This window comes from Ascidiella aspersa, chromosome 6 (genome assembly GCF_963924565.1).
Source record: "Ascidiella aspersa chromosome 6, kaAscAspe10.2, whole genome shotgun sequence".
Classification (NCBI taxonomy): Eukaryota; Metazoa; Chordata; class Ascidiacea; order Phlebobranchia; family Ascidiidae; genus Ascidiella; species Ascidiella aspersa.
Genome location: NC_139452.1, coordinates 24,567,343 through 24,711,521, shown reverse-complemented (window position 1 = coordinate 24,711,521; position 144,179 = coordinate 24,567,343). Strand labels below are relative to the sequence as shown.

At 36.4% G+C, this 144,179-nt stretch overlaps 8 protein-coding genes across 10 annotated transcripts in view; 5 read left to right on the top strand and 3 right to left on the bottom strand.

Annotated features, from left to right (window-relative positions):
* LOC146140950 (trypsin-3-like) overlaps positions 1-417 on the bottom strand; it is a 5,358-nt gene extending 4,941 nt beyond the window's left edge. The window contains exon 1 of the mRNA XM_083392752.1: positions 297-417. Within this exon, the coding sequence (XP_083248878.1) occupies positions 297-351 (55 nt within the window). The 5' untranslated portion in view covers positions 352-417. The remainder of the gene's footprint in view (positions 1-296) is intronic.
* A 45,298-nt stretch (positions 418-45,715) lies between these two features.
* On the top strand, positions 45,716-46,444 carry LOC146140949 (uncharacterized). The gene has a single exon (XM_083392751.1). It carries the CDS (start codon positions 45,716-45,718, stop codon positions 46,442-46,444), a length of 729 nt encoding a protein of 242 aa, XP_083248877.1.
* A 12,485-nt stretch (positions 46,445-58,929) lies between these two features.
* On the top strand, positions 58,930-72,353 carry LOC146140948 (xaa-Pro aminopeptidase 2-like). Of its 2 annotated transcripts, XM_083391630.1 has the most exons (15): positions 58,930-59,065; positions 59,339-59,507; positions 60,375-60,467; positions 62,237-62,394; positions 63,168-63,249; positions 63,669-63,815; positions 64,266-64,411; positions 64,971-65,057; positions 65,427-65,614; positions 67,683-67,815; positions 68,997-69,171; positions 69,816-69,881; positions 70,512-70,588; positions 70,903-71,001; positions 71,780-72,353. In XM_083391630.1, exons 1-15 carry the CDS (start codon positions 59,012-59,014, stop codon positions 71,978-71,980), a joined length of 1,875 nt encoding a protein of 624 aa, XP_083247756.1. In that variant the 5' UTR covers positions 58,930-59,011; the 3' UTR covers positions 71,981-72,353. The 2 variants fall into 2 exon arrangements, with proteins under 2 accessions (XP_083247756.1, XP_083247757.1); XM_083391631.1 differs by lacking the exons at positions 70,512-70,588; positions 71,780-72,353 and having other exon boundaries at positions 70,903-70,997.
* Positions 72,354-73,295: 942 nt separating this feature from the next.
* On the top strand, positions 73,296-91,024 carry LOC146140947 (xaa-Pro aminopeptidase 2-like). The gene is made up of 18 exons (XM_083392750.1): positions 73,296-73,433; positions 74,482-74,488; positions 74,947-75,080; positions 75,737-75,853; positions 76,917-77,085; positions 78,065-78,157; positions 79,389-79,546; positions 80,513-80,594; positions 81,701-81,847; positions 82,658-82,803; positions 84,063-84,149; positions 85,073-85,260; positions 86,230-86,362; positions 87,309-87,483; positions 88,293-88,361; positions 89,650-89,726; positions 89,847-89,945; positions 90,827-91,024. Exons 1-18 carry the CDS (start codon positions 73,296-73,298, stop codon positions 91,022-91,024), a joined length of 2,217 nt encoding a protein of 738 aa, XP_083248876.1.
* A 582-nt stretch (positions 91,025-91,606) lies between these two features.
* LOC146140946 (uncharacterized) lies at positions 91,607-94,843 on the bottom strand. The gene is made up of 4 exons (XM_083391720.1): positions 94,686-94,843; positions 93,661-93,767; positions 92,645-92,785; positions 91,607-91,792 (listed from the first exon to the last, which is right to left on the bottom strand). The coding sequence occupies exons 1-4, from the start codon at positions 94,741-94,743 to the stop codon at positions 91,691-91,693; spliced, it is 408 nt and encodes a 135-aa protein (XP_083247846.1). The 5' UTR covers positions 94,744-94,843; the 3' UTR covers positions 91,607-91,690.
* Positions 94,844-97,755: 2,912 nt separating this feature from the next.
* LOC146140945 (centrosomal protein CCDC61-like) lies at positions 97,756-106,126 on the top strand. The gene is made up of 11 exons (XM_083392029.1): positions 97,756-97,951; positions 98,569-98,651; positions 98,963-99,132; positions 99,434-99,586; positions 100,187-100,283; positions 100,883-100,999; positions 101,474-101,556; positions 102,748-102,999; positions 104,000-104,107; positions 104,695-104,889; positions 105,900-106,126. Exons 1-11 carry the CDS (start codon positions 97,798-97,800, stop codon positions 106,093-106,095), a joined length of 1,608 nt encoding a protein of 535 aa, XP_083248155.1. The 5' UTR covers positions 97,756-97,797; the 3' UTR covers positions 106,096-106,126.
* A 704-nt stretch (positions 106,127-106,830) lies between these two features.
* On the bottom strand, positions 106,831-109,553 carry LOC146140944 (optic atrophy 3 protein homolog). Of its 2 annotated transcripts, none has more exons than XM_083392193.1 (2): positions 109,313-109,553; positions 106,831-107,940 (listed from the first exon to the last, which is right to left on the bottom strand). In XM_083392193.1, exons 1-2 carry the CDS (start codon positions 109,449-109,451, stop codon positions 107,492-107,494), a joined length of 588 nt encoding a protein of 195 aa, XP_083248319.1. In that variant the 5' UTR covers positions 109,452-109,553; the 3' UTR covers positions 106,831-107,491. The 2 variants fall into 2 exon arrangements, with proteins under 2 accessions (XP_083248319.1, XP_083248318.1); XM_083392192.1 differs by lacking the exon at positions 109,313-109,553 and adding an exon at positions 108,410-108,652.
* A 1,793-nt stretch (positions 109,554-111,346) lies between these two features.
* Positions 111,347-129,528, top strand: LOC146140943 (uncharacterized). The gene is made up of 24 exons (XM_083392749.1): positions 111,347-111,428; positions 112,446-112,515; positions 112,770-112,822; positions 113,004-113,073; positions 113,315-113,473; positions 114,936-115,176; positions 115,828-115,905; positions 116,085-116,141; positions 116,223-116,282; positions 116,357-116,421; positions 116,787-116,892; positions 117,654-117,719; positions 118,380-118,508; positions 118,773-118,875; positions 120,654-120,742; positions 121,657-121,805; positions 122,147-122,178; positions 122,244-122,281; positions 123,325-123,444; positions 125,361-125,582; positions 126,404-126,511; positions 127,947-128,069; positions 128,439-128,494; positions 129,411-129,528. The coding sequence occupies exons 1-24, from the start codon at positions 111,347-111,349 to the stop codon at positions 129,526-129,528; spliced, it is 2,394 nt and encodes a 797-aa protein (XP_083248875.1).
* Positions 129,529-144,179: the final 14,651 nt, after the last annotated feature.

Genomic DNA, 144,179 nt, shown 5'->3' with positions numbered 1-144,179 from the left:
ACGCGAAACTTAAGCAACCCTTAATAGTTTAATACTGAACCCTAGCAGACAATTTTGCAACTATATTCTTTCATTTATAAACACTATAGAGAACATTACATGTTTATTGCATAGTCAAAATAAACTAAAAACATACTCATACATAAATCGTAGTAATAAAACCGTTTGTCTAAAATAAAAAAACAAACATTCTGACGGCTCTTGTACGTTCGCGGATCCTGAGACCTTTGAAGAAACAAACTAAACTCCTAACAAATCAAGGACACGTCGGTAAAGTGACGCCTTGCTTTACTTACCAACTTGTAAAGCTGTAATTAGCAACACGAATAAAAGTGGCCACCACGAATCCATATTCAGCTTTCTGTATCGCACAACTTTAATGTTGAGTATGAGGCCAAAATGAAAACAGCGCCCGAATTCTCGAGCTCAACATTGTTACTTGAATTAGGTGGGAACCTGACATCTGTGCACCACGGATGTGTGACGCATCATCATGTCGGTACGCTATTTGCACTGTACCACAGAATGTTTGACCAAAATCGCGTGTGTAACGCTGGTGACATTTTCCCTAAAACTCTGCTGTTTAAATTGCCCAAAATAAAAATGCTAATCGCAAAGCCAAAAAGTTCGAGTAGATCGACATCTGCTTGATTAAGACGTTTCGATAAAAGCTGAAAATGATACAAGATCGTATCGAATCGTCCTAATCAAGATGATGTCGATCTACTCGACCTTATCTGCTTTGCAATTTATTATCAAGCTACATTACAGATCCGTGCGTAGTGTACCTAGATACAAAATGCCAAATTTTCCAATTTGAAAAACAAAAATTGACCAGCAGTGTGTGGTAAAAACAATAGTAAATGTTCAGGCATAGTATACCTCACCATTAGGTTATCAGATGACTGTTAATATATTTTTCCTTGTTAAATTTTAGCCCTAAGGTTTAAAAAAAACAGGCCTTAAAAATATTTTTTAATACTACTAATAACATGATAAAATTCATAGTATATTTGAACAAAAAAACTGAAACTAGAAAAACGACAAACGTAACGACCAGGAAATTTTAAAACAGCAGCGAAAAATTTACGTGAAATTAATCTGAATCAGATATGACGTCATCCAACGCCAAGACAAAATGACTGGAGCAGTCGTCAACAGGGAAAAGCTGGTTACCGTTAGCAACAGCATCGGGTAGGTCACCGTTAATCGAGGCGTCGATGACGTCAGGAAACGAAGTCACGGCTGAATGCGCATTGTCGTTTCCGTCAGATTCCATGACGTCATTACTCATGGCGTTTTTGATCATCTTCGATAAACCTTCTGGCAATCGTGGCACAGAGTAATTAGCTGCAGGTCTATCGGTGACGTCATGGGCTTCGGAATCGAAAGTTGAATTCATGACGTCATCAGTTGTTTTATCATACTTTTCCACGTAATTGTTACTGTCGGGTATGTTGCTCATATCGGTACTTCTTGTACATAAAACAACAGTTTCGCTTTCTAAGGAAACGTGGTCGTCAGTCGCGCCCTTACAGTTTGCTACGTCATCAATACGTTCAATGACGTCATCGACAAAATCGCTTGCGGTCGCGATGACGCCACACCCAGGAGACGTGTTCTCGTCCAGTTTTGTGCGTTTCGAATCTCGCGCTTCGTCGTCATCCGAAGGTCCGTCGGTAGTGACGTCATCGCACGACGCGTGGTCAGATAAATCAGTGTCGTCATCAGAAGTGACGTCATCAGGCTCCTGTAAACGAGCGCGTTTCGGTCTCAGCGTCCGAATCTTGTCACTGCTGGCTTCTGTTTTAACGGAAGCCGATTGGCGCTTTAGAATTTCGAAGAATTTTTCGTCATCGTCGCTGTCTTCCGATACTTGCGATGACGTCACATCGTCGTCAGTGACGTCACAAGGCTCTGCTCGCAGCGGAACCTCGTCGGTTAAAGTTTCCGCGAGAAAGGCGTTCATTCGGCTCTGAAAAAGCTTTCTGCGAAGTAAATAAATTTATAAAAGTGGGAAAAAATGCCCTTTTCAGCATTACGTAATGGATCACTTATATATGTCTAATTTAGCGAGCTTTGAACTATAAATTTGTCAAAAAAAACAAACATATAAAAATCTTGAGAGGTTTAGTTAAAACTAATTGTTTCTTAGGTACATTTGAGTTTAGTCCTATCAAATCAGACTTAATTTTACGAATAGGAGAAAAAATGAAAAATGGCTAATTCTATTCAATTTTGAATTGTAAATTGCTTGCCTGCTCTTATTCTAGTTTGAAACTAATTAAGTTATTACCAAAAATTCTACTTTGTATCTGTATAGTAGGTGAACTTTACAGTATTTTACAGTCAGGCTATGCTTCAAAGTACGAAAGGTAACGCAGCACACAAGGCTTTACGATCTCTTGAGCAAAAAACGCGATTCAAGCTTAATTAATTGGTGAGTTAGTTAAATATTTTAATTCAAATCCTGGTTTATTTTCAGGTTTTTCGTTTCAGAAACTTATTGAAATGGGTTTAGGTTTATTGCTTTTGTTTCTTTAGCCTTTAAACAAAATCTTTGTTGAACAGAAATATTTTGCAAACCGTTACACATTGGAAAACGGCACCTACCTGAAATGAAACGATGACGTCACCTTTGACGTATGCTGCTGCTTGCAGAACTCGATCGTTTGCTTCCACACGGGGTTGGTCGCCAGATGACGTAAACTCGCAACCACGATCACGTGATTTCGCGCCCGGGTGAGCATGCGGATGACGTCACTGGAAAAATACAAGCAGCTTTAAAAACCGTTGGTACGCTTTAAAGTGTTTCTCAACCTTTTGTGGCTAGCGGCAATCCTTAGAAATAATAAATAGATTGCGACACATTTACAAGATTTTTCCGTAGGTATTTCACAATAAACGGAACTGGACAACACACAACAACTCTAGGAAGTTATAATTGTATTTATTCCGCTCCAATTTAACACAAAAAGTTGTAGAGTTGAGCAAAAATCAGATTCTTAAAGATTCTCAAATATCTCTTGGCACCCTTAAGCATTAGAAATGGCACCAAAGATGAGAACCTCTGCTTTAGGCTGTCATACAGAAATTTGCATGGATATTTACAGAGTGATGTTATCATTAAAAAAAAGGAAAAAAAAACTGCGTTGCGTGAACTTTCTGATTTCAAGTTGACTCTTTTCTACTTTTAGAATACCCAATCCCAATTAAAGCCCGTACATAAATACAAAAAGTTTTCATTTTTGAACTTAACGATGGTTGATCCTGGAAATACTTAAGATTTAAAACTGTCTTTCATAGAAAATTATCTTGCTGGTGATTGGATTTTACTGCGGTGTTGTAAATGACATTGCTGTGTAGTTGCGATTCTGATAGAATACAGGACACTAGGGATGTACGATACTTGATATTTTAGTACACCGAAAAGCCATCGCAGACTCGCCGAATCTGTCGATCTATGATGCAAGCAGAGCAAGCCAGAAAAACAACTGGCCTGCAGTGAGGTTCGAACTCACGGTCTCCGATCAAGCCGGGACCGTCGCTCTACCAACTGAGCTACGCAGGCTCAGAGAGGAGCGAGTCAAGAAACAACCATGCGCCAATACTAGCACATTTTGTTAGTACAAGCAACTTAACACTGGGGGATCATCAGTCCGTATCAATCAATGAAAGACACACACAAACATATGTGTTTAATAACATCTGTGATCTAGCCCCTCCGAAGTTGCTTTATGACCAACGATTACGGCTTCCGTATCAATAGTACACCGAAAAGCCATCGCAGACTCGCCGAATCTGTCGATCTATGATGCAAGCAGAGCAAGCCAGAAAAACAACTAGCCTGCAGTGAGGTTCGAACTCACGACCTCCGGTCAAGCCTGGACCGTCGCTCTACCAACTGAGCTATGCAGGCTCAGAGAGGAGCGAGTCGAGAAACAACCATGCGCCAATAACTTGATATTTTAGTTCGATACAGATACCCGATGTTTGGACAAAAAGTATCGCGATACCGATCCCAAATGACGTCAGGGCTAAACAAGCAAAATGAACGAAATTGAAAAGTTCAAGGCCTTTTTGCTAGGTTATTAGGCAAAAAAATTGGTTTACCGTCAAGAAGTTAGCTCCAGTTGCCAACCTAATATTTTTGTGACAAATTTTCTAATTTTCAAATGAAAATTTAATTATTACGTTCGGACGAAAGTCACGGCTGAAATTCTTACGTTAATTTGGTATCGGATCGGCACCGATATCACCTTAGAATCGGACGAGTATCGAGACTACATTTTGGCATCGAGTATCGGCTCTGATACGATATTATCGGACATCGCTACAGAACACCATTTCAACCATTCTAAGAAAAGTTAAACCTGCACCCATATAAAAACACTTGTCTTTTCAACTACCATGACATAAGTTTCACAGGACTCAAGAGTTTCAACACAGCTCTTTTTTTAAGTCTAGCACCTTTTCTTGTCATGGTTTTCTTTTCTTGTCAAGAACCGTGCTTTAAACAGTTCAAACTAAATCCTTCGTGAATTTCCTAATTGCAGCGTGTGTCATCCATGATAAAAGAATGGTAATAATTCTTTTGAATGATGCACTTTATTATTACGTCATAATACATTTTGGCTTAAACGGCTAATGCATGCTATCAAGGATTGGCTCCGATCCAATATTATCGGACTTCCCTTTATAACAAAAACGACTTGTCTTTTAACCACACAACTCTAAATGCTAGAAAAAGTTTTTTTCGGCGCGCACCTTTTCTTGTCTTGGTTGTCGCAGGAATTTCTGACGCACGAAATCACGACCACCTTGGTCTCGGCGCCCTGGAAGCGTCTTAACCGATCTACCCGAACGCAGTTCACGTCGCTCAAGTCGTAAAATCTGGAGACAATAAAAAACTGCGGTACATTCCGATGTTCAAATCAGTGTATGCAGGGTTTGCAAGTCCCTGGAAAGTCATTTGTATTTTATGAAATTACTTAAGTCCGAATCAAGCCTTTTTGAATAAATAACAAGTCAAGTCCTAGTCAAATAATTATATTAGAGCAAGTCAGTTTTAAGTTAAGTCCTTGTCATAAAAATCAAACGTTAAACTATTAAAATTGGTGATCTCGTTCGATTATCAGCATAACTCAACCAAAACAACAAAAACGCCACATATAGCAAGCAAATTGTTTCACGTACAAAAATTAAGATAAACAACCCAATTTTGTATAAACAAAGCTTAATGAAAGCACTACATTTCAACCCAAGTCATTTGCGCAAAAGACTCAAGTCGAGTCATTTAAAAACAGTGATAAATCAAGCGACCTAGACAGCTGTATTTTTTTTTTCTTGAAAATTTATTCTTACATTCACTTTCTGCATTGCTGCCTTAAATCGATTATACGAGAACTTTTTTTCTTAGCTCATATATGGTAAATGCAGCAACAACACATAGTACAGACAACCAGTAAGAGATTAATACTGCTTTAGAATCTTTCGAGGCACACTGGTATACCGCGGCACACAGTTTTTTAATAATTACTGATTAAGACTATTAACCCTGTTGAAAAGATAGAACAATTACAAACAAGTAAGAAAAAACAGTCCTCACTCTATTTCCTGCATCGCTGATTTGATGGCGCCGATTTGAGCGTCGTAGTTCGTCATGACAACCACACAGGAGCCCGGCACGCCCTGACTCAGCAGTAATTTGATGACGTCGGCAACGAAACGTGCCTCGTCATCGTTCTTGTAGTCACCACTTCCCGAGGTTTCCTCCTTGCCTTAATTCAGTGTAAATTACAGTTAGTAAATTATTATGATTGTACGTGGTGAAAACATGAAAGTTTTCACCTAAATCTGAATTTTTAAATTGACGTAGCCCGGTTAATACTGAACCAAACGTGCTCAGATTTGGTTTGTGGGGGTTTTAAAAGCAACCTAACAATTCCAGGGGGTCCGCACTAAAATTCGACAAAAACGTGTTTTTTTAACAACCCTAATATGCATAAATTGGTTGTGCCACAACGAAAACTTTTATTGTCGCGGTAAGAGAATCATCCAAAACTATATTATCAAGAATCTTATTCCACAAATATTCATATAAAATAAATAACAAACTATTAAAAATAAATATGCTGTTGCTTCCGGGCATAGTACACTAAAAATATAATCTTTTCCGGTACTATACAAAATAAATAAGTACCGGAAGAGTTTCTTATTACCACACTCTAAACAGTGACGAAATTTATCAAATGCATTTGCTGCTGATTGGCCTTTAAAACTTTGAAGTTTATTTAATTAATGAGAAGTAACATTAAAATGATAACGTTAAAAAATATGCAAATAGATACCAAATTACGTCATTACTAAACCAATAAGAAAAACTGATAAAAATGAAACGCTCAATGAATTTTTCAAATTATCAGTCCAACACTAGATTTAGCGTGAAAACGTTAAGGTATCATATCACCTTACGTTATTAACCAATTATGTTTTGATAGATTAACCATTTAAGGTGAAATCGCTTCGTTAGATTACAAACCATGACTTATATCTATTTTAATTCGATATTGTACCGGCACCGATACAACGCTAGTATCAAACGCGAAACGATACCACAACTTGGCATCGGGTATCGGACGCGATCCAATACTATCGGACACCCCCTATTCGCAGTTAACTTACCCAAAAGATCGCAAAAGCAAACGTTGGGTAAACCCTTAACCAGGGGGCCGCCATCTTGAATATCGGCCGCCGCCTTCACTGTGTCGTCATAATGCAGGTTGTTGAGGAGGGCGACGACGTTTGGATGACATCGGTAGTTGGAAGTCAAGTTGGAGCTCTCGTATCCACAATCGAGTAATCTGAATATATATGTAAACTTGTCTTCATGACACTGTTGTAATGACTTAAGTCAATGACAAGACTTAAGTCACCGTTTCCAAATGGCTTGACTTAAGTCATTTGGACAAATGACTTGGGTTAAAATAAATTGTTTTCATTAAGCAATTAGTTACAAAACAGCGTTATTTATCGAAATCTTTGCACATAAAACAATTTGCTTGCTATATGTTGCGTTTATGTTATTTTATACTAAAGTTATTGATCATAATTAATCGGAAGAGTTTGCCAGTTTTAATAATTTCAAGTTTTCTTTTTGTGGCAAGGGCTTGACTTGCTCTTATTATGACTTGACTGGAACTTGAATTGCTATTTATTCAAAAAGACTTGGACTTAAGTTATTTTACAAATGACTGGGACTTAAGTCGTCTCAAATTGACTTATTCATAACACTGCTTCATGAAGCCATTAATGATGTCATCAACTTGTTGCACACAAGTGAACAGAGTTAAATATAAGTATCTTGTTAGTAGCACGAAGCATCCTTATTCAAATAGAATCAATATCATTTTAGTGTTTCACAAGCTCAAGAAGTTTTAGAACCACTCAAGACAGAGGAAACCCAGAATACCTAGGGTGCATATGACTCAAAAAAGGTCCACCATCTGTTTTCATAAATAAAAAAAGGATTTAAATCACCTTTGAAATAGCGAGAGTCTCGATCGCCTTCTCCCGCTCGTGTCGGCCATCTTGGAATCCCCAGCAATAATGAGTTTCTCGCAAGCAAATCGCTTGAGTGGAAGCAAGGTGAGCGGCTCACATGCCGAACTGGCGTCGTCCAACAAAACCACCTGCCAAATCCCGTTCGTAGACATTAGACAAGTTTATATTGGAACACGCAAGCCTGTCAAGCAGTGGTCCTCAACCTGGGGGTCGCTAGGTGTTTTTCTTTTGGGGGGGAGGGGGGGGGGTCGCCATTGTCAGTGTTGTAATGACTTACGTGCGTGACTTAACTTGACTTAAGTGCACTTGGTTCACTGTTTTTAAATGACTTGACTTAAGTCGTTTTGGTAAAATGACTTGACTTTAGCAAAAAATGTTCAAATCCAAACTAGAAAAAATACCCGACGCTGCCCTGGTTAAACAGAGTATTATACACCAGATTAATTCTAATTCAAACCAGTCAATGAAAGAGTTTTTAACACATTAATTATAATTCGTAAAGAACTACTGGCGTTCTTCCGGAGATTTAAATCAATTACAACTGCAATGAACGTAGTTAAACAAAAAAATTAAAAAATGCTTCGCAAAATCTGTATAAGTTATGCGTGGTTAAACTATTTAAAGTAAAAAAAATATTATGCTCCAATAATACGGGCATGGAGTATATTATCGGCCATCCTTATAATCAAAACTTATCTACTCACCGGAAATTTGTAGTAACCGATGTAGGGCGCCAGAGATTCCTTGCACGTAATCCCGACCACCAGGGAACGTAGCAGTCGCTTGGTGCTGCCAGAGAGCGACTCTTGTAAGCTGCGTTCGATGTAACTAAAAAAGAACAGTGGTGTAAGAGCATTAAAAGTTGCATGAGGGAAACGGACAGACTTGGACAACAAGACAATTCTAGGGTACACTAGGCACGGATCTGTAATGTAGCTTGATAATAATTGCGAAGCAAAAAGGTCGAGTGGATCGACATCATTTTGATTAAGACGTTTCGAAACGAATCTGTATTATCTTTCAGTTAATGTGACTGGGAAGTTGAAGGTGCTAAATATTGCTCCAACTATAGAAACTCAGACTGATAACAATTGCGCCCCGCCTTTTACAAATAATGCTTGAAATACTTCTCTGTCACATTAACTAAAGATGGTAGAAGTTCGTAGATAATTCTAGTTTTCTAATTTAATAAATTAGAGTAATATGCGGATATTTCTAATTCTAATCTAGTTTGTGAATTGCTTCTGTGCTCTAGTTCTAGTTCTAATCTAATTCGGATTTTGCCAAAATGCTACTTTTTTTTGTTCAGCATTTTTAGTCTCTCAGCCAAAACAAAGAATTCGAAAATAATGCTCTTTGGTCGGATTGATTGGTAGGTGAGTTTTACAGTCTGAAAAGCATAGGCTGTGCTATAACATGTACAACTTAGCACAGCAATATTCACCATTCACATTCTTATTAGAATAGATTGCCTTCAATGAAAGATACACACATATACGTGATTAACAACTGTGATCTAGCCCTTCTGAAGCTGCTATATAACCAACGATTACGGCTTACGTATTATTATTAGTACACCGAAAGCCATCGCGGACTAACCAAATCTGTCGATTAAAGATGCAAGCAAGGCAGGCTTGAAAAACAACTAGCCTGAAGTGAGGTACGAACTCGTTGTACTGGGGGATCGGGGTAGAGTAAAATAACAGTCCTTCATAACTTGTGTCATTCTTCTATGTTTTGTCAATCGTTGCTGAGTTCTTTATTTGGAGATACCTTCTATTCGTTATTTATTTAACGCTCTTTTTTGTTACAGCAACTATACTGTAATTTGCTGATTAAAGCTGAGAAATTCTAGTTGTAAACTAATACTGATTTTACCAAAATGCTACTTTGTCCAACGGCATCTTTAGTCTCTCAGCCAAAACAAAGAGAATTGAAACTAATACTCTTTGGTCGGATTGAGTGGTAGGCGAATTTTACAATCCGAAAAGCATAGGCTATGCTATAACATATAGATCTTAGCACAGCAATATTCACCATTCACATTCTTATAAGGCTTGATTGCGATTTAAATCAAATTATGGTTTTGATGAATTCGGTAATTCTAATTCTAATCTAATTTAACTTGAAAAGTTAAAATAAATCTAGTTGTCCAAGTCTGGAAAGGGGTATAGTAAACCATGCCTTGTAAAAAATGCAAAGTTACCTTTTCAAAATAAGGGTTCGATGTAAAAAAATACTCACTTTCTTTCAGGGTCTGACTTTTCGCATTTCTGAAGCATCAGCTGCAAATAAAAATAACAAAAGAAATCGCGCTAAGTTAGGCAACGAAGTCAAAAATCTGTCAAAAGTTCTTTTTAAAAATTTCGAATGCACCTATCACAGGTTTACAATGTTTGCGGGAATTTATTATAGCGATTGAGTTTATATATGAAAAGGTATCGATGCGGAAAAATGAAACGACGAAACCTATTGTCGAGACATACAGTTCAATAACCTCTAAATCCCCGAATTTTCAACAAAGCAAGAAAAAAAAAAGCTTTTTAACCAGCTCGGTAAAATCACAACTGACCTTGAGCTTCTTTGCGTGACCTTCACTTCCTCCCCGGCAGTGGGCGCTATAGGGCAGCAGTCGCTTGTGCACGTGATCGAGATCACCAACGCGTGTCAAGCGCTCAAAGCCAAAGTCGATCAGCTGAAGCAGCAAGTTGTCGACCTGGTGAATCCACAATTTAAATACTAAGCATAGATAGGCGGACTGTATGCGGTTACGGTTTATTAGTGTTGTCAATAAGTCAGTTTGAAGTCCAAGTCAAGTCAGGACTTAACCCTAAGTGACTTCATTCCCAAAAAATACCAACTCAATTTCAAGAAAAAGTTTTTTCTTACCCAAGTAAAGTCCAAGTCATCGCTATTGCAAGTCATGTCCAAGTCAAGTCATTTGTTAAAGGACTTGACTTGGACAACTAATCACTTGGATTGCGACTTGATTTGCTAAATTTTAAAGACTTGACTGGGACTTTAAGTCATTTCAAAATGACTTGTACAACACTGCAGTATTAGTAACACTACAGTATTGTAAAAAGACACTTGACCAAGATAGTTGGCCGGGTTTCTCAAAATTGTTCGCACGAGCAATCACATAGGAGGTTAAATAAACTGACAAATACATGCAATAAAGAAAATAAACGGTAAAAAAAACATTTCCAAAAGAGAGCTTACACTTGCATCGGATTCAGCCACAACCAGGATCTTCCAGTTTTTCTTTGGCGCCTTCGTTTTGGACGGACCAATAGGATCGCGTTCCGCGTCGCTGGCTGCGCTCTGATTGGTGGAGGAGAGCAGATGCGATATTAGCATTATGACTGCGGCAAGGGTCAGGGTTTTCCCCGAACCTGGGACACCTTAAATTAGCAAAAGCAGAATCTCTTTTTTACTGTTGCCTCGAGAATTTTGAATAATGATAAAGGAAGTAATAACAAATAAGAAAGGCTATTTGTAATAACAAAATACGAAATATTTATTTTTAAACCAATACACAACTCTGCTTTACTTTTTTACATTAGGACGAAAATAAATATTTTAAAGATATGTGAAATTGTAAAAGTAGAGAAGTAAAAAAACGCAACAGCAAAATTTAACCTTAACAACAGTAAACGGTAATGAAATGTAGCTTTAACTGTAAAAAACAGTATCTTACAAAAGAGTTAAAAAAACTAACGACACGGCGTCACAAAAACGTGAATCACGTCGCAAAGATAAACTTAATTTTCATCAGTACCGTAAAAATCGTAAAAAAGACTAATTTTCATCAGTATCGTAAAAATCGTAAAAAAGACTAATTTTCATCAGTATCGTAAAAATCGTAAAAAAGACTAATTTTCATCAGTATCGTAAAAATCAAATTTTTGAAAAGCCCAAACCGTCGATCAAGAGAAGCGGCGGTACAGTGCTCTTCTTGTCAAGCAGCATCTCTGCAGAGTTGCTGAGCACAGTTTCCTGTTCATCGCCCAAGTCCAGCTCGGCAGACAGTCGACCAACCAACTCAAACTGCATCACATAAGGGCGTGTTGGGCAAAAACAGTGAATGGCGAGTTTGTTGATCAGTGTATAAATTAGAACCACAAAAGCGATGTACTTTGAAGATATTACAACTATATGAAAGGTTTGTAACAAATACACACAAAAGCACAATAATCTAGGCTTACAAAAACAAAATCACGATTACTTCGTACTCCGGGAACCCAACCTACTAACAGAGGTATGGAAATAAAAAAAGGATAGGAAAATATCTGCAGCTCTACTTACCGCTTCGGCGAACGACTTAGTGAAGGTGGCTACACGGGGTTGGCGACACTTTTGGACTTCCTGTGTACAATCGGGTCCTTGCGACAGAGAGAACACCTTGGCGGAATTTTCTAAATAAATAGGTGTTTAAAGCATTTTTTTCGGCTGACAAGCAGAAAGCTAAGAAAAAGAATATACTTCAGATTTTTAGGCATGTACAAAGTAGCCTTATTTTGGCCAAATACAAACCTTCAAGAGTACGTATATCATAACAAAGTAAAACGACAAAGTTCCTCTCGCTCGCCTAGTATAGTGGTTCACAGGATGCCTATATAGAGTCATTTCAAATATAATTGGATATATTGTTAAGTAAAAAGCAAGCAAGTAGGTTTTATTTGCGACGCTAAAAAAGGATAAACACAAATTGTCGAACGAAAAAAATTAAACTGCATCCTTAACATGACCGGCACAGCGAGGGGCCTAACTATAGACCTACAAAAAAAAGAAAACATCAATAAATATTAAATTTAAAAAGAATTAAAAAAAGTTGCTTACTTTTGGAAATCGCTGCTTCCCCGAGCAGATAGGGTAAGATGGGAAGGTCGTCGAGTTGATTGCGGAGAGCGCGCAAGCAAGAGAACTCGAACCAAGCTTTGCCCAGGTGCATCGCGTGAACTGTGGCTGCAAGATAAAACTTTTACGCGTCAAGTCGAAGATAAAAGCCAATACTACCCTAAACGCTAATAAATTACCGTATGGGCAAGGTAGTTTATTTGTTTATTATTTTTTTTTTTTAGAACAAACGACAAATGATGAAAAATGTGTCACAATTTATTACAAGGAAATTAATTTACAAAACAGAAAACTATTCAGATCTCTTAATTTACCAACCAGGGTTGGCCCTCATTGTGTTTTGCGCCATATTTTAAAACTCGATTTGCATTCCAGTAGAAATTTTAGATTAGAATTATAATATCACTAAAACTCACTTCTGTAGCTGTAAGTTACTTAAATCCTGTTGTACCTTTCGGAAAATGCGGTTATCCTTCATTTTACGAGCAGGCATACTTTTTTGTTTGTTATTTTTAGGGTATACTACGCCACTGCCCACTGGTTATTTTGTAATACACCAATGTTGGCTCATGTGCCATAGATTGGCCTTAAACCAACAAACCAAATGGACCGAGAATCTGTAACGTTGTTTTGCAAAACAAATGACCAAATAAAAAGGTTATGCCAATACAGATACGTATACTTGTTTTAAATTGCAAACTTACAAAGCTACGAGTTCGCATACTATATACGTTTTATGGATATATTTTACTTCGCTGCATTAACTCGCTTTCAATTTTGAAAATAGGACGCTTTGTGGTGGGGTATCGGTATTGAGACGAAATACCGAGTTTTGTTGATTCTAATTTTCAACTATTAAAGCCAAATACAAAGTATTATGCACGACTAGGGATGCTCAAAGTAGAATATCGAATCCAATTCTGCCGTTTATTTCGGGTAATTGGAACCGATATAATTTAATGTTTTACCGCCGATTGTTGCGCCTAATTGCACAAACGCGTGTGGTAAGTTGGCCTGTCGCCGCGGCGACCAATTTATAGTGCTTGCTTTAAATGTAACCTGGTAGTGCAGTGTCAGCGTTTTTTCGGGCGACCAATTACCGCGTCTCGCGATAACGTTCGTCTAATAATTAAGTGTCAATCAAGCGTTATTGGGCGAGCGACTAACGTGTAATGTCCGGTGTGGAGTTCGCAATTTCCCTAAATGCGTTAAGTTGCAAAAGTAACATAGCGTTGCAAAACGTGCTGGCCGTCCACAAAATGCGCTATGGGGTTACCTAAGGTCAACTTTAGGCCAATATTCAGGGAAGTTATGCAGTTATGCACAACGTAATTGTCAAGAATTTGTTATGTCAATAATAACTTTGTATTCTTTGCAGTACATCATTTGACTGCATAACAGATCATGTTAGTCAAAAAGAAGAATAAGACTTAACAATGCTTTCAAAATCAGGACCGAATTGGTTAAGACTTCTGTGTGCAGTGTTGCATTTTCTCACTATTGGCAAAATATAAGTTTTGGACACAACCTGGACAGTTGACATATTACAGTTTACAGAACGACTTCAGATGACAGTTGTTAAGAATGTTAAACATATGAGAGAGTTTTTTTTATTATAATGTACACATGTTAGAAAATTGTTTGGGCGATTTATTGCTGTGATTGTGGGCCCTGTAGAGTATAGATTAAGATTAATCCCTTCCCCAAACAAAATCGAGGTTAAATAATTTAATAAAAATATACTAGGATTCGCTATTCTGGATTCGTTATTCTAGATTCGAAACCTATTATTCTAGAATACCTTGGGATTCTACTTTGAACATCCCTATGCACGACAGAATAAGATCTAAAGCAGCGGTTCTCAACCAGTGGGCCACCGCTCACTGGTGGGCCATAAGAATATTTGAGGTGGGCCACAGACCAATTTGAAAAACCTAGATTTAGTTCCATTTGTGTTGCTATATTTAATTTTACAGGAATAATGGCTTGGGAAGGAATTAAAAAAGAATGTAAATTTATTGTTCAGCAGCAAGTATCTCACTAATGCACGGTTGAATAAATAATCTGTTTTGAAATATGTTCTGCTGTGTTTTGTTCTAAACCTATTTTAATTTTTTTTTCTTTCATAAAACTATGGGCCGCAGAATTTCTTTGCATCCTAAATGGGCCACGAAAGAAAAAAGGTTGAGAACCACTGATCCAAACTAATCGTCTAAATTAGACCATCGTAGGGGTTAGGGTTGAAATTGTTAAAGCAGTTAGTGATGTACTTAGGGGTGGGGGTTGGGGTTAGGTAAAAAGTTGTATAGGCCTGATTGTGTCTATTTAGGACTCATTCCGATTTAGACGTTATTACGACTATTATGCATAGTTCTATTTGGGTCTTATTCCGAACTGTGTTTTATTCCGACGTTGGTGTTATTTTTATCTTCGGTCTTATGGCGAAGGTCCTTCGGTATATACGCCACACAAAATAAATCAGTAAATACCTCCTTGTAGCCATTCGTGCGGCAGCCGTGCGCTGATTGGTTGAACGCCCAGCGTGCCGGCCGCTGATTGGCTGTTGGAAAGCACTCTCACAAGTATGGAGTCGCTTTCAAACTTCAGGTCATTGGAAAGCAGCAGCAGGTCATCTAAAAAAACAAAAGGAAGCGATATTTTTTCATTAAACTATATGTTTTTATGTTGTAAAATAAAACCGTTGGGAACGAATTTAATTATCTTAGTGCTGCTTTGAAGTGTGTGTTATTTTAACTATTATACCATGAGTTACCGACTTTTCATCGTTTCAACCTGGTAATTTATGGTATAATAACCACACTGGAAGCCTTTGGCAGACTAGCTGAATTAGTCAATTAAGATGAACACAAGGCAGGCACTACAATACTAAATATAGGCTGACTGATTTTGGTAAGCCTCTTTGAAGAAATCTTGTGTACTATTACAGGTGTCGTTATAGTAGGCCAATACAACTCCTGAAGGGCTTGATCACAGAATGCACATTGTGTACATCAGGGTTCCTTAAACTTTTTACCGCAGACCCCTAAATTTTTTTTGGCTTCGCGTGGACCCCGGTACGCAAGAAATGCATCAAAATGACGTCACAAATTGACGTCACAATACAAATAGACTACAAGACTCTGTCATTTCGGTCCGAAAAATGTGAAAGTTAAGTTCTAACTATATACATTCAGTGCAAAAACGTTTAATTTTTAATTAAAGCGTTTTCTTTGAAAAATTAATAACTTCTTAAGTTTACACTAGTTCTTAAATTAGGCCTTTATGGACCCCCTACAACTAGTTCACGGACCCCCAAGGGGTACATGGACCCCAGTTTAAGAACCCCTGGTGTAGATGTATGTTTCAGGTACTTTTTAGGTGTTGTATACCTTTTGTGCTTCCAAGTGACTGGTCCTGGCGGGACAGCTTCAAAATAGTGTATCGCTTTCCGTTTTCAAGGTCTTCCGCAATTCTCTGCGCAAAAACATCGAGCGTGGTGAGTTTTGCGGCTTCGTTCAACGCCGTATTTCTTGAGCCTTTTTCGCGGCCGCATAAATTCTAAGCGTAAATATTTCAACGAAGCTTTGGCGGTCCGATCCTCTTCGCTGAACTTTAATTTTAAAGCCTATCCAGAAGTAAGTATCTTTTTGAACGTTTTTGATAACTCTTTATTCATTTTCAACTTAGTTATTTCAAAATGATCCCTACTTCTATATGGTCTTTGAAATTCTTACTAGGTCTCATTACAACCTCCAACCATTATGCTCATAATAAATAGCATTTAATAGTTCGACTATAATTCACTTATATTATCCATGTCTTCGTTCTGCTTCTGCAATTTTCTCCAATTTTGGAAAAATCTTTCTCAATTTTCTCCAATTTTGGAAAAATCTGAATTTATACAGTCGGCGACCCAACCAATTCATACATCGGCTTAATTTTGCGATATAAAGTAAAAGTATGTGGACAAAATGGGGCTGGACAAATGCACTCCTCCAAATAAAACGATTTTACAAAACTGTTAAACAAAAGAATCATAATGTTTTAATAAGGGGAAACGACTGCTCTGAAGTGGCACCGTTTAACGACAAATTGTATTAAAGTCTTAAAAGGCTTTTGCACAAAGTGCTTCATCAGGTCAAACTAAGAAAACGGTCCAACCTTCTGCTTTCAACTATGAACAAATCACAAGATTTGAATACAATTTGTTCTTGAACAGTGCCACCTGATCTCCAAGATTCAAGATTAAATTTATTTTTGTGCATCTATGCAAACCTTGAAAAAAAAAAGCATAAAGAATAACACAAGGACAGCGAAAGGATCTCACGGTCATCGAGTTAAGCTGTCCATAATCCAGATTCAGATTTATAGAAATACGGCAACCGACAAAGATTGCTTCTTAAGTGGCCGTTTGAAAAGGCTACGGATTGCAAAACGACAACATTAAGCAGCATTTAGTGATTTTCGAAAGTCGTGAAAAGCGGACTTACTTGCGCCTGTGTCTTGGTGCTGAGATCGTCGGTGGGAGTGGAAGGGTTCGATATCGGACGTCCAGAGTTCCTGCGAGAAACAGAAGGCAAATAGAAATATTTGAAATTGCAAAACATATTCCACGCACCTATAAGTCAAGGAAATTATTCATACTAACACGATTGCCCTGGTTTATTCAAAGACATTCTTTATACCAGTGGTTCCCAACACGTTTTTACGGCGACCCATTTTGAGAAAAAAATGAATTTGGTATAATCTTGCGACCCAAGCAAATACAAGATTGCGTTGCAAACAAACTGCACTACAAAAGCAGTTAATTTTTCCGAAAATAATATGTTTATTAATTCACTGATGAGATAGTTGTGCTCGCTTGCTCTCAGTGAGTTTTTGAAATCGAGGCGTTATTTTGCTTAAGCATATAGAGTCACGCATGTCAGTTTAACTTCCAGCCGGTTTCGCTGTTTACTTTTCATATTTTGTGATTATGATTTCCAGTTTTGTGAAAAGATACAATATGCCTGAAAAACAAGCGACCCCCCAAAATAATCAGGCGACCAAACTTTGGGTCGCGACCCATGCGTTGGGAACCACTGCTTTATACTAATACGAGTGCCCTGATTTAAACAAGATAATTCTAACAAAGTCAAGGGCGGTTTATTCGCCAGTAGATGACTTTGCAGCAGGGATGTTTAGGTTGTAATTAAGTTTTTAGGGATGTCCAGTGCCAATTTTCGACCCAAATAAAAAATAACCACTCAATACAGCTAAGCAGATTTTACAGATAAATCGTTTTAGTTATTATTTATTAAATCTTGCATTATCGTATACCAATCATGAAACAACAACGTGTACGCAATATTCTTGGTGTGCAATATTCATATGAAATATGTAGCTGAGCAAAGGCATTTGAGTAAGGGAGGGAGAAGCCGGGTAATGTTGTTTCTATCGATGTTCAAGATATTGCTTTTTGCAGTTAACCGAGTAAGAAATGCAGCTCTTGATTGGTTGGCCACTCCTGACCTATAGTAGAAGAATTCACACAAAGTTAAAAAAAAATTAAGAGGTATAGCAAACCCTGATTTAAGAGATATACGTTGGTTGTAGCATTGTCCAAAGCTGACATATTTCAATAAATATTTTAGACGGTTGACAGGTTATTTTGTTGATACGTATATGGCAAAACAGATCATTAATTTGAAAGTGTAATTAGGTGGCATTATATGAAGACAAATTGCACTGAAATCTTAACAATTAGCTTTCGTACAACCGTGCTTCATCACGTCAAAGTAGAAATATTTGTACTTTGTTAACCTTTTCAACTTTGACCCCTTTTCTACTTTGACCTGTGCCCTACCTAAAATTAAACAAACAAGGCCATTTACAAAAATTCAAAAGTGTATAGCCCTGCGTATAGTTTAAAGCACGATGATTGAGTGATGGCGAAAATAACTCTGGATGCGTCTCAAGAGTTCAAACAACGTGTAGAGAGCTTGTTCAAAAAGCGATCGACCTTAATTTGCGAAGACGAATACGGCAACTTGGAGAGGCACTTGGAGCGACGATAGAAAGAGATATTGCGACCCTCCAGTAATCCGCAAAAGGACAATCGCGCGGCGCTGAAGTTCTTCGGGCGTGTCTTTCTTCTCCGCAAATAACGTGTCGTGAGGTGCGCGAAACACAGCTATTTTCAGGTGCAAAAGCGAGGGGCTGAATCGGATAATATTCGATTTTCTCCGCGGTGTATGATAGTGTAATAGAAAGAGCAAGGACAATGAAACGACGTGATCAATTGGATTTTAAAGTTCAATCCTGAATCTAGAAAAGATTTAAATCCTGAATCTAGAAAGATTTAGGCTCATCAGGAATATACCTTCAAAGTATTGGATCATTCAACGATATTGGATTTAACAAAGAGATCTAGTGGAATTCGTTTGAAACTGTTATCCTGAAGAAAAAAAAATGATGAAAAGGTTCTGGTTAAGTGATTATTCTTGAAAATTACCTGTAGTTGTCATTAGGTGGACCTTTTAAATCAAATTCGTAGATTTACTTTCGCGACTTCAGTTTAGAACGACGTTTATGGTAAAGACGTGATGCATCAGGTCGAGGAAAATTGATAAACTGATAAAGCTTACAGGCAGTGAAACTACCTGGTGTGACTGCATCGATGTACAAAAACAGACAAACAAAGAAAAAGTATAGCTCCATCCTTTAATTTCGGCAAAGAAGTCACACGTACCAAGTTGCGCATGCAAGTCAATGAGAAAGAGTGGCAAGAGCACCGAACCGCTCCGTCGGCGACCAGCAAGTTCTACAGGACGGACGTAAGTTTCGTAGCAACAACAACAACCACAGCAATTCAAGGGCTCAAACAGCGAAAAGAATCAAACATTCACCGTCGAAAACACCACGAACACACATCTAACACTGCAGAACACGACAGCCCTGAACTTCAGCCTGTTGACGACTACTTTGAGTTCAAGTACGAGCCGATCCTGCCGCGTCTTCACCTCGACCTTAAGTGGAGCGACCGCCAGTCGACTGCGTCGCGCGTCGCCGATTGTGACGTCACACGAAGCGCGGACTTGGAGCGCGAGAGGCGCGACGTGGTGGAGTGCTGCCGAATTTTGAAACGCCGTCTAAGCGACTGGAATACACTAGCGGATAACGCGCCGTCCGATAACGATACGATATATCGTGATAGTTTACATTCCAACAATCGATTAACCATGAACGAAGACAGCTATCTGTCAAAGCACGTGTATGCAAATCGCAGCGTCAAGAAACAAGCCACCGTCTTGGATAAAAAGCTGCCGAAGCAGGTAGAAAGGAAGGCCATGGTGAAACTGGTTACCGACCCGCTGAAAAAAAGCTTCATTGAAGTCTCGAAGCCACCGCCTTTAAGAATGAACAAGGCCAAGGCGGGAACTTGTGCTAAGTCTACAGAACATTTTGAACTACACTCAGGCAGTAATGTAGAGGAAACGGCTAAATTAGTTGGAGAGCAAGCTGACATTGTAGTGATGAAAAACATAAATGGTGCGGAATCGGCAACAGTTCCTGGAGATTTGGTAAAGACTCAATACGACGAGGCAAGATTTATTGGAGACCCGCCTAAGAAATGTATTGCGGAGCCGGCAAGGGTTGTTAAGGATCTGACTGGGACTGACAAGCTTTCGGCTAGGAATGTTGGGGAACCGGCTAGGACTCTTAGGGGTCCCGCAAGGACTGTTGGGGATCCGTCTAAAACTGTCAAGGAGCCGTCAAAGATTCTTGAGAAGCCGTTTAAAACCCTTGGGGAGCCGTCTAAAACCCTTGGGGAGCCGGCAAGGCCTGTTGGGGAGCCGGCAAGGCCTGTTGGGGAGCCGACAAGGAGTGTTAGCGATCCGGTTAAAGCTCCAGCAAATCCGGAAGATACTGGACTTGCAACTTCCACTCTAGGTTGTCACAAACCAACATTCGGTCACACGTCTGGCGACAAAACAGACACAAAATCCACAAAGTATGAACACGAAACGGGCGCGACAGTAGCACGCCTCGGCGACGGCAAAGAAACAAAAACTGCGGTTAAAGTGGCGTGGGGCAGAGGCGCGAGAAGTGACGCCCCGGGCCCGGTGGCCGAAAAGTGGGGCGGCCGACGGGCCGGGAATCTTTCGCGTAAGCTCTCGCTGCCTTTCCACAACTTTCACAAGACTATCAAGCAGATTTACGGTGGGGATAGCGGCTCTAGGTCGGGAAGCCCATTCTCAAAAACCTACACGCTTGGGATGCATCGGCCTGCAGTCGATGATGCAAGTTGCAGCTTCAACGCGAACGAACCCGTGGATCGCATATCCGGAAATTGCGACAAGGGAAGTAGGGAATCAACGCCGTTTAAATCTGGTTACGACAACGCTTCGTTTGTGCAAGAAGTTCAAAGTCTTAACTCGCCGGTTGACTGCCCCCAAGAACTGCAAGGTAATTTCGTCGGCGTGGATAAAAATACGATTGAACAGAAAAATTTGCCTGCTGCTGATTTAAATGAGACAGCTGCGCCTTGTTCTCTTCAGCCTGGTTTTACATGCAAACAGGAGGAGAAAACTACGTATGAAGAAGGCCTGTCAGACGAGGTAGAGAGTGACCTCGGGCCTTCGGATATCGGCGAAGCCCCCAGGGTGTTACAAGAAGCGATCATGACGTCACAGGAAGTGCTCAGCGGGGCAGAATCGCCGCTGACCTTCAACGAAATAGCGAAGCGTCGAACTTCACAAGATTGGCAGAGCGGCGCTCGTTCTTCGAAGAGCAGTGATTCGGACACAGAGAACAATGGCCAACGAGTCGCCACGAGTGGACTCGAGGGAGCTTGGACGGCAAAACGCGGCGGCGAGAGTTCGCTAAACGGTCGGGAACAATCATTCGAGGGTCGCTGCTTGGATTCGGCCCCGAAAACTCCGCGTGATTGTTTGACACTTGAAAGTGGCCAATACACGACTGGGGATTGTCGCTCCGGGATTCTGGAGGACCCAAGTTATGAATTCGAGAGCCCTCGTGCTTTGAACCAAGTGGACGTTTGCGCTGCGCAAGACAAAGACGGTGATGTTTTGTCGCCTCGAGTCTGCGACAATATCGCGGGGTTTAGCGACCTGGACAACTTTCCCGGCTGTTTTGAAGCAAGTAGCGCGGATTGTGAATTTGCGGTTTCAGCTGCGAAAGCTTTCCAAGGTGAAAGCAAGAGTTTAAGCGAAAATACAGCAGCCGGTTTTGTGTTGGAAGGGCGGGATAACGCTTCAAAGACATTAAACACTGAGTCTAAAGAGTTAGAAATATTAGAATCCCGAGGTTTTAGTGGCGAAACGCAGCCGAACGCTGAACCAAGAAAAAGTGGCGTTGATAAAGACAGAGAAGCACTTAATTCGGCAAAAAACTGTAGAGAACGCTCTGACCAGGAATCGAAAAAATACGCAAAAAAGCACGACAGGGAGGAATTGCGGGACAAGAAATGGAATCCTTTGGATAACAACTCACCCGCTTTGAGTAAGACAGAACAAGACCCAACGCAGGCAAGCGAAAACAGCAGTGGTTCTCAAAGTTCCGACGGTTCCATGGCCAGCCAGGCGCCGGCGCGCAACAAAACTGCTACGGTGCGCGGCGTTAACGGCACTTCGCTGCTCAGAACGGTCTTCGAGAACTCGCTGGAAACGCTGCACGGCCTTAAAGGCGGCGCCGGGCGGAAGGCAGCAATTCCGCCGCGTTTCGAGGACGAAAAGCCGGCAGATTTAGAAAGCCGAGCCGATCGCGGCCAAAAAGCGTCCGCGGGTATTGCGTGCTTCCAGTTCGACGAGGATTATCACGTAAAGGTGCTGAAGAAAGAAACTAACGTTGGACAGAAGGTGCACCGCGAGCGCAAAGAGCGCGAGACTAAACACGGAAAGCCGCGTCTCTGGGTTATCGGATCGCCCCGCGGCGCTAGAGAAGCCAAGGAAACAGCGGTGGCGTCGGAAAATAGCGAACGACCCGCTTCGCAAGAGTCGGGCAGGTCGTCAGCGCGCCCGCGCCGCAATTCCATCATCGAGTTCCTGCAGCGGCGGAGAATGAGCATTGACAAGCCAAAGTCTAAACCTAAGAAGACGAGCGCCTCGAAAAAGCGCTTTCTGCCGCCCATTCACATCAACCGGGTCGGAGGGCGCGAGGAAGGATCGTCTGGAAACGCGGCCTCGAAATCCCGACAAGACCAACTTGAAGCAAAGGACCGGGAATCAGCGGGGAATCGAGCTTCGAAAGCCCGCCAAGCTCAAATCGAGGCGTTGGCCAAGAAAAAGCAGCTTCACCACAAGTACGATATTCCGCAGCAGCCCCAAGGCGGCTTTGAGGCGCCCAGATCGCCCCCGGGCGCCCTCGTACAGTTTGACGAACCCACAGGCGGCGAGGATTCAGCAATGCAGTTTAAGCAGAGGCTAAAGCTGAACGCACATACGCGCAAGTCGCCCATAGCGCTGCAGCATACCTACAACATACTGGAGCGCACGCCGCTGCAGCAGAAGATCGAAGAACTGCGGGCATTGAGGAGTATCAAGCGACAGCCGAAGGCGATGGTAACGGTGCTAAATATGGCCGGCAATTTGATTCAGGTAATTAGATACTTAAGTGGCTTTTAACTATGCCAGAGGCAGGGCTGCGGAGTCCGACTCCGGTCAAAAAATTACAGAGTCTTGGAGTACGACTCCGGCTAAATGTGCGTTTTCGTTATGTTCCGAGTCCGGCTACGACTCTACAGCCTGTATCTCACAAATTTATGTAACTACAACAAGGTGTACATTTCAGTCTTTTAATTAATCTACCCCGAAATACGTGGTGAGAAAATTTCCACTATTCGCTATTACCGTTTTACAAACAGTTTGCTGCCTTGTCAGTTTCAAAATTTGGTAATGTGCATTCGCACGTCGAACTCGGGACTCTGGTAGTTTTACGTAGGCTTACTTGAGTCCGGAGACCGACTCGAGCAAACAAACCGACTCCGTCGAGGCCCAAGTCCGACTATCAAAAATGAGCCGTGGCGGTGGGCCGGATTAAATCGCACTTACAAAAAACATGAATTGTGGCACACTTGCTAATTTTTTTGTCACAATAAAGAAAAAAAATTAAACAACCCACACTATACGTATAGGAAAACATTTATTGATTTGTCGTACTCTAATCATACGAATTAAATCAACAAGCTCGACAAACTAGAAACTAGCCAATAGAGGAAAAGAAAGAATAGTTTTTTTGGCCTAGAATTAGTTTTGAAAAACATTCGACCGAATCATAAGGTTTTAAAATAAGGCTTAAAATGTTGACCAAACGCAGGATTACGAAGACCCGGAAGAGGACATCTCGGAAGAGAAGACCTATCGGAAGTCGGTTCCCGGCATCACCAAGCTCCGGCTCCGGGCGTTCCCCCGGCGCCAAGGTGCACCTGAGGCATCGCCACGGGCCAGGGAGCCTACACGAGGTCACGCGAGAGCAACAGAGACGGAAATTTGTAAACTGACTGCTTCGGTTCAGACAGGCTGCGAGGTTAGTTGTTGAGTTGATTGAATGATTAGTTGGTGAGTTAGTTGGCTGGTTGGTCAGTTGGTTGGTTGGTTGATTGGTTAGTTGGGTAATGGATTGTTTGATTTGCTGGTTGATGAGTTAGTTGGTTAATGGATTGGCTGTTTTTTTATTGGTTGGTTGGTTGGTTGGTTGGTTGGTTGGGTATTGGTTAGTTTGTTAATTGGTTGGTTGGTCAATGGATTGGTTAATTGGTTGATTGATTAGTTAGCTAATGAGTTAGTTGGTTAAGGGATTGGCTGAGTGGTACCAATTGGTCGGTTGCTTTGTTTGTGGGTAGGCAGGTAGGTAGATTGTTTGGTTGGTTGACATTTGTGTACTTTGTTTGCCTCGTCTTCAATAAACGCCAACTGTTAATCTAACAACATGCCACTGCAGTAAAAAAACAACAGCTCGCATTGCCAAGTGTCAGGTAAAATGTCCGCCAAGTAAATTCGACCGAATTCTTCGCAGGGCGCCCTGCAGCATCCGACGGGATACGAACACGAAGATGCACAGCAGCCTCAGCAGCAGAGCAACAACCTGCCGAGCATGTGCGACTGTACCCTTTCACGCCCCCCTACCTCGCTACAGCGCATACGCAGTCAGACGCCCCTCTACCCGAGCATTATCAAGGAGCTGGCGGGGGAGCGGCGCCACCACCAGGAGAGCCAGGTGATCCAGTGGTCGGACAAACTGGGGAACATGTTCGCGGTGAAGGCGGATAATGGAAGGTGGGCAGTTTATAAAACGCGGAGTTTATATATCAGAAAATGAAAAATTCGGTAAGCCTATAAGTGTTTGAAAGAGTCAGTGACTCAAACAACAAGTTGAGACCACTACCACATAGTATAATATTGAAATTGGTATATGTTTACGCAAATTAATACGATATTTACCCTGCTTCGCCAGGTACGGTAGCATATCAAGTCGCAAGGATGCCACTAGCAGAGTGAAGACGCAAGAAGACTTCAAGAAAGACGCGTGCGTTTCCACGCAGGACAAGCAACAGAATACAGCGCAATACAGGTGAGTGTTAGAAGCGCATTCCATACTGTATTATAGTGTAATAGTGATTTTTTGTATTGTGAGATTTCACGCCCCTTTCAATGCTATTATATGATGTGAATATTTTCATACTAACCAGTAACCACTAGTGTTGTAATTACTTAAGTAAAATTGGGTTATTTATCCTAATTTTTGCACATAAAACAATTTGCTTGTCCTCTATTGTCTGTTTGGCATTTTTTATTTAAGGTATTGCTCATAATAATCGGACGAGTTGCCAAATTTTACTAGCTTAATGCGTAATTGTCATGACAAGGACTTAACTTGGAATTGCTACAATAGGGTGTATCTTTATAGAATCCAAAACCATCGGCGGCAGGTTTTAGCCAGTCGATCACTGCTCCGCTGACGCGTATATTGACAAGTAAAACTCATAGTTAAAAACAAGTAAAACTCACAGGATTCTATTTGAATAAGGAACTGATGATGCCACTTGGCGAAATATATTTTCTTTTTAAACAAAACGTCTGATCCTGTTTTTACTCATGTTTTTAACTATGAGTTTTACTTGTTAACTTGGAATTGACTTTCCTTTAAATTATGACTTGACTGGGACTTGACTTGTTATTTATTCAAAAAGACTTGACTTGGACTTGACTTGTTATTTATTCAAAAAAGACTTGACTTGGACTTTAAATTATTTTACATCAGACTTCACTTAACCACAATGATAGTAGTAAAATGGCATTAATGTCATAATTTCTCACCCACCAAAAAGTACAACGAGTACGAGAATTTTCTTTTTCATTACTTGTGCAAACGTTAGGCGAAAGTTTAGCATATATTCTTCAAGTTTGGAGTCTTGAAGTGGAGAATTTTTTGGAAAAATATAACTGTAAAAACAAGAAAATAACAATATTAAAGCCCATACAGAAGTAGGTATCATTTTGGACGTTTCGAATAACTCTTTATTCATTTTCAACATGATATTCTTATTACGTCTTACTACAACCTCCAACCATTATGCTCCAAAGAAAATAACAAAAAGAGGAATGTCCAGGAATTTTTCCGCTTCTGATTAGTATTTAAATTTGTTCAGGAAATCTCTTGCCGATAAAGCGTGGGAATGCCTTGGGAAAACTGACCAATCAACAGACACCAGTCAGCGTCACGTGACCGGTCACACTTCGACGAGCGCCAATAAGAGAAGGCGAAAGGTCAGGCGGAGGACAAGCCGCGTCAGCAAGGATTCAAACGAAAACAATACGGTTGTGGTAGTTTTTACAAGGGGGGACGGGAAACACGTCAGTTTCAATTGCTAAGATATTGGCAGCCTAAATTTTGCCAAAAAGCCTACTTTATAGATTTACGGCAACATACCATACATAATTTGTGCTCATAGAAGCTTGGCGATTTGATTGTGCAAGTACGGTGTCTTAATTAGGTATGTCGTAAAACCTCTCGTCAAGTGTACTTGCATCACTGGCCTTAAACTAAATCTTTAATTCCTTGGGGGTGTTAAGGGTGTGGGGCAATATTGCGGGTATATCGTTCCCCCATTCTCGCGGATAACTAATTTATAAATTGTTTGTCTATCGTTTGAGTTTTACGAAGCTGGAAAACATTTTGCAGTAAGGTTGCGCCAATTTTCGACTCTGCCAGGGCATTTAGGCACTTTTAAGTGTTAGTATCTGGGCGACGGAGTCGGCATTTCGCCGCAAAATTTACAGTTGCCGCCCATATCCGTTAAAAAATTTCGTACTGCGCATGCGCACGTCGGATTCGGCAAGCGACTGTGGTAAGCAAACAACAACTTGAAACATTCCAAGAGTTTATCGACGATGCAAGGCGTAAAGGGGCTGAAGTCTTTAGTTGTCTGAGAGTCCGACTCCAGCAAAACAAACAGATTCCTTTGAGTTCCAAGTCTCATGTCCGACTCTAACTCCACAGCCCTGGTCACACTTATAACACACTATTGTGCAAACGTTGGTTTGGGATTCTGATAGTTATCAACTCCGCCCTATAGGTGTATGAGGAGAATGCTTTTAAGTTAACAAAAATGTGCTATTGTTTATTCCCTTAAAAGCGTTTTCGTTGTGTCAGTTTGAAAGTTGTACCTCAACATAAAAATATATATTTCCTCAAACGCCTTTATCGCGTAATCGTGTTATTTTTTTAACGAACGAAACATCCTATGCAACTTGTTCATCAAAGATTGTTTGTCGCAGATTTGCGTGTCGTTTTTCTACAAATTTAAGCACAAATTAAGAATTTCATGGGAGAGAAGCTAACTAACAAAGATTAAAATTTAAAGCAAAAAAAAAAAAGTTTATTGGGAAATTTTGCTTATTGAATCAATCCCACGCGTATTGGGTGTTTTATCAAAATCATTTTTAAAACAAAGTTGGAAGCATAACATTTTTGTTCGTAATAGTATTGGTAAAGCATTTGTACCAACAAAGTGATTTTCGTTTTGTATTATGCTTCGGAAAATGTTTCACTTTTGTTCAATTGTTCATGTTTTCTCACCTGTAAATTTCGCAGTCAATAAACAAGTTGACCTTGTTCCTGTTTAAGTAGCTCGTGAGCGCCCTCGCGTTGTTGATCTTTACGGTTGTATTTGCCGCCGGAGGACAATCTGGGATTTTAGACTTGGGTGGGGCTTCATCAGCCCACTTGAAAAACTGTAAAAAACAGAGATTACAATTCTGCAGTGTTGTAATGACTTAAGTCAACGACTTGAATGAAGTGCACTTAAGTCACGGTTTTCAAATGACTCGTATTGAGTTTAATGTTTTGGAGAAATAATTCGGGTTGAAATAAAGTGTTTTTATTAGGCATTTTTCATTCTAAAATTGAGGTAAGTTTTTGCTTGCAATATGTTTGGTTTTTGTTATTTTTTAGTAGAGGTACAAAGCGTGAAACTATCTGTTGTGTATGTTCTACATCAGGGGTGTGCACTGTGCAATGTGCTTGTGCTAAAACTTAAATTGATTTTAATCAGTAATTACACGTCCAAAAATAAGATGAAACTGACGCCAACTATTTAATAAGATTTGTTACCTGAAATTCGAATTCGTTGTAAATCGGTAATTACAGGTAGAAATACTTGTATTTCGCAGATAAACGTAATATAGGCTTACCCGACAATTTCCCTTCTTTCCTTTGGGGCAAGTGAAAAAGTACCGACCCAAGTTCGGACCAGGTTTTCTGACACAAGCGACTTTGCAAGTTGCGCCGTGATGGCATGGGGGTGGCTCCATTGACATGATCTAAGCGAGAAAGTTTAACGTAATTCACGCAAATAAAAATATAATGCATTTTGTCAAAAAAATATGAAATGAAAACGTTGATGTGAGGATTTAGAGAACAACGTCCGACAAAAAAGGTCTAGTTCAGCGGTTGTCAACCAGTGGGCCATAAGAACATTTGAGGTGGGCCACAGACCAATTAAAAAAAGCTGAATTTAGTTTCATTTGTGTCACTATATTTAATTTTACTGGAATAATGGCTTGGGGAAGAATTAAAAAGCAATGTAAATTTATTGTTCAGCCGCAAGTGTCTCACTAATGCACGGTTGAATAAATAATCTGTTTTGAAATATGTTCTGCTGTGATTTGTTCTAAACCTATTTTACATTTTTTTCTTTCACAAAAATGTATTGGGCCACAGAATATTTTTGCAACGTAAATGGGCCACGAAAGAAAAAAGGTTATGAACCACTGGTCTAGACGGTCATTTGGCTCATTTCCAAACTTAGGCATCGCCTTATTTTGTTTATTATTTACAGACGACTTTGGAATAGAATAAAATAACTCATTTCGTTTTATATTCACGTTTAAACGATTTTTTTGAAAGTCTTTTGTTGTCGTATGATTTTTTATGTTTTTTTTAGGATTTTGTCTTAAATGAGATGTGATATTAATGCTCTTCAAATGGGAACCGCGTATGATATGATTTTCTTGAACTCCGATGTTATCGTATGGTGGTTATAATTTTCAAGAAAAAAACAAAATACTACATAAAATATGAAAAATCATATCAAAAGTGGTTTTATTTATAAAGCATTTATATCAAATATATTTTTACACAAATCCGAAAAAAAGAGAAAAGGCATAATCCATTACCTCTTCTTGCGTAATTTCCTTTGTCCCTTTCGATTCAGAATTTGGAAAATCAAAGTTTTTCTCTTCCCTGTGGTTCTTGTTGCAATTGAAATACGAAACATTGGGTTGTTTCGATACAAAATTGCTGATGTCAGCGTTTTCCATCAAGGAATGGTAATTTGAGCACACTTTCCATACAGCAATATTAAGTCTCTCTGAAAGGAGAATTAATAACTATAATGCGAAGACAAGACATGGAATTAAAATCAAAAACTATCAGGCAGTATATTATAAGTAATTTTGTATTAAAAGTAAAAACTTTTTTTTAACTTAATCTATATATTTTCGGTTTAATTCTGTAAAACACCTTGATTGTAAATAGAAGAACACTTATGGTAAGTATAAATCACATATAAGTTAAGATGAACAACATTTGTATGTCGAACAATCTAGATTTGTCAATCAAACTATAAAATAAGTTTGTTGTTGTCGTAGCAATTGAGTTTTTCTTACATTTCTTGTCATAATACTTTTTTAATCATATAGTTTCAATTATATTGCCCTAAAAAAATGCCCGAATAGGTGGTCGAAGCGTTTGAATAGGTGGTCGAAGCGAAGCTTTAATAAAAAATTGCCAAAAGAACAATTTCATAATTGAAGCAATGTATGACAGCAACAGTATACATTCATATCATTATATCCAATACAGCTAATGTCAAAAAAAATCCCACTATGGAACCTTTTATTTAACCTACCATGAAGTACTCCAGACCATGCATTTGTATATTCTTTGACAGATTCAAAGGAAACTGGAACTGTTGATCTTTCTTCCGGAATCACATTTAGATTATCGTCTCTGTCAGATTTGGTTGGAAAGAATAGGCCCTTTTTCAATTTATCCTAAAATAAGCAGTTTACCTACATTAATTGTAGCCTACTTAGTATTGTAGGTTGTTGTACAGAAAGCCTTGTGTTGGTTGTTATTAGATAGTAACAAAATAAAATTTTGTCAACTGCATGTGGATGTTAAAATCTGTAATCCATTTTTTTTTATTTAATGATATGCAAAATATATTTTGTTAAAAACAAGCCACCGTAATCACTAACCAGTAAAACTTCGGAATTGACAGATTTTTTCAAAGTGAATTCTTTCCATTTTGGTCTATAAAGAAAACAAAGATCCTTTATAGCGGTCATGTTCAAATGGCGGATCGCGATCCGGTTCCGGATCTTTTCAGCGTTTTGAGCGGATCTTCTAATGTAGTCTTAAAAAAATAAACTTTCTACAGTGTTTTCATGTGAACAACAATTGACAGTGTTAATGAATTTTGTAAAATATCAAGCATAGAACGACACTCCCAAATTCTAATCTTTGTGAGCGTTTGAGGATATCAGTAAGCGATAGAAAGCCCCAATTCGATGCTATTGTAAGACCTAAAGTCTAAGACAGGGGTCGGCAACCTACGGCCCGCGGGCCGGATGCGCCCCGCGAATGTAATTCATCTGCCGCCTCTTTGACAAACTAGATACGAGTCCATTTCAAATACTTTTTGCTATTTTAACTACGTAAGTGCGAAAACTTTTCCCGCTTCGCGCGAATCATCTTTCTACGTCCGGCTTGTTTACGTTTTGATGCGGTCTTTTGAACTAGATCAGCGCTTCGTTACCGTTAATGGAAAACGCATTAAAAAATATTGGACTTCTATTTTTTAACATTTGTATTTTCGGCAATGTAATAAAAACTTGCAAGAAATTTAAAAGAAAATGTATACATAAGAAAATCGCGCTCGCCACGTGCGCCCTGACTTCGAAAGGTTAACAAATACTAAACAAGATTAACTATTAAAGTTATGGCGTTTACATAAATAAAGCACCATAAAATTAAAGCGTGTCCCATATGTTTACTATTCGTATTTGGTGGATCATCATGTTGTCAGGTTTGACTGTGGTGGATCATGGCAGAAATCATTTCAACACCCCTGCTTTATATGATCTACATCAGGGTTCACCAAACGTTTTGCATACAGGGCTAGATAACTGTACCGGTTAAAAATCGCAGTTATGTTACGAACTTATTTGACTTCATCATTATTAAACAAAATAACATTAAAATGTTTTTTCAATTTGTAAAATGAGCTTTATCAAAACTCCTTTTAGGTTGAAATTTTATCAAAATTTAGCTTGACTGAGCAACCGATACACTTATTTGAAAATTACTTATGACCATCTTTTGGAATCACTACGTAATTAAGCCGGTGGCCGAATTTGGTTACGATGCAAACTTGGACAACTAGATTTATTTTGGCTTTTTTTAATTAGATTAGAATTAAAACTGGAGCATAGTTTTTCAAATTAGATTAGAATTAAAACTGGAGCATAGTTTTTCAAATTAGATTAGAATTAGAGCGTTTAGTTTTTTTAATTCGATTAGAATCAGTATTACCAAATTCTTAAAAAACTAGAATTAAATTTAACTATTCACAATCAATTTATTTTAAATCGCAAACTATTTTCAAAAGAATGTTAATGGCAAATATGTAAAGGCTAATTTCCATGCGTCTTGGCATAGCCTATGCTTTTCAGACTGTAAAATTCACCCACAAGTCGTTCCGACCAAAGAGTTTTATTTCAAATTATTTTTCGACCGAGAGACTAAAAAATGCTGTTCGACAAAGTAACATTTTTGGGTAAACCCGAATTAGATTGGAACTTGAAATAGAGCATACAAGCAATTGACAAATTAGATTAGAATTAGCCAGAATTTGAATTATGATAAAAAAAAGGTCTTGCCCAAACTTTACATAGAATTAGTGGCGAAAAATACGCTAAAAGCTAAAACGAATCAATGAATTTTGGAGCATAATGGTTGGAGGTTGTACTAAGACGAAAGAAATATCAAAGCCCATAGAGAAGTAGGTATCATTCTCAACGTTTCGAATAATTCCTATTCATTTTCAACATAGTAAGCAGGCAAGTGTCTAACTATATATACTAAAAAGGAAACAAGGAAAAACACCCTATATAAACGGTAGTGCCTTCTCCGTATGTTGAAAATGAATTAACAGTTATTAGAAACGTTAAAAATAATACCTACTTCTGAATGGGATTTGATTAATCAATGAATGCTTTCCAATAATAAAGTTTTTATGAGGTCGCAATATTTTTTGTACACATCAATAAGGCTAATAGAAATAACATGATGTGAGTTAGTGACAAATCCAATGTAAGAAAAGTAAACTTTTCAATAAAATTAACAGATAACAATCCTACATACAATGAACATTGTTACAGAACAAATCTTTAAAAAACCTTAGTTGAAAACTTAACATTTTTTGTAGCAAAAAAAGTTTAGAATTTATAATCATAAGAAATTGTTCAAATTTACAAAAAAATTGGTGCAAATTGGCCTGTAAAAATGATTTATTATGATTAATAAAAAAACGTTCAAAAAGGTAAACAGTTGGTAAAACATATCGCAATTATTATGTCACAATAGGAATTACATCGCCTAGTAACGAAATGACAACAAATTTGCACAAAAACTGGAATTTCAATTGAACTCAAAGGAGGAATTGTTGTTAAAGAGGTTAGACAATTTTATAGATATTACAGCAACTTAGCAGAACTTTATGATCTAAGTGAGAATAGTAAGTGCATTTTTGTTACTGCTTAAATTACTTTACTGTGCGTTGCTACTTGACAAGGAAATGTTAGAAAGATTTCATTTGAAGCTTTTATGTATTTATACTGATATGACTTTAAAAGGTAAAAAAGATTAAAATGTTGAAAATTTTCTAATTGTACACTAAAATTATTTTAGATTAGATGTAAGTAGGGGAATTTCATCATTAATTTTATATGATTTATATTTTAGTGATAAATCCCTAATTGTAGAAACTATATAAAGTTAAAAAAAACTATTCAACAAAAAACTAAAATTGTTGGTTAACACCAAAGCAATGGTTATCCACCTGTGTCACTAGTGAGATAATGAAAAGCTGGTTAATGGAGTTGATTATTATGTAAAAAATCTGCTTGAAATCAGAAAAATTATTGAAAAGGTTGACAAAGATGCTATCAGGGTTAAGAAGCACTAAATGGAAATCTGATGTCAATGAACTCTTCTTTCAAAAGACTTGTCAAGAAGTTTGAATCCATTCTCAACAGAAAAAAATGGTTCAACTGAAATATGTTTCTCTAAAAACCCACATACGATGCATTGCTTTGCCTAGAATGTGATTTTAGGGCATAACAATCCAATGGTGGTGTTTGGTGAAATCTGCACTACAAATACCTAAAAGAAGTTTTTAGAAGTTGTACGAAGAACACATGAAATTGCAATCTTGTTGTCTCTCAAAACTGATGTTTGCTATTTGGTTTCTAAAGCCTCTTAAAGTTTAAAAGCACACACAAATTGGAAACCAGATATTTTTAGTGTTTGTCGACTGTGGAAGAATATGACATCTTTACCAAGTACAACAGCTCAGAAAACATAACCGGACCTTAAACTGACAGGTATAAAATTATGGTTATTTTTATAAACATTGATACTGTCAATTCTGTCAACAAGCGTTAATGAATTTTAAAGGTATAATTATTCAACAAGTTAAAACCTCTGTATAATGTTGGAAATATAAATGATGGTCACTAACGAATTTCCTGTTGTATGAGAGACGCTTTATGGCACTTAGTTTTTTTTTTCATGAGGCGGAATTCAACCAGACATGTTTTTTTAACATTTTTCTGAGAAACAACTAAAAAAATAAACAGGCCTAAAGATGTTTAAAATTTACTGTGTTTCATGACCTTATAAATAAGATTTTGGGGATACCATGTTGTTATGTCTTTAGTCAATCACTATGAACTTAAGTCACTGTGTTTAAATGCCTTTCCTTGACTTTAAGTATTTTTGGCAAAATAACTAAACTTGCATCTTCTTGACAAACGACTTGAATAGTCTTAGACATTACTCACTAAATATTTTTCAATAAAATTAGGTTATTTATCTGTTAATACATGAATATTTTAGTTTAACGTTTTTTTATGTCAATTACTTGCCTTGAAGCTTACTCCCTGGTCATGGACTGACATATGACTTGACAGTGAAATAAAACATTTTCAAAATGACTTGCATTTTTTAAATTTCTGCAAGTCGGTTCAAATATTTTTTTAACTTGTAAGACCTTTTGTATTTTTATTAACCAAACTAGATTCATATTTGACATGTGTGTTGACATCAAATTTCCTATTTAATCTCCTCCCCCCCAAAATAAATGCTAGGACACCTTGGCACTTAATTTTTTTTATCATGACTAGCTTTTTTATTTTAAATATCCACATGCAAACTAAAAAGAACTTCGAACAACAAAAAGCAAACTCTTTATTGAGTATTTATGTATTTATTGCTCATTTACAAGCCTGATAACACCTAACATATTTTATACTGTTAAAACAGATTCAACATTAGAATCATTTTATTAATAATGAAAAAATCAAGATAGAACATACAAATTTAAAAAAGGATAAACAAAAGAACTATATAAAGACTAAAAAATCATTCTAAAAAGTAAACTGAGAGCTAAAACTACCATCACAAAAGTCTGTCCATAAGGAAGTACGTTGCTTGTCCTTTGCAGAACTACCACTACCATTTAAGGTCTCAAAATAAGTAGGATTTTTAAAAGTTGGTGTTTGTGTGAGTTTCATGTTGTGACCTGCTTGTTGATCATTAACTGAACATGTAGGTGATGAATTAATACCCCAGAGTGAAGACCTTTGTATTTTAACCATTTCTTCAACCCACCGTCTTCGCTTCACTTCATATCTCGGAATGGCTTTGTCATCAGCAAGGAATTTTCCCCATTTAGATAAATCTTTGTTGGAACTTTCAGCGTCAGTCAACTCGGGTGGGTCAAAAGATATGTTTGAAAACCTGGTTTGGTTGATGTGTTGTGTTAAATCTGGAACCTTTTGTCTAGCAGTATCAGTAAAACTGTCATCTCTGAAGTTACTGAAATCGTGGATAACATCATGTGAATGATCACTAAAGGGGAATATAAAAGGTCTGCATTCTTCATTTTGCAAATCAGCTGAACTACTTCTGAACATGTGCTCTTTCTGTAATGGGTTATCAGTATAATTGACCTCATTCTTACATAGAAATTTCATTCCGTTATCACTGTGAGGAGCATCTAGTCTGTAGGAAGTATCAAAGTCTAAGTTGGTTTCTGACTCATTAGTAAAGCTAGATTCTAAGTTTTCAGGTAAATCGCTGTAACAATTAAGCAAACCTTCAGGCATGTCACCTTCATTATTATGACCTGAGCTCATATTGAAAGATTGATTTGGATTGTTATAACCTGAGGTCATATTGAAAGATTGATTTGCCGTTGTTTGACACAATGATTGCAAAGATGGATTATCAAAGTTACCACCATTCTGAAAATTAGAATACGTTGGAGTTTTATTGGCAGACAAAGAGGCAACATCTCCAACAAGTGCAACTGATTTAATTGCCTTTTCTTCAAGCCCTTTAAGCTTTATCTTGACTTGTTCATAGGACAACTTACGTTTCTTACCAGCCACTGATGGAGTGACTTTTGGGATAAGCTTAGGAAGCAAATTACTGAGTGATGGTCGAAAGCCAGTCTGACCTGAACTTGGCATTGCAGGTGTTTGATGAATATTATCACATGCTTTGCTGAAGTATTTACTAGCTTTTAGTTTAGGTTTTATAGGCGTGGAGTCGAGATTGTTTCCAGAAGGGTAATTTTCAAGTTGCAAGCTGTTTTTAACAGATAAACTGTTTTCAAGAAAAGGTGGTATTGTTGATTGGCAAGAAAAGAGGGAATTTTGTCTGTGATTTTGATTTTTCTCTGTTTGGAATCCACTTTCATCGATCACAGCATTATTTACACTTGTTTCTAAAAATTTTGGACATAAAGATTCATTATATGGGTCTGGGTTCGAATTCAAATTGCACAAAAAAGTATCATGGGTACTTGCATTGGAAATGGACCCATTTACAGTTGTTTCTGTATTACCTGAATGTTTGGTTACTCTTGTTGGGCAGTAAGAATTCTTAAAGATCGGAGACAAGTTAGGTTTGTGCGTAGACAAACTTGTATTAGGGAATGCATGAATATCAGACTCTGGTGACTCTGGTAAGCAAAATTTATTGCTCAGCATGGATTTTGATCTTTCACAGTTTTGTTTATAAACAGACTGAAAGGTGCTTGGAATGTGATGAGAATTGCAAGTTAGTAATTCATTGCAAGCTTGCAAAAGCTGTAGCTCATTATCTTCAGTAGAGTAGTCTGTGAAGGCTGATGGTACAGTATGATCTTTAGACTTTAAGGCATTTTCTTTTTCAGTCTTGGCCACAGCATCATTATTTTTTATACAGTAGCCACCAGTGTCAATCTTGGTTGACAAGCCAATGGAACCATCCTGGGGCGAAAGGTCAAGTAATGGAATTGGCACCTTTTGAGTAGGATATGTTTTAAGCGACTTCAGTCTGCTGTCATAGTTTTCAACAATTATTGATTTCGAGATTGTGCCGTCATTTAGTTCTGGTTGATCTGTTCTGCACTGATCTGTGTTTTCTGATAGGTCATGGCAAGTTTGAAACAACAGCAACTCGTCATCATCTGGGAAATCGTCAAAGACGGAAGGCACAGTTTGGTCTGTTTGAATGCAACCTTCCTGTGTTGAAATGGGAGAATTTTGGTCAATTGCAGTGGGGCTTGTTGAAAGCTTGGAAAGGGAGCTTCTTAAGGGTGAAAAGCTTGGCATACAATTTGCCTCTATTTGCGCCTGGCTTGTGTCAGATTGGCTTTTGAGAAAGTTGGTATCGTTTTTACCTTTCTGGCAAACTGTAGTGGTTTGCAGAATGGCAGGAAGGCTGAAAGTATCTTCATCCAATACATTGAGATTTACTAAATCACAGTTGTTTGGTAGAATAAATTGTTGGTTTGTGTTATCTTGTGTTGCAGTAGAGCTAATAAAGCAATCCCCGTTTATTTCACCACTGTTGTGTGCATTTGTAACACTTTCACTGTTGGAAGCACAGTCAGATGGTTTGAAAGTGGTTTTATTGCCTTTGTTTGGCGGAGAAACCTCTTTAGGGTCTTCACTTGTATATGATGCTTGGCAAGTTTGTTTTATGGTTGTCTCGTTTTTCACAGAAATATTTGATTCCATGAACTCGTCTTCGCCCATATCGAAATCCATACCAAAGACTTCTGAATCGTCATCCAAATCACCAAGAGAAAATATTCCCATTTCTATGTCTACTTCAACTTTCTCATTGATAGATTGGCTTGCGGAGTTGGTTGAATCCATTTTATTACTTGAAATGCTATCTGGATTGGTTTCTTTGTTGATCGAGATTGTACTGTTTTTATTTGATAACTTATCATTTATGTCAAAATCCTCATGATTTATGCAACAATCTTGCAAATGATTTGTTTTGATTTGAACAGGAATTGTTGGGTCAAGAAAGTTACCTGACATATTGTCATTCTTACTTGGCTCGCATTGATCTAAATTTAACGCCACATTATTGACTAAGCTTTTTACCAAATTATCTGATCTTAGCAGAGTTGCTTCACAGTTTTGTAATTGTTTGCCTGAAAGTGTTTCGCTAGAACCTTTTTGTGCTGAAATTGTTGGACTGCATAAAAGGGATTTTCCATCTAAGGATAAAGGCAGTGTTTCATTATGCTTTTTGTCAGGGTAAAGTCCTAAAAGTTTACCAGTATTGGAATCCTTTGTGCTATGCTCATCATATAAATGACACGCTGACACTACAGCTGGAGTGTTAGAATAACTGTTTTCAATTGCTGTACTTTGTATAGGAACACCTACAGCAGGTTTTCTATCACAGGTTGAAGAAAGGGGATCATCTTGCTTGTTGTCTGGGCAACAGCCCAAAAGTTTACCAGTCTGTGAGTTCCTTATAGCAAGCTCATCATTTATATCACAAACTGATACTAAAGCTGGGTTATTAGAATAACTACTGTTCATGACTGGACTTTGAATTGGAACACTCACAATGGATTTTTCATCACAGGTTAAAGAATGTAGGTCTTCGTGTTTGTTGTCTGGGGGAAATCCTAAAAGTGTAGCAGTCTGTGAATCCTTAATAGTATGCTTGTCATCTAAATCACAATCTAACACTACAACTGGGTTATGAGCATAACTTCTGTCTGTGACTGTAATTTGCTTTTTTGGGACACTCTCTTCTGTTGTAGTTGGACAACTGAAAAAGCTTGCAACGCTTTTAAGTAAAATTTCCATGCAAAACAAAACATCCCTGTGGACTTTGCTGTTTTCCCCAGCAGAAGAGCAACTGGTTGGGGAGAAAGCTAGGTCTGATGATTGTGTAATTGCCGGTTCGCAAAACGATTGGATGCAATCCACAGCCTCTTCATCTTTATTGGGCAACCTGCAGAATGGAAAACAAAATGCACAGTTTCAACTATTCGTTGCAAGTTTAAACACATGTATTTTGTTTTCCAAGCTACAGTCACCCAACAAAATGACAGGCAGTGTGCTAACTAAGACATGGCGAATTTTCATGGTTTACAGTGCAACAGATGTCCTTAGTTCATATATAGATCATAAAAAGGTTGGGAATCCCTGTACTAAATAATACAGACAGTCGCCTAATTGTTTTAAAATGGTGTAAAAATTAAATGAGCATAGACCATTTAAGGCAACTTAAAAAACACTTTTTTTAACACAATTAAACCCAAAACAATCGCAGTTCTATTCTTTGATACTTTTGCACGTTTTTCTGTAGATTTTTTGCTTTTATCGAAACGCTTAGTTTATATATACATATATTTGGGAGTTATAATATATTATGCATGAAACTATGTTGCTATGTAAAATCACAAAATTAGTTTACTTTACAACTAAGTTAAAATGCTGTTCAAAGGTTTTTATTAGGTGGGCATGAAACTGGCATATTACACTTACACACATGGTGTAGAGTTGTAAAATTTTCCCTTTTTTATCAATAGATTTGAATTACCTTCTCAACATCTTTGCAGACTTTAGACTGTTTGCTTTGTGGTATGTTGATGATAATGCTGAAGGCTCAACAGACAGCTTAAAGGTGTCCTACAAGCAATTTTTTTGCAAAAGCTTCATTATAATTAAATAACAATATATATATATATATATATATTTAAATACTTATAGATACATACAAACTTGAAAAGACTAATTTTATTAATTTAATGACCAACTGAAACGGCTTTTAAAACATTTCATTTTCCAATTATCACTCTTGTTATATTTACGTGATTTGTTGTTTCAAGCACTATATAAATGCACGTTTAATTATACAAGAATTAAAGTTAAATTTTATTTTCACCTGAATTTTGTCATTGTTCCCATCAAGCAAGTTAAGAAGGTCTTGAGTTCCTCTAAATTCTTTTGCAGTGTTTTTTACGTCATATCTGCAAATAACAATATATATATATGTATATATATATTGAAAATCCTACACTTTATTGCCTGGAGTGTTCTTCCTAACCTTTTCTGTTGGCATACCGCCAAGTGACATTTTACTGTTTCTACATACTTGCTAATTTTTCAAACAAAACTTTTTTTGCTCCAATTTATTCATGTGGTTAAGGCATAAATAAAACCTGTAACCCAGCATTAGCCGCAAAATTTTGAATAAAGGTCAATCAATGTGAAATGAAAAAATACACCTTAGCGCAGACATTTAATATTGTTCCATTAATGTAATATTTGTTTTAATGCATTAACTTTTCGTTGGGAAAAACAAAAAACTGAAAAAAAAACCTTACATATAATTTTATGTTACACAATATCAAGTAACTAATTATTTGTAAACACCTATCACATAATTTTCGTTTTCGTTTGTAATAATATATTACTATAAAGCATAAACTGTATAAGATGCAATTACTTGGCAGGTAAAAGATCTTCGTTTTCTTCTGTTGAAGGTTGAAGAGGTTTTATTTCATTCCAAATGCTGCTTGTTGACTTTTCCTACAAAAAAAGTGTTTTACATTATAAGTGCTCATTGAAACAAATTGCACACATAAAACTTTGTAGAACAGTGGTCAACAAACTGTGGGCCTTTGAGTCATTTTTAGTGGGCCGCAGGTGTTTTTTTTTATTATTACAGATACAGTTTTTCCATGTAATTGTGGTCCACGGGTCGGACCTGTACAGTACATTAATTGTATTTTATTTTAAAATAGTGAGGCCAAAATTTTATTTTAAGCTCATTCTTTCATAATATTGTCACCAGGCGATAAACCCCCTAATTATTTTTAGCCAAAACCACTTTGCTAACTATAGCATGTTGTGTTGTTTGACGTAAATGCTACTAATTTCTGCTAAACTGTATAATGTTTTTTTGTGAAACTGCATAATGATGTTATTATGAGCAACATTTGAATGTTTTTTATGTACTTTATGCATTACAGATCCTTTCAATCACTGTTTTTCAAACTTAAAAAACTAAACAATTTTTTTTTTATTGGAGCCGCTCGATTTAACTGATTTCAGCTACATTTTTGCGAAAGTTCATTCACGATAACAACAGGTTTTTTAGGAATATTTGCTTTATGACGTTTGTAACGCCTTTGTCAACATTTTAAGGTCCCTAAAATCCTGGACCAATCCCTGTTGTCGTGGTAAGAGTTTTCTGTGGGAAATCCACTAGAATGTTACCAAATAAACAGAACTGGAACAACACACATCAACTCTACACAACAGGAACTTTTCATTGAATTTATTTCACTCTATCTTTACAAAAAAGTTGTTGTGAGTTGAGCCAAAATCCGATTTTTAAAGATCCCTAAATATAGCTTGGAACCCTTGAGCATTGGAAATGGCACCCCAGTTGAGAACCACTAGTACATAAAATACATTACTGGTTAGCTTACAGACCAACAGCATAAACACTTCAACTAAGAAAACACCTTTTGGTCATTTGCAGCTGGAGCTATATCTGGATTCGTTATTGGTTGAGACCTTCTGGGAATAGAGAACTTTCTCTTGAAAGGCTGACTGCCACACTCATTTTTCGGACTTGCTACTTTTGGTTTGTTCACAGCCACTGGAGGTCGCGGGGCCAAAGGTGTCTGAGAAAATAGGTTATATACATCAATAAGTCAACTACTGCTAAAGGAACAAGTTTTTGTTTAAATCCCACAACCCTAAAAAAACATTTTATTTATTTGCATTTAAGACAAGTAATCTCACTTTTAATTTTTTATCTTGTTTGATAAACCATACAATTTATTTTTTATAAAGTTATTTTTAATTTCCAGCACAAAACAAACATCAAATATTAACTAGACATGTCATGAAAATAAATTTCAGCAACTCAAATATGAAAATATGATGGTAAGCCTGCCTCATTTAGCCAGTTGGTGCTCTAACAAGCATATAATAATCAGTCAGCCAATGGCAATAAGTCATTTTAGTACTCGAGTCTTTTTTAAAGACTAGTGTTTATTTTAATTATTATTTACCTTAGGTGGAACTTGACTTGAGACAGTAGGCTCCTGTGATTGGGTTTCCTGTGATAGTTCCTCTTCTACTTGGATTAGATATTGAGCACTTTCCAAATCGCTGCCACACTCAACAACCTTTACACAATTAACGGAAAGCTATAAAAGTTGGCATTGCGATGTACACTGTTTTATTACACTATGTCAGCCACTATTGCAAATTGGGGTTAACTTGAACCTTTAGGAACAGTGGGTTTGTTAAGGAGGATAAGTTAAAAGTTTTTTGTGAAGCAGAAAAATGTAAGAATACATTGATTCATTGAAATCAGGTTTGGTATTACTTTCAAGAAGTTATATCATAGATTACTATTTATATATTACCTCTAAACTATTTATTTTATTCAGAGATATTACATCGAGAAAAACACTTAATTTTTTTAATTAAAATTTTAAAAAGCTTAGATGGTAAATAAGAAACTTCCATCATATCAAAAGATTGGAGGGGCAACCTAAATACATATCTAATATGAAAGATAATTTATCATAAACTTCATATAGACAATTTAAACAAATATTGCTCTGTCACGATATTTTTATAAATTTAAAATATATGGCAACTTTAAACTTCCCAGTCTTAACCTTCACTTTTAAATCACCATTTAGGAATAAAAACAAAAATTATCTCTATTGGTCTCATAGGTTACGGCTGTTAAGCCTTTTTTGTTGCACGTCAAAAAAAATATTGCAGCTAAACCTCATTCTTTTTTAAGTACAATGAGGATATTTCTTTCCGGTCTTCGCTTTGTAAGATTCCCCGCTTTTCATCAAGAGACAATGCTAGGTATCCATCTTGCCAAATCTTTTTCTTCTTTGTCTTTTGATGAGTGTAAAGCGCCTGAAAAAACTTGTGTATACATGACCATATAAAACACATTATTTGGATTAAACTAACTATTATTTAGTGCGAACATGGTTAAGCTATAACAGTGGTTTTGGAAGTAGGGAAGGCTTGTTCTTGAGGTCCATAAAAAACATCCAGAAAATCCCCCACCCCCCAAAAAAAATATTTAACTAACATAGTTGAAGCAAGTGTACCAATATCTTAAAACTTCAATGTACAGTAATTGTAATACAATGCTTGTAAAACACTAAAAAAATTGCAAAGCAAGAATTATTCAAATTTTTAAACTGTCACAATATCTCATGCCACAAATAAAATAATATTGAATTTTTAATAAACTAGGGTGATTGTAAAATGCTTTGTCATGCATATATCTACCTTAAATCTTCTCTTCATTGTTTATTCACTTATCGTTGATTCTCGAAGAAATAAAACCACTTTAACACCGGTTTTAACAGTTTTCAGATAATACAGTTGACTGTGGAGTAACAAACTTTAACATGTCTAAATTGTCACATTTATAGTTCAAATATTTTCCCTCTGTGTAACCATTCATTGTAACTTTGATTAGAAACCTAAAAATATATATTTCAGAACTTTGTTATAAAGTTACTTAAATAAAATTTGAATGGCAGTAAATAGGAGACCATTAAAAACCTGAAAGTTAACTAAACTTTGACTGTTTGATCAACTTTTCAGAATTGAAGGCATTTTATGGCAAAAAAAAATAAAATAAAAAATACGGGCTGATACTAGCTGTACATGGATTCAGGTCAAACTTTTTAATGTTGACTGCGAAGACCTGTTTTTTTTTAACCTTATTGTTTTTTACAGGTATTGTTGCAGTAAACAAATTACATATTGACTAACATTCAGTTTATAGACAGGCAAGCCAGCATTTTATAGCACTTTTCGCTGAGATCTTGTGTGTGCATGCACCGCCAAAATTTTAGTTGTGAAGGTGTGTAATCTTAGATTTTTGAACACCTGAGAGAAATAGAAGGACATATAAATTTAGGCAAGCAATTTAAGCTGTTTTAAGTAAATCGAGCACAGAGATTTTGGTGTTTACTCTGCTAAATCATGAGTACTAGGTATAGATTAAAATACTAATATATCGGTATCAATTCCGACAATATTTTAAGTAAAAAATATAATATCTAGTTGCTCCTAAAGAGAGAGAGAGAGAGATATTTTACCTAGAAACAAACAATTTGTCTATTCTTTTTTGACAGAGAATTTGTTCAGCATTATGCCAAGTAAAGATATAAATTTGAGTTTTTCGAATATAGGTATATAAACTAAAATGGTATTTAGAGTTTATTTAAATTTTGGCATGTTAAAAAGGCAGGCGTATGAAACTATAGCTTTTATTTCTACCACTATTAAACAACACTAAAACGAGTTGTTAAAATTGAAATTGCAAGGAAGAAATAAATCGTGGGGAATAAATATAATAACAATACTTAAGCAACCCAAACGCTAACTCGCACTTAAAACCCAAATAATGTTAGCAATATAAATCCCCAGACGAAAATGTGGTAGATTCTATACCAGAGCCCATTGTACAGTAAATCCAACTTACATGCCAAAGCATATCTATAATATTAAAAAAATGCGCGCTTTTGGCGCCTTTATAGCCTGTTGTGACCGTTTTTGGTGTCAGCAGAGTCAGGCAAAATTAAAAATAAAAACCAACCCGGACCAAACATGAGTTCAGGTTTGGCGCCACCATTTCGGCATAAAAATCATACTTAGCGTTTGCCTTTAATCCGTTTAGGGCTGTAAATGCATTAAAGCGAGTATCGCATGATTTCAGTTTAAATAAAAAATATTTTTTTAATTTAGCAACTTTTCTATTGTAGGTATAACCTATTGCGCACTTGTAGCTTTACATTAAAACCAAAAAAGTAAATAATTAAAATCAAAATAGGGGGTTTACCACAAAATTAACTAACATGTGAAGTGAGAGGTGACGTCATAAAAAGTGTCAATCTTTAAAACACCACGCAGTTCGTTATTTAAGTTTTAACTTGGAGATGTGTTACTTGTGCCTAAATAGATGCGGAGATTGTGTTGTAAATGTTCTACAACAGAGGAACTTTGTGTGAGAACCTACATAGTTCGTTTGTTCAAATTTCTGAATCGTCACCGTTTACGCTATTCGTCATCAGCCATGTTCGAGTGTGAGTTTTTCGAAGTTTGATACTAAGACTGCGCCAATTTCGCGTTATGTGATGTTACACGCAAAAAACCTGCAAGCATGAGCAGAAAGCTACCGTATACAATTAACTAGGACCTTAAATTGTTAAAAAATACATTATGGTTTATATGTTGAAAACACATGCCTTCATTGTTTCACAGTTTTATTTTTTAATTTTTATATAGGGTTAAAGAAGCACTTTAATCTCTGATCAAATGTTTAATCGTAATGGTTTAATACTTACTTTGTATTATCTTTTCTGGTGTTTCTACGTCATTTGTTTTGAACAATTATGTTAAAGAAAGCACTCCATCTTAAAAAGTAGCACTCTATCTTAACATTACCGACGTTGTACTTTATGTAGAAAAGCAAATATTGATTTTGTAATTTCGTCCAGCAGTAAGCAAAGCGAGTTGGGCATATATTGATGCCATAGCCTATTTGAGCTGGATATCAGGTAACAGTACAAGAATCCAATTATCAATTCAATTTTATTATTTTGGCACATAACGTTGATACAACAACAAAAGCAGTACGATTATTTAATATGCCAGGAGGCACCGATACAACTAACAGGTTTATCAGTCAAAGTGCCCCCTATTACAATATATATTAGCAAACACAAGAATTATTTAAACTTATTAATACTAATATTATTTAAATTATTATAAGTTTTTAAATTATTTATTGGTAAGACTCTGAAAAGATCATCCTGACACCAATAAATGAAGCAGTCGAAAACAACAAATGCAAATATACCAGGAAATAAACTATATCAAATAATAACGCTAAAGAAAAAAAATATTACTGCAGTTATAAGATGGTTTGATCTCTCTTAGGTTGCCCTTTCTTTGATTGTTAATTTATTACCTATTATTCTCAGTGCCTCCTCTTACCCTTTTTTATTTGCTTTCAAAGAAAAACGAAGGCTTGTAAAACTGCATTTTCATATGATTTTGGAATGCTGTTAAAAACAGTTTTATTAAATGTGAAACAAAGGCTTACAGTTGCTAATGGAGTACGCCTTATGAGTAAGCAAGAAATCATTTTAGGAAAAGAAGGTGTGGAGTTTTTGCCTGGCCTTACCTGTAGGCTTTTGGATGAAAGCGACTTGCCTCAAATAAACGAAGTGATTTCTCAATATTTTAGCCACCAGAACCCTTTACGGCAGGTTTTTCAAATTACCCCAAGTGAACTTGGAGATTATGACGTCGAACTGGCCAAGTTGAACCTCAAATACAAAGCATCGCTTGGCACTTTTGTAAAACAGTCTGGGGAACTTATTGCTGTTGAGCTGAATCAAATACACGACAAAACAGATCGTCAACCTTTAGAGAACAAATCACATATAGATGACAAACTTGCGGCCATTTCAAGATTTCTGCAGCATGTCCTCGGCGATGTCTTTACAGATTTGAACACGAATCGCTACATGCTTGGTATGATGGCTTGTGTCAAGTCAGACCATCGTGCTGGTGGAATGCTGCTAGCACTGGAAGAGGTTAGAATGGAACTAGCAAGACTTAAGGGCTGTGAGTATTTTGTGGCGGCCGCCTTGTCTCTTTACACTCAGCGGTTCGGGCAAAGTGCTGGTTACAAGTTGTTAAGGGAAATAAAGTATGGTGACTATGTTGACCCAATTACCAGAGTAAAACCACAACTTAAGCTGTCACCAATTCACACCTCTGCTCAAATGGGGTACAAAAAGGTTGTGACAAACGTTGAAAACAATTTTCGGCCAGCAAGCAAGTTTTAGCAATAAAGGACTATGCAGAAACCTGCCTAAATCAGTTCTACACTAATATGGTAAACTGAAAAATCTCGAAGGCAAATCAATTTTCGGCCAGCAAGCAAGTTTTAGCAATAAAGGACTATGCAGAAACCTGCCTAAATCCGTTCTTCACTAATATGGTAAACTGAAAAATCTCGAAGGCAAATCTTAGAAATAAATATTTTAAAGTTTTATTTATTAATTTATTAAATTGTGTAGATTTTTTTTTATAAAATTGTGTAGATTTTTTTGTTTGTATCAGTAAAAAGCACTCTTTATGCTCAAACTCAATGATTTATGCAAGACTGTGGTGGGAACACACAATAAGACCTAAAAGGCAACAATACCTAAAGCAGAAAAATCTACAAAACCATAGTAATAAGACCAACGGCATACAAAAGTCAAATATGCAGGAATAACCAATACAGAATGAGATTAATATCGTCTGAATAAGACCTAAATCTGTCGGAATAAGTCCTAAATTCACCCGAATAAAGCCTTAATGGCCAGTAGGTAAAGTGTATGGGACAATCTGTTTAGGCCTGATTCTGACTATTCAGGTCGTATTCCGAGGGTTTTATGACTTATTCCGATTTAGACAGCACGAATATGAGGTATTAGTCCTATTTTGGTCTTATTTCAAACTGTGTTTTATTCCGATGTTGATGTTGTTCTTATCTCGGTCTTATGGCAGGACTCCACTGTGGACTCCATTTTGATTTTCTAGTGTGGAGATTTAACTGGATAACGTCACCGTGGCCTTTAAAATGTTTAGATTTTTCAACTGTGGTTGCATTAGAAAATTAAGCTAAAAATATAAAATAAAATTAATTTAAAAACTGAACATCTTTAATCATCATGAAGCTAGGTGGGAAATATTTGTCTGAAAGTATTGCACCAAAGAATTAAAGTGAAATCTTGCAATTAACAAAATTTTAGTCAAAAAAGAAAAGCGCTAAAATACAGGTGTTTCGGTTATGTGATCAAAGGTATGGACAAAGCGTTTGACGTTAACCCAAGTAAATGTTCAGCAACCAAACTGTTCTAGTCACTGTACAAACATTATCCGACATAAAAAACGTAATTGTTTGCTCAACTGCATATGGCTTCTATTTTTCTGGCCCGCACGTAGTCATACCATATTTAGCTCTTTATAAGGAAATTAGTTACGCTTTGTTACTTCAAAATTCGAAGCTTGGAGATGCGCAGGCCCTAAAACGTGAAAAGTGATGGGAGATATCGCTTTCAGATGAAGTCAGCCTTTGCATTTTATTTATACCGTTTAATGTCACCCCATCCGTCAGAAATCAGTGCAGTTCTGAGCAAAAAGGTCTACGACAATCAGTGCATTCAAAGGATCAAAAAGTCCGACTTTTAGACTTTGAGGTCTTGGACAATGCACCAATTTGCATTAACAAGTGTGCATAAGAAGATTAAGTTTAACAATACTTGACCCAACCAAACCCAAACGCTAACCAGCGCCCTAACCCCAATAATGTGCGATAATTTAATAATTATAACGCTTCAGGCCCCACTACATCAATTTGTGACGCCATTTGAAACTGTTACACGACGCTTCAGATTAGGCTGTTAGTTTAGAGCAGGGTCACCAAACATTTTTCTAAACGAGTCGGACTCCAGCCATAAGGTGCAAATGAGAAAAACGCCAACGTCGGAACAAACCACAGTTCGGAATAAGACCAAAATAAGATAACTACCTTATAGTCGTAATACCGTCTAAATCAGAATAAATCCTAAATCCGTCGGAATAAGACCTAAATGCGAAATCGGGCCTATATTAACCTTTCACCTAACCCTAAACCCCACCTCTAAGCTCGTCACTAACTCCCCTAATAATTTTAACCCTAAACCAAATAACTTTCCTTCTTTCAGGCCTACACAGGATTCTGATATTATAGTACAACTTTTGTGTGCACTTTGCCAAAGTAACTTGTTCAACCAAACAACTTTGCTTTAGATTAGCCTATTAGCTTCATGCAAAAAGTAGACTAATCAGTAATAGGTGCTGATCGTCAACGATAAATAATAATAATTGATTAAGCTTCGTCATTTATCAATTAGGAAATCTTTCTGTGTTTAGTTTCATAATTTTTATCTCAAGTGGAAACTTTTTTGAGATTTATCTGTTTTGTAGCATGTTTAGAAATATTGCTTATAATGGTTTAATCGAATTTACATTATGACATAACGGACTCTAGCCACAAGACCGAAATAAGAACAAAATCAACATCGGATTGAAACACAGTTCAGAATAATTAAGACCAATATAGTACTAATAGGCCTACCTATAATAGTCGTTATAACGTCTAAATCGGAATAAGTCCTAAATCCGTCGGAATATGACCTAAATGGTCAGAATCAGACCTTTTTACTTAACACCAAACCCCACTACTCCACTAAGTACATCACTATAACTCCCCTAATAATTTTAACAATAACTCAATTTCTAACCCCTACCACGTTTTATCACGGTTCGGCCTTCAAAAAACAACAATTATGCCCACAATTATGGTAATGGAAATTTATTACCGTACCGGTACAAGTTTAATTTATCGAAAGCCTCGAGTTGTTTTGCCACAACAAGTTCTTAATTTTCGTAGTAATTAGACAACACATAGTTACGTCATAGGAAAACCTAGTATAACAGCAACCACTGATCTAGCATAATTTAATTAATCAGTTTGTGATTGGGAGAAAATTCTAAACTCATCTCATGATTAAAAATGTCTAGCTTTGCATCAGACAGTTTGCAATTGCAACTGCAAGGGCAAAAGCGAGGCTCCGTTTGACCAGGGATGCGTTGCTTTTAGAATGGGCAATGTTGCTTCTTCCAGCCATTCCTTGAGTTGCAGCTTGTTCTGCTTGATTGCTTCATCATCGACTGTAGCTAGCCCTTTTTGGTGGTAGCTGTTCAAATGCTCCAACTGCATACATATACAAATATCGACCAACTTTAGAAATCAATGCAGCCCTACACAGTACACAATATTAATTTCAATCAAAAGATGTGCTTCGTACACTTTGGAACGGTTTTCAATTAGTATAAGCAGATTTGGAGTTTTATTGTTCAAAAAGTTAATAACTAAGGCGATTATTTTCGGTCAAACTTTGTCAAGTCAACATTGTTTACAAATTGCACAAAAAACGTTTTCAAAACAAACAGAAAATGATCCCTATAATCCAATTTCCCATTTCGATAAAATGCTAAAAATAGCTTTTGTGTTTCACCGGTCGTCAGAAAAACATAAAAAACAAGAAAAAACACATATTCACTGCTTTATGCAACAATATATTGTTTAAATCGATGGATTCCTAATAGCTCAAAATTTGTAAAATAAAAAAGAAACGGTCAAAACTTATAACATCAGGTAAGAAAATACTCGCCCTATTATTGATAAAAAACAGGACACTCCACGTAGAACAAACATACTGCTTAGTGTCGTTTTATATGCCAAATTATTTATTTCCGCTAACTCATACTGTTTTTTTGTTTTTTTTAGTTTATCTGTTTTGCAACTATAATACTCAATGTAACCTGAGCATCGTCGAATAAATTTTCAATTATCATTTTACGTTGAAAAGGAACCAGGGTCATCGCTTCGAAAGTGTAGAAGTCGTAGCCTCCAAATTGATACTAAACAATAATGAAATGCTGTGAATCAAATCAACATGCAAATGCTCAACTTTCTGCGTTGAACTGAAATAGCTTACGTTCCTATATATTTTAAACAGTTGATTTAAAATGAGCTTGTCGAATATCTTTGCAGTTTCGGCCTTCTATATATTTTTATAGTCTTACCGGCGTGTTTGCTTTCACCACCACATTCATGTCTCAGTCCAAACTCTCCATCGTGATAATAACCGGGCTCTGTAAATAGCGTATTTCGTAAATGCGGCGAATCACTGTTAAGCATATAGAGTCTGGAGCATATTGATTGGAGGTTTTAGACGTCTTACTAAGACGTAGTAAGAATATCAAAGCCCATACAAAAGTAGGTATGATTTTGAACGTTTTCGAAAACATGTATTAATTTTTATTGAAAATCCGTATTTCGTGAGTTACATGTCATTTGGCCGAAAATAGCAAAGCTGAGGAGATTCACTTATAAAAAAATATGTGCAAAAAGTACTGTTTAGGTTTTTGTAAATTTTAATGTTTAACCTAAAAGTAAAACACATATTTGCCGAAATTGCCTCTCGATAACTAATAAAAGTTCTTAATCACACAAGCTAGTCAAAACGAAAACTAATTTGTTAAAATTATTGGCCTCTAATATAGGTACGCGAGCATTTAAACCGAAACTAGGATAGCATCAACTTGGAATAAACCAATTTTCGAAAAATTACCAAAATACGTAATACCTATGTTTCGACTAAGACCTAAACCCGCCAGAATAAGGTCAAAATTGCTAAAACAAGATTTGAACAACCTTTTATCAACCTCCACACGAACTTTATCACTAACTCCCCCCAAAATTCACACCATCTAGCAATTCTAACACCAACCACCTCCAACCCCTAACCACAAACCAAGACAAACAGGCAGATTTCAAATCTGCGGCGCCTAAACGTCGATAACAAAACGGCTGATGCCGGACCGACGGCGCCTAAATGTCGTGTACCCCATTTCTACAATTATACGTAATATCTAATTTCGTCGGGTTTATAGTTCTTATTCTGATAATTTTAGGTATCATTCTATAATTTTAGGTATCACTTTATTACTTCTTTGACCTTAATACCGTGCCTTCTAGATTATTTTCCTTTAGGTATTGTTATTTTATAGGTCGTGTGTTCCCAACTTTTATAAACTGGCCTTAACTGTTACTTACATTCGTGAAGTGAAAGGTACTGTCCCTCCCCATGTCATGTGGCATGTTTGTACTCCAGCCCGATTTCGTACAAATATCGACGGGGTAAAATGTCCAAGTCAGAGTCGAGCTTCGCGTATGGGAAGATTGCCTTTTCAACGTCGATCATTCCAAGCAGGGCCCGCTTGAAAGTTTCCTACAAATTCAATGAGAAGTTGTACTGTATATAACAGAATGTATAGCAAGCAATAAAAAAAATATCGCACTCTTTGAAAGTCAGTCGGTTGGCCGTAATGCATTGTCCTGGTAGTATCAGTTGTTCCTTCGAAGTATTGACCACCGGAGTCGACAAGATATGGCTCGGTTGTGGTTAGGTTTCGATTTGTGTATTCTGATGACCTGGAAATACGTGATGAGATTATTCTGTATTTTAAGCACAGGCTAAATATTTTACACAGTATACTTGCTTGAGTAACTGACTTTAGGCAATTTACGCGACATCATGTCAGTTGTAATGTAAAAACAAACTTAATGTCATCATAGTGGACTTTTGTAACAATGAGCAAATAATAATGTGTGTAAATACATAAGGTCAGTCTGGACCTTAGCAATAAAAAGACTTGCGGGAAGCGCGAAAGATTTTTTATATTTGATGAAAATCGTACGTATGGTTGCTGCTGCATCGCAGTCAGTCTGCAACCACACATTCATCGGCCAAACGCAACGCGACCCTAAAGACGCGTATGTAAGAACATCAGTCTTTGCCTAAATCGGAGGTTTGTGCTCATCTGCTCGCCAATCCTACCCATCAGTTTAATTTCAATCAACCAGAACTTAAATGTTTTTCTTGTTTGTTTGTTCTCTGATGGATGTGCTAAAAATAAAGTGAGGGCTGTTGGCATATTAATTTTGAAACTACCTACAAGCAATCTCGTCCAGCATGGTGAGCAACATTGCTGTCTTTCATTATGGCACGAGCATCCGCAAGTTTCTCCTTAAAAAATAAGGCAATAGAAAAGTAAATGGATAGTGATAAATCTTTCTAATTAACCAATGCATTGTAAAATTTAATCAACAATCACGTTTAATCGACAGACGAAGGCCAAAATGGAGTAGGGTTTAAATCACGAAATAAAAACGTTTTTCCTTTGAAGCACGATTTATTACTGAGACTGCTCGGCGAAAAGTGCTTGACCACCAGCTGTAGGCCTACGTTACGACAAGTTTTTAACAAGAATTATCACCAGTTGCATTATTATAATAGCTCGATTTTCATTTTACAATAGACCTGCACCGTTTCTGTAATGTGATTGCATTGCGAGATAATTGTACGTCGCTTTTGACAATTAACAAATGCGCAATCGGTAAGCAAAACCAGTGCCGAGTATTGAAAAGCTCAACTTCTACAATCCCTACATATGAGGTTGTATATGTACGAACAGGGTGCACCAGGCAACAGTTTAATGGTCGTTTTTTGACTTGCCCCACTCAGAGCCTGTGTAACTCGGTTTGTAAAGCGACGGTCCCAGTATGGTCAGAGATTTTGAGTTCCAACCTCAGCGCAGGCCAGTTGTTTTTTAACCTGGCCTTTCTTGCACTATAATCCGCTGACTGAAGGCTGATTGGTTTCGGTAAGCCTTTCAGAAGCACTATAGGTGTATTTATGTTTAGATTATATACGTTTTATTCAATAGATATACTAGTATACCGAGTTGAGTTCATAGACAACTTACGATCCAGTATTTTCCTGCGTACGTCACCGGATGAACAATCACATGTGTTCCGCTAGGCGGCGTTCGATCGCTCCAAACAGAGTCCATCAGATCCGGAATCGATTGTGACATCACGAGGTTACCTTCGGTCAACGTTGTTTGCAAACTTTGCCAAGCATCTGCAAAAACAGGCATCTAAACCACACATTAAAAACCTTTGACTGGTTTTAAATTGACATCAGTGTTGTACATAGGCTACATCAGTATTTGCTTGTGCTTGCACTTCAGTGCTTTTAAATGATTTGAGTTGAGACAGGTTTTTAGGGCAAAATGACTTGACTTAAGTATTTGGAACAAACGACTTGACTTGACTTAAGTCTTTTAGAAAAAAAAATGTCTTGGGTAAAATGAGGTATTTTCATAATTTTTTTTTAATTTTTATTATTATATGTTTTTTCTGCACAAATTTTTTTTCACTCAATTTTTTGGGGCTAACGCTTGACAACAAAAAATTCGAAAATATTTGATTTGACTTGGACTTTAAGGCTTGATATCTGGAACATACATAAATCTTTTCAAATGTTATGAATCTAAATACAAAATGCGGTGTTAATATTGCCTGTGACAGGTTTTTGAATCCCGAACCCCCCATACTAATGTATAACTAAAAACAATAATATATTAGGCGCACTTTACTTTCAACATGTTTTTGAAAGGATTACCATTTCATAGGCGCAATGTTTGATTAAAATGTTTTAAGGAACGGGAAACGTCTCACGAAGTTAAAAAATGAATAACTGAGTCGAGTTAATATGTGCCTTACCTAGATGTGCCAAACCACATCCTAAATTTATTTGGCCAAAATAACGCCTGAAACTGTAGGTAGAGGATATGGGACAATCGGGGGCTGTAGCTCTTGTATCGGCCGTTTTGCTGTCGACGTTTGCATGCCATAGTTTAATCTGCGCCGTTATGGCGCCGCTGTATTTACATTGGATTTTTGGCCTTGTTTGGGGTTATTGGTCGGTAATGAGGTAAAATTATTAGGGGAGTTAGTAATGTACTTGGGGTGGATTTTAAGGTTAGGTCGAGCAGGGTTTCCCAAACTGTGGTCCTCGGACCACTGGTGGTCCGCGACGATTGCACAGGTGGTCCGTGGCGATATGACAAGAAATTAAAAAGTTACACATATATATTGTACAGCAGGGGTCGACAACCTACGGCCCGCGAATGTAATTTATCCTGCAAACAGACACGAGTCCATTTCTCATACTTTTTGACAATTTTAATTATGTAAGTGCGAAAAATGTTCGCGCTTTGCGTTAACGATCTTTATACATCAGGCATCACGTTATGATGCTGTCATTTCTCATTTGAACTAGATTAGCGCTTCTTGCGCTGTGGAAGACTGACTGCCAAGTGCCAAAGTGCGTCGCGTTCAAACGGAAAACGTGTTCAAAAATATTGGACATAGATTTTTTATTTTTTATTTTTGAAATGTGATAAAAACTTGCAAGAAATTTGAAAGAAATGCCGGTATACCCCCAAAAAAATCGCGCTCGCTTCGCTCGCCAGCTGCGCCCGGACTTAAATACAGTATGTTAACAAACACTGAACTAGATTAACCATTAAGGTTATCGCGTTTTCTCAAAGTGGTATTATTACACTTTTAATATGAATAACGACGCGTGGACTCGAATTTTAAACCTAACATATGCTTTTGGTCCCGCTTTGCGCCAACACTTTGCTGCCTAGGCCTATAGATCCTTAAAAGTAACTGAACATGATTTTAAGTGCAAAAACATATCCGAAGCCATCCTGATTAACAGTTGTTCTAACATTTTAATAAAATAATTCGTAGTTAATATTTTGTGCGGCCCGCAGAGACCTTTATAAGTGTATATTGTAAAGGTGGAATACCATATAGTGCAGTGATTCTCAACCGCCGGTCCGCGTCAACTTTCCTGTCGGTCCGCCAAATATAATACAATTTTATATCTCAATTGCAAAATTTAAGAAGTTGAAGGCTTGTTCATTAATTTTCGAATTTCCCTAGCTTCGTAATTTGCAACATTGTGACGTAGCATAGAGTTAATGGTCTACTTTGGACTTTATCGTACGTCACAATTCTGCAAGCGTTGTGTCCAATTGTTTAAAAGTAGGCTATATACAACTCGTTCAAGTCTTAAACTTTAGGACCAGTTGTATGTGAAAAACTTTAATAGAACCACGTATAACACGTATGATATCAAAGAGATAGCAGCAAATAGCTCATTGAATGGAAGTTTCCATCCTTTGCTTTTAAGTAGCATACTTTTGTCATATTTGCGTTTTGGGTTGATTTTGATTTTTGAAGGTCCACCGGTCCGCAAAATTTGTTTTGAAATTTTACCTGTCCGAACGATAAAAAGGTTGAGAACCACTGATATGGTGGATATTTACATCCAAAATGATCCATGTATTGTGTGTGGATAAAGTATGTGACACTCTTATGAGTGGATTGTTGAAAATAAACCCTAATTTAGTTACGTATTATAAATGAATTAAATATAAGCTGTAGAGTCGGAGCCGGGCCCAGGACTCGACAAAATCGCAAATTTTTCCGAAGATGGACTCGTTGTTACGTCATTGTTACGTCACACCTACATACGTACGCAACATGTGTTTAACTTGCATGTGGTTTTGCTCAGCTGCGCTAAGACGGCTCTCCTTAAAGCTACATCTGGCGAACAATTCCTTCGGGATTGCCAGCCAAGTAACGAGCTCAACGCCAGACAAAAAGACAGGCGCTAGCTCAGTGGATTCCAACCGGGGTGCCGCGGCACCCTTGGGTTCCATTTCTGATTCTGAAGGGGGGCAATAAATATTTTAGAATCTTTAAGAATCTGATTTTTGTTTAAATATTATAAATTTTTGTGTTAGATTAGAGTCGAATATGTTCAATTCTAACCTCCTACGTTGTGCAGAGTTGATACGTGTTGATCCATTTCTGTTTATTGCGACCTTATGGTGAATTACCTACGGTAAAATCTTTTAGGATGCCGCAATCTATGTATATTGCTGAGCGGTGCCGCTAGTCATAAAGGCTAAGAAATACCGCCCTAACTGTTCACTCGATTATGGCTGGGCTACGCAGCGGCGGCGCTTGGTGTATTGTGTGGGTTGTTACGTTATTGGTTTAACAATAATCAGTTGTCAGTTGATGGTTGTCATTTGTAATACGTTAGAACAGCGTGGTCCAACTGCCCTAACTGAACAAAGGTATACATTCCATAAAGTTAGTATATACGCCATAAGCAATGTATAAAGCATTAAGCCTAAGAATCGCAATTAAAAACATTGGCCGGCAAGATAAAAATAAAATTGTTTTTGGCCCGCGATGAAAAGAAGTTGGACCACCCTGTGTTAGAATAATCGAAAATGCAATACCATGGTGTATTGTGTACAACAATCGATTGGTTTGGCAGCAATTATGGAAACTAACTTTAATGCATTTAATATACCTTATCCAGTGGAATTGAGTGGTGTGCGTTTTGGTACAAGTTTTAAACATAATCAAATTAGAAAAATAACACGATCTCACGGCGTTTTATGTCCACTTTTATATAGGCAAAATTTGCTAGTAAAGCTTTTTATTAGATTTAGCTAATACAGGAAATAAGGCCGTAACAGGTATAACTTATGGCAGGTTTTGGCGAAACAAATTTAATTAATTTGTTAATATCAATTATATTGGTATAATGGCTTAACGTTCATTCTGATTCCATATAACCCCTTAATAATGGTCATAAAGGCCCTGTAATATATCGTGAAATTTTTATACGACTTTTACAGGGCAAACATTTGTTTCATGATGAATTTTCTCAGGTGCATTTCCCTTTTAAAACCTAAACTGCAATAGTAAAGTTTAAATTACAATAGGAAAAAAAATTGGTCAAATATTGATTGTGCAACCGCTATTTGAGACTAATGTTCTGTTTGATTTCATGAATTACGTTTTGTAATTTTTCTTAAAGTCTGTTTGTCGGTTACGGACTTCCTACCAAACAAATCAAGATGAGCTTTCAAATCGCTGTTTTAACAGGTATTTTAAACTAATGTTTTCTCTAGATGTATAAATGGTAACTAAAGTGTTTTCGTGATATTCGGATAACGACATGCAGGGTTTTTTTAAGGTTTGGTTTGGGTGACCGCTAAGTAGTTTTAAGAGACCGCAAGTGTTTCATTTAAATACCAAAAAATAGCCATATTTGTTGCAAGTCCAAATTTTGGGAAACCGCTGGAGAAATTTGGGGTACCTTAAAAAAAACACTGACGACATGTTTTGTGTTCAAACTGTCTCTAGTTTGTAGCGCATTTCTGGTAATTGTTTTCTGGTAAACAGGACCAAAACTTTGATCTGCCAAAAAATAATCTTTGTTGCTCAGTTTACATTGAAATGACACAAATATCATTAGTATTCATTTAAGTCATTTATTTACCAAGTTCTATTCAGTGACGAAAGAAATTCGCTAGTAAATTTTTTAATCCGTTTATGAAGTAAGCCGGTACGGTCCGGAACGCTTTTCCGGTAAAATAATTGCTGCTGAATATTTCCAGGTCTGCAGTAGCGGTGAAAAATTTTTTTTCCTGGTCATATCTCGCCATCTCCTTGAATGTATTTAAACGAAGATTTTAGATGCATATGTGTGCGTTATATACATCGACCGATATCCTTCAGGTCCCCAAGGTTACTTGTTTCCGACGTCCAGTTATGACGTGACTGTTTGACGTCATCTCTAAAACTTTTCATTGGTTCGGCTTAAATATTATTTTACTTTAGCCTCTGATTAATAAGCAAAACATGGAAACGTAAATTAAGACAATCGACGAAAAAAAAATATATATGCAAAACATAAACTAAACCTTAATTAAACCCCTATAGTTGTGCAATGGCCTGAGAATGTGCATCGAATTTCGGCGAATTTTACGAACTTTAAATTTTTTTAAGAACTATAAGGATGTAAATATAATTTTATGCTTTTTGGACAATATGGACATAAATGAAGATCGAGGTAACTTGTACAGTAAGTTTAAGTAGCGCATATCAAAAATGATTATAGTTAATAATTATCAATTTGTTGATAATTTGCAGAATCTAATCTGTGATGTTCGAAAACCTTGATAAAGTAACAATAAAAATCACTATTATGCCGAAATTTTATCGCTTAACAGCAGAAATACCTTAAGTTTGTAATTTAGGGAGGCTTTAGCCTTAGTTTAAGTCCCGCATTGGAAATAGTTTAACAAAACAGTTCCCATTTTCAGCTTGCGTTGGCTTGGTGTTCGCAAGTCACCCAAAGTTTCTGTGGAATGAGGAAGACCATCAACAAAAATCTGACGCAAAACGTCATATCCGGGCCGCTGACGCAGACGTTCGACAATGCGACGACCCTAACGTAATAATTGCTTGTAGAAAACACGCTCAACAATTTTATTATGAATAAATCAGCCATCAACAAAGAAAAAAGTCAAATCATCGCTTTCTAAATTTTCGTGACTCTTGATGTTGCGAAATATAGTTAGATGTTTCAAAACATTTTTCCCTACGACACTATAAAAATAAAACGCAGTTTAGTTTTAACTACCGGTAAAGTTTTGTTGAACAGGCTGTGCAGAGTAGTTTATGACGTTTTTTAACAGGGCTATTCAGACCAGTTTTATGTCGTCTGAAAATAAGGCCAAAAATACGCTTACCTAAAAGTTATAGAGCTAATCGGTTGTCCAAATATACTTTTGAATTGGTATAACTCTTTATAATCTGGGTATTAAGTACTCAGTTGAAAGAATCACTTGTTCCTAAAAGTTATTTGGCGTACTAAATTATTTTAAAGTTACATTAACAATACAACCTAAGATAGTGTTTAGCGTACACTTAACATGTTTTATTACTATGACAATTTTAGAACATCTTTTTACCACCGACAGCCACAAATACAACACAACGCTTAATCGATCTGCGAAGCAAAATGACAAAGCAAAGCTACTCCGCTTACATCGTCCCTGAAAGCGATTCACACTTGGTATTTCTTTACTTGTTTGAAATAATGTTGCACTAAATATGTGATTTTTTAAATCACCTTGACCCTTGCAAGATAAATGTGGTCCTCAATTCCTGATCAGTAACTGCACATAGCTTCGCTGGAATAGTCTGGTGTTGTTTGAATTGATGGCTCTTTATATCCTCAACTACTGAAAACGCTTTCAGATATTTTTTTGTACATTGAAAAGAAATTGTGTCAAACTCTTACAATTTCCTGTTTGACATTTCTAAAACATGTTGTGCCTAATTTAAGAGCGAATACCTTTCCGAAAATGACAAGAAACGAGCTTGGATCACCGGCTTCACCGGATCTGCCGGTACAGCAGTTATCACATTGGACAAGTCCGCATTATGGACTGATGGTCGATATTTTATACAAGCTGAACGAGAAATGGATTGCAACTGGATACTCATGAAGATAGGTAAAAATATTGATACTATTTTTAGAAATTTTATCCCATACTTTAAACACAATTTAAGGTTAATGCTTCTTCGATATTCCAAAAAGTATACCACCTAAATAAAAATTCTACAAATCAAATTTTAAACCACAGAATACTGCAGGTACGCCGAAAACGGCACCAGTTTTGCATAAAAACTTCGATTTGTTTCGATTTTTTTCCTTCTTGCTTTGACCAGTCGGATTTTCTTTTTTCTTTTCTCAAACCCAGAAAAAAGTTCCTCGTGTTGAACTATAATTGAAATTGCAGGTCTCTTCAGAGCCGACGTAAAAAAATTACCCTCACTCACCCCCAAGTACTTGTGCTTTGATCAATGTTTTTAAGAATGTTTACACAGAAGCTGACTCCATTAGCAAAGTTTGCTCAATGTTTAGCGATCCCAAAGTTTTTGTCAGAATTTGTTCGAAGCTCATCGAATGCGCATCGAAAGTTTTATCCAAAATTGTTGTATTGGCACCAATGAATTTTAATCACGAAAGGTATAACGCGAAATTAGTTAAAGTGTCGGTTACTATTAGATCTAAGACAAAAAATCATCACGCTTTAGTTATAAATAACTAGAATGCTTAGTTGAAACGATTTTCACTTTCCACTGTATAACATTAGACAAAAGTTGATTTAAAGTTGTGTTATAAAAGTAGGATCACTATGTCTTCGCTAGATCATTGTGCGAAATGTAATTCGAAGTTAACATAGATTAAGCTGCAATTTTTTAACAGTATAAATGACGGAACAATTTTGTAACTAACAACGGCAACCATCAACGTTAATACGAAGGAATAGCTTTTCTTTTTTGATGTTATCATGAATTTCAAACTTATTTTGCAGGCGAGAGAAACGTCCCAAGCATGGAGGATTGGTTGATAGACGAACTGAGCGATGGCCAAGTTGTTGCCGCCAATCCTTTTCTGTACTCGATAGGTGGGTAATAGACTATAGCAGTGCTGAAATGACTCGAGGGGATGTCTTGAATTAAGTTCACATAAGTCACTATTTTCGGGGCTTGACTTGACTTAGACTTTAGTAATAGTGTTAATAACTTGGGTTAAAACTAAGGTACCGTATTTTCTTCACAAAATGGCGATGAAATTATTTTTTTATGATCAAAATGTTTGCACGTAAAACAATTTGCTTGCCATATGCTGCGTATTTGTTCTTTTTAGTTAGATTAATTAATGAATATTCCTCATAATCGGACAAGTTTACCTATTTTAATAGTTTAACGTTTCCAGTTTTGTTCAATGACTTAAATAAAGTAGGCTCTACTTATGGCTTGAATGGGACAATACTTGGATAACAGATGACTTGGTCTGGGACTTGACTTGTTAATATGTGCAAAGTACTATATACTGGGCCATAAGTCATTTCGTTACAACACTGCCATATCGTGCATATTGCGCGAAAATCATTGCCATTGAAAAAATGGATTAATGAACATGATTTACGTTTCAGATGACACAATAACATAACGATGTCGCATTAGCAATTTGTAGTATAACACGTAGGTCCAACACTGAAAATTTTACCTACTCGCATACATTGAAACGCCTACCTCATGTTTAAGAGCCTTTGCCTTGACAATAAATAAGCGCTCTCTTGCACACCTGCGCTGTTAATCTTTCACCACTACGTATTAGACTTTACACCTAAGTACCAATTTAGGTAGCGGCGTATTATTCTACAATAAAACTGCCGTAAACCTAATACATTTCCTTCATCGTCCCTTCAATCAATTTTAACAAGACCAAACGTTTTCATTGCGATTGCTTTTTGAAATGCGTTAAGTTTTTTAGAAGCCTATGAGTTATACACAGTCTGGTATCTAGAAATGCCTGACGTGAACACGTCTGTAGAGGTTTTTTAAAGGTTTTGATTTGGTGAGCGTCAAAAAGTGTTATTTGAGTGTGTGAAATGTCCATTATAGTTGTACTTTTATTTAAAAAAATATTTAAAGAAAAACGTTGAAGAACTTTAAATAAACTTCTTGGTCCCTCAAATAATCTTAAGCAAATATTGTGTCTATATGTAATCAACATCCTTTGAAACAACATGTTGTAATAAAAGTGCCTATTATCGTTTTTATATTTTAGTATGAGGGGCGCGCGATTCGTAAACTTATCCCAGACAATTTTACCACCTCAATTTGCATTTAGATTCGTAACATTTAATAAGCTTCAAATATATTCCTGATATCAAGCCTTGTGACTGTGATCAATGTCAGTCAGAGTTGTAAGCAAGTTTTGAAATGACCTATGTCCCATTAAGGGCATTTGCAAAATAAATTAAGTCCAAAGGTATTTTTGAATAAATGACGTTAAGTCCCAGTAAAATCATAAATAAAGCAATCGAATTCCAAATCAAGTCCACGTCATAAAAATCACTCTTTCCTGTTCGATTATGAGCAATACCTTAACTAAAAATACGAAAAACGCAAAACACGACAAGCAAGTTGTTTTTATGAGCAATATTAAGATAAATAACCAAAATTTATAAAAAAAAAAAAAAAAAATACTGCCTAATGAAAATACCTCATTTCACCCAAGATATTTGTAAAAATGACTTATAGCAAAGTCATTTAAAAAAAGTGATAGAGGTGCAAAAAATACACTGATGTTTGTACAACACTAATGTCAATTTAAAACCAGGCGAAGGTTCTAATGTGTGGTTTAGAAGCCCTAATCTATTTGCAGATGCTTGGCAAAGTATGCAAACAACGTTGACCGAAGGTAACCTCGTGATGTCACAATCGATTCCGGATCTGATGGACTCTGTTTGGAGCGATCGACCGCCACCTAGCGGAACACATGTGATAGTTCACCCGGTGACGTACGCAGGAAAAGACTGGATCGTGAGTTGTCTATGAACTCAAATCACTTTCACATTGAATGGGTAAAGTTTTTTTCTATATATCTATTTAATGAGAAAACCTAATTCAAACTCAAATACGCCGGGAGCTTCGACTTTCCGAAACCAGTCAGTATTATCAGGATTAAAATACAAGCAATGCCAGGCTAGAAAAACAACTAGTCTGCGGTGAAGTTGGAACTCAAGACCTCTGGCCTACTTGAACTGTCGCTCTACTAACCAAGTTGCCAACTGAGATACACCCTTAGGGAGCCACTAAAAAATCGACCATAGGACTATTGCCTGGTGCACCCATGGTCGCACATATACAACCTCGTTTCAATGGAATGGTGGAAATAGAAGCTGTGCAATACTTGGCACTGATTTCATTTACCGATTGCGTTTTCGTTGACAACAGCGACGTAAAATCATTGCGTAGTGCAATGAAATCACAGGGCAGCAGCGGTACAGAGGTCATCGAGTTGAAAATCGAGCAATTATATAACAATACAACTGGTGATCATATCTGTAAAAACTTGTCGTAACGTACAATTGGTGATCAAGCACGTTTCGCCCAGAAGTCTTAGTACAATCCTCAATCGTGCCCTACTCTTTTTTTTAAGTTTTGTTTATTGGTTACCATTAAGTCTTTATTTTGCGACGTGAGCCCTTCGTCTCTTGACTAAACGTAATAATTAATTTTATTTTACAAAGTATTGGTTAATTAGACAGATTAATCACCACCGGTTTTACTTTTATATAACCTGATTTTTTTAGGAAAAACTTTCGGATACACGCGCCGTAATGGAGGACAACAATGTCGACTATCTTCTGCTCACAGTTTTGGACGAGATTGCCTGTGAGTATAGTTTCAAATCCCTTTAAAAAATCAAAAATTAATATTTCGCTAACACTCATTTCATTTGTAGCACATCCATTTAACAAATTTCGCTGTCAACAGCTTTAAAATGCTTTAAATTTGCAAATCTAAAAAAAACATAAAGAAACCTGCATGAAACATAAAAATAAACCTGCATGAAACATAAAAATAAATAAAAAATAAATTAGGTACCAGTCAAGTCTTTTAAAAACATAATGTCAAGTCAAGTCAAGTAATTTGTCCAGCAGACTTAGGTCAAGTCTGGGCATTTTCCTAAACGACTTAAGTCAAGTCATTGAAAAACAACTTTAATCAAGTATTTTGAAAAGAGTCACTTAATTGCATTTAATTCAAGTCATTGACTTAAGTCATAACAACACTCTTTTTTTTATTTTCAGGGTTTTACAACTTGCGAGGTAACGACATCCCAAACACTCCCGTGTTTACATCGTACGCGATTATTTCAAGGAGTGACGAGATTTACTTGTTCGCCAACACCGACTTCTTCCAATATCAAGAAATGATCGACCACTTGAACCGCACAGGTTTAAAAACAGATGACTGTTAGGCAAACTAGAAGACTTCTTGGACTTAAAATTGGACGCAGCTTTATTATTAGGAATTATTAAAAAACATTATAAAATGTGTTTTTTATTTGAGCTATAGATTTAACTATAGGGATGTCCGAAACCTGGCTTTTTATTCTGATTCCAATACCCGATATTTTTTAACCAAAATGTTTCCCGATCAGATCCGAAACCAACTGCCGTAATTACTTAAACAACATTTGAAACGTAAAATGTATTTCCCGGGATTTTAGTTGAAAAAATGAGTTACAACCAGTCATTATCTTACTTTGTTTCTATTATATGGCCCATAAAACCAGAATAATAAAAAATAGCTTACCACCCACGAAAAATGATTAAAAGACCCACAGTTTGCCGACCAGCAGTGGCTTAGGATATCGGCTTCGATCCAATTTTTGCGATTTTTAGGTTGTGAAGCAGCATCAACGTGTGTTATGGTTTTACCTTACGACGAAGCCAGACCAACATTGGTTAACCTAGCAACCAATTCCAGCAAACGCTTTTGGTTGCCTAGGACAGGATCAAATTATGGGATGTACAGCGCCGTCGACACGGTTTGTCCATAAGGACAACTAACTACTGTATTTAATAAGGGTTCGCTTTTGTTTTTTTCACTGTGTAATGTACAATGATTTCAATACTATAGAACGGTATACTTTTTTATTACTTTAAGGATTTCACTATTATAGAACGCTATTGGGCCCTGGTCTAGAACCCTATAACTTGTTTTCTGTAAAAAAACGAGTTGTCAAAATTGAAATTGCAAGAAAGAAACAAATATAGGAAAAATAAATATAATAGCAATACTAATATTTGACCCACCTAAACCCAAACGCTAATTTACACCCTAAACCAAATAATGTTAGCAATCATCTAACCCCCCGGACGAAAATGTGGTAGGATTCCAGACCAGTGCCCGCTATTGTATTCTCTTTCAATTGTTCTAACGCTTTCACTATATTGAACGGTAGTGTTTTCCATTTGTTATGCTAAAAAAATAAGCTTTGAGCAAAGATATCGATTCAATAAACTAAAATTGATTATGTTTTTATTACGTATTTCCGACGCGATTAACGACGATTTACTAATTACTTGAATATTTTACTTCTGTAGGATCTCCAATACTCAACTGATTCTCCGCTTAAAGTTGCCAAAGCCGTTAAAAATCCAATAGAAATTAAAGTCATAAAACAAGCACACGTAAGACAATACTTAATGTTTTTGTTTTATAAAGCATATATAGGAGATTGCTCTAAAAACTATTGCTGTTAGGGGGGGGGGGGAATTCGAACATCTATGCAAGTTAAATTTATTTGACATAAACATAAAAGATTTTTCTTGCCCTTTTTTTTGTTTTGTTTAAGATAAGACACTCTCACAACAAAAACAATCTCTCAGTTGCCTTTTCATTCTGTTGAAAATTAATAAAGAGATATTCGAACCCTTCAAAATGCTACCTAGTTCTGTATGAATTTTAATATTCTTACCACAGTTGGCTTGTGTTATTTCCAAGTCTTTCACGTTTTAAGCGAATAAACACATCACCCTGCGGTGCTTGTTTTCCTCCAGATATACGACTCCGTGGCGGTTTGCGAGTATCTCATGTGGCTGGAAGAGAACGTTCCCCTCGGAAAAGTGGACGAGCTTTCGGGTCAAGAGCGTCTGCGAGAGTTCCGAGCAGCCCAACCAGCAAACAAGGGACTCAGCTTCGACACAATTTCTGCAAGCGGACCCAACGCCGCTCTCAGTCATTACAAGTAACCTTGCATAGTAATCTAATAAAATATGAGCCTTATCACTCCATCGTGACCTCGCCCTTTGCCTTGGTCACTTACGTAATAATAATATTCTGTGTTTTTTTCCTTCTCTCTCGTGTGGCTTACGACTAACTGGTATCGCAGAAGGGCGAGCCATGCTACAGGGTGTGGCTGTTAGAGTGCTATTAACTGATAAACCAAGTACAGCTCGGTAGATGTTGGCAACCTCTGATAGTAATCAGACATAAGGAGTCTTTCAACCTTTTTCAGTTCTCGACCCGCTTTTAATGCAAGTTTGTATTGTGCGACCCACAATGAGTACGACCAAGCAAATAAAGTTACATAAAACCTGCATCTTTACTACTGGCATACGTAGTGAAATAGTTAATGCGACACAAAACATCTAATTGTTATTGTTACATTGTTGCATAAATGTTACGTAATGGTTATGCAATAATTTTCGAATCTAATGGAAAACGGTAACAGTTAGAAACGACCCACCTGAAATAGCTTCGACCCACTGGCTGGGAAGCGCTGCCCTAAACCACTACAAACCACTGCTGGTTAGCTGGTTATGTTTTTGCTCAACAAAAAAAAACTGTGCATAAAGGAATATCCTAAGTTTTTTTAACTAGTTTTCAGCGATGTAATGCCTTAAATTAAACTACTTGAGTGACTTGACTTAAGTGCACTTAAGTCACTGTTTTAAAATGACATGACTTGATTTGACATAATTAGGCTATTTCAAAATGACTTTTTTTGACCTCTGTGGACTGTGTTACATCGAGGGCACATTTTCTTCATTTATGAAAGTAGTTGAACTTTTAATCAGATAAACGCAACATCTTTCGCGTTTCACGCAAACCCTTTATATGCCTACGGCACAGACAACTTTATACCTTTAAACACACAGTATTATTTTATCATTGGTAGGAAAGTCAACCGTGAGAACAGCAAGTTTTACATTACAACTAACGAAAGCCACCTAAACTTGTGACGTTTATGTCGAAACATTCCATTTGTTTCTCCAAACTGCGGTTGTCCGATATATTAAACAAAACAATCCAATCGAAAACCGACTACTAATTTCCAAAGATCCATTAAACAAATAAGGTAAAAATCGAGATTTAAGAAATTACTCCTTTCATCAAAATAAGTTTTGCAATAAGACATTACTACAGGCTTCACTGCTTACTGTCGTTGAGTTTGGCCATTGTACGAGTCGCGTGCCCTGTAATTTGTTGTCCCGCTCTTGTGAGTGCTGCACTGCAGCACGCTAGCCTTAAGCACGTGTGGCTCGCGCGTTGGTGTTTTTTTGCTAGCGTCCCTTACGCGCTATTATTATCGGTTAGCGCTTGAATGGTGATTGCATTCAGCGCCAAGTCGTGCGTGATTTTCGTTTGTGTGTACGCAACTTCACTTCGACCCTCGTGAGTATAGTGCGACATTATTTTTTTTGGCGTACAAAATGAAAAAGTTTGAACCCCCACCTAAAAAAAATAGAAATACATTGATTTAATCAACGCATGGTAGTGAAATGCTTAATTTGGTGTTGGATCGAAACATATACTACTACAAGATATATATGTGGACCCTAGCCAGTTATCAAACTAAAAATAATGCTGCGCCATTGGTGAGCTACCTATAAGTCAGTAGCCGAAAAAAGTAAATTGCCTCTGTATAAAATATCACGCTAAATTACAAACCAACTCATCGGGTTATTCCAGATCAGCGTGGTCCTACTGCAGGCCCGCGGGCCAAAGTTGGCCCGCGAGTTCAGCTTTTTTGGCCCGGGAACTGATAGTCAGCTTTGGTTCAATCTGGCAATATCGCTTCAATTTGTGTTTTTTTAATTTTTTGGTATTGAAATTATTTCATAACTACCGTAACTGAACAAAGGTATACATTCCATAAAGTTAGTATATATGCCATAGAGCATAGAGCATAGACTATGTATAATTTGCCAGCAATAAGCCTAAGAATCGCAATTTAAAAACATTGGCCCGCAAGATAAAATAAACCTTGTTTTTGGCTCGCGATGAAAATAAGTTGGACCACCCTGTTCCAGGTCATCAGAATACACAAATCGAAACCTAACCACAACCGAGCCCTATCTTGTCGACTCCGGTGGTCAATACTTCGAAGGAACAACTGATACTACCAGGACAATGCATTACGGCCAACCGACTGACTTTCAAAGGGTGAGATATTTTTTTATAGCAATTTTCAGTGTTGTAAACCTGTCATTTTGAAATGACTCAAGTCCCAGTCAAGTCATTTGCGAAGGGAATTAAGGTCCGGTCAAGTTATTTGTAAATTAACTGTAGTCCAAGTTTAAACGTTGTTAAAAAAAGTTGAAAGTTCAAGTCAATAGGCAAGTCATTTTTAAGTTACAGCATTCGCATCAAAAATATATGTTAAATTTCTAAAAATGGTAAACAGGTTCCATTATAACTTAAATTTCGCTAAGCAAACACACTAAAACGAAACAAGTAGAAGGTTAACATTTATTACATTTAATAAGTGGTTTGAATAACCAAATTTTGAGTAAAAAACGTATTCATTTGAAGCACCTTAACATACGTCAAGCCATTTTGCCCAAATGACTGAAGTCAAGTTTGAAAACAGTGACTTGGGTGCACTGACACAGATAATTTAGTTAATTTTCGATAACAACGCCTTAGACCGGACAACTTCAATAAAATTTGGGTAATTTGCTGATGTGACAAATATTAGATTGTATAAAGTAGGCCTTGTGGGTCTTCAGACCATTTTTAGCTTGGTGAAGTGTGCCAAATAAGACCTAACAACAAAAGCAAACTTGTTCCAAATGTTAAATGAAACATGCGCACACACATATGTGTGTTAACCAGTGTGATCTAGCCCTTCTAGCTGCTTTTTGACCAACGATTTCGGCTTACGTTTCATTGGTACACCGAGAGTCATCCTAGACTCACCGAATTTGTCGATCAATGATGCAAGCAAGGTAGGCTAGAAAAAACTGAGCTATACAGGCTCAGAGAGGAACGAGTCGAGAAACAAGCATACGCCAATGCTTGCCACATTCTGTTAGTACAGGCGACTTGACGTTCGGTGAGTCTGCGTTGTCTTTAGGTGTACTTGTTCTAAATGGGTATAGAATATAGATGAAATTCAAATTAACTTCTTGGTAAGATAAAACCTGTCTTACCCACCAAGGTAATTTCTGAATTAACCACGTTTTACGATTCAAAAAAAAAAATAAGAAAACAGTGAAACAACATCCGAAAGAAAATTCGACCGAACGACCTAAAAACGTTGCATTTTCACGTTTTCGTTCATCAATTTGAAACAGTATCGGTTTCATTTGATATCGGGTTGTAACTGTCGCACTTTTTTGCAGGAGACTTTTACTCGAGCCCTGCTTGGAATGATCGACGTTGAAAAGGCAATCTTCCCATACACGAAACTTAGCACTGACTTGGACATCTTGGCTAGAAGATACTTGTACGAAGTTGGTCTGGAGTATCGTCATGGCACGGGACATGGGGTGGGACAGTACCTTGCCATTCACGAATGTAAGTACCATCTTGATTTTGTAAAATTAGTTGTTGTCTATCCTAATTTAGGTAAACAAGAACTGTACAGTTATCGGAGTCCAATGACGTAAAAGATGACTAACTATAGTAAATTTCATATTGATTGCAGTTAATTCGCAACATTTTCCGAAACGTTTTGCAATTGTTAAAAGAACAATGTTGTAAACAAGTCATTTTGAAAAGACTTGAGTCACAGACAAGTATTTGGTAAAAAGTCCCAGCCCAAGTCATTTTTAAAGCGTAAGCTTCGGGTTAGGCCACTAATATATATAAAAAAAAAACGCTGAATTAATAAAATTGTTAAATTATTCCGATTATGAGTAACAAGTTGAAAAGTAACAAAATAGCAGCATATTGCAAGCAAGATAAACAACCCAATGTTATAAAAATTGTAAAAATTGTTTTACGAAAACACTTAATTTAAACCAAAGTCATTCAACTAAATTAATATGTAAGTCCACGTCAATGTGGTTAGTTAAAATACTCAAGTCAAATCATTTTATTTTGGCCAAATGACTTAAATCAAGTCAAGCCATTTGGAAGAAATAAAAACGACACTGAATTAAATATTACAAAATTCAGAAAAAACAAAATATTTAACATAGGTAACTTTGATTATTCAGACCCTCCATACATGGGAAGCTATGGTGAAGGTTTTCGTTTACAACCAGGAATGACTACCAGTGTTGGTGAGGCGAAAAATTACATATTTTTTTTATTATCCTAAAAATTCTCGTACTTAAGTAATAGTACTTAAGTAAAAGAGATTTATTTATGGACAAGCAATTTCATTTAACTTTAATGAATCAATCACTGTTTTATAACATATACTTTGTAGTTTTCACGGATAGCAAATTGAAAAACAAAATATCGCAACTATAAAAATGTAAACTAAGCCTTGTGATGTGCTCGCAGACTCACCTAGAACGTTTGAAATCAGTCCACGGTCTCGGGGTTAAGAAAAACTGGTATATGGGTCCACTTTTGATCCCAGCGTTAGAATTATTTCTTTGTTAGAGGGTTTACGCGCTCCTTTTAATACTGCGATAAAGGCCTACGTTATACATTTATGACGCCATAGCTTGCTTTTGTACACGTCATACGCCATAGCATGCTTTTGTACACGTCATAGCCCGACGGCACAACCTATCATTAATGAATCTCTGCAGCTTTGCTATTTTCAGCCAAGTGATATGTACCACGAAATGCACACTCCGGACCGAATTGAATTCTATTTTATTAAATTCAACGTTGCCTGCAGTATTTTTTAATTTGTTGAAACATATTTCCCTTGAATTAAGAAAGTAATGAATTTACAGAGCCCGGATATTATCAAGATGGAGAATTTGGATTGAGACACGAAAACATGAATGTGGTAGTAAAAGCAAACACGACGGTAAGACCTTCAAATATATTATAGGACCAAAACGTTTGCAGTTCAACACACAAAGTCCGCGAGGTGTCGCTGTTTCGACTCGCCTAAACAAAAGAGTTTAAAAATAAGTAGTTTAAAATTACAGGCGAAGTTATTCGAAGGAAAATTGTTTTACGGTAAAGGATCTCAATATTGCACTTGACTACACCGATTTTTGATAAGCTCATTTTAAATGAACTGTTAAAAATATATAGGAACGTAAGCTATTTCAGTTCAACGCAGAAAGTTGAGCATTTGCATGTTGATTTGATTTACAGCATTCGTCTATATTTTAGTATCAATTTGGAGGCTACGACTTCTACACTTTCGAAGCGATGACCCTGGTTCCTTTTCAACGTAAAATGATAATGGAAAATTTATTCGACGATGCTGAGGTGACGTAGAATATTTCAAAAAAGATTGTAATCAAGGGGAAAAAAAGTTTAAGCTAATTTGCAAAAATGTTTAATTTTAAAAGTATGTGTAATTTTAGCAAAAAATAAGATCGTGTCCTCCTTGATACATTTTTTCCGTAAAATATACAGCCTATAATTGCAAAATGGTCGAAAGGCCTTGAATTTTTCAGAGATGACGTCACAAAGTTACGTTATAACATGATGACGTAAAACTAGCAACCAGGCGATACTGATATTATCAGGCGATCTCATGCTAAAAGCATTAAAAAAATAGTTCAAAAAAGATGCATATTTTCGACAAGCTGACTATAACAAAGCAAAAGTGTTGCGAATACATTAACTGGACGTACAAATATTGTTTCATGTTGTATCTTGATTTTCGCTAAAACTATTGGGGCATACACCGAAAGCCATCGCAGACTCACCGAATCTGTCGATCAATGATGCAAGCAAGGCAGACTAGAAAAACAACTAGCCTGCAGTGAGCTTTGAACGTTTTTTTAGGCTAGCTTACTTAGGAGACTTTCTAGCTCAGTTGGTAGAGCGGCGGTTCAGGTATGGTGGGAGGTTGTGAGTTCGAACTTCACTGCAGGCTAGTTGTTTTTCTACATTAGGTCTAAATCTTAGGGAAAACTAAATATTTTTGAAATTACGTCTTTCTGATTTTCGCTTATAGACCCATGAAAATCACGCTGAACATTTCATTTTGTATTAGGCTACTTAAGTATTCCAAATCAATTTTTGTATATGTATTTAGTTGGAGCATTTAAACAGCTACCACCGGAGAGTGCTCTTAATAGTTGGTGATGAAGCAATCAAGCAGAACAAGCCGCAACTAAAGGAATGGCTTGAAGAAGCAACTTTGCCCATTCTAAGAAATGAAGGCACCACTTTGGCCAAACCAAGCCTAATTCTTGTTGTGGCAATTGCAATCGCAAACTATCTGATGCAATGTTGAAAATTGTGTACCATTAGTCAAATTTCGGACTACTGTTTACATTTCTTAAATGATTTTTCCTTAATCGTAACATGAATAATTATACAAGACACATTTCAACATATTTGTAGTCGTTCTAAGAGTGTAAAAATTAACAAAAAATGCATGGTTTTAATTTATACGGCAAAAATAAACTTTATCGTAGACTATTCTTACCTGCAAATAACATTAATTTTCTTGATTTTACAAGTCACTTTTTTATTTTTTGTTTTCGCAATCTATTCGACTTAAAACGGATTTTTATAATAGTAGGAGTTTTGAATGTTAATTCCAATTCGATAAATCAGTTTTTCCGGTAAATCAAAACTAAACGTTTAAAGTAATTTGAATTTTGAATAAACAAATTAGCAAACATATAGCCTATTTAGTTCTTATAGTTTTCAGTAAAAAATCCTTACAGTTTTGGGCATCTCAAAAGGTTTTCAGTAGAAAGAGAGTGGCCCAAATAATAGATAAAAGATTCATTCTTTTATTAGCAAACGTTTCGGCAACTTCTTTTGCCATCATCAGTGCAGTAAGTGAGGCTAAGATAAAAACGAGTCACTATATAGACGCTCGGACGTTTTAGAACGTTAAATACTATTGCTAATAAAAGAATGAATCTTTTATCTATTATTTGGGCCACTCTCTTTCTACTGAAGATAATGAACAGATCCGTGTTTAGTGTTCTCAAAAGGTTTTTATTTGAGACAAAAATGTAAAACTAAACACCAAATAGCCTTTCTGATTTAAGGGCTTGACGATGCCTAAGTAATCAAATACCCGTGACGAATGGCGCTAAATTGGGCAAACGAAACTGCTGATTAAGCAATCAATCTGCTGATTATATTCTACCTAGAGCGATGTTGTAATTTACAGACGTTATTTTGCCCACAAACAGTTATCTTAAATAGGTAGGCCTGCTGATAGATAAGGTGTAGTAACAGCAAACGACCCGCGTTTATAAAGGATGTTGATAAAAGTATTTTTATTGTGTTTTGTTTTAATTTTGTTAATTGGAAGACAAATTTAATTTGCAATCATTAAATTGGACACAACAGTGGATTAGGAATTTAGATGTTGGCGTTTCGAACCAATCTTTGAATTCTAGTTCCAAATGTTGCACTGAATATGTGATATTGGAAATCACCTTGACCCTTGCAAGATAAACGTCGACCTTAATTCCTGATCAGTAATAGCAGAAGACTCTAACAAAGCTATAGCAATGTAGGTCAGACAGTATTAAAAGATCCTAAAAGATATGCATATATATTTCGCCAGCAAAGGCATACTAACGATGTATATACTGACGATGCCTTTGCTGGCCATTCTGCTGCTAGTTCCAAATCTTTGGTTTCACGTTCAAATTAGTTGCTCAGCATCGAGAAAGGCTCTTGTGGAACCGATGCAATCTTTGCTCAGCAAATCTATTCAGGTGAGTCTGTCCAAAGTTATTGCAAATCAATTAAATTAAAATAACAGATTTGAAATTGTAACTGGCAAACAAAAGCGCCGTTAAATGTCAATTGGCAATTAGCTGTGTGCTACAGCTTACGTGAGTTTATGTTGACCACTTTACCAAGTTAAGTTATTATCTTTAGAAGGATAAAGAGCAAGGTTTCTTTACCATGGGTACGAAAATGATTAAAATTTTGTTATTTAACCGATTCTCGAAGAGGGTGCGAGAATTGATTTGGTGATTTGAAAAAGTGCAGCTAAAAAGGATTAGGAACCACCGGTATTGAGTAATTATAATAAAAAGCGGTTACTAAACGGGATATAAAAGTAAGCAAAACAATAATCTACCTATAATATTGTATTTCTAATCAAAAAAGTAATACGATATGTTTTCGATGTTTTTGCACCAGTTTTCTGATTTTAAAATGTAAGATTTCTGCCTTTAAAACTGTGAGTTTTCTGTTAGTCAACACAAAGCAACAAAGACTGATTTCCAGGCAACGTTAAATATGCGATTTGATGCAGGAAATCAACTGAGTACAGTACATAACATTTTTAACGTTTTAAGAGCGGTTTTACGAAAACCCTGACGTTCATTACAAAGGTAAATATTTATTTTGCGCTGCATTCCCACAGTGCATACAACCTGTCCTTGCATAACGGCTCTAAACTAACAGAAAACCGTCTCAGTCAAATATTAACTCCGTGCATGCCACTACCCTGGTTTGCACAAAACACCTCGCTTTCATACAAGTAGATTTCGTTCTGCCATTGGACGTTGTAGATTTGGGAAATTTCAAGTAATTCGAGATGCAACTTCAAATCGCTGTTTTGGCAGGTATTTGCACTGAAATTAGCTACGTACAGATGATTTGTGTAAAGCTGTTCGTCAAAATTGTGGCCAAGTTTATCGTTTTAGCTGAATTAAAAGAGTTTTCAATTTCGTAGTTATTCAATATGTAGTCCTAGTATTACTTTTAAAGTCTAACACGTTTTAATACACGAAATAGTGCGATGTGTTTTAGGAGATAGGTAAGCCTGTGTGTGCGTGTTTGTGTGTATAGAAGGGACTTGTTTAAAGATACTTTAAACATTGATTAACTGCTGTTGTGGTGTACCGTACCTTAACATTGTTCTTAATTCACAAGGAGTTAATGACTGCTCGATTAGCGTTTTAACAACACAATGTAAAAGTAAGGACAGCACTATGTCAATTAACTTTCATATATAATATCACCAGTCTATAGTACTCCGTTAAATGTTTATTCTAATCTCCTATAATAAAATCAAAAATTTGGCATTTGTAGACTAGTTCCTGCTAGAAAAAAATCTGATAGATAAATTTCTCCGAATGATTTATTATAATCTACTCTGATGAAGGAGCTTTTACTTTTTAAATACACATTCGGGCAGGGCTTCGCATTATGCGTCGAGTATCGCCATCGTTTAGCTGACAACTAACGGTTTATTTATTTATTTATTTATGTTAGCTTGCGTTGGCTTGGCGTTCGCAAGTCACCCAAAGTTTCTATGGAATGAGGAAGACCACCGACCTCAAATATCTGACGCAAAACGTCATATCCGGGCTGCTGACGATGGCGTTCGAGAATGCAACGACCCTAACGTAATTTCTGTTAAAAAAAAAAAAACCTAACGATTTTGTATCCACTATTAATTGTATTACTTTTCGTGCTTAACTTTGTTGACTAACTGGTGGAGTATCTGTATTTGGTTTAAAAATCACACTTAACTTTGCAATTGCTTGTTCTCAAGTCTTTTGACCAAAATTACTTGACTTGACTTAATTGTTTCTGACAAATGACTTAAATTGGACTTTAAACCATTGTATCAAACAACTAATTACTAAAGGTTACATTAGGTGTTCTTCATTAAAATGCATCTCAATTTATGCACGGAAAACAATTTGATTGCTGTACATTGCGTTTTTGTTGTTTTTAGTTGAATTATTGTTACTAATCGAAAGAGTTCGCCAAATTCAAAAGACTTTACTTAAAGTTGAATTGATTTCATACTGACTTGACCTGGACTTGACTTGTGCAACTGATACCTTGTACTGGGACTTGACTTGTTATTTTCGCAAAATACTTTTCTTGGACTAAAGGTGCTTGTACCTGACTTGACTTTGACAACTGTTATTTTTTAAAAGACTTGACATGAGTATTAGTTATTCCACAAATGACCTGACTGCGTCTTAAGTCAGTTTAAAATGACTTGTTTACAATGCTGCTTACACATGTTTTTTTGTTTTCGGCAAAGCAGAACATCTTTTTGCCACCAACGGCTACTAACACCACACAGCGTTTGGCGGATCTTCGGACTCAGATGAACCAGAAAAATTATTCCGGCTACATCGTTCCTCCCAGCGATTCACACTTGGTAAATGCTGGTTTTGTTCGTCTGTAAAAGTTGCTATTTAGACGTTGTACTACAGCAGTGTTTCTCAATTCCTGGGTGGCGACTCAAAACTGGGTCGCAATTAGATTTGCTTGGGTCGCCGACTGCAGTAGTTTTATATGGTTTGATTTATTGAGATGTTTGGTTTATTATAATGGTTAGATTTGTGAGATTGGTTGTGAGCAAGATGGCTGCAAAATTTGAGAAAATTGTGTAAGTCATACCAAAACATGATGGATCATATTAGCTTAAAAAAAATACATATAAATATATATATATATATATAATATCCGGTGCCATTCGACACTCGTCTGGGATGTTTACCGTTGTGCGATACAATACACCAATGCAGGCATTTTTTACTAGCTAATTTATCAGAAATAGTAATTTACCAACAGAAAGTAATAACTTATTTTCCATTTGAACTGTGCTCCTAAATCCAAAGCTAATTTGGACTCAAAAATCTGAAGAATTTTTTTTAAACTTTTACAAATATTAACTATATGCTAGTAGTGTCCTAATTTCGTATTACTGTCAAATAGTATGTATCAGTATCGCAATTAAATTCAAGTATTGGACGTCCCTAACCCTGTAAGGGTTGGTTGTTAAGCAGGGGTGGGCATAAATATGGCCAGATGCGGCCCGCCAATGGAAATCATGTGACACGCGACCAGTTAACAAACTGGGCACGAGGCCATTCCTCATATTTTTTAGTTTTTTTAACTTAGTAAAAGCAAAAATTTTCGGCGCTTTGTGCAAATCCTGGTCCTGCATAACATGTAGTTGGACCCCTTTCTAACTACAAAATAGCATACCCTGTTGTTATCCCTGATTAACAGTCGTTCCGGTTGTTATAATAAGATGCGTTATGTCTATCCGGTTAATTTTAACGGCCCACCTTTCTGAGTTTTGTTTTTGGCCCGCGACTAGAAAAAGTTGGCCACCCCTGTTGTTAAGGAATAACTTTCGACTGCCTAAACGTAACTTCCTACAATGGCATTTCATAAAACCGTTTCCAATAATTTTTGCTTTATTTTTTCTTCAGAGCGAGTACGTTTCCCCAAGTGACAAGAAACGAGCTTGGATAAGCGGCTTCACCGGATCTGCCGGTACAGCAGTCGTCACCTTGGACAAGGCCGCATTATGGACTGACGGCCGATATTTCCTGCAAGCAGAGCAGCAGCTCGATTGCAACTGGATACTCATGAGACAAAGTAAACGCACTCGTTGGATGTTTATTGAAAAGTAAAAATACGTTGTGCTTTTTGTGAACGCCGAAGAACCGGAATATCCGTTATTCGGCACCAAACTCTTTATATACTGGTGTAAATCCTAAAGGATGAAACTAACACATCCAACCTAACATTAAACAAAAAAACGAACTGTTTGCTATTTATGAGGTTACTTTTATATGACGTTACGTTTTATGCAAAATTGTGAAGTTATGTTCTGACGTAACTTTGTGTGTCATCTCTGACAAAAAGTGCCTTGCTCCGAAACCAAAATCCTACATCCGCGTCTTATTGCATGTTACATATTTTACCCGAAACCCTGTTGTTTGAAATATTTAAAGAAATATTTAAATGTATATGATGGACAAAAGCCGAAAATCCGATAAACCGGATTATTAAGCAAAAATATAATTGACGCTTTCGTCCATACAGCTTGGTGAAAAAATGTCCGCTCCTCCGCATAAAATTGGTGAAGTGATTCTCTTTAAACTCTACCAGTCTTTATTGAACAAAAAGTACTTGCGTAAACACGGTGCCTTACCATAATCCCGGTGCTTTCTGTGCTTTCATTCAAACAAACTTCAATTCAAGATTTTTACAAACAGCGTTGGGGAGTTTTAAACGTGTTTTCACGCTGGGGTCGAATCGGGCTAAACAAAGTTTTAGGACGAGTCAGGCGGCTGTGTTAAAATTGTACGGCCGAGTCAAATAGATATGAAATACAAGGAGCAGATTGTGATGGAACTAAAATGATTTTAACCTATAAAGATTTCATATTTCAGAATATCCCTATTAAAGTACAGCAAACGACGTCAATTATTTTTTTTCAAAAACAAGCAATTAAGTTTAAATTAATCAAACAAAATATGGCCTCGGCTATAAGGCCACCAAATGTTATTTCAGCTTTTTGCGTAAATAACGGGTCTTTGTAAAACCTATAGCTTTTTTCATTGATTTCCAGGCGAGATGGGTGTTCCAAGCATTGAGGAATGGTTGATAGATGAGCTTGGAGATAATGAAGTGGTTGCGGCCAACCCTTTCCTGTACTCCATAGGTGAGAATCAAGTGTATAGTTTAGTAGGGCTATAGTTTTCAAGACTTAAGCTGTTTAGTGTCGTTGCTATGTTTTACGTGTAAACCTATTTCATTCCTGCGTGCATTCGGAGCAATCTGTCGGAATATTAATGTTAACAAGTTTAATCCGCTTTCTGTTTATTTAGGACTATTAATCAGGGATGTCCGATAGTATCGGCTCGAGCAGATACCCGATGCCAAGTGGTAGGAGCGGTACTCGTCCGATACTAGGGTTGTAAATGTACGAAAAATACAATTTTTTTTCAAATGAAACATCAAAAGGCGCAAATCTGGTGAGAATGAAGAATTTGACGATTCTAGGATACACGTAGCACTCTACTAACCACGGATCTTCTATTCGGCAGTATTTTAGTGCATTTGTCACGAATTAGTTTAAAAACATTGGATAAAAATTGCTTAGTGTCCTGATATTTAAATAAAAAGTAAGCTAATTCCACTTAAACGTTTCAAATAAGGCTATACATGTATTTATTAAGGAACCGTTAATTTTAAACCTAAAAACTATTGTATTTCGCAACCGAATAGCGGTTTTTATGTTGATGTGGTCCAATTTAAAACCTTTCTAACGAAAAAGCAAATTTTGGATTAATACCCTGAACATTTTTTATTATTACACAATGTTTATATTTTTTTCTTATTTGACAATATTAATGACGTCATTTGGCATCGGACTCGGTAATTTTTGACTGAAACTAGTTTCATCGCAGATGCGTGGCAAAATATGGAAAGTACCTTGACCGAAAGTAACCTCGTGATGTCACAATCAATTCTACGCAAACCTTTTAAATAAGGCTATAAATGTACATATCAAGGCACAATAAATTTTTACACCTAAAACAATTTCATTTCGCAACCGATGTAGCGGTTTTTCGGTTGATGTGGTTCAATTTAAAAGCTTTCTAACGAAAGGGCAAATTTTGGATTAATACCCTGAACATTTTTTTAAAATTACACAATGTTTATAATTCACTTCTTATTTGACGATACTAATGACGTCATTTGCTATCGGACGCGATATTTTTTAAATAAAACTATAAAGTTTCATCAAACTTTACGCAAACGTTTTAAATAAGGATATACATGTACATATCAAGGCACCGTCAATTTTTACAAACTAAAATCTATTTTATTTCGGAAACGATTCAGCCGTTTTTTTGTTGATGTAGTTCCGTAATCTAGTTTCATCGCAGATGCTTGGCAAAATATGGAAAGTATCGTGACCGAAGGTAACCTCGTGATGTCACAATCGATTCCGGACCTCATCGACCTCATCTGGAGCGATCGACCGCCACCTAGCGGAACTGAAGTGATTGTTTTTCCAGAGACCTTCGCCGGAAAAAAATGGACTGTGAGTGGAAAAAAACTGGATCGATTTGAAATTTTATTCCGATACCGATTTTCGATATTTTGGGTAAAAAGTATCGGGATCCGATTTGATACCAAATCTTTTGAAAGCTAAGCTCTAACAAGCAAAATATATTAAATTCGGGTTGCAATTCAATTTATATTTAGCGTTAATGTTGTTGCATGCCAGTGTTTTTTTTAAGGTGTTTAGGATTTCTCCAGCGGTTTCCCAAATTTTGGACTTGCAACTTTTTGGTATTTAAATGAAACACTTGCGGTCTCTTAAAACTACTTAGCGGTCACCCAAACCAAACCTTAAAAAAACCCTGGTTGCATCCAGTGCTCCAGCTTTTATCTGCTATATTTTTTTGTTAATAAACTTTGCTTTTTTTCAATCCAGTACTGTTATTATTGCAAATCGTGACTGAAATTCTCATATTAATTTGATTATGGTAATTCGAGTAAAAATACCAAAGCCATTATATTCGATAAAACCAACATTTGGCTGTTATTATGGCATGAGGTACCGCCGAAATGCTTGTAAACAGCGAAATGTCGATTTTTTTAATAAAATGGCATTAGTATTATTATTAAAATTATTCAAAAAGACGTGTAGTGTGTTCTAAAATTGGGTTTTGGATCTTCACCGATTCCACCCTACTATTTGATGCTTACTAGCATGGGGTGTAGGCTTTGATAAGGTATTACCGGGTATTGCTAATTATACGTTCGACCGTGTACAGTTATAAATTTAAACTAGAGTAAACAATAGTTCAAAACCTAATAGAAAATTTAAACAATAGTTCAAAACCTAATAGAAAATTTAAACAATAGTTCAAAACCTTATAGAAAATTTAAACAATAGTTCAAAACCTAATAGAAAAAAAGTGTTTTTTGTCATTAAAGCGCGTATACCACTTTTGTTACGAAACATGAACATTTCATTTTCAGTCAACCTGTATTTTCGCAGGAGAAACTTTCGGATACACGTGCCATAATGGAGGACAACAATGTTGACTATCTTCTGCTGACCGTTTTGGACGAAATTGCTTGTAAGTTGTTGGCATTAATAACAGCAAAAAGGCTATGATTTTCAGAGCCTTAAACATATATTTAAATATATTGGGAACACAACTTATTTCTTCATGAGCAACGATAAAACGCATAGAAAACTATTGTGAAATATTCAACTTGCATAACTAGCATTACCATAGGGTATACAGTATGAAAGTTAATGACGACTAAGGTACGACTAAGGTCTTTATCAGAAGGCAGTCATAGTTACCAACACTCATAATCAATAAAAAATAAACACAAACCTTAAACTGTTAAAAATATCGACGGGCAGAAATAAAAAACTACAAAATTGCAGCCGAAACAAAAGCCTAGCCAATTCTCAAGTGGTCTTGAAATGCAGACAAAAACGCGAAATGTGGTATAGAAAACTGTCCGCACTTTTCGCTATCAGGTTGCATAAATTGACCAGGCACTTTTCGCTATCAGGTTGCATAAATTGACCCGTTGCGTTACAGGTCCCGTTTCCATATAACCAAACATAGCTCGTTTTAAGCAAAGTCACGTCTTAAATGAAGGACACGAAGGAGACACGTTTCTTCTCGAGGCAAACCGCGCCACTAAGAGAAGTCTAAAACAGTATTTCTGAACCTTTTTATCGCGTACCCTATGAACTTTCATGGAATTTTGTCGTACCCCCTGTCTACGATGGTCGACGAAAGTGAATCTAATTTCAATTTCAGAAATTAAACTCAGTGTATTTTTTTTTACGTGAATTTTTTTTTACGTCGAACGCTTGCATTAAAAAAAGTCTTGTTAGTTCAACAATCAGTCAATTTACTAATGTTTTTTTGTTGTTGCTTTTCGTAAATTAGGCATTCTTCACAAATATGCCTAAACAGCGCATAATTTTACACTGCATCTCGTACCCCCTGCTTTAGTGTTTCGTACCACTAAGGGGTACACGTACCCCTGGTTAAGAACCCCTGGCCTAAAAGGTTAACACGACGGACACTGTTAAAAAAATGTCAAGTAGCCACCAAAAGCTATGGTACTCTGTTAAGGATGTATAATATTCGTGAACTGCAAAAAATGCTAGCCTATAACTTAGTGGTTGTTTACAATTCTTCTTTACCGTTTGAAGGGTTTTTCAACTTGCGAGGCAACGACGTCCCAAACACGCCCGTGTTTACATCGTACGCGATTATTTCGAGGAGTGACGAGATTTACTTGTTCGCCAACATCGACTTCTTCCAATATCCAGAAATGACAGACCACTTGAACCCTACAGGTTGGAAAGTATAAAACTATTGCACAAATAAGTATAGAATGATAAAGGTTTTAGGTACCCTCATGAATGTTTCCCTTATTTCTTTTCAATTTTTAAAGTAAATCTAAATAACCTCTTTATATACATAGAAATAGTGATTTGAACAATGTTTTTTTAATTTGGTTGGCGGTAGATTGAAATCTGTTTAACTTACCACTGATCGAGTTAATTATTCGACTGTGATTGATATAGTAAATTCTATTTTTTTATGCGTACCGGTATATGTAAAATTTTATTTAAATTATTACTTACGGGTGAAAGGTTAGAGGCGTCTCCTAAAAAAGGATTCACCACGCGGCAGTGTTGTAAACCTTCTCATTTTGAAATACCTTTAAAGTCCCGTTCAAGTCATATGTAAAACATCTTTAGTCTAAGTTAAGTCTTTTTAGATAAATAACTAGTCCCAGTGAATTCATAATTAAAGTAAGTCGACTCCAAGTCAAGTACTTGTACAAAAAATAACTTGAAACTCGTCCGGTTGTTATGAGTAATAATTCAAATAAAAATAACAAAAAACAACTTGCACAACAACCAAGCAAGTTGTTTTACGTACAAAATTTGAGATAAATAATCAAAGAAAAAAAAAAGCCCAATGAAAACACTTTTTTTCAACCAAATCATTTCGCCCAGAAGACTTAAGTCAAAATACTTAGGTCGACTCATTGACTTAAGTCATTGCAACACTGTTACGCGCAAAAAAAGGAACCGGGTTTTTAAATAAGTTTTTTGCACTTTTAAAAAACTTTACCTGTTCAAAACACACTTTCTTAGGTTGTGAAGCGGCATCAACGTGCGTCATGGTTCAGCCGTACAATGAAGCCAGGCCAACTTTGCTTAATCTAGCAACCAATTCCACCGACCGCTTTTGGTTACCGGGGACTGGCACCAACTACGGAATGTACAGCGCTGTCGACACGGTTTGTACAACGGCAGGGGGTCTGTCAAAATTAATTTCTATAGATGGAGTAAGAATATCATGGCCCATACAGAAGTAGACATCATTTTGAACGTTTTAAATATACTTGGCTACATCCAGTGCTCCAGTTTTTAAGCTACTATAATTTCGTTGATCAATTTTTCTTTTAATGGTAGTGCATTCATTGAATCATAAATCGTTGCTAGAAGTATCATATGAATTAAAAGGGAACTAGTTTTTATGAAAAGTTTAAAATGCCACCTATACTTCTGTATTGGCTTTGATATTCTTAAAGATTTTTATGGAGTTAACTATTTTCGTTGGGTCGTTAAATAACACCCTTACAAATGTCATATGATCGGTTAATAAAAACTATAAGTAAATGCCATAATTAAGCCATGTTAATGGATTACCTTAGCCAAAGAATCAAGTGGCATGTGTGGCTATACATAACAGTGTTGTAATGACTTAACACCTTTCTATTTAATTGTTTGTTTATAAATAACTTGACTTGGACTTAAGCCAATTTAGCAAATTGATTTTTAATTTAATACAACTTTTGTTAAATTGGGGTATTGACAATAGTTTGTTTTCGCGAAAAACACGTTTGATTTCTTGTTCTTATGTTTTGATGGTTGCTACGTTAAATAATGCTAGATTTTATCATTTTTTTATTTATTGTAAAGCATTTCATTTTGTTGTTATAACTTGAGAAGGAGATGTCTTGCTATATATAGCAATGACATATATGGACTGAAACATGACTTGGCTATACGTAAAGCCTTGGACTTTGACTCGCTTTGTTATTTGCTGTTAATTTAGACCAGGGTTTCTTAAACTTTTTTTACCGCGAGCCCCAAAAAATTTTTTGACTTCGCATGGACCACGGTAGGCAAAAAAATCAAGAATGACGTCATAAATTTACGTGACAATACAAATAGTCTTCAGAAATCTGCTGATTTCGCTCCAAAAATGTGAAAGTGAGATGGGGTCTTAATGCTTTCTGTGCAAAACCGTTTTATTTTTAACTAAACGTTTTCTTAGATAAATTTATTACTTCTTAAATATACACTATTATTTTAATTTGGTTTTCATGGACCCCCTAAAACTAGTTCACGGACCCCCAAGGGGTCCATGGACCCCAGTTTAAGAACCACTGATTTAGACTTAAGTCATGTCGCAATGACTTGCTTACAACGCTGCAACCTAATAGCACAAAATAGTATAAATTACGATGTTATTACTAACCTTTGTTTTAAGGAACTCCAATTTTCTATTGAATCTCCGATAAAAGTCACCAAAGCCGTTAAAAACCCAACAGAAGTTGCCGCGATGAAGCAAGCTCACGTGAGTGTGTCAGTCAATAATAACGCAACCAATTAACCTGACAAATGTTCGTGAAACATTTAAATGTAATTAGCTAATATGCTTTTCTGATGTTGTACATAATTGCAATACCTTGTGCGTAATTATTTTTGCGGTTCTACGTTTTATATTGTTGCTTTATAAAAACCAATTATTGTCAGTTGTTTCCTAATTTTAAACTAAAATTTTGCTATAATCCATTTCACATTAGTCTCACTGCAGAAAGACTGCCCCTCACTTGGACCAGGGGTTACCAAACTACGGCCCGCGGCACATTTTCTTGATAAAGAATTCCTGTTGAAATAATGGCGGATGCAAGTCAAAACTAAATTTTAATGAAATTTTAAACTGAATGGCAATTTATTTGAGCTTACTATTGCCTTTGTTGTTGTATTTCTTTCGTTTAACTATAAGCAAGTTTAGAAAGTTCGAAACAATTTTTTTTTATCCGGCTCGCGATCATCACGACTTACAATCATTCGGCGTTCGTCCTGTTTTAAAAAACGAATGGTCACCCCTGACTTAGATGAAGGCCTTATAGTATCTACGATCACTAACCTTGCGGTGAACTTTTAATACAGTAGAGCAGTGCTTCTTAAACTTTTTTTGTTTTGTTCACCCTTAGCATCTATCTCCAGATTTCATTCACCCTTGTCTCATAAAAAACTTAGAATTGATTTTGTTTTTGGAAATTCTCACTCGTTCACTGAACAGGTTGAACACCCGGAATATCTGCCTTGCTCGCAAACTATCATCCATTTCTGACGGTTCACCCTTATACACCCCTTTTGTTTGGTTCACACCTGCAAAAATTTTATTCACCCTGGGGTGAACATCTGATTAAGAAACACTGCAGTAGAGCACAAAACCTGCCCAAAACTGTCAGTCTTTGATTTTTGATGCAGATATACGACGCCGTGGCGCTTTGCGAGTATCTAATGTGGCTGGAAGTGAACGTTCCCCTCGGAAAAGTGGACGAGCTTTCCGGCGAAGACAAGTTGAAAGAATTGCGATTCGCCCAACCTGCCAACAAGGGACTCAGCTTCGGTGCTATTTCGGCCAGCGGCCCCAACGCAGCCGTCATTCACTATGGGTAAAACACTTGCTGGTATATGCTTTGCGAATCGTTACCTGAAACTGAACAACCACGGCGCATTTTTTGCTTTTTCAATGTACAGCAGGGGTCAACAGTGTTGTAATGACTTTAGTCAATGACGTGCACTTAAGTCACTGTTTTCGTAAAGCAAGTCAATTCCAGGTCAAGTCCTTTTTATAAAAATTATGCTTTAAACTTTTAAAATTGGTCAACTAACTCTATTACGAACAATACGGTACCTCAACTAGAAAATAACAAAAGAGCAACATATAGCAAGCAGATTGTTTTATGTAGAAAAATTAAGATATCTCACCCAATTTCATAAAAAAGCCTAATAAAAACACTTCATTTTAACCAAAGTCATTTGTCCCAAAAACCCAAGTCTTTGTCAAGTCATTTGTTCAAAAAACTTAAGTCCAGTCAGTTCATTTTTCCAAAAGACTTAAGTAAAGTCAAGTCATTTTTATTAAATTACTTAGGTCAAGTCAAATCCTTTGAAAACTCGGACTTAAGTCAACTTATTTAAGTCTTTAGAACACTGTTTAACACACCGTGCACACACACAACACAAGTAGCTATATGTAAATGGCAGTGGCTGGGTTGTTATAACCCAGTGGTCGGCAACTGCCGGTCCGCGAGGAGTTCGTTACCGGTCCGTAGCAAGGTTTCCAGATTAAAATTTTGATTGAAACCCAAATCGTACGTAAAATCCGAAAAAAAGGCTAGGAAAAGTAAAAAACGATTGAAAGTATTTTTTTATCCGAATCACATTAACTTTCGTTTAAATATAGCCTACTCCATGGTTAATTGGTTTCCTTTACTGAGCATTTGTTGTTTTTTGGGCCAGGTCCGCGACAAAATTTTAGTTTTAAACCGGTCCGCAGTGTAAAAAAGGTTGCCGACCCCTGTTCTAACCAATAAAAGTACCAGTTGTTTGTAATCAAACTAAATTGCCGCAAATCCCAGATCATCAGAAGAGACAAACCGAAACCTGACCACAACCGAGCCTTATCTTATCGATTCCGGTGGCCAATACTTCGAAGGAACAACAGACGTGACCAGAACGTTGCATTTCGGCCAACCCACCGACTTCCAAAGGGTGAGACAGTGTTTTTTTACAGAAGTAGAACAAGGTTGGACAATTTTAAAGTCCCTACGCAATATTAGTTGTAAAATTTAGTATAGTTTCTGCGTTATGTCCTGAGGTAGTTCTTATAATCCAAGTAAACTTGTACTTTCGATCCCATCACTAAACTTCCAAATGGGATAATATTTTATAGAATTAATCTATTGTTTGATTTTGGTTCATAGGTCGGCACATTGTGAGCCTCCATCTGTTTGCAAAATATCGGTTCGCGGCTAATTTTGATATTCATGTACCTCTTTTTTAAATTAAACAAATAATATGAAGAATTTAGATAAGTGTTTTCCGACCTGGGTCCCACGAAGGCGTCTGCGAGTGCACTAGAAATTAAGCAACAGTTCTTAAACGTACAAATTTTAGTTTTTTGATTTGTTTTTATTTTTATGACTAAAATATTTTATTCACAAATTCAAATAGTGAAGTTATGGAAACTTATTGGTGATGGCCGATCTTAATTAACTTTAGATTCCGCAAGCTTGACATTGTTTTTAAATGGGCCCGAGACTCAAAACTAAAAAACGATTTGAAACCATTGACTAACTTTAAATCGTCACGCATGGATTGCTTTAACTGAAATATGAAGGGCATTTGAAACAATCTGAAACAGAACTAAATTTAAACCAACCGACTTAACCCGACTGGCTACAATTATTCATTTTTAACTACCGGAAGCCTTAGAAAAATATATCCAAAATAAGCAAATTAGTTGATCAAAATTCAAACAGGCAGGCTAAAGAAAAACAACTATATCACGCAGTGAGGTTCGAACTCACGACCTTGGTCATACAGGGACCGTTGACTCTACCAACTGACCTACACAGCAAGTCATGAACAAACCATGATGCCAATGCTTGCTCTATTATGTTATACTAGTACAAGCAACTTCTCATTGAATTTGTAGGAAACTTTCACGCGGGCCCTGCTTGGAATGATTGACGTTGAAAAGGCTATTTTCCCTTACACAAAAGACGGTAACGACTTGGACATTATGGCTCGAAGATACTTGTACGATATCGGCCTGGAGTATCGTCATGGTACAGGACATGGGGTAGGACAGTACCTTTCTATCCACGAATGTAAGTTTTGTATAATTAGGTGTTATATCTGTTCTGATTTTGGTAACTAAGAACTGCAAAGACAACGATAATTCGCGTACATTTCATGAAGTCGATTGCATTTTCTTGTTATTTCGCAACATGTTCAAAACGCTTTGAAACGTTAAAAAAATCAGTGTTTCAAACAAGTCATTTGAAAATGCCTTGAGTTCCAGACAAGTCTTTTTGTTAAAAATAAGTAAATTCCCAGCCCAAGTGATTTTTAGAGCAAGTCGACTTCATTCAGGAATGTAAGTATATCAAAGCGAATTCACTGAAACATGAAATTTACTAGGATTTGTCTAAAACAGTTCACCAGATGTGTCAAAATTCGTTCCCGAACTTCTAAAAAGTTAGAAATTTTTATTCAAATTATTTCTTACTATGTTTGCAGCAATGACTTACTTAAGTCACTGTTTACAAAAGACTTGACTTGACGGAAGTCGTTTGGGCAAATTGAATTGACTTTACTTAAGTCGTTTGGATAAATGACTTAAGTTTGAATGATATGTTTTCTTGCTCCTTATTCAAAAACATTTGACTTGGACTTAAGTTATTTAAGAATGACTTTACTGTGACTTAAGTCTTTCAAAAAGACTTATTTACCACACTGGTCTGCAGGAAAATTCTAAATTATTGGCGTAAAATGGCAAATAAAATTTAAACTGGCTATTATGGCTAGTATGACTTGCGAGTTTCCTGCAATTTTGCACATTTAAAAGTAAAAACTTGCCATCCTTATACTTATAGCGTTTGAGGCCTAAACCATCAAACTTCTGTATTTTTTTTAGATCCTCCTGCTATCGGCAATGTCTATGGCGAAGGTTACCCGTTGCAGCCAGGAATGATTACTAGCGTTGGTGAGGCTACAACACAGATAAAAACAGGATAATTTCTTATTAATATTACCGCGTTAGTTGTTATTTTTGACTAAATTATATTTTTGATTTAGACCAGTACGGTTAGTACTTAACCGCCGGTCCGTGATAATTTTTTTCCGGTCCGCCAATTTTTTTTTTGTTTCTGCTGTTGGCAAACTATGTTTTTTGTCAACTTCACATGTCTAAATTCAAAAAAAATACTTTTCTTTTTTTGATGTTAAGTCATTCTTGCGTTGCCTCTCACACTGGGATTACGCAAAAATAATTGTTTTCTCTAATATCGTTTTCATACTAACTTTTTCGCAAGACCTAATAACGCTGCATAAACATTTTTTTCTTTGTTAGTGTTGTTTACATTTTACAAGCCCTGAATGTATCACTATCCTTCAAAACATAGATGTCCGGTACTTGATATTCTGTACCGATACACGATATTTGAAAATATATATCGCGATTCGATACCGAATGACGTTATTCTAAAAAGCCCAACCCTTTTTAAAGGTTATTAGGCCAAAAATTGCTTTAGGTTTAAGAACTTTAGTTACCTAGAGTTGTTAACCTAGCATGATTTTCCATAAATTTACCTTTCAAGTTTGAATCGCTGTATTGAAAGGTAAATCATGGCTAAAATGCATTTATTAATTTGGTATCGGATCGGCCCCGATACCATTCTAGTGTCAGGCGAGTTCCGATACTATCACTTGGGATCGGCTATCGAATCCAACCCAATATTATCAGTAGGGCGATTATTTTTTGACCTAAAAATAGGAAATTTTGACCTAAAAAATTAAAATTTTGACCTGAAAATAATTTATTTTGACAAAATTTTGACCTGTTAGAAATACATTGATTTAAATAACCTAGGCGACATTAATCACGCGTTTGTTTATACCGTATATTGCTCTATAATACGGTTAAAATGACTTTAACATATATCAAAACTTAATTTTTTTGATAGAATGAACGATAAATTTCAAAATAACTGAACGATCAATTTTAAAAAGCTGACTTTAGTTTTTTTTCTATTTTTTAAGTGCATTTTTATTCGATTTTGACTCGAAAAAATTTTGACAAATTTTGACCTAACGTGTAAATTTTGGCAAAATTTTGACTTGTTTTGACAAGTCAAAAAATAATCGCCCTAATTATCAGACATCCCTGCTTATGTATTAGCGTTTTTGGCGATTAGTCCTTTTTTAATAGTTACCCAAACATGACAGCAAAAAAGTGCAAGACGGTTTTATGAGTTCTATTTTGTTTCTTACAGAGCCCGGTTATTATCAGGATGGAGAGTTTGGGCTGAGACACGAAAACATGAATGTGGTGGTGAAAGCAACAACACCGGTAAAAGCTTTAATAAAACTTGGGCGAAACTTGAACTATTGAGTAACGAAAATGAATCTCTAAACATAAATTCGTTTTTTTGTTGTCAGTTTGTGCTTTCAATGTTATTTTGTTTTGCAGCATCAATTTGGAGGCTACGAATTTTACACTTTCGAAGCCCTAACTCTGGTTCCCTTTCAACGTAAAATGATCATGGAAGATTTAATGAACAACGCCCAGGTAAAACAGATTGTTTGTGTTATGCTATATGGACATTGTAATGTGTCAACCTATCTGACTTACAATTTTGGCTTTTTGTTTGAATTGCAAAACAAAATCTTATTATTATGCTTTACATTTCCCAAAACAAATTGCTATACCAGGGTTGCGGAGTTGGGACTTGGCGGAGTCGGTTTGTTTTGTTTGAATCCGATTCGGGATTCGAGTAAGACCATGTAAAACCACCAGAGTCCGACGTGCGCATGTGCAGTACCAAATTTTAAAACCGATAAGGCCGCAAACTTTATATTGTAAAGATGAAATAGCATATGGTTGAATATTTTCCAACCATGGATTGTGAGTGGATCAATTATGTGACACCCATAAAGAGTGAATTGCTGAATATCCACTTTAAATCATTTACGTAAATGAAAGAAATACTCATGCAGTAGAGAAGGAGCCACACCCGGGACTCGGGCGTCAGACTTGGGTTCATTTGTTAGGCCTAAGTCGAATTTGTGAGTCTCCTTCGGGTTATCTCGATCCGACCCCGCAGCCCTGGGTATACTCGTAAAAGGCAGATCAGTTTATTGCAGAATAAAAAGCTTGCAGAACTACAACAAACTAAAAAAATGGTTTTACCTGCTGTAAGTTCAAAACGATATAAATTGGTGATCGCACTCTCTGATTCTGTGTTTCATTCGGTTTTTAAACTTTGAGTTATATAGTTCTTCATTAGGTTCAACATTTTATCTTAAAAAAGGGACATACTATGGGTCACTATTTGTTTTTAACTAAAATTACCAAAGAATTTGTAATTATCGCCGCTCGTAATTGTAGTTTTTAGCCATCACCGCGAGTAGGACGTGACAATCTCAAATTTTTGCGTGCATATTCTGCAGTTGGAGCATTTAAACAGCTACCACCGGAGAGTGCTGGCTACAATCGGTGATGAAGCAGTCAAGCAAAACAAGCCAGAACTCAAGGAATGGTTGGAAGAAGCAACTCTGCCCATTCTAAGAAGCAGCGCATCCCTGGCCAAACCGAGCCTCGCTTTTGCCCTTGCAATTGCGATTGCAAACTGTCTAATGCATAGCTAATTGTTTAACACAGATGTTTTTATACATACAACTGACTTCACTCGTATAGGTAATGGATGTTGATAATGCACAATGATTTCAGTTACTGTTTTTCATTATTATCACCGAGTAATTTTTTTTTTTAATTTACTTTTTTAGGTATTTTTGAATAAATATTAAGTCAAGTCATTATTATAGCAAGTCAACTCCACGTCAAGTCGGTGTCATAAAAATTAGTAAAACTTGCTTGATTATGAAACTTACTATAAATCGCCTAATAGCTTAAATAAAACACCTCATTTCAACCAAAGTTATTGCTCCAGACGAATTCAGTCAAGTCAAATATTGTGTCTTCAAGACTTAACAAGCTAGTCAAGTCATTTTTCCCAAAAGAAGTTAGCCAAGTAAAGTTATTTAAAAGCAGTAACTTAAGTGCGATTCAGTCAAGTAAAGGCATTGAAAAATAGGGATAAAAAGGTTGGCAAAATTTTGCTACTCTTGTGTTAAAATTTGGGAAGCACTGCTGTAATGGTTAAAGCACACATACAAACTCAGTGAAGTGGCTTCCCAATCCTCACAAACCACAACAGTACAGCGCGACAATCAACGGTGTTTTGTGTTTATTCACGCGACAATGCGAAATCCTTTCGGGCGCGATTGTCAGCACTGCTAGTCACCGCGAGAAATTTACACCACGACGATGACTTCGGGCGACAGTGTGCCTTCCTGGAGGAATGTGTCGAAAGAGTTGCACAAGTCGGTATTGCAGCAATAGTAACAGGTCCTCACCTGTCGAGAAAAACGTCGGTATCATTTTTTGTGAAACCCTTAAAAGTAAAGTAGCCTAGTCATATGGTGATGGCCTATAACCGCATGGAAAACATTTTTATTTGTACGTGTCACAAACAAGACTTAAACCTTAAATTGAAGTGTAACAGTATCATTCATTTAAATTATTGATAATATAATGCGAAACTATGATTTTTGGTACGATTTATTAATTGTTAAACAAGCCGTAACCTATGATACATAAGGTGTGCTATATCAAGTTTACTGTTATTTCAAGCAGCACGGCAACATTTTAAAGCAAGGCGACCGCAGCTTACTTGACGTAAGGTTATTTAAAAAAACAAGAAACTATAGGCTTAACAATGGTAGCTGCTGACGTTTTTTAACATACAGAAAATATCTTAGTTAGAAGTATTTTGCGTTATCTTACGTAGTACAATCACTATAAGGGCGGTCCATAGTTTTTTGGTGATAACGAATCAAGCAAAAAGGCTCTTGCTTAGGCCGTGTAGCAAGCGATTATCACCTTCAGGGTTGCGGAGTCAAAGCCGGACCAGGATTGAACTCGGGGCTCGATATTACCAAATTTCGAAACAGATAGGGCAGCAAACTGTAAATTGTTTAAGAGCAAATGCTGGTAAATGTATTGCGACGGTATCAGTTGTTTGACAACCCCTATGATTGGATTGCTTAATATCCATGTTATTTTAGCTGAGAAAAAGGGCGCAATGCTGGCTGTATCGTCATAGCCGGACTCGGGACTCAATGAAATCGCACATTTAGCCGGAGTCGGACTCGCATAATTTTAGTCCGACTCCGCAGCCCTGGTCAGCATCAATGTTGCGTACTTACCCCCTTATCTTTTGCGTCTTGCGAGTAACAATCCCTCGCATTGCTCCCCATGTTGTTCTCGCACGCCAGCAGCTGCTTGCACTTGCGCTCCAGGTACAAGTTGTTGTTGTTGAGCGAAATTCGCGTCTCGCAAATCTTGGGCTGCGAAGAACAAATTCTCAAACGATCAACTATAGATGGTGTACGCTTGTATGGGTTTGGAGCCAATACCCGATGCCAACTGGTCGTAGCGGTACTCAATGGAGAGTTGTAAATAAGTCTCTTTTTTAAATGACTTAAGCCGCAGTCAAGTCATTTGCAGATAAAGGAAATTTTACTTATAGCAGACAGCAGAAGCGTAACATATAACGCGTAAACTGTTGGTTGGTAACGTTTACTAAAAATTCTTTAATAGGACCTAGTTAATTCATTTCTCCGAAAGACTTGAGTCAAGTGAAGTGATTCGGCTCGCAATTCTTCAAGTCAAGCAATTTAAAAACATTGTGCAAGTAAGTCGAGTTAGGTCATTAGAACACTGCTGGCCCGACAAGCCTACTATAGGCTGGAATAAATGCTAATCCAATACCAAATTATTACAGGAATATCTGATATAATTTCCAATCTCTTTCAGCGAATCAACTTATTACGGTATTCAGTATTACGGTATTCTCAAAAATTGGCCTAAAAACCTTGCAAACTTGCCCCTTCATCATTTGTTTTTTTATTAAACGTTATAGTTAAACCTACTTTAATACAAGCTTATAAAATTAATGTTTGTATATGGCCGTATTTTTTTAATCAGGTGGCACTGTATAAAGACAAATTGTATTTGATTCTCGACAAGCTTTCGCACAACCGTGCTTCATCAGGTCAAAGTATAAATGAAAACAATTAAAATGCACGTAAAAGCACAGGCGCAATTAAATGTGCTTTTACGTGCATTTTAATTGTTTTCATTTATACTTTGACCTGATGAAGCACGGTTGTGCGAAAGCTTGTCGAGAATCAAATACAATAAAATTAATGGTTACACTCACATCAGTCCCGGTAAATGCACAGTCCTCATTGGTGAAGTTTCCAACTCCATTGGTGGATGAACCAGCGAGGCATCTTGTAAGTGGGTCAGCTACAACCACCTCCTCGTCTAAATAGGTAATAAAGTAAGGCTCAAAATCGTCCCATGTTACTTTCAGTGTTGTAAACAACCAATTTTGAAATAACTTCCGTCTCAGTCAAGTCATTTGCAAATTAATTTAAGTTAAACTCAAGTCTTTTAGACGCAATTTAAGTAAAAAAAAGCCTAATGAAAGTAACTTTATCAACCCAAGTCATTTAGCCAAAATACTTAAGTCCAGTCAAGTCACTTTACCAAAACGACTTACGTCAAGTTAAGCCATTTAAAAACAGTGACTTTTGTGCACTTAATTAATTCATGTCATTACTGTTTGGTAAATTATGCTGGGCTTACGATTGTGATTCTTGTTTATTTAAAACTTTAATATTTTAGTGGCTTTTAGCAGGGGTCGGCAACCTTTTTTGCAATGCGGACCGGTTTAAAACTGAAATTTTGTCGCGGACCGGCCTTAATAACAACAAATGTTCAGTAAAGAGAGTTTATTACAACTTTTTTCAATGCGAACTTTAGACTTGCCGCAAAAAGATGCTCCCATCTACGAATTATTGAACTTAATGAAACAAAATATTATTTTTTATTTGGCAATCCTATTACGGACCGGTAACAAACCCCTAGCAGACCGGTACCGGTCCACGGACCGGCGACCACTGGCTTTTAGGACACTCACGTTTATCAGCTAAAAAGTTAATCGTATAGTTTTCCAACGCAGGCTATCTGCTTTAAAAAAAATTCAGTGCGACGTTATTTCTTAAACAGACCCCAAAAGTGTTATGCTGGTGAATCTTGCTTCTAAATTTGCTCATCGTCATTAACAAGTAAACACAGATTTCTATAGCCTACGCGTTTTATATGTAAGCCTTTTCGGATATGAGTCGATATTATTTGTGCTAGAACCTATTCACCATACGCCTAAACAAAACGACTTACCTTGGCCAAACACCAACACGGCTAATGCAAAGAACGTTAGACCAACGATGATTTTCATTTTTCAGCTTCCGTTGTATAAGTGATGCCTATTAAAAAATAACATTTGATTTGTATGAAAACCTCATTCATATAAGTCGCTATCCATGCACTTTTCACGTCGTTTGCTAGCCGTTCTATTTTGATTAAACAAAACATTCGAAGGTAGTCAGCATTTAACCCGCATAGTATTTTAATGTATGCTTTACTAACGCGCCGTCGGTATCTTTAAGCCCAGGGATCCTATTTTGAGTTAAATGTGAACGTAAACTACGATTTTAAACGGTTCTAATTCCTGCTTCTATAGGCTACATGTCACGTCTGCTAAGAATAACATACATATTCCAAAGATATACGTGGTTCTTCCGACAGCAAGATGCTGCGTAAAAGGTGGAGTTGCAAAACTGGAAATTCTGCTTTCTTGCTCACTCTTTGCACGTCTATTCCAGGTGTCAAGTCTTTGTGGTTGGCTCCGCTCGAAACCCTATAAGCCTGACCTTTTCTTATCGCTTCCTGACATTTTCTTATCGCATTTGCCGCCGAAGTCACTGCACCACCAAAGGCGCCGCTCATGCTTAGAGCCGACATTGCGGTAAAGCCAAGATTAAAGAAGACAGGCTGTGCCCTCTGGCTGTTTGTCACATAGAGTCGGCGAACCCGCAAAGCCTTAGCCTTTTCCATTTTACCTTTTTATATGAGCGGCATTGTGTGTTGAAAATAAAGCTCAAGTAAAGCCACTTTAAACATGTACAAAGCAACTGCTAAGTTTATTATGCATCATTTGCTACTCCGACTTGACCTAGATTTGATGTGCCTGTTCCCATAGGGTCAGCGGCGAAAATGGAATTTATAACAAAACTGAAAGAAACCTTCGCACAATACAAATAATTTTGTCCTAATTTACACTACAGAGACGCCAGCGCAGACCATTTTTCAGGGGGGAGGGGGTCACATGAACAATGAATATACACACAAAAATTTAACTTCAGTAGCCTACCTATAATATTAAAATGTAGGCTGCATACGATTTTTTATCAGTAGAAATTTATACACAAATCAATATTATTCCATTAGAAACTTAGTAAAACTGATAAACAATATCAAAACTTATAAACAACAATATTAATCGCAATTTAAAATGACGCCAATGTTGGTTTAATTTTCGTTTACGCACAAAATCATACAAAAAGTTGCAAAAATTATAATCCTAAAGATTATAAAATGTTTCTCAGCATCTTTGAGAATTAGAAACGGCGCCCAGGTTAAGTACCACTGGGGTATACATATTGATTTGTCCATTGCTGCTTAGCGAGATCATATCTTGGAAGAACATCTCAACTTATTGCTCTTGATATCTTTAATATTAAATATACTATGGTACATCAACTTAGCACACCCTTCGATTAAACATCGTTCATTTGATAGCCCAAACTATTGGAATCAAAATTAATTTCGTAAACGCTATATAAAGTTAGCCGTAGCCTATACCAGGGGCCGGCAACAAAATGATAACTAAGAAATATGGCATTGAAATGTTAGAACAAGTGTGAATTAGGCCGGCTTTTGAATGTTTTTCACTTAAAAACGTGTTCAATTAAATGTACAGAGGCAGTAAAGTCTTAACGCAAAGCGTGAAAGAAAGCGTTTGCTTGGTTTAAAATTCGAGTTCACACGTGTGGTATTTTGGTATAGGCCTACCGGTGTTTTTTCTAAACTTCTTGCAAGTTTTTATCATACCGGTATTGCTATAAATAAAAACTGTTGGAAAAAATATGTCCAATATTTTTGAATGCGCTTTCCGTTTTATCGCGAAGAATTTGACAGCTTTCCACTACGCATGAAACGTAAACAAACCGGATGCAGAATGATTATTCGCGCGAGGCACGAAAACTTTTCGCAATTACGTAGTTAAAATAATCAAAAGGTAGCCTATGTAAAATGGACTCGTGTTCAATTTGTCAAAGAGGCGACGGGCCGGATGAATTACATCGGCGGGCCAGTTCCGGCCCGCGGGCCGTAGGTTGCCGAACTCTGGCCTATATAGTATAATAAGTATTTTATTAGGAGGTGTGTTACTATATGACTTCTGTTGACAAACTGTATCTTTACAGTACGAGGTTGCAACAAAAGTTTAAAAAAAATTTATTATGTTTTCAAATAGGCCTTTATCAAAACATGACGTCATAAAAACAGGCTTTAAAAAAACTAATTTCTTCAGTTAGAACTCGTGCGCAAATGTGTAGATAAAATGAGTCTCAGCATTCGAAGTAGACAGGCGCTCCCTTTAACTTTTGAGTAAATTTTCTTTAAAATGTCAAAACCTTTAGAATAGCAAACAAAAATAAATTCACATTGCTTGATTTGAAAATATTATCAAGATGATTTTATAAACGAAGCTGCGAGATTCCAGAGTCGTTATCCAACAGCTAAGGGCTACATACAAACTATAGCCATATCACTTGTAGGCTAGGTTATAAATTTGCGCCAACAAAAACATTACGGGTTTTCAGGGCCTTTATCTTGGTAAACATTCAATAGAGCGTAATTACAATACAATGGACATATAAGTTTCGTGCAATATGTTTCTATGTCGTTGGTTGAACCAACCAAAAGGGGTGAATAAGGGAGAATAGTCAGAAATGTATAAAAGCTTGCGAGCAGGGCGGATATTCCGGGTGTTCAAACTGTTCAGTGAAATATAGACGAGATAGGTAGATATTAAGGGTGAGAGGTAGATATTAAGGGTGAACAAAACTAAAAAAGTTTAAGAAGCACTGGGCTACAGAACCAAACAAAAAAAACAAGATTCTCCCACTTCTATGTGGTTGTTTATTATGTTTATATTCGCATACGTAATCAAGGTATTATAATACTAATAAACCATACATTTAGCTTCATTTTCTCTGGTTTGTTTTAAAATATACGGAAATTGCTCTCTTTCGGTGAATCTGTAGCGACCCGGATAAATGCACTGTAAACAAATTGTCAACTGGCGGTTGATTTTGATGTTCGTTCTGAGTGTTTTGATCGTTGAGTTCAGGTATTTTTCAAAACGCATGATTGTTCTGTCGCGAAAATGAATTCGGATTACAGCGCAAGCAGCGAATATGTATTCCGTGGCATCGAATACATGATCACACTTCGCACCATCAAGAATGGAACGGTATTAAGCGTGGAAGTGGAAGACAAGATCACTTCTGACCAGTGGCGAGGCGCATTTGATTCTTCGTGTAAGCTGTTTGTTCTTCTTCTGAATGACTCGTTAATTATGTGATGTTATAATGTTTTCACCGTTGTTTTGACATAAAAATAGTATTTTTATGTTAAGAAGCATTGTTATTGACCATATATTGATTTATAGTCGTCGTTTATATACTTCTGATGCCCATCAAATTAGGCTGCTGGTTTGTTAAACTATTTCTGGGAAAATTTCGATTTGCGTAATATGCGGAGTAAATTATCAAAATTGATTACCTTAAACTGAGTGAAAAACACACACACATAGTTGGCTAGTTTTTTTCTAGCGTGCTTTGTTTTGCATCATTTGATAGACAAATTCTGGTATTATTTCCGTAATTAAACTCCCTGTCTTCATTCCACAAAGTATGAATTGCCACAAATCAAAATTACTTCTTATCCCTTCGTCCCCATTACATCTTATCCTGTTAGCAAATAATCTAGCATGCTACAGACAGACACAAGCCAGTAAATCAATTACCTTAAATGCAATAAATTTTTTGTAAATTTACTTCATCCATGTAACAGTTAAATTAACATGTGGTGCAGTAAGTGTAAAAACCTTATTGCAACATATTTTTTTATAACATGCTTATATATAATGTTTCAGATATTGAAGATCTCACACATAAGACAGGAAATTTCAAGCAATTTGATGTGTTTGTTTCCATGCTGGAAAGTGCATTGGACAAGGTATGAAGAACGAAAAATATAGCACTTATTCCCAAGCGGCAATTTTAAACACTTTGATCCCCACAACTAAGTTGTATGCCAGAATGGAAAGCTACAGCCCATAGTCATAATCACTGTGCAATACTCACAGTTCGAGTTTATATATTTTTTATTGTTAAGAGAATGAAGAAGACAACATAACCCTGAATGTTCCTAATATTTTATAATTGTGTCCCATTTACAGATAATATTCACTTGAAGAATATAGCTCGACTATTTAAAACTTGATTTGTCTCAATTTAACCATGTATTTTATTTTGATTTTTTTGCAGTCGTCAGAATCTGTCACACTTGACCTTCTTACCTTCTCCGACCTTGAATTGCTGCGAAATCGCAAGGCAGCCAATTCGAGCAAGGGACATTCAAGACCTCGGGTATCCGCCAGCAGACAGCAGGAAAACAAACGCTACCTCATTCTGGTCTACTCTGTTGAGTTTGACAGGTTCGTTTTCCATAAGTTTGATTTAAATTTTTGTAAATTGACTTTGAATATGTTTCCATTTGACATATTAACATTAGAATTGCTTATTAACTTTTTTTAAACGTATATTTATCCACTGCAAAAAAGCCAATTTAATATGTTTTAACAGTAAATTATCCTTTTAGGACTTTAGGTGTTGTTAGTAATATGTTTTTGTAATGGGTATTACTGTACAATTAGCCCAATACAAATAATTTAACCTCAAGATACTTCTACTATATCTTTCATGCCCAAGTTGTCAGAGCTTCTCTATTGTTTACAGAATCCATTACCCGCTGCCCTTGCCATACCAGGGCAAACCAGATCCTGTGCATTTGCAAACACTAGTTCGGAAGCTCAACGACGAAATCACCAAGCTTAAATCTGGAAGGAACGCAAAACTACAAGATGAACAGTTTCTTCGCCTCAAAGAAGAGTATGTCCAACATGTTATTCCCCTTTTGGTATTTTTAACATTATTTTTTTATTTCTTTGTTTTAAGGTACTGTTAGTTTACTTTTTTTCAATTCTACTTATCTATCCATCAAATCTTATCCTTTAACTCTTGGTATTCAACTCACACAAGATTTTGAAATGATCACATTTGCATAACAGCAGCATATTCCTTAGGTCACCAAACTATGTCCCACAGGCCAGATCTGGTCCACAGAGTTTATTCTGCTGGCTGTGCGGCATATTTCATTATTAAAAATAAAGTAGTCGACAGTTCAAATGTTGTTGGATGCAATTCTAAACTAAATTGTGGTGAAATTTTAAACTTAGCAACACTCTACTAAAGCTTACCTACATTTTTTGTTGCATATCAGTTTATTAAAAAGTTGATTAAGGTCAACACAAAACGTTATATCTGCCTTACAATCTTTATTTATTTCAGTTAATCGGCCAGGCATCATCCAGCCTTTAGTAATTCTGCTCGTTTAAAAAAAAAAATTGTGGCCCCTGACATACTCCAAAGAGAAAAAAAGACGATTAGATTTGTTTGCCATTATTATTAATGTTGTTTTTGTCATTTTAGTTACGAATGCTTGTTACAAGAGAAAGTGGCTTTGGAAACGGCCATCGAAACATTCAAAGAAAACCAAACTGGAAGTAAATTGGCTGTGTCAAAAGAGGTAAATTATTGTAATTTATAGAGATTGATCGATATCCATTTTTTGGACCGATACCGATACCCGATTTTTTACAATTTTTCAACCGATATCCGATACCGATACCGATTTTTTTTATATACCTGGGAAATGTGTCAAAACTTAAATAAATTGAAAATGAAATCCTAGTGATGTTTTAGTTTATACACCTTTATAAATTATTAAACTATTATTTTGCATATTAACTTGACGTGATGCTAAAACCAAAATGTTTTTCATAAAAAAATTGACAAGTTGTTTGTTGTACAGAAAAATTATATCACATTTTTGTACTAAAATATCGGCAAAAGTATTGGCCTACATTTACCGATACCGATACATTTACACCGATACATCGGTAGAAGCCAAATATCGGCCGATATTATCGGTAAACCGATATATCGATCTATCTCTAATAATTTATACAGTAGTGATTTTTTAATATCTAAATTTAATTTTGAGAAGCACTTAAACTTTATTAAGCGTTGCTCGTGTTTTTAATGCTTTCCTGAATGAAAAAAGTTCCATGCTCATCGTAAGAAAGGCTTTCATTTTTATTTTGCCTTCTGTCGGTTGTTGTTTAGGTCAAAATCATGAAAAAAGTTGTTCAGAATCTTGAGCTGGAAATGATGAAAGAAAAGAATCGTTTCCAGAGGCAGATAAGCAAGAAAAATTCTGAAGTCAAAAAGCTGTCTGCAGAGGTAATATAATGAACTAACGAATTTGTTTTTGTGGTAATAATCAGGGCTGTGGAGCTGGACCTAGAGCTCAGAGACCAGCAATTTGCCGGAGCTGTTTATGTTATGTTTGTTGAGTCAGAGTTGGGGCTTATTCTTTTTTTGTCTTTATGGAGCCGCAGCCTTTTCTTAAATTTGTAGATCTGTAGCTCTAAATTTTTTAAACATTTAGAACCGAAGCCATACATAATTATCTGCTTAAGCTTCAAAGAATTTTAAATAAATTGCAAATGATGACCACATAACAGTTTAGTTTGACAAATGTATTTTTTTTGCCCTAAGAAAACGTTAAAAAAATAACAGCTATACGGAGTCGGAGTCGTAGAATATGTGTTTAAAGGCTCTGAGCCAATGTTATTTTACTGTGGCTCCCCAGCCCTGGTAATACTTTTGTAATACGCTTACTTTTTTTAAGTTTTTACCTTTTATTATCTTTAGCTACACGAAGTATCGGCCAGGGAACGCACGTTACAAATACGAGTCAAGAGCTTGACCAACGAACTCGCGATGTACAAGAGAAGGTATAATGGCTTTTTAAACTAATCCATGCCTTGTTTAATCATAGTTATTAACTGTCAGCCTGTTATATGTGCAACAGCAGCAATTTGTCATTGTAGTATACCTGACATGCGTATTTGACAAGTTGAGGAAAAAGGTCTCACTTTGGAGCGCTTTGTAAAGTCAAGTGGTTCTTTTACACCAGCCTAAAATGCGTCCGTAGCACTTGAGGAAGAACAACTTCGTTCCACACAAACAATCGAAATATGTTTTGATGGGATTAAAATCATGAAAATTACATGTGTTTTGAAACTTACGGAACGGATAAAAATTACTAGAAAGAACCTTAAAGCCTATAAAGAAACGGGGTCATTTTGAACGTTTCGAATAGATATTTATTCATTTTTAAAACAACCGATATCAACACCAATTTTGCATTTAGTTTTCATATGTTAATAGTTAGAATTTACCTTTTTGAACATAAAATGCAAACATTAATTTATCTTTCCATTTTATCAAATAAATATTAATTTGCATATTAATTTTGCATGATGTGAACCTACTGCAAAAATAAAAGCAAAAGGCGAAATTCAATATTAAAATATATAAACTGTTGCTACCAGACAGTAATATAATCCACACAAGCTTCCTTGGTAATTGTAATTCTTGACTATTTGAAAACAAAACTAGGATAAAACGAATATTTGAAAACAAAACTAGGATAAAACGCAAGAAAAAAAGTGACGACACGATAAGAAAGCAATTAGCGATAACGTATCGCCTCTAGGTAAATTTTAAGTTTGAAAAATAGCCAATTCGCTTGTTTTTTAAATAAAAAAAGATTCTCCTAGGAAAATATCGGCAAACACATCGTCCCAAATTTACCAATACTTTACTTTTTTTTTTTTTTCTACTAGAATATCGCCAAATATATCGTTCTAAATTTATGGACAAATTTCATTTTTGTTTTTTAGAAAAAAAAACTGTGTAAGATTTTCCTAGTACAATATCGCCAAATATATCGTCCCAAATTTACCGATACTTTTAATTTTTGTTTTTTAGAAAAAAAGATTTTCCAATAAAATCTCGGCAAACATATTAAGCCAAATTTACCGATAATTTTAATTTTTGTTTCTTAGAAAAAAAACTCGTATAAAATATTCCTAGTAAAATATCGCCAAATATATCGTAAAACTTTTACTTTTCTTTTTCAGCCGAACCCCGTTACCTCACGACCATTCCACCGCCAGTGGTCGAACATCCAGGAACGTCTACTCGGGTTCCAGGGGATCAACCGCCCGACCCCGGAGCGGGGCCCGCCCCCTGTCCTCGGCCCCACAGCGCTCGTCATCGCGGGGTTCCCGGTCGGGGTCCTTTTCGCGACCCAGCAGGTCCGGATCGCGCGATCGACCCGTTTCAACGAGAGAGAGATCTTCGTCGCGGGAAAGCCGCCGTCCCTATTTGAGGTTTGTTTAGGAATTGCTAAATTCCATTCAAGAATCAATGAAACATACACATTGCGATGGCTCTCGTTGTACTAATGAAACGTGAGCCATAATCGTTGGTCAAAAAGCAGCTAGAAGGGCTAGATCACACTGGTTAACACACATATGTGTATTGTGTGTGCATGTTTCATTGAACAGTGATATGGTTACTGTTGATTCCCTTCAATATTAAGCTGCTTGTACTAACATAATGTGGCAAGCATTGGCGTCATGGTTGTTTTTCGACTCGGTTGGTAGAGCGTCGGTCCCGGTCAAGTATCAGACATCCATCTGCGCCCATTGTTTAAATCAGGGATGTCCAACCGCATTGCGGCCCGCCTGATGTTTACGTGCGCCCCACCACTTATTCTCACTTTCAGTAACAATTGTTTTCACTATCACCAAAACGTGTAGAACTCGCAGTGTTTGATGTAAGCCTAATCTTATATATTTTAAGACTATAAACGAGTCTTCTGTCGCATTTCAACATCCGTCGAACACTTTTGTGCAGCATTATTGCTAAGCAAGATTGGTGTTTTTCTGAATGTGTGTTTTTGCGGACCTTTTTAAGAAAATATATCAGCCCAAAGGTGTCGTACCACGATATGATACGGCATGGCGATATTTACTTGCATATTTACGCACGAGTTCACTCTCGAAGAGCGGGTGTTTATAAGTTAAGTTGTTTTATGACGTCAATATATGACGTAACTTATGTCGTCACCCATTTAATTTAATAGGTTTTGCCGCCTATCGAAATTTTTAAACTGGCAATGCGGCTAAAAGGTTGGACATCCCTAGTTAAAACCCACACGATACCCCAGCCTTAAAAGGGCGGAGGGATACATATTCCCGGTGTTGTATTAAATTTAATACCGCATAAAATTGCAGCCCCTCTTTGACATGTTATGCCAAACAAGTTAATCCTGACATTTAGCTGTAAAACCTTATGAGGTTATATACATATATATTTCATTTGCAGAGACGGGCATAACAGCAGAACCCCAACCCCCAACCGCTTTCCCCGCTTTAATCCCACTCTTTACATCGAGGAGAAGAACCGCAAGCTGCAACAATCCAAGGAAAGACTGTGAGTCGACCTCAGCCTTACCGTCACGTTGGATATTTTTAAGATTAAAAAAACTGTTGTCAGAAAGATCTAGTAAGAAACTCAAACCCATCCGGAAGTAGGTATCATTTTGAACGTCTGCAAAAACTCTATTCATTTTCAACCTAGTCTGACTATATCACATTTTCGTAGTAAAAATGACCGATACCGATATATCGATAAAAGCGAAATATCGGCCGATATTTAGTTCCTTGTCGGGTGTTAAGGGCGATTGTCAAGTTATAATATTACTGTTTTGTGCGAAAAAAGGCGCAGGTCGAACAAGGGCGGCCAAACGTCGACACCAAAACGGCCGACACCAGACCGACGGTCCCTGATCGCCCTACACGCCCTACCTACAGTTCCAGGCATTATTTTGGCCAATTATGCCTTATTTCAATTATTTTAGGGCCTATTCCCACAGGTTTATGTCTTATTCTGTACTGCAAATTTCTGTGTATTTGGATTTACTATGCCGTTTCTCCTAGTACTATGGTATTATAGATTTTTCTGCATTAGATTTTACGGCCTTGTACGTCTTATTGTGCGTCTCCCTGTTGTCGTCATAGAAACAGGAGGAATTCGGCCAGCTACGTTCCAACATCCACCGAATCGAGAGGCAGGACTCGGTTGAGGTACGGGAGCAGGGATGTGTCCTCCTCTTCCAGAGATCGCTTGTCAGGAGGAGGACTTAGGAGGCGAAACGCGTCGCTCGAGAGCCGAAACTCTTCCGATAACGGATCCATTACAAGAATGAAGACGAGGTTCGACTTCCAGTATATACATTAGATATGTGTATTTATATGGTTGTTTATTATTTTTTTGTTCAATGACTTGACTGTGCACTTAAGTCACTGTTTTCGAAGGACTTAAGTCGTTTAATATAAATGACTTGACCAAGTCTTTTGCGCAAGTGAATTTAATCTTTTGGACAAATGATTTGGGTTGAAATAAAGTTTTTTCATTCAGCATTTGTTTTAAATTGGGTTATTTATCTTAATATTTGCACACAAAAACAACTTGCTTGCTATATATGTTGCGTTTATGATACGTGTTTTTTCTCATAATAGGACGAGTTTATCAGTTAACGTTTTTTTACGAAAGAACTTGAAGTTGACTTTCTCTAATTATTCCGTGGACTTGACACTTGACTTGTTATTCATTCGAAAAGACTTGACTTGGACTTTAGTTATTTCACGAATGACTTGAGTCATTTTAAAATGACTTGTTTGCAACACTGCAACACAGATTGGTTAAACCGAGTACTCGGTTTTAAGTAGACATCGGCCGATACCCCTTTTGCCGACCGATACCGATTTTTTCTTATATACTTGGAATATATTAATTTGATATCGACTGATATCACTTTTTTGGACCGATACCAATACCAATTTTTTTCATATATACCTGGAAAATGTTCAAAACTTGAATTAATTTGAAATAAAATCTAAATAACGTTTAAGTTTATATACCTTTATTAACTTATTTAAGTATTATTTTCATATTTTTTTTATTATAAAATGGGAAGTTGTTTGTTTAACAGGAAAAATTATATCATATCGTACTGAAATATCGGCCTACAGTTACCGATATAGATATATCGGTAGAAGCCAAATATCGGCCGAAATTATCGGTCTATCTTAAGTTATTTGAACTTCAAATGCAGCCTAGTGTCGGGCGAGTGCCGATACTAACACTTCACATGGAATATCGGCTTCGATCCTCTATGATCGGACATCCCTAATATTATTATTGCTTTAAAAAAATTCGTCAGAAAGCCAAAAGCTTGGGAGCACAGTCCCGTATATTCGGCGCTGGACGACGAAGACCGACGACTGTCCAGCACACCCGACATAAAACGAGCCAAGGCGCCCAGAAGGAAAAAGCGCCAAGACGCCGGAATGGACGAAATCGACGCCAGACTCAACGCGCTGCAAGATTACATGCGCGAGATTGAGCGAAAGAAGTGACCGGTTTTGCTTTTAAAGTTTATTTTTTCAAAGGCGATTGATGTTTTCACCGAATGGCAAACTACTTGTTTTAACCAAGGTAGTCTTTTGCTGATTTCGACCAGTTACTGATACGCGCATAGATATTTACTACACTTTTTATAAAGGGATTGCTCGTTTTTTCGAAGACTTTTTATAACCTGGGAGCTTCCATAACAACGTAGTTAATAGAAGGTATCTTCGTCTATTTTAGAGTTTGTTTTTATTGGGGTAAAGATTTTGGCGTTTTTACTGGCAGCTTTTTTGCTTCTTCGAAATACAACGAACGTGTTTTATACAATCATGACAAATTTGCTAAGTAATACGTTTATAGCTTCCTGTCGTTAGTCAAGTGGCTGTGTTCTCTTTAAAGCATCCATATTTTTGTTTTGTGAGTTTACATTATATTATAGAAAAATTATACTTATGAATTGTTAGTTAACGTGCAGTCGTACAGTTAGCGCTGTTTTTTATTCTCGCGTGCCTAGAAATCTTTACATGCGCCCATTTTATTTTTATACTTTTATTGTCGTTTATGTAAGGTTGCATTAAAGTTTAAGACATAGCTTTTCGTGATATTGTCAGGTTTAACATAAAAACACCCTACTTAAGCACATATTTTATTTACATGTGTTAAAAAAGTTGTATTTGACAAACAGACACTTAAATTATTTATTTTATTTTGGACAACAAAAACATAGATCTGTAACACATGGTATATGATAGATAATGACAAAAGGCCAACAGGATTTGCTTCATGCAATTGACATGGTTTCACTGACTTTAACTTTATAAATATTTAACTAGCGGTTAATTTGGGGTTAAGGTTTTACAAAGAAAAAATAAAACAACATTCCTAATTAAAGTTTGTACTAATTTTCTTTAACTTATAAATTTGTCATTTGTTTTTAGTTTTAATGATAGTGATTTTATTAAGTTGCTTTGAAGCACTTAGTGTAAAGTCAGGCTTAGAAGTTTGGGTTGCAATGTTTAAAGTCATGTAAATAATAGTTTAAAAAGAAAATATTAAAACTTACTTTATATATAAATATTCAAGCAATAAATTTATCACAATAACTCTGAAATGTAAAAATTCCAGTATTTTCAAATGAATTTGTAATACATCTTTAATTATTTCAAAAAACACTTGCATGCACTTAATGTAAAGCCTGCTCAGTGCTTATGGTTCTCAAAATACACAGTCTTGGTAGCAAAACGATGAGAACATAACTTACTTTTATATTGAAAACTCCATCACATCACACATACACACTTTTTTTTTACAGTATTATTTTACTTCAACTAAATTGCATAGAATAAACATTCACTCTACTATAGCTCCACTTACATAACACAAGCGCTTAGTTGCTAATATGAACTATGTGGGTGACTTGGGTTGTTTTATCGCCAGAACAACTTTATCGCCATCCTTAACAGAAGTCTTGTCCTTGAAACTTTCCATAGAAGCTGCGTTATAAGATTTCATGGCAACAATTGTCCTGTTCATTTCGCGCATTTTTGTGTCCAGCTCTTCGACGGCCAGACCAATGTCTAAAACTTGCCTGCGAACATCCAGAATTGCCATTTCCATTCGCTTCTGTTCCTGGTCTTCAGCTATCTCTTTTTTCTTTTCGGTTGCACTCGCAATCGACTGTTGCATCACAATGGCCATGAGTCCGATAATAAAGGTGGTCGTGTTGGCCACAATCTCGGCCCCGAGTTCCAGTGCCGCCTCCTCGCTCATCCTGGCCGACCTTTCAACTTGTTCTTTGTTCCGGGTAATTCCCTGGGTCCACAATCGAACCCGAACTGACATCTTGTTGTAGTCTGTGAAGGATGAAATGAATTAATATACAAAAAAGATAATTGCTATGTGAAACAAGTCTACTAACAACCCAGTCTGTATTTCATGGCACTTCATGCCAAGATTTTGAGTGTGCAATCATGTTTTTTGCACACCTTAGGTGGAAAATCCTACCACAATTTACTTTTTAAAAAGTTTAAGTGTGCAATATACCAATTCAAGTTTGTACACAAATTGCTTTAGAAAAAATATCGGCTGTGCACCTGCCACCGAATGCAGACTGGCTAACAGATACCACAAGAAAAAACTAGACATTTGAGCAAATTAAATAAAATGTTATATTGTTTCTAAAATTCTATGCCTCTGACTCTTATTTCCTCAACAAAGAGACCTGAACAATCTTGCCTAACTAACATATAGCCTCAAAAACTAAAAATTGCAATACTTTGCTGACCAGTATTCATTGGATAATGTTGTTTAAAGTTAACTTACTTGTTGCAAGGGGCAGAAATACTCTGTCTTTCCAGTAGGGACTTTTTCTAACATTTCGCTTTAGTGTGTCCACGAAAGGCTTGGTGACAATTTTAAATGCAAGTGGAGCTATTTTAAACAGTGGTAAGCCTAAAACCATTTCGTTTCCTAACAAACATCCTGGAAAACAAATGTAGTTTATAGTAGTGTAAAAACAGTACTTGGATTTTTTTCACTGATCAGCTAGTATTGATTAACTCTGGCTCAACAGTTATATACATTAAAAACTAAAGTGCAAATCACACATTTTTTTGCCCATTTACACATTACTTATTTTTTTTTAAAGTGGCTATTTCACAGATTGGTGTTTTACGCTTGCATCCATACAGGATTATGCATTGATTCAAGTTGGATTAAGCGTCTAGTATTAGATTTAATTTCCCCCGAGTTATTATATTATAGCTCTTTTTATGCCATTATGACTGTTTGGCCTAACTAAAGTCATAATCTAAGTCTGTCATAACTACATAAAATGTTCACAATATTTCTTGCACTGCCTACCAACACTTACATAATATACTATCAAGTCTATCATATATACTCATTGACACCAATTACAATACAGCTATTAATACAGCATATTAAAATATACAGTGTGTGTGACAATGATTTATGCTTAACTTGAACCACTCAAGGTTGCTAAACTATGTTTAAAATGACCATATTACAGTCAGTACCAATATAAAATACTATAGCAGTTTGCGTTTGGTGTCAAGTATCCAGCTGTCATATAGGTTGTACGGTGCTGACAGTTTCAGGCGACGCTTAACCTCCGACTATATTGCCTAACATTGCGTCACCATGCAATTAGTGACGTTACCATTACGTAACTCGCCGGGTGCACAAACAAAACAAAGAACTCACACTGGGCCATCGGAATAAACACCGCGTCCTTCCAAAAGGGACTTTTCGGGACGTTTCTTTTAAGGGTGTTTACCATCGGTTTGGTAGCCGCCTTGAAAATCTCCGGAACAAGTTTGGCGATGGGAATGCCCAAAACCATTGTCAGGCCAAAAGCGGCTGTCAGTTGTGTTCTTGATAATAACGGCTTGTTTTAAACCCAGCTTTTCAACACGTTTATATAGATTCGGCCAAACACGTTCAACTTAAGACTCAACCTACACAATTTAAAAATAAAAATACAATCGAAAAAATTGCACTGTTGCTGTCAATTTTAGGTGGAACTCCACCAAAAACACGATATATTGGATATTAATTATAAAACAACAGACGTGTGGGTATTTTTGCTTGGGTATTTTTCTAAAATGCTTTTTTTTAAGTTTTCTGTTTTTTTAATTAAAATTAGTGTTTTTTAACAGTTGCCAGCCACCTTAATAAAGTTACGCCGACAAAAGGTCATCTAGCGGATTTCTCGTTTTCAGTATTACTGTATTTATTTATTTTTTATTTGTAGGTTAAGGAAGGTGGTTTGGTATTTGCGTAAAACAGTGTGACCAAAGAAAATGATACATTAAAATCTAAGCGAAATCGGCGCTCAACTACTTTTTATCCAGTTTTTCCGTGACTGATACTTTTGCAAACAAAAATGTGCGTCCATTTTTTGTCAAAAAGAAAAAACGCAACAGGGCTGTCTGCCGCGCGGCAGTTTTAAATTATATATTGTCGGAATTTGCTTTTTTGCAATATGGTTTGACCTTTGCTAAATCAACACAGTTAAACAGACCGTGGAATTTTTTTTTAATGTACACTTGTCAAGTTTTTTTTTGTTTTATTTGATAGTTTTTAATTTATTTGATATTTTAGATTTCGGGGCTGGTCTGCACTGCTGGAAAGTATGGCAGATCTCGACGAGATCTCGCGGGTGCACGGCCGAAAAAATCCGGGTGACCGGGTGCAACAAAGGTCAAAAAAGTGCACCTCGGGTGCACATTCTGATTTTCCGATGCACTCTGTATTGCATACATTGCGCTGTAAACGTATTCCGCAGAAGTGTTTTACATATTTCCGGTGCGGTTGACATTTTTCGGGGTGCACTTTTGAAAGGTTGAAAAAATCTCGCGGGTGCACTTGCCATACTTTCCACAGTGGCTGGTCTTGGTCTACCACAACGCACATTATTTGTGGTTAGGGTGCGGTTTTGGGTGGGTCAAGTATTATAATTAAATGATAAACATAATATTACTTGACCCACCCACACCCAAACCCTAACCCGCACTCTCAAATATTGTACACTGATTTAATAATTGTTTGAACACTGTGGTAGGATACTGGATCAGAGTTCTAACATCCTTTGGTATTTTTTTGTAAAAAATCAAAATAGAATAAACAACATCATTATCTAAACGTGAAGCTTATGGTTTGTGAAATCCCAATAATAATTCTTTCAAATTACACCAAATCTTTTCTTATATTTGAAGATATTGTGAGTTTGTGACCACCTTACATTGATAAATATTTTTCTCAACAAAATGTCGAAAATTTCGAGATACGCGTTAAAAAACAGAAAAATCTCTCTACAATTGCTTTCTCGCTCTTTTGCCAACGAGGGATCAATCATTGATGAAGGTGGCAAGTTGGCCAAAAAAGCAGCGGCCGACGAAAGTCAGTACATCCGACGAATCGAGGCAGACCAGTGGAAAGCTCTGAAACAGCATCACAACGATGAGATTGCTGCACACCAAAGGGACATTGTCCTTTTGAAGGCTAAAATCCAACAAGAGAAAGAAAAGCTGGATAAAATATTGCACTACCAAGAACAAAAGCACCTTTAAATCTAGTGTTTAAATAGTTATTGTTTTCTAGAACCTTAGTATCCCTATTTGCTTTTTATGTTTATAAAAGCTCTTGAAAATTTACTGATTTATTATATGTAATCATCTCATAATTTTTTTCTTATTTGGTATTTCTAAATTTTCAGGGTTTAGAGTCAATTTAACAATGAATGGTATTGATGATGTGAATCTTGAAAATCAAGATGAGGTATTCGTTTCCTCCAATGAAGAATATATATCTGAGAATGGTATGAACTATTTTACTTTTATTTTATACTGCTCTTTAGATTATTTTTTTATTTTAGATTTTAAGTTGTCATTTCCTAGATTTTAAGTTATTATTTTAAAATTCGTAACAATACATATATACATATATTCTTTAATAAAATGTACCAAATAGCTTAATAATGAAAGCGATAACCAAAAAGCATGAGTAAATCAACATCATTGATATAAATTCATACTTGTATGTATCATCATCAGTTAATGTAACTGAGATATATCCAAACCAGAGTTGGATCAATTGTAATTTGTGATTGCAATTGATCTAATTAATTACAGGATGTATTTTGGCATTTTCATTCTCTGTAATTCCAATTGTAATTGTAAATTGGTAAAATTTTGGCTCAATACATTAATATTGAGAAAATTAAAGTTTCACTGCTGAAAATTGTAATTGATGTAAGTATTTACAGTTTTTAATGTAATTGTAAGTGTAATATAGTTAAACCATTCAAGGGAGTAGTTGTAATTGAACGGAATTAATTTAATTGATCCAACTCCAATCCAAACCTCACTTATAAAAGGTGGACGCATTGTTATCCTTCTAAGTTTCTTCACCTTTTTGGCTTTAAGATTTATTACCAAGCTACATTACAGATCCATGCGTAGTGTACCTGGGTCCTGAATACATGTGTTTCAGATTTTGAATTAGGTATTCCTTGACTGCATTTGGGTTTCATTTAAAATAAGAAAATGATTACTTATTTTTGTATTGTTATTGTATTTAAACTAAAGATCGACCGATATCACTTTTTTGGACCGATACCCTTATATTTCATACTAAAATATCGGCCTACATTTACTGTTACCAATATATCTGTAGAGACCAAATATCGGCCGATATTGTCAGTAAATCAATATATCATTCTATCTCTAATTTAAACTATTTAAAATAAGATTTAGTATGCCAATTAAAATACAGGCAAAAACATAATTCCTTTAGTGTGTACATAAGTCCATAAGTGGGTTAAAATGTGTTGCAGAAAGTTTTGATGTTGTTCCATCACCACAGGAGCTCCATGAAAGATATCAGGAGTTTTTAAGAGCAAATGGGTGACTATATGAATTTATTTAAATTTACTAACACCTGTTTACACAAGCCGCTTTTCTGTTGATCTTAATTATCTAGGGTTTCATGCTTTTTCTGGAACAGTGTTTTGTTTTCTGTTTATAATACCGCTTTATTTGTATGCTACTTATAATATTTAAGTGCACACTGGATATCTAAACATGTAAGTATATGCCAAACGCTTTGCTGGTGATAATTTCCATGTTAAATGTTTGTTATTATTTTATATTTTTTTAAGGTCGAGAAACAATAGTTCTTCAGAATATCAAGATGATTTTCTCTTCGACAAAGGTTAGATAATATGTTTTAAACATTACATAAATTATTTCTAATAATATTTCCAAATCAGTTTGGATTTGATCTCTGATTTTTTTACTTTTTAAAATTGGCAATAATTTTTTTAATTTTATATTATATGTGTATTTTTATCTTGTTAAGAGTACTACTTTTAATTGCTTATTTTATTATCTAGATGAAAGACCAGCAGGCCATCTTAACATGACTGGATCAAGCCATGAAAGCGACTGTTCACTTCTTGATGTGTAAGAGAAAGTTAAATTGTAATCATTTAATTTATAAAATACAAATTTTCATATTTTTTTTAGATACAGTGTTTTTACAAAATTAAGAAATCCTGCCTGTAGCGTTTTGCAATATTTTAAATGTTGTACAACAAATAAAACCTATTGCACCTATGACTATATTAAAGGTTTCTAATATCAACAGCTTTTTATCAAATATTTTATAATCTTTATATTTCTTGGGGTTTCATCTTTCATGTAGCGAGCTGAAAGACATGAAACAAAGGAACAAGAACGTTAAACAGCGCAATGATGAGCTTCGCCTCAAGAATGATCTTCTTCTGCGCAGCGTGGAAACATTTGAAGAGGAAGCCGAAAAGAACAAAATCAAAATTCAAGAACTGGAAAAGGAACTGAAAAGGCAAATTGATGCAAATATCACTGTAGCGATAACAGTTTTGTAAAGAAGTCATTTTGAATGGACTTAATCCCAGTCAAGTCATTTGTAAAATAACTTAAGTCCAAGTCAAGTCATTTGTAAGTCCAAGTCAAGTCATTCGTAAAATAACTTAAGTCCAAGTCAAGTCGTCTATAAAATAACTGAAGTCCAAGTCCAAGGCCAGGCATAATTAAAGTAAATCAATTCTAACTTCCAAGTAAAGTCTTTGTCATCAAAGTAACTGTTAAATTTCAACCCAATTCATTTGCCCAAAAGTCTTGAGTCAATTCATTGATTTAAGTAATTACCACACTTAGTGATATATACAATGTATTTAACTGCTAAAAAATCGTAGGATATTAATTTATGTTAACCCTTTTTCCAAAGTTGCTTAACAGTTTGTCTTAGAAAGTATTTCATATATAATTACTAGGATTAGGTGAACTTCTTTGCTGTAATGCAGATGTGGCCTGTCAGGTTGCTTTAATGAAGATAAAGACAAAATATTGTTGGATGTTGTTCTAAGTACATTTCATTGAGAATTTTAAACTGAAAGACCATCTCATAAAGCTCACTAAATTTTTTTGTTAAATAGTTATTCATGATATGTCCTTTAAGGACCTTTATTTAGTATAATTGTATATTTTGCCTACAATTGCATCACAGGTATTCCATCTTTTATGAAAAAAACTACAGTGACTATGATCTAGTGCAACAATTAAATTTAAAATGGGGTCACATTGTTTAGTTTTAGGTCACTATTGTATTGACAATTATTTTTGCAGTATCCTCTTGTTCACCTAAGTTTATCAAATTGAAGAAAAAAGTAGGTAGGTTTATCAAAGTTTTAATTTACAATGTTTAGTTGAGATTTTCGGCCAGAATTATAAGCAAAAAGCAGTCAATGCCCTAGTTCTTACAAATTCTTGCCGGTAGAGATGTCCGATACAAAATTTGTGGCTACAAACCTAATAGTAAATTTAATCGATGAAATTCCTATTTTAATTTTGGATTGGATCGCTACCCATACCACAGCAATATCGGACTGGTAGTGATTTCCAGAGTATTTAATCTTCAATGTTTACTGGAATATTTTCTAATTTATTTTGTCATCGGATTGACACCAATACCACCTGAGTATTGGGCGAGTACATATACTATCACTTAGCATCGGGTATTGCCAGTGTTGTCTTTAAGTCCCAGTCAATACATTAAAAAAAAACTTTTTTTTGAAAAGAACGTAATTCCAAGTCGGATCATTTTTAATAAATGACAAGTCAATTCCCAGTCAAGTCTTAATTAGAGCAAGTTAATTTCAAAACAAGTCCTTGTCATCAATCAAACGCTAAACTATTAAAAGTCAACAGATCCAGACATTCAAGTCAACAGATCCAGACATCCTACTTGCAGGTCAGATTAAAAATTTTCTTATTTTTTAATCCAGCTTTCACGAGTTGGAGCGCGAGCGCGAGAACTTGCACCAGGACATGGAGCAGCTTCGTGAGGAGTTGGAAGCGAGCAACCAGGAGAAGACTGCAATGGAGCAGGAGGTGAAGAGACTGAGGGATGAGGAGGGATTCACGCTCGACACTCTTAACAACATGAGGGAGCAGGTGGGGAACTTGTCGTCACATCTTCAAATTCTCAGTGTTGTCTGTGTTTTGGGTGTTTTTTGCAATACTCTGGTTTGTCCTAAGGCAGGGGTTCCCAACCTCTTTTACACCATGGCCCCCTTTAAAAATTTTGAGAAGTCAATGGCCCCCCTATTTTCTCAACCTTTTGAAAAAATTAAGAACTGTCATTTTTATTAAAAAAATGGTTTTACATAACCGCTAGTTAAAATAATATAAATGCAGTACAACACAGATAATCATACTTTCATCATACTGTCTACTTTTAGCAGGAAGAGACATTTAGCAGGAAAAGTCAGCGCAAATTTTAAAATATTTATATTAATAAATCTGAAAAGTAAAACAAAGAAAGGAAACTCAAGATCAAAAAGTATAGCTTAATATTGCTATACTAGAATTTTTATTAAATTTTACTATATTTCTTTTGTTAGACTGGAGTAGACCTAGAGATGATAAATAAAAAAAAATATTTTTGCATGGCCCCCTTGTAAAAGGCTCATGACCCCCTAGGCAGGGATGGCAACCTGCTTTTTTTTGCAGGGATTCGGTCTTGCAGGATTCTATTCAATTGCTAGACTAAATGCAATTCAAATTAAGGGGTTATTCCCCTTTTTGAAAATGTTGAAAAACATCAATTTGTAATATAGACTTTGTAAATGTAATGCTAACATTGATTAATTTAACTAATTGTATGTTATATTGCAGATGGATGCATTGACTACTGACAATGGAGGACTTGCAGTGTCCAACCAGTTTATTGTGGACGAAAATATGGATTTGAGAGTTAGGAACATATTATTAAATTCACTCTTTTTTATATTGATTGCTGTTTTTACGTTTTCGTTTTAGGTTTAGAAAACCTTTTGGGCACTTATATTTTAGGTTTAGCATATAGGTTTAAAGAACATTTGCAAATGTTCAATAAACTTTAAACCATTTCACATAATTCTTTCTTTGTGCAGAGCAAATGTGGTAGTTTGCAATCTGAGTTGGAATTAAAATCTGCAGAGGTGGAACAGGTCTGTTTTGTTTTATAAAACTTTAAAAAAAAACTCTATTAAGACGCTGTTTAAGCAAACTCAATGAACCTTCGTTAACAGAAAGAACAAATCTACCAACAAGCCAAATTACAAGCCGATGAATGTCTATTAACCATAAAGGTACATCTTTAGCATCGGTTTTTAGTTATGCTTTGCAATAAAAAAATGGAAAAATGTTACTTTGTTATTCGCAGAATTTACAAGAAGAAAAAGAAGCCCTAATGAATGAATTCCGTGAAATACAACTTGAAGTCTCAATGTAAGTTGCATGTTTTGCCAGTCGGTTACCAACTTTGTGATAATTTCAAATAGACCCCATTTAATTGAGCAACAACATAGGGTCTGTAATGCATTCATGATAAAAAGGGCCACTATGGTCTTACAGTTATCCTGTTATGAAAATGAAAAAAATCGCGACCTCTGCATTAAGCTAATACTTAAAGCTGGGAATAAGACAAACAGACAATTTTATGTGCAAAATTGAGATGAAAAAACTCAATTTTAGTCATTACCCTATTGAACTCAACTCAACTTAATTAAAGTGATTTTACCTCATAGACTTAACTCAAGCTAATTGTTAAGTGCAAATAGGCAAAGTCTTTAAAACACTGTTATTTTATGCAGTTATCAAAACTTCCACAAACAACCGGAAGAGGTAACATCGCCAAACTCACCTGCTTCTGGAAGAATCCTCTCTAATCTAAAGTTGGAACTTGCTGCTGCCGAACAGGTCAAACAAAGATTTATTGTGTATTGCGAACCAAAGTTGTAAACACTAATTTTAAAATCCCATTAAATAAATAATTTGTAAAATACCTAAAGTCCCAGTCAAGTCGTTTGTAAAATACCTAAAATTTAAGTCAATTGATTTGTGGAATAGCTTAAGTTCAAGTCAAGTCTTTAAGAATAAATAACAAGTCAGGGCCTTGTCATGAAAATTAAATGATAAACGAGTAAAATTGGTAAACTCGTTCGATTATGAGCAATATCTCAAGTAAAAAATAACATAAACGCAAGATATAGCAAGCAAATCGTTTTATGTGCAAATAATTAAGATAAGTTGCTTAATTTTAAGATTTCAATTTTACTCGAGGTCATTTGTTTTAGTCATTTGTATTAAAGTCAAGTCATTGATTTAAGTCATTACAACACTGTTGCGAACTAAAACAACGAAGTACGCCAGCTTAATTTACCTTTACGCTTGTTTAAATCTTACATATTCCGCCTCGTGGGGAAATTCTCGTTGGTTAATATCTTTATATAAAGATGTTTTGGCGTTTTTAGGTTTGTTTTTCACATTGTTTTCACACCCATTGTTTCGCCCCGTATCTCCTACACATGTAGACATAAACTTGTTTAAAAATTATCTTGTAGTGTTTTTATCTCCTGCTATAAATACCTTACAAAAAATATCTTACAAACAAATAAAAAAAAATACATTACAAAAAATGTCATTTTACTGACAAAAAACGAGTATCTTTTTGTTTTTAGAGTGGCGATGGATCCTTGCTAGGACCAAAAGAATTCCGTTTTCCCAACTCACCGAGAACTAACGATGTGGGTGGCATTGTGTTTGATTTATTTTAATTTGATTCGTTAACTGCAAAAATGTTAGACAAAGTGTGTTTAAAAGTACGTCTTTCATCAGTTCCTGGGTGTTTTACTGTTGATTTTAAACAGTGGTTCTAAGCCTTCCCTTGTTGCTTTTTACAAATTTTGCTCAGGTTAATAAGCTAAAACATCAAAAGCTTGATTAAAAACCTTGCGCCGGCCGCAGATTTTATACCATGGGTCGTTTTACTGTGGCAAATAAAAAAACAACCATAACAGCAGTCGCAATCAATAACATTAGACTTCGCTAATTTTGTTAAGCTCCACATAAGACCAGAAAACTTCTTACCACCTTAAACGCCTAAACATACCACCAGTTGTACAAGAACCACACCGGAGCCATGTAATCCGACTTGCTGCTTATTTTCAGAAATAAAATCTTTTTTGATTTTTTATTGATTAAATTACTCTTTTAAGGGATCTACGCATATTCCTCCCCGTACCAACTCGTCAAATAAAGGATATTTAAATCTGTCTTTTAAAGCAATTACAAAAAATTGTATGTATGTGTATTTCAGCCCTCCTGAACACTTGTCGTTTCTCATGCGGCCAGCTGTCCAAAATTATTGCCCATTCCTGTTTAAGTGTTTATTTGTTTTGTTTCAGGTTTTTAGTGGCCTGCCTAATCGTTCCTTGGTAAACGCTTCTTTCAACAGCTCCACATTTGGAACTCCGGTTCCTGAACCTAGAGCTGTGACAATTGTAAAGGAAAATAACTTCACTCAAACCGAAAATGTTCGTACAAAAAAAAATATTATTTTTTTTACTAACTCATATAAAAGGGTATGGAATCCCCAAACCATTGGCAGCAGATTTCTGCTTTTCGGCCACTGTTCCGCTGACGCGTATTGAATTCATTAGAATTCAGGAACTGACGATGCCAGTATAGGCGAAATATATATTACTTAAAAAATGTTAATCCTCGTTTCACTCTGGTTTTCAATTTTTTTTGTACTTCCTTTATATGCCTATCTGTTTAATTTGTTTTTTTTAAAGCAGCGAACCAACTTAGACTGCCAGTCTCAAACCGATCAAGACGTAATTGCGAAAAACGAATTCGAGGCTCTTATCACAGTGCAAGAGCATTGCAGCGAAATAAAAGGTAAATATTTATACGTTACTATGCGTGCTTTTGTTGTCCAGCGGTATTAACATTTTACTCTTTATGGGGTGGGCAAACCTACGGCCTACGGCTCGGTCAGCCAAATGTTAATTCAATCGACCTGCAACCTGTTTTGCAAATTGGACACGAAGCCAAGCGCTTTGTGTTTTGTGAATGCCAGTTTGCTTTTTGTTTTCCTGTGGGGTATATTTGCGTTTCAAGTAACGTTTTTCAGCCCAAAGGCGACGTGCACATAGAAACATTCTTATTGGAAAATATTCCTAGCATAAAACTCTCCTAATCAGAAGTTTCGCTATCCTTTTTCGCTTTTTTTTGCGGATGCATTTGATCGTTTATGAAGAACGAGGCCAGGGTATAATAACCAATACGTGTATATTTTTGTGGGTGCCCAATGGGCCACTCCTCTTTCTAACTTAAACTTTTGCCAATTTAAATCGCATTTGCGGCCTTCAATATAATTAGAATCATTATTTGTATATACATCCAGCTCCAGGATCAATCGCGATTAAAAGGTATTCTAATAAAATGCTTAGCCACTAGTTTTGAAACATAATTGTTTGTGGAATTTTATTACGGCCCGCTAGACCTCAGGGGCGTTTCCAGAAATTCAAAAAGGGGGGTTCCGAATTTTCAACTTAGGGAACTCCCCGTTATTTTTTCTTCTGACGTTAATGACGTTATAAAATAGTTACGGGTATGACGTCATAAAATAGCGATGGTAAAGACGTCGTAAACAAGAAAAAAAAATCATCAGAAACAGCCAATTAACGTCCAGCAAAAGCGAACACGTGCGTTGTCGATAATCCTGCCAGGCGCCAACTGCGAAACCGCTTACTGTGCAATCGTTAACTTTAGAAGAAAATAGAAACCAAGGCCGTGAAATATGTGCGATTGATTTTGATAGATCCATGTACGGGACTAGGCTAAATTACAAGCACGTCTGTCGCCACCTGCAATACTAAACAGAGATTGTTTTTCGATTAGCGCAACATATAAAACTACTTTTAAAGAAACGGTATAACTTTAATAGTTAGTTAATCTAGTTCAGCGTTTGATAACCGTTTTAAGTTTGGGCGCACCTGTTAAGTTTTTATTTTATTGCCGAAAATAAAAAAATGTTATATGCCAAATATTTTTAAATATGTTTTTGGTTTGTCCGCGACGCACTTGGCAGCTTTCCACGGCGCTAAGGTAAAGAAGCGCTAATGTAGTTCAAAATACAGCATCAAAAAACGTTAACAAATCGGACGTAGTAAGATCATTTTAAAATAGTCAAAAGTATTTGAAATGAACTCGTGTATAGTTTGTCAAAGAGGCAACAGGCCCGATACAGTAGGTTGCCGACCCCATTCTTACACCAACATCTGATATTAACGCAGACAACAAACAGCGAGAAACATCAGCACGGTCTAACTTGACGTTTTCAGAGAGGAAAAAAGCGGAAACCGCTTGATTTATATTGTTAATTGTCGAACACACACTTGCCGATTAGCCAACCTGAACGAATAACGAAAGGCGAAAGAGAAAAACTATCTAGCGTTTACGGTCGGCCAAACAAAAGACGAAAAACGGCGTTTTCCGTTTGATTTTGGTTTCCCATTAGCTTAAGACGCGTGACCCAATTAGTAAAACTCTGACAAAAACGAACAAAAAACGATAATGTCACTTACGAAAAGGGGGCACTTTTCCGAACCCTTTCCGCGCGATCAAAATCAGGTTAAATTCCAACTCTAATCGTTTCGTTGACTTCGGTTCAGAACAGCTTCTGAAGGCGCAAGAAGAAAACGAATCTCTACTGGACTATTTGGACCTTGAAAGAACACAGAAAAAATACTTTCTCACCCAGGTTAGATCCCCTTACTGCTATAATACACTCTAAAATGCAAGTTTTTAAGCTTCAACGTAATACGTTTTATGTAGCCAAAATCAATGCTTGTTTTGTCAATTTACGTTTCCAGATTTATAATACGCCAGATACCATTAATAGTCGTTTAAACAAGAAATAAATTGTTGCCTTGATCTCACTTGATTCCCTGTTGTTAAATAAATTTAATTGAAGTACTGGATGTAAATTTATTCAACTGGCTCATAATTTACTTTTAGTAAATTTGTCTTATTTCCTTTACTTTGTACCTGTAAAATAGTTTGCTCGCAATAGTTTGGTTTTTTACTCAACCAGTTCGAATTGCATACGACATGAAGGGCCTAAGACCGGAGTTAGAACAACATCAACGTCGAAGTAAAATACATATAAGATCAAAATAGAGATAATACCTATAATAGTCGTAACAACGTCTAAATCGAACCTGAATCCGTCGGAAAACGAAACAGTACTAAACAATCTTTTACGAACCCAAAACCCACCCCTAGCTACATTACTAAATCCCTTAATAGTTTCAACTTGAACATAAATTGTAACCCCATCCATAACGCCAAACGTGGAAAAAGATGCCAAAACAGCGGTGTTCAAACTAGGGCGCCCAAACATCGACACCAATACGCCCGATGCCAGACAGGTGTCCCATGATCGTCCCATACCCTCTCGGTACAGTTTCAGGCGTTTCCGATGAATTTAGGACTTTTTCCGCCAGGTTTAGGTCTTATTCAGATGGTTTTAGAACATAATCAAATGCGGATACTACCCCGTGTTTGAAATGATATGTCGATGGACTTAATATTATTCTCCTTTGTACGCTTTCATAACAATCAGAGCAACCTACCGTTAGAATCAAATGTTTTCTGTATTACAAATATGCGCAGATGGAGGTTCTACGAAAAAAGACATCATCCTTGCAAACAACCCTTGACCAAAAGGCTGACGAAAACCTACAACTAACCGACATCATTTCGAAGCTTTGCACCAACAAGCTTTCCACCGTGTGGTATGAAAGCCATGATCCAACTGGGATAAAACTTAATTTTAAATAATATTCCTTTTTGTAATATCTATATATATTAGGGTTTTAAAAAAAAAAACGCTTTTTGTCGAATTTTAGTGGAGACCACCTGGAATTGTTAGGTTGCGTCTAAAAACCCCACAAACCAAATCTCAATAGTGAGCACGTTTGGTTCAGTATTACCCGTGCCACGTCAATTTCAAATTTCAGATTTGGGTTAAAATTAAAAATTCGACAAAAAAAGTTTTTTTCAAACAACCCTCATATATATTAAAATAACCCGTTTTTGATCGTTTTTACTCGTTTTAACCATAGATTTTTTATAACTAAGTGCGCACCTTTTTTACTTGTAGGTTTCTGGAAAACTTTGAAGGATTGGAATCAGGTAAAGCAGCCCTAAAATTAACCCGCGAATTTAATCGTTTAATAATATAAAGTTTTTTTTTCCAGATTTATCATCTTCCAATGAAAGTGGTAAAGTGAAAAAGGTTTGTCAAAGAACCCAGATACGTTTTTTTTATTGCCTTGTTTAGTTTGGGATTGTTTTCTTTTTCATTTACAATTGCTTTTCTATTTTACAGGATTTCTTGCTGTCACCTGTTATAGGTAAATACTTGAATTTATTTTTTGTTTTAATAGAATATATATGGTAGGCTTTGCTTCTTCGCAAGAAGTAAAAAACGATATGTACTATTTATCATCGCATCGACAGGGTTTTTATGTTTTTATCCATTAGATAGCCTGTCTTTGGAATGTTGGTCTACAACTATGCAGCGCAATTGCAATCAGACCCAACCGAAGGAATTTGAATCGGAAAAGGTCGATTTATGCACTATACTCATTGCCTACGTTGCGTGTGTAACAACACTATAGCAAAATTGACTTATGAAGCAATTTAAACTGTTAGTTGCTTGTACGTTAATATGTTTTGGGATGCTTTATTTGTTCGCCAAACACTTCGACCAAGAACCAGGAAGTTTGAATCTATTTTTGTTATACATTCCTGCCATGCTTGATAGTAGATAGACCAATTTACAGGGTTTTTAAATCAGCCAGTTATTTGATCACTTTTTGTTTATTTCTTTAGCGGGTTGCATTGCTACTTTAAAAAATAAAGTAGCAATGCAACCCAATTAAAAGTTTAAAAGCGAAACAAGAGAAATTCAACATCTAGAAAAAAAGGAAAAACGGTTACATTTTAAGCCCTAAAAACTGGCAAAATGGTTAAAAAAGCAACAAAAACGTAACCTAAAAATAGTTATGCAAAAGTGCTTATCTTTATGGAACCAAAAACCATTGGAAGCAGGTTTCTGCTTGTCGATCACTGTTCCGCTGACGCGTATATCAACTATTATACCTAGATTTCATTTCAATAAGGAACTGACGATGCCAAGTGTAGGCCAAGGATATATTCCTTTAAAAAATGTCTGATCCTGCTTTCACATGGATTTTTAATGGGTTTTATTGGCTCCAAATTGTTTTGGTCGTTTCTCGAAAAAGTCGCTGATTTGCAAATTTTTATCGTTCTCAGAGCGTCAAAAAGCTCTACCACAAAATGGCGGCATGTCTACAAAGCGACGAAGATTCGATCAAAGTGCGAAAGCTTGTTCTCGAAAAATGCAGGACCCTTCTTTTCGACGCCATAGCATCGGTGAGTGCATATCGACAGTCCGACTCCGGCCCAGACTCTACACCAGTCCTTCTTAAACTTTTTTAGTTTCGTTCACCCCTAGCATCTATCTCCCGATTTCATTCACCCTTGTCTCATGATATGATAAAACCATCTCGTCTATAAATAACAGCACAAAATGACTTAGGTTGTTTCGATTTTTGTGAAGATCAACTTAAGCTAAGTTTTACCATTGCAAATATACAATTTCTCGAGTCTAGAAATATAAAGTTTTAAAAGCACAAAACATATTCACCAATTTTTTTGTACATAAACACTCAGTGCAAACCAACTTCACTATTACACTAAGCAAAAAACACACCAAAAAACAACAGTTAAGTAATGGATTCACTGAAGAGCTATCATACATTTCTGACAGTTCACCCTTATTCACCCCTTTTGGTTGGTTCATCCCTGCAAAAATTTTATTCACCCTGGGGTGAACCATTCGCCACTTTAAGAAACACTGCTCTACACTACAGCTTGTCTTCCGCCTATTCATCAATCCACTCATAGGGTAGTCAATAGTCATACAATCATCCACCCACAATACATGGTTGGGAATTATTACATCATTTTCTTTTGCATATCAGTTTTGAAATTTGATAGTGCGCATGTCGGACTCCGGACTCGTTTTACGTGGTATTACTGGAGTCCCGAGTAGTTTTTACGTGGTCTTACTCGGTTAGTTTTACGTGGTCTTACTCGAGTCCCGATCAGAGACCAACTACACAACCCACCTTTTAACAGAAGTTTTTCGCGCCTATGTATTTATCACATGCCCTTTTCCGTGAATGTTTTTAAAATCAGTATTCCAGCCCTACAAGAGATATAGCATTCGTACACAGCACAAGTGGATGTCATACGTCAATACAAATTATCACCTCCAGCAATTAGATTTCGTCGAATTCTCACTATACGTATTTCGTATTGTATGATATCAACGTAAAATATCAGATTTTACCGGACATGGAGGCAGACCGTCGTAACCGTCCCAATAATGTTGGTCACTGTAAGCTAAAAGATTCGATACTATTAGAGACTAACAACACTGATCAAGTACTTCACTATTTTCAATACTCAATTTGATAAAGTTGGCATTAAGTAAAATTATATGTAAGTATTTTTTGTACATAGAAATTCAGGACTGCTGCGTTGGACTCGGGACTCGGGACTCGGTAAGACCACGTAAAACTACCCGAGCCCCGATTCCGACGTGCGCATGCGCACTACCAAATTTCGAAACTGAAATGGCCGTGAACTGTAAATTGTAAAGGCGGGGTAGCAAATGGTGGATATTTTCCGACCATGTATTGAGGGTGGATGAGTTGTATGACACCCCTATGAGTGGTAATTGAATATCCACTGTATTTCGTTACGTAAATTGGCGGAATACAGGCTTAGAGTCAGAGCCGGACTCGGGACTTGTCAATATCAAAGATTTGGCCAGGGTCGAACTAGGTTGATTTTTTTTAACCGTAGTCGGACTCCGCAGCCCTGCATAGAATTAGTAAGTTTGTATAATATCAAATGGGATCCAATACCCCCTATACCGAGTAGTATTAGTACTCGTCCCATAAACTAGGTTGTCCGGAATTCCCATATATATTAGCCTCCTAAATAAACATTGCGTGGCATTTTGCTGTAATTTTTTGAATTAAAAAACAAGACCTAACTAGTTGTCCAAGTCTGCATTCAGAAAAAAAATTCATATAACGAACGTTTGTTTAGTGTAAAAAAACGGAAATGCTTGGGTTTTTTTAGGCATAAAACTCAGAAGTCTGAAAGTCTGGCTATGTTTTTTTGTAGGTCAATAGTTAATTTTAAAAGTTAGGAGATAGAGTTAAATTTTGGTTACAGGAAAATTTAAGTAAAGCTTGTTTTCTTGCTTTGCGCAGACCTTCGCCAAACTGCAGGACTCACTTCGCGACGATCCGTACCAGTTATCCGACCCCTGCTGCAACCACGCTGAGGCCGACTCCTACCTCGGAAACCTGCACAAGCCGCACGCCGTCGGCGGACACGTGAGGGCGCTACAGGGGCTTCTGTCGCGTGTCGCGAACGTGGCCGACGGCGTCGCGACGCTGGATGCCCACGCGCCATGCTACGGCGCTTTCAAGGTGTGATGTTCAAACAGTAGACTGCTCATCTCTAGGTTACGTTTTTGAATGACTTTAATTGGTCTCAGTGGTCCAAGTGCCGCAAATGATTTGACATTACCTAAGTCATTTGACCAAAGGATTTAACTTAAAGAGTCATTTGACCAAATGCTTTAACTTAAAGAGTCGTTTGACCAAAGGACTTGAACTAATGAGTCATTTGACCAAATGACTTGACTTGACTCAAGTCTTTTGACCAATTGACCTGACTTGACTAAAGTCATTTGACCTAATGACTTGACCTGACCAAAGTCTTTCGGAAAAATGACTTGACATGGACTTTGATGATTGTGTCAAATGACTTCGGTTGAATTAAGTGTTTTTAATTAACATTTGATCAAAATTCAACCCGCAAATTTTGTATTACTGATTGTTTACTATAAGATCTCCTTGCGCAACATTAAATTAATTTTTGTTTCTTGTTTATACCTATTTATCAAATATATTTTTTTTCTACTTTGAACTGAGGAAGCACGGTTATGCGAAAGTTTGTCGAGAATTCAATGTAATTTGTCTTTATATGTTGCCACCTAGTTACCCTATTTAGAATTAGACAAATACGACCATTAGAAATAAAGTAGCCTATAAAGACTTGACGTTCAAACATGAACAAAATTAATCTTATGGAAACACCATTTTGCTTTCACTGTATATTGTGTCCTAAAAAATAGCAACCAGAAGAAAAAAGAAATGTATCCCAGTTCAAGACGCACTCGTCTCTACCTCTTTAAAATGTCCGCACAAGGTTGTACCTGCTACATGCAACATTTACTTTTTTTCAGGTCTTCATGCGTCATACCGCCGATCTTAAGCGAGCCATACGAGTTTTGAAGAAGCGCAACGCCTCCCTCGCACAAACCATCGAGAGTGTACCGAGGCCCTTTCATCAGGTGAGAGACGTTATTACGTACTGAACGCTATAACAAACTTATTTTAAACGTCGCCCTAAAAAGTTGTGAGACACAGGACGGATAGCCACAAGGTCTATGAATCCTAAAAAATATTAAAAAAATTTTTTTTTAAGAAAATGTTTTTTAATTTTGTAGTCAGCAGACTTGAACAACTAGATTTATTTTAGGTTTTTAGAATTAGAGATTAGAATTTAAAAAACAAAATTTTTACTATCAATTTAATTTCATCGCAATTTATTCTTATGAAAATGTAAATGGTAAATTTTTGTTCTTTAGCATGGCATATGCTTTTCAGATTGTAAAAACGTAAGATTTGTAAGAATTACTTGTCGTCCCAACCAAAGTGTAATAATTTAAATTTTTTGTATCGAACTAGAATTGTAGCACACAATCACTGAATTTTAACTAGAATTAGTCGCATACTATATAGTTGTCCACGTCTGGCAGACAGTAATCTGGTGTGACGGCACACTACCGCAAAAAATGGTAACCAAAATAGAAGCAACCACAGATTGCTTTCCTTAATTAAACCATTGAGCTTACATCCGCCAGACTTGAGCGCGTGTGGCTGCACATTAGAGATAGACTGATATGTCGATTTCCCGATAATATTGGCTAATATTCCACTCCGTCTACCGATATATCGGTATCTGTAAATTTATGCCGATATTTTACTTTTGAATTATTATATAGCGTTTCTTTAAAAACCAAATTGAAAATAGATGGATAAAATTAATATAATTTAAATTATAGGCTCAACTATTTGCAATAAATAGGTCGTGTTAATAATGATTAAATTTATCTGACTAAACGTAAATTCTACTCTTTTCTGATCTTTACTATTACTAGTTTATGAAATTTTAATAAATTGATTTATTCGAAAATGTTTTTTTATTCGTATCTGGGTATAAAGGATTTTAATTTTTTGTAATTTTGAACCGGGCCGAATAGTTTCATCTGTGTAGTTCTGTCCGGAGACACCAATTTAAAACAGGGCTGCGCAGTCAGTTAAAAGCAATCCGAGTCCGACTCTGGCCAAAAAAACGAGTCCGCGCAGGCCGAGTCCATCTCCTGCCAATTGTGCGATTTTTTCGAGTCCCGAGTCCGACTCTACAACCTGTATTTCACTCATTTACCTGACTAAAATAGGTGGATATTTAGAAATCCACACAAAGGGTTGTCATTTGATCTACCCACAATACACGGTTGAAAATTTTCCACAATATGCTATTTCACCTTCACAAAACACTTTGCGGCTGATCAGTTTCAAAATTCGGTACTGCTTATTCCGACTCGACTACCTTACGTGGTCTTACTCGAATCTTAAGTCCCGAATCCGACTCCAGCAAAACAAACCGACTCCTCCGACTCTGCAGCTCTGCTTTAAAGTTGTTTTTTTCTTTTGCTCTTTCAGCATCAAACGGGTGCAGACAGTAGCGAGAGAAGTCTACTCGCAATCGACCGTTCAGTTGACGAAATTAGCAACGGACTCGTCTATTCAGTTATGTGCCCCTACTTTGAATCTGAATGGGCCCAGGTAACTCACTTTGGCGCTGGGAAACTCCCAATAACTTATACAGCTTTACACTGCCATTATTTTTTATTTATTTAACATTCTATTGTTTTCTGTTAAGGAGGAAAAAATATTTATGGTATTGGTATGTGTTAAGTTAATCGCACTGTCGTATATCTTATACATTTTTATTAGTTTATTTTTACGAGCTTTTTTTCGTAAACCAGGCTTTCTTTAAAAAATTTAAAAAAAAAACGCATGCAGGCTTATTTAGAGGCGTACTTTATTGTGCAATGCTAGCTGTATAGTTATACCTAAAAAATGTAACCTATTTTTCTTTAACTTAGAAGTTCTTTTTTTAAATTAAAACTCCATTTTTTCCCATTTGTCTAGGGCTTGTTATCCAATGACGTGATGGCCAATCTTTTTCGCAACCTGTTGGTTGCCAGGTAGGTGTGGATCAGCTGCTAGCATATTATACGTATTCTATCGGGTGCAGCGTGTACTAATATTATTCATAAAAAAGCGTATCATTATACTGCTTTTATTTCGTTTTGTTGTGTCTGTGTCGCAGTGTTGTCAACAAGTCACTTTAAAATGACTCCAGTCCAAGTCAATTTATTTGAGAAGTCCAAGTCAAGTCGTTTCAAAAAATAGCAAGTCAAGTCACAGTTCAAGTCATTACCTGTTCAAGTCAACTTACAGTCAAGTCATTATGAGAGCCAGTAAACTTTAAGTGAAATAACTGGTATAGAAATAAAGTGATAAACTATTAAAATTGATAAAACTCGTCCTATTATGAGTATATCGCCAGCGATTCGTTTTTCTAGGATATTCATTTTACGAATCCCGTTATGTATGATACAGCCAGATTTGTACAACTAGATTTATTATAGTTTTTCTAAACTAGATTAGAATTAAAATTAGATCGTTTTGAGTTTTCTCAAATTAGATTAAAATTAGAATTACCGCATTCCTAAAAAGACAAAATTTTAACTAGAATCACTTTTCATTATTTACAACCAATTTAATTTGATCGCAATTTATTCTTGTAAGAACGTGAATGGTAAATATATATGTGCTAAATTTTATGCTTTTCAGACTGTAAAAATTGCGAACAAGTCGTTCCAACCCAAAAATTATAATTGAAATTCTGTGTTTGAACTGAGAGACTAAAAATGTCGTTGGACAAAGTAGGATTTTTGTAGAATCCGAATTAGATTAGAATTAGAATTAGAGCACTCAAGCAACTCACAAACTAAATTAGAAATAGTCGCATTTTGCTCTAATTCATTGAACTAGAAAACTAGAATTAACATCTTGTCGCAATGTGAGATATCTTATTACCAACCAACTTTTTCGCAGTTGCAAGTTTCAACGGTTAGCGAAGAGAGGCCGCAAACCGCTCCTGGTCCTACTCTTCCTTATCTGCTGCTACCTCTCAGTTTCCCCGGCTGATTACAGAAGAAAACCTGTGTGGTAATGGATCCCCACCTGCCAACCTTTAAGAAGTGCATTAGCAAGTCAACTCGCTTTAACACCCGAGTTCTACGAGAAAATTTGAGCTTGGTTTAATTTTGTTGGTTTTTTTTTCGACACTAATCCTAATATTCCAACCTCAGGCCGTTTGATTTAAGACTCTAGCATTATCCCGGTTTACAGTCACAGAGTAGATTAAATCCAATGTGTAGTATTTTTGCAAAAAACGTAACATATATGGAAATCGAATACCGCTGATAGTCTATTGCACGAGAAATAGAGTATATAAGGAAATCGTAATAAACTAGCTAGTAATATCCGCTACTTATATAAAATTCGAATCCCGTGTTAACTGTATTGCATGGAAAATAGAGTATGTAAGTTAATCGTAACAAACTAGCTAGCATTTCCTCGTAAAAATACAAAAATGATATCAGCCCTTTTTTCACTACAATTAATTAATAATAATGAAACGACACGAGAATAGCACTTGTCCATAACAGTTGGTATTCTGAGACTGCTTTTTGTGCTATCAGTGCGCAAAGATAGCATCTTAGTATTACTTTCTATCCACAGTTGTGTTGTTCCTATACAAATAGGCTACTAAGTTATTTTGGTTTTCTTTGTTTCTTTTTTTGTGTTTGTTTACACTTAACCGATGCAAGTGCCGAAGTTTATTTTCACTGTGCCACTGCCGCAGAGTTTGACTTAGTTTAGTGTTTTTTTTTTGTTGTTGTTCATATGTACTCCGAAGCCCGACCGGCGAAAGTGTTACTTTTTACTTTATTTCATGATAAATATACTGATTGCCAGTTTACGTCGAAATGGACTTTTTAATGTAGGTGTTTTTTAAGGTTGAGTTTTATGGGCTACCCCTTTCGTGCAAGAAAGAATTTGCTGGTACGTCCTTGGATTTGACTGAAGTGCACTTAAATAAAGCTTATTTGTTACCTTAGTTTTAAACAAATCCACCAAATCACCCTGGACTAGAGCAGTGTTTCTCAACCTTTTTCACCCTAGGGCGCACTCGTAAACCTTTTAAAACGCGGCGGCGCACCTGACGAGCGAGTCGCTGTTTTAAAACTGGATTGTCGGTCCGATAGGGGTTTGGGTATGTTATCTATTGGTCCTTTATCGATCTTATTCCGAACTGTCCTTTATTCCGATGTTGATGTTATTTTAATTTTGGTCTTATTGCTGGAATCCACTTTTAGTCGCAAATTCTAAAATAATACAGAATTTTTGTAACATTTTTTCCCATGGTCTCGCGGCGCACCGGTTGAGAAAGGCTGGACTAGAGGCCCGTTATCAAGCCTAAATAAAAGAATATTGTCAAAATTTTAAGTGTACTTTGGCTTAATATTCACGCGGGAGTTTAATAGAAGCAAAACACGAGTTTTTAAGTTATGGCGAGGGTGTTAAATGTGATGTATAAATTGATCTAAGGGCAATGCATATAAGTTGGAGAACCACTGCTCCATGGATACGTAGCTTGTTGTTAGAACAATAAAAAACAAACAATTTATGCTCACAGCTTTCGACAAAAACAACGTAACATTTAACACAAACGACAAACTTGAAAAATATCAAAATGTTATTATAGATTTACAGCGATTCGCGCTGCGGTTCCATACTTTAAATCTGATGCTTAGAGTTACAATACAAAAGCCGAAAACACTTTTTATTTGTACAACAATGAGCATGTATTGAATGGCCTGTGACATGCTTTCGCAATTTATAGGGCTTTTGTTTGGCAGTTTGAATGTCGGTATTTGAAGAGGTGTTTTTACAGTGCACCTCTTCAATACCGTGACGTTAGGTAAAATAATAATAGGCTGGTGATTTTCGACAATATGAGATGCCCGGAGACGAACTTTCGTTAACAGTTGATACTTTAAATCTGTTGGCTTTGGACTGCAACTGTCGACCTCAAAGAAAAAAGTTAAAACGAGAACTGTCAGTTAATTTACAAAGATTGGTAGGCTATTTTATCAGTCTTGAAATATAGTTAAGAAACTTCGTAATATTTGTTAAAATTATATGTTTGAGAATGGTTTAAATAGTATATGGTAGCCTACGGTAAGTCCTACTAAAGCTGTTTCATCGTTTTATTTTTATATAGGTAAATTATGTACAACTCTGCTTTATATCCCTATAGGTCACAATATATTTTAGTGGCTTAAGAGCAGCTTTGGATATTAGGCTACTAGACAGTATGCAAAAACATCTTCGATAAGCTAGAGTAGAAAGTCCTCTTCAAGAAACGAGTCGAGTTTTCTTAGTTGTGACTCGTGTTTTCACTGCTACTATTAATTGTTGATTTCGTTATTGTAGTGCAGATTGTTGATATACCGTATTGATGTAACTTACATTGTCGCAATGAAACAAATTATAAAACTTGTGCGCGATGCATTGGAGGTGTTGGGTCTCATAAACGACCCTTTGCAACGCAACAACATGAAACCTTGGTGGGAACACCTCCAACTTTTCTTGATTGCCCTAAAGTTGTTCAGCAGTGTGCTTGTTTACTGGTTAATAGAGAAGACTTGGAACATATATCCTGACGTCACTACGCTAACACATCGTCATGGAAAGAACGAAAGCACTTTCATTGTGTGCTACTACTGCGTATCACAAAACTTTAACCTTTTGTTATACTGGTCACTACCTGTTGTTATTGTCGTTCAAAGTTTGATATACTATTATATGGTTTATCGTTGGTCGACTAAGGAATCTGTCTGCATGGGCACAGCTCGATTTGCTGCAATTATAAATCTCCTTATGAAACGAGAACGACCACTTGGTACAGCAAATGATGACACTATTAACTTGATGAAACCTTTTTTCTATAGAAAGAAATCTGAAAATAATTCGGCCGAAATCCGGCACACGCCCACTACGGATATTTGTATGTCGTACCAGTCGAGAAATATGTCACTTGTATTATGTTTTTCTGGCATTAATGCCTATACCTTATACATAAATTGGTGCACCATTGCAAAGCGGGTATATTATTGTATAATCCCGCTCCATACCGCGACAAGCTTTATATGCATTACTTCGCAAAACGTCAGTACGAGTTGTAATCCTAATTACACTCTTGAAATACTTCCTACTGGATTAGTAGTAATAGTGCCGACAGTTATAGACTTAATTAACATATGTCTTATTACGTATTTTGTGGTCAGCTGCAACGACACGAATGACGTGACTTTCCTGCTTGAAATGTACAAAAACGCATATCGCTATTACGATCCCGCAAATGTTGAATTGCTATCCTCCGCTCACCTTCTAGAAGTAAACTTGATCAAGTTAATGAAAGAAGTACAAGAATTGTTGGACAAGGCCGTCACAGCAGACGATCATGGATCGCCTGATAAGCACAAAACAGTTGTCGCATCTATCAAAATTTTTAGAAGTAAATTTGAACAAGATAATGAAAGAAGTACAAGAACGATTGGACAAGGCCGTCACAGCAGAACAGTTGTCACATCTACAAAAAAGGGCAATTAAGGGCAACGACGATTTACATTGCACTTGTTGTGGCGCCTTATTAAAGAAATTAAAGCTTTACTAAAACTGTTAAATAATAGTTTTGTGTGTTTACGAGTATTGCAAAGAAAAACAAGTCGATTACGACCGGAATTTTTATCCTCGTGCTAATTGTTTACACCGTTTAACATTTTTGTATATCCGTATTTAAGAGTTTAGTCATTGTTTTTTCCTTCTGTTCGTTAAAATAAAAGATTTGCCATCCTGATATAATTATTCCCGTTGTATAATTATTCCCGTTGTCTAGAAGAACTGTGTAATGCCTTGTAGCCTATCAATCTAACTTTTCCAAATCGCATTTTGCCTTATGTATTACAGGTTAATTCATTTTAATACACTTACAGTAATGGAATCCCTGTAAAATGGTCCTCAGTCAGTCAGTGCAAAAAAAAAGAATATATGCAAAAATATTTGTTTCGGTGCGAGTTTCGCAGTTTGACAAACGCTGCCCTTGGGTTGTTTAAAACTTTTAACTGCCGTATCACGCTTTTGGGTATTTGCTTAAGGTTATAACAGACTGTGCCCTGCGCAGGATCACGTGCTTGAATGGCATTCGTTGAACGATGTCTATTGAGCCTAATTAGGTAATTTTAACTTTTCATAGGGTTAAAGATTTTTCTTTTTTGACTAGATTACGCATTTTCCTGAATATTACGCAATTCGAACAATTAATGTTGCCACACGAGCCGCATCCTTCTAACGTTATTTCCGCCTTGACTTTGAGTTAAAGTCTTCAGAAAAATGACTTTACCTATATTACTATGTTTATATTGAAATTAATTTTTATGAAAAATGTTTTTTGTAGGGCTCAAGCTACCTTGATTGTTATGCGTAAAAACATGATTTAGTTTCGTTTTTGGTGTGTGCTATAAAAATATTTCGTAGAGTGCAATGAATTGAGTAATTGTTAATAGTTTAACAATCGACAGTCGTTGATATTTGATCGTATAAATGACGTCCTTTTAAAATCGGATCCGGCGATTGTACTGTTTAGATAAAATATCGGACATCGGTAAATGAATAAAGTATACCAGGTATCAGACATCTCTATAGTTTTAACGAGTATCACAAAAAGGAAGCTTTTTCAGGTTTTATCAAAAAGGCTGAAAGGTATTTTCTGAAACTTAAAATTTCGATATGCAATGCATCATCAAACACGGATATCGGGATAGTTTTTCCTTACGACCTCGCAAACTGTAAAGCAGTGGTTCTCAACTAGGATGCCGCGGCACTCTAGGGCAGTGCTCCGCAACCGGTGTGCCGACCATGCCAGGTGTGCCGCGACATTCCCGGAGGTGTTTACTTGCGTTTATTCATTTTATTTAATCGTTCTTTTTACAGTACAATTGAACGAAAATGGTAGCCTATATCAAGCCAGGAATTTTAAACTTATGTAATAATCAAGGTGTACCTTATAAATTTTCCATAATATTTAAAACTAAAATCTACGTTACGTCAATCTCCGGAAGTCGGAATTCAAAACAGTTGTTTAACTATAACTCATTAACACAGGTATAAATATGCAGCAATTGTTTTCTTACCACAATAGAATAAGATCTAAAATCTCCTACAAATACCTAAACCTGTCAGAATAAGTTCAAAGTTCATGGGAATTAGGCCTATTAAAGTCGACGTTTGGGCGCTCTAATTGGAACGGCGGTTTGGGCGCCGTTGGAGAGCCGCTGTTTTCACATTGTGTTGTTTTCCCCTTTTGGGGGGTTAGTGTTTGGCAGTCTAAAGGGTGGGGTTGGAAATTAAGGGAGGGTTTGAATTAATAGAAGAGTTAGTGATGAATTAAGGGGTTGGGTTTAAGGTTTGGTAAAATGTTGTGTATGCCTATAGGACTTATATCGATTTAAACGTTAATACAACTATTAGGTATAGTATAGTCCTATTTTGGTCTTATTCGGAGGTGTGTTTTATACCGGAGTTTATGTTGTTCTAATTTCGGTCTCATGGCTGAAGTCCCTGCGGCCGCCTTAAGATGTTTGAGGAAGACCGTAAAAACAGAAGATAAAAGAGTTTGAAACGTCAATTATCAGCGCCTACGGCGCGCTTAATCAAAAGTCGCCGATTTTCCCTGGGCAGCCTGGAATATTGCTTTTGTTGTCTCTTGTCGATCTTCATATATTTCGTAGGTGTGCCGTCGATTATTTTTAGCTCTGTTGGTGTGCCGCAAGTGAAAAAAGGTTGCGGAGCACTGCTCTAGGGTGCCATTTTTAACGCTCAAGGTTGCCGAGAGATATTTCAAATTCTTTAGGATTGCAATTTTTGCTCTATCGGTAAGCTTCTTCATACAAATTTTTGTGTACGATAAATGTGCAAAAAATTAAAAAGTTTTTTTTCAACCTTGACGTTACACAGTTGATGTGCTGTTTCAATCTCGTTTATTGTAACGTTACAGCTAACCACTCAGCAAACTACGAGCAAGGGTGCCGCGAACTATTCATAATTTCTGTATAGGGTGCCACAAGCCAAAAAAGGTTGCATAACACTGCAGTGTAAAGCCAACGATTCCAACGAGGGTGGTACACTTTCACCCGATTAACTTTTAGGTGCACGCGTCACCGGGGGCCATGTCACGGTGCCTGGAACCGCAAACAAATCGCTAATAGGCCGTAAAAACTCGGACTGTTTTTTATTGCCTTGCTAATGCGCTCGACGCCTGGCGCGCCGAACGAGAAATGCTCAAGAACAAACCGTCGCCGATAGTGCTTGTTTGGCATCCACCTCGTTTAAAACCGCCCAGTCGTCGTCACACCATTGTTAGGCTGGCGTAATCGAATAGTTGGGGCACTTTAATGTCCCGTCACCGTGCTTAAACGACGGGCACCGACACGAACTGTCACGCAAACGCAAAAAAACAGCAGTGCGTTTGTTGAAGTTTATCACGCGCAATTTACACCATTCTTGTAGTGGTGATTCGGTATATGCAGGACTATAAAGCCTTTCGAACTAATTTAGCCTCCTGCCAGAACTGCTCTCCAAAGTTGGGCTTGCTACGTTTGTAATGTTAACTATTATACTGACTTCAAAAGTGCTACTGTATAGGGCTTTAAAATAAAAATATGTTTAAATGCAATTTTCGCTTTTCTTGGGCTTAATAGTTGAAAGGAGAAAATAGAAAACGGTATGTAGGTATTGTGCTGATTTTAAAGCGGTTGACAAAAACACCCAAGCATTGAAAACACGCACAAAATAATAGCCTAAAAAATTACGATTAATGCGTTTCGCTCGTTGACAATTTGTAAGTTTAAACGTCGTTTCCTTGAAAAAGTCATGTTGACATTTTTTTTTTTTACTGTACAATCGTAGAGGACCGATTTTTAAAAACAAGAAATTGATAGAAATATTTTTTTAGACTTCTCATGGGTGCTCGTAATTTCGTTCCTTGGGTTATGGTGCTTTATTTATTTCTGAAAACAAAATCGCTAATTAGCACTATAACACCCTTAGAAGGTAAATACTCTGTTAACGAAATAAAAAAAAATATCCTTTTAGCCCTTATAAGAACAGTAATATAATTAACTTAAAAACAATAACCGTAATTTATATTATTTTATTTTTAGGTTTAATTTATTTTTTAATCTAGTTTGTGTTGTGTTTGATTGGTTCTACTTATCTGAAAATATCCTATAAACTTGCTTTAATCGACGTACCTTCTGTTGTGATCGTACGATTTTTCTTTGAAATTGTCCTGTTAATTTTCGAAAGCTATAGACAAAAACGAAGTTTAATTTTGTCATTAATTTATGACGTCATTTGAAAAAAATCATGCCGATCAAGGTCCACGCAAACCGAAATATTTTTTAGAAGTCCGCGTTAAAAAAAACTTGAAGAACCCCATACTGAGTTGCTGTTACCATTAAGACTTTTAGGCTAATTGCTAGAGTCAAATAAAAGATACCGTCGAGTTAGTTAGGAAAAATTGAAACCAAATGGCCAAAAATTTCTTGGAAAAAAAATTACACGAACTTCTTACACAAGTCCACAGTTACTTAAAATCAATAAAAAAAAGATTTAAAATCGATAAATATCAAAAAATAGTGCTACATTGTAGGCCCCCATGTGCCATGCGGGCCGTTTGTTGTTAGGGTTCAATTTCAACCAAAACACACTTCCGTTTATCCCAGAAACCTATTAGACATAAAAAGTACTCAAGCAGTTTAAAAATGTCAAGTTTGGCTGAGAAGTGTATCGCCTTGATGGCGGCGTTAGCAGTTTTGGGGAGCAGCGAAGGGCAACAGTGCTACAACATGCCACCGATTCCAACCAGCGAAAGAGCTACTGATATCAGCGTACGGAACATTGTTTACGTCAAGGTGAGATTGGCAGTTTCCATATAGATGTATAGGCAGCATTTTAAACGTTTCGAATAACTTTTATTTATTTTCATCGTTCTGATACCTACTTTCATATTTTCTTTGGTATTCATCAATCTTGTTGTTCTATTATTTGGATTGAAAATCTCAATTAACCCGACAGTTGGACACATAAGATAATCACCAAAAACGAGATTTTTTTCAACATTTCCATGATTATCTTAACACTGGAGATCATTGTTATGAGGTTACTGCCAACATATATGCATTTAAAGTGGGGTGTTCTGCCAAAATTAATTTCATTGCGTCACGCAGCAAAAAAGTTTTGATCTTTTAGGTATAGCCTAAAACAGTGGATCTCAACCTTTAATGCTTCGTGGCCCCCTTAGATAGGCTCTCAACCCACGTGCCCCCCTGCTTATAAAAAAAACCTATAGCATTATATTTACGTGGTTCTATGAATTGAGAAACCCGGGCCTAAAATTTAACGATTTCGCACTAAATTTTAAACATACATCAGCGCAGATATTTGCTTTACATTGTTACAAATCAAGCATATAGCGTCGACTGTTGAGGGTATAATGCACTGATATTTCACCTTCGTGCTTATCCTTAACGGACAGATTCTCAAGTATGCCATGTGTAATTTTAAAAAAATATGGACGATTCGTATTACAAACAGGCTTGCAGCAAAACACGCTATACTTGAATGTACACAATATCTATTAGATCAGGGATCCACAAATAGTTACCCGCGACCACAAAATTGGGTATTTTTTGCCTATTTTAACAAAGTGAATGCAAATTTTTCTAATTATATTTCTAGGATGCCCCATTAAATTGCTTTAACCCAAAGCGTCATCACACCCTCGAAATTAAAATTTTGGGAAAATCAAACGATATATAAAGCGCTGCGCGCTAATCAATAATCAATAAAACCGTTTTAGCTTTTGTATTGCAGGCAGGTAACACTTGTCCAAATCTTAAATCTTAACAAAACACACTACATGTCTAGTGTTGATAAGGTTACTTTTGTGACGTCACGGTATGACGTAACTTGGTGACATCATCGCTAAAAAGTGCCATGTTTGGTCGTCAAAAAGACTATTACGTACATTCCCAGTAATTATAACAGTAAGCAAAGTTCCAGATTATGGATGGGGTTTATGGGGCTGAAATCCCATAGAAGCATCGAGGATAAATAAGTTCCTAAGTCGCTTTTTTAAAGGGATTGTGACGTCCATATGACACAGATTTATCATTATAAATTTGATATATTTTACTTGAGGTATTACCAGTGTTGTAAACAAGTCATTTTTGAATTTTTTTGAAATCACAGTAAAGTTCAGTAGAAAGAGAGTGGCCCAAATAATAGATAAAAGATTCATTCTTTTATTAGCAAACGTTTCGGCAATTTCTTTTGCCATCATCAGTGCAGTAAGTGAGGCTAAGATAAAAACGAGTCACTATATATACGCTCGGACGTTTTAGAACGTTATATAAACAGAAAAGGAAGTCGCAAAGTAACGGAGATAAGAACTGCAACGAAAAATTACATCAGTAAGGCGAAAGTAGGGCAAAGATAAGACAATGAGGTCAATGGGAAGCAACAGATACACGTAAGAGGGAATTAGTAATAAATTAAAAATGAAATATGGACACGACGATGGAATTGCGCGAATATACCATTTAAGTATTAAACAAATACAGGGGGACTGAGACCGTGTCAACATTGAGAGCGGGCTTGTGCTGCTGTATAAGCAGCGACTCCAACAGAAGGAGGCGGTAGCGGTCTCGTGCCGAGCCCAAAATCTCTGGGGAAGTGAAGTCCACTCGGTGGTTAGGATTGCTCTGCAAATGTTTGCAAACTTCGGAGGACGCCGAACGCTGGTGTTCATGCATACGGGTTCGAAGGTTACGTCGTGTCTGGCCGATATAAGAATGAATCTTTTATCTATTATTTGGGCCACTCTCTTTCTACTGAAGATAATCAACAGATCCGTGTTTAGTGTTCCACAGTAAAGTTATTTGAGAATAAACTTAAGTCCAAAACAAGTCTTTTGCAAAAACATCAAGTCAAGTCCCAGTCCAAGTCATCGGTTACACAAGTCAAGTCATTATAAGAGCAAGTCAATTTCAAGTCATGTCATTGACAAAGAAGTAAAATGTTAAACTATTAAAATTGGTAACCTCGTGCGATTATAAACAACAACTTAACTAAAAAAATAACAGAACAGCAATATACAGCACTAAAGATGTTTAATGTGCAAAACTTTAGATAAATTTTAATAAATAAACGCTTAATTTAATCCAATGTTATTTGACAAAAACAGTGACTAAAGTCAAGCCAATGACTTAACTCATTACAACACACAGTATTGCTCTTAATAATCGAACTTCATCAGTTAGCGTTTTTTTGATTACAAGGACTTGACTTTTTGACTTGCTCTAATTATTACTTGACTGGTTCTTGACTTTTGGCAACTATGAATTGACTTGTTATTTATTCGCAAAGACTTAAATTGGAAGTTATTTTACGAATGACTTAAATGGGACCTTCATTCCAAAATTACTTGTTTGTTTTCAACTCTGCAAACCTTAAATCTAACCCCAATGCCCATCAGGTTTTGCGGAAGTTCGACTTTAGCGATCTCGGCGAAACTTACTCGGTCGAGGTGGAGTGGATCTGCACGCCAAAGCACGAGAACGGCTACATCCCAGATCTCTACTTCAACGTGCTAAACATGGGCAAGCCGCGCGCCTTCAACTGTCCCAGTCGAACGGTGCACGTCGGCGAGATTTACTTTCTCTTCCTCGATCGGTGAGTATTATGGGCAGCAGTTTGTTTGTGAAACAGTGTTTGTAATGCGGATGTCAGAAATTTGATTTAGGAGCAAGCATGTCAAGTCAAATGACTAGAGAGTTCTTTTATATGATTTTTCGAAAACCTTTCTCATTTTCCCCAATTTGTACCTACCCAAGTGCAATTAAGTCACTGTTTTCAAATGACCTGACTTGACAAGTTTTTTACTAAATTGACTTGACTTGACTTAAGTAATTTGACTAAAGTGACTTCACTTGACTTAAGTCTTTTAGGCAAATAACTTTACTTGGACTTAAGTCATTGAATCAAATCACTTGGTTTGAAATAAAATTTTTTATTTTTTTTACGAAATCAGGTAATTTATATTAGACTTTTTGCTTAGAATCAGACAAGTTTACCAATTTTAGTGGTCTTAGATTTTATTTCTACATTAATGACTTGTCTTGGAGTTGACTTGCTTTAAAAATAACTCGACTCGGACGAGACTTGGACAACTGTTAACTTGGATCAAAACTTGACTTCGTTTTCAAAATGACTTAAACTTAAATTATATTCAAATGACTTGACTTTGACTTAAGTCATATTAAAATGACTTGTTTACAATACTGCTAACCGTAAAATAAAAATCATGAAAAAAATCGTTTAAATGATGTTAGTTGAATCCCCTAGAACTTCTTCACGCAACCCAATGTAGAAACCACTCGTTTCAACGTTTTAGGGCTAAAATTATTTTATTTTCCGTTCACTAAGAACTTGAGACTTTTTTCAGACCGGCCACGCAAGACGATCAAGGAAGGTGGAACCACGAACTGGTCGAATATAACGATCAGACAGCAGTCTTTCTAGACAACGACCAGTCGTGGACTGTAAGTCATGCCTTAACCGTCCTGGGGGAGGAGTTGTTCAATGTTAAAATTGACTCTAATTGTTGACTTGATTTAAGAGTACTTTACGCGTGACAGAATGCTGGGAATGAGATACAATGTAAATGCGTTAAATTCGTTTAAATATTCATGTCTTTAAGGTAGTTTTATCATAAACATTGGAACAAGCTCCAATACATGGCATAGGTTCAAGTTTGACCAACACCAGGTTTTACTACTTCCCATTTATATGTACTTAGTTTCACAGTTTTGATTTCAAATAGGCTTTAACGCATAAAGGTAAAATTTGTGCCAAAAAAGACAAACAACGTTATGTATATTTCCTCACAAGTGAATTAACAAAAACAATTCTTCCCGCTACCCTATATAGCCTATCAGGGGTTCTTAAACTGAGGTCTATGGACCCCATGGAGGTCCTTAAAGTAATTTTAGGTTTTGAAACATTAGTGTATATTAAAGAAGTAATCCATTTTTCATAGAAAATAGTTTAATTAAAAATAAAACGTTTTTGCACTGAATGTATTTAGACTCCATTTTACTTAAACCATCAGCATTTTTATGAAATTCGATTTGCATTGTGTCGTAAATTTTAAAAAATAAGCAAATTTCTAAAGTCTCTTTGATTGTGACGTCAATTATTGACGTCATTTTTGAAAATTTCATGCCTACCGTGGTCCACGCGAAGCAAAATAAATTAAGAACCCCGTTTACTATATATCCTTTCTTCTATAAACAGGACCTGGATGCGTACGTCGGACATTGCTTGGAAGAAGCCAAATGCTCCAACAAACCTGAAGGATGGAAGCCTTACTCGATCGAAGACAGAGCCGAAGGAGCCGAGGTTATCGTCAAGGCCCTTGTCAAATCCGTGCACTACTTTTCGTCCACCAACGTAAGCGTTTGATTTAAAATAAGCAAAACTAAAAGTTGAAAATTAAATTATGAGTAAAACGCAGAATGAGATATCTTATTTAACTCGATATATGAGGAAAGAGATTGAAATACAAGATCAGACTCAAACGTAAAAAATAGATCAAAATATCGGATAAACATTTGTTTCCAATTGTTTAAACTCAAAAAGTAAGACAAATTGATTAAAGGGCTCGATAAGACACTTCATAAAACTCAATATGTGGAAGAAGTGGAAGATCAGACGGTAGTTGTAACTAAAACGTAAAAATAGATTAAAATACAAGATAAACATTTGTTTCCACTTAACAGTTAAAAATGTCGTACGTTTATTTTAACATAACATTTAAAAGTCCGGGTGAATAATGGGTTAAGTGCGTTAAAAATACATGACCATTTGTTTAAACTCATAAAGTTTAATACAGTGTTTCTCAATCTATGGGTCACTACCCAAAATTGGGTCGCCGACTGCGGTGGCTCACATGCTTAGATTTGTTAGAAGTTTGCGTTTGTTCAATCAGATATACTGACCAGGGATGAAGAGTCGGTTAAACATAACCCGAGTCCGACTCCCGAGTTCAACTCTGGTCAAATGCGCGATTTCGTCGAATCCCGAGTTCGTCCCTGGCTGCCTGTATTCCGCCCATTTACGTAACTAAAATAACGTGGATATTCAGCAATCCACTTATAGGGGTGTCGTATAATTCATTCACTCACAATACATGGTTGGAAAATATTTCACCATATTCTATTCCGCCTTAACAATTTAAAAAGTCTACAGTTGGCGGCCATATCAGTTTTAAAATTTGGTATTACGCATGCGCATGCCGGACTCGGGACTCGGGTAGTTTCACGTGGTCTTACTCGAGTCCCGTCTCCGCAGCCCTGAAGTATCAATATATGCATTATTTTATCTTTTGACAGGATAACTTGTTCGGCGCGGTGTGCGAACTTAAGTGCCAGATGAAGCGGCCGCACAACATGTTGCCGCTGCCCAAGAGCTTCAACGTCACCGCGCTCGGCAAAAACGCGGGAATTTGCGCCGAACACCACGTGGACCCGGGCGTCGAATACGTCATGTACCTCCAGCGCAACATTCCCCACTGGCCGCTACCCGGCGCTACCATACCGCCCCACATGTTGGAAAACTATGTGCTCGGACCGCACGAAGTCAACTGGCAGGCGGCCATTTTCAATGCTACCGATGAAGTGCTCTACCAGCTGCGCGATTATCCGTGTTCCGCCCAACTCGCGCTCTCACACCGTCTAGCGGTTCTTCTTTTTACCGCTGTTTCAATATTTTTCACCACCGGTCGTTATTTTTAAGTGGAGCGATTTGTTTTGCGCCCGTTATGAGTGAAACGCTATGAAAGTAAAAAACATTCTTTCGAACTGCTTAAATTTGTTATAGGTTTAGTCAAAAATTATTTATTGACTAAATATTATTATACTTTTTGCTTTATTTTTATTGGGATATTCGTTATAAAATTTATTGTTAGTTTTTAACGTTTAAGTATATAATATTTAGTGTTGATTTGTGCAATATTGTTGTTTTAAAAGTGCAATAGTTTTCATTTGTGCAACATTGTGATTTGAGTGCACTATTCTTATTAACATAAAAATTACCTTTACAAATCCAGTACGTTATTATTGAATTGCCAATTAATTAAATTTACAGAAAATAATAAATTAATTGTTGCTGTTTTCAATAACACGCTTTTTTTACGTGTTGACTTAGTTTATTTACAAACTGTTTTAATTTGGTAACTTTATGATTTTGTATAAAATTTGTACTTTTTAATCATGTTTTTTTACAAGTTGAGTAATTATATTGTTAATTTGTTTTAACTCTATTATTTTCCTCACGTTTACAGCTAATTGTATATAATGATTTGCCGGTTTGCTACTGAACAAAGGTTGTTAAATGTTTCTAGATGGCTTTGTTTACAAGGTGTAAATTTGCCACTACAAAAAATAGCAATATTTTATTGACATGTAAACTTTGGCAAGGATAAATACAGTGAGCTATGGTAGTAACCGCATATTTCTGTTTAAGATCAAACAAGACAATAGAATCATGGTTAAAAGTAGTGCTTATATAATTTTTACCTATGAACCCGTCGTGTTTTTGGCGTAATTACCCATTGATTGGTAAAGCAAAAAC

Bases quoted from the DNA above. Each gene is read 5' to 3' on its own strand.
- LOC146140949 (XM_083392751.1), top strand. From the start codon at position 45,716: ATGAGTAAGCAAGAAATCATTTTAGGAAAAGAAGGTGTGGAGTTTTTG.
- LOC146140948 (XM_083391630.1), top strand. From the start codon at position 59,012: ATGACAAAGCAAAGCTACTCCGCTTACATCGTCCCTGAAAGCGATTCA. The intron at 60,468-62,236 runs GTGGGTAATAGA...ATCTATTTGCAG, and splicing joins TCCTTTTCTGTACTCGATAG to ATGCTTGGCAAAGTATGCAA. The intron at 64,412-64,970 runs GTTTGTCCATAA...TTACTTCTGTAG, and splicing joins TGTACAGCGCCGTCGACACG to GATCTCCAATACTCAACTGA.
- LOC146140947 (XM_083392750.1), top strand. From the start codon at position 73,296: ATGTATATACTGACGATGCCTTTGCTGGCCATTCTGCTGCTAGTTCCA. The intron at 86,363-87,308 runs GTGAGACAGTGT...TTGAATTTGTAG, and splicing joins AACCCACCGACTTCCAAAGG to GAAACTTTCACGCGGGCCCT. The intron at 89,946-90,826 runs GTAAAACAGATT...CATATTCTGCAG, and splicing joins ATTTAATGAACAACGCCCAG to TTGGAGCATTTAAACAGCTA.
- LOC146140946 (XM_083391720.1), bottom strand. From the start codon at position 94,743: ATGAAAATCATCGTTGGTCTAACGTTCTTTGCATTAGCCGTGTTGGTG. The intron at 93,768-94,685 runs GTAAGTCGTTTT...TTACCTATTTAG, and splicing joins CGTGTTGGTGTTTGGCCAAG to ACGAGGAGGTGGTTGTAGCT. The intron at 92,786-93,660 runs GTGAGTGTAACC...TGTTCTTCGCAG, and splicing joins GTGCATTTACCGGGACTGAT to CCCAAGATTTGCGAGACGCG.
- LOC146140945 (XM_083392029.1), top strand. From the start codon at position 97,798: ATGAATTCGGATTACAGCGCAAGCAGCGAATATGTATTCCGTGGCATC. The intron at 103,000-103,999 runs GTTTGTTTAGGA...TTTCATTTGCAG, and splicing joins AGCCGCCGTCCCTATTTGAG to AGACGGGCATAACAGCAGAA. The intron at 104,890-105,899 runs GTTCGACTTCCA...AAAATTCGTCAG, and splicing joins ATTACAAGAATGAAGACGAG to AAAGCCAAAAGCTTGGGAGC.
- LOC146140944 (XM_083392193.1), bottom strand. From the start codon at position 109,451: ATGGTTTTGGGCATTCCCATCGCCAAACTTGTTCCGGAGATTTTCAAG. The intron at 107,941-109,312 runs GTGAGTTCTTTG...CATCCTTCACAG, and splicing joins GTTTATTCCGATGGCCCAGT to ACTACAACAAGATGTCAGTT.
- LOC146140943 (XM_083392749.1), top strand. From the start codon at position 111,347: ATGAATGGTATTGATGATGTGAATCTTGAAAATCAAGATGAGGTATTC. The intron at 116,422-116,786 runs GTAAGTTGCATG...TATTTTATGCAG, and splicing joins ATACAACTTGAAGTCTCAAT to TTATCAAAACTTCCACAAAC. The intron at 116,893-117,653 runs GTCAAACAAAGA...TTTTGTTTTTAG, and splicing joins AACTTGCTGCTGCCGAACAG to AGTGGCGATGGATCCTTGCT.